Below are 137358 nucleotides of genomic sequence, written 5' to 3' on the forward strand. Positions count from 1 at the left end.
GTGACAACACAGCGGAGGATGGAGCCTCATCCAAGGCTTAACAGCTGAGAGACAAGGGCTAATTAAATACCAGCCTGACAGAGAAATTAATAGATGAGAGATGAGCCTTGTCCAAACTGGGATTCTTCAGATTGGTGTGACCTGGTCCCTCCCTCGGCTGGTGGTTTGGCATTCATGTGTATGGCCACAGCCAAATAAGGTGACAGGATCCAGGGCAAAATAGACTAAAGATGGAAGGATCTTATTTTTCATTGGGGAGAGGGATTTCAAGTGCAAGAGAGCATCATGACAGAGCAAGGATCAGTGCTGGTTCTAGCCCAGTCTTCAGTGAGGCTGAAAGGTCCATAATTCCTAGCAAGGCTGTTAGTTTTTACAACACGCATCTTTAGGCAAGATGACACAATACCAGGATAGGGATAACCTGGTTGCAGAACACTTACCTTAACTCCAGGAAGTCCCAGGTCCTCTTTTGTGGCATCAGCAGTCAGAAGGCTCTCTGAAGGGTGAGAAAAGACCCTGGAAAGTCACTGCAGTCAGCACAGATCAGTTTTTCCCCAGGCAGGCATCTTCTGTATCTGTTGGACTTCAATTCCCATACCTGGCTGAGCACGACAAAGGTTGAAATCCTACTTATCTGCCTATTTTGATCTCCTTCAACCTATAAAGCCTGGAACAATCTTGACACATTCCTCTTTTCATAAAAACTTGCTGACCTTCTTGTCTCATTGCTCTGCTTCCAGAACTCAGAGGAATGACAATGAGAAACAGCCTTTTTCAGAGCTTGTACCCTTCTTTTGGAGAGCTTTGTCTAGAAGTACTCAAGCACCATCAATTTCACAGTTTGTCAAAGGCCAAGTTATTTTTATTCCCTTAAGCCCTTCTTTCCTGGAAAACTTTGAGAAAATATTTTATCAGAATACACTGAGATTTTTCTCTAAGTAATACAAAAAGTCCCTTTGTAACAAAGCTTGTTTTCAATAGAAGAGAATATTTGCAGCTCAGGGTTGAACTATGGAGTTCTTGGTGCTCTCTGAACTTGGTTGTTTGCTTGCAGATGTTTCATTAGCCAACTAGGTAGCATCACTGGTGCAAGTGAGTGTGGATTTGCATATAAACATTTACACATCATTCAAGAGAGAGACACCCCCCCCCCGAAAAAAACCTTAGGAAGGAAATGAAAAGACAACACATTCTCTCCAACAGCCCACAGTCAGATAAGCAGGGATCAGCACCAGACAAACAAACAGGCAGAAAACAATTCTCTAATCAAGTAACCACCAAGGAGGAAATTACACCCCCACCAAAACTGGAAAGGCAAGATATTGCATATAAATAGGCAGCAAATCCCACACTCACTTGCACTGATGATGCTACCTAGTTGGTCAATGAAACGTCTGCAAGCCAACAACCAAGCTTAGAGAGCACCAAGAACTCCAAAGCTTGTTTGATCGACTTGGAGAAAATAACTTGAGTTATGACCCTAGGACTTCACTTACCTCAGAGTGTGTGTGTGTGTAATTTGTGAAACAAGGATAAAACTATCTGTATTCCTTGCTAAACTCTTAAAATCATTAGTAATGATTCACTTACATTATATACACTTAAAGGGAGTTATGATCATATTTCTCGTAGGAGCAGCTCTGAACCAAGGTGCTTACATCCTGAACTTCTCATCAGGTGATGCTGCTAAAATGGGAAGGCAAACTACTAAAACAAACCAACAAAAACTCTTGACAAAATTGGAACTGGATTTAGATTTTAAAAAAGTGTATTGGATATCCAATACCAAATAATAAACATGACAGTATTAAAAATGTAGAGAGTATACAGCAAATACTACAGAAAATAATGTACAGAAAGGTAGAAGTTTACAGCAGTCCTCAGAATTCTCCTACATCAAAACTGTAAAGCAATATACAGGAGTCTCTTCTGCCCCCACCCCCCACCCCCTCCCCCTTATTCAAGTGGAGGAAGCTGCACGTAGCAGCTATGAGGCTACAAGTTACACAATGTTGCAAATTTAAAACCACAAGATATGTAAAAAAACAGTGTTAAAATGTAAAAAGTGCAATACATATTGTACGCTGGCTTGAATAAATGTTTTCTTTTTGATTCAACCTTAAAAAACCAACTCTGAACAGTTGCTTTATTATTAAAAATATTCCCAACCCCCCACCCCCTTCCCAGATTCATGGCGGTATCAGCATTCACTGTGTTCTACGTAAGTAGCAATAGAGTCACAACAACCCACCAATGGGGGGGACACTGAGTATACAAGATGGCATTTCTTTGGGTCTAGTAAGAGAGAAATGTACACATCTGAGGAGCAGAATGTGCGCCTCAATTAAATTCACTGGATGCAGTGAGAACTCCAAAGATAGAAAAGACTTCATATTCTTGGCTATGAGAAAAGGTCTGTACAATGAAAAACTGCCATATGGAACACTTCTTGCCACAAGAAGACCCATTCAATGCGATTTACCTTTACATGTCTGTCCTGCCTTTCCAACAAAGGTTCAAGCACATTATTGTCACTTGCCCTGATGAAGTCAACTTTAGGACACATCTATAGTTCAATTCAGAGAATTCCATTTTAACATTTGTACATACATTAGGGTTTTTAATTTACTCTTTTAACATCTTCTAATGAGGCAAAAGAATTTTAAAAGATGTTTCTGGTTTATGAGGGTGAGAAAGGGTGAGACCTTCCCCTCTAGTTCGCATATCAAAGTTGCAAACTGCTCCCACCCTCCAAAAATGCATACAGAAGATACCTGACTGCAGGTCAAGGTGTGAACCTTTCCACTCCTTGGATTTAACTGAAAGCTGGTCACACTTTTCATTAAATGCTCCAACTCCAACCAAACAGGAGGATCAAATTAACTCACTAGAATGAAAGATGTAGTAGGCAGAAATCCACACCCTAACAGTCAACTTATGGATGTCTCTGAGGTGTCACAATGGTTACTACTGGAAGACAGAACAGTGAGCAAGGTGGTCTACTTTAAGTTTTCATGGCACTTCTTATATAATTGCAAAAAATATTCTTTTAAAAAATAGATGGCTTATTGTTTGGATTCAGCTTGGCAATTCTTAATGCTCATGTTACAGCTGCTAATCAGAATGAATCAGTTCAGCTCATCAGTTCAAACAAATGCTGATCTGCAATGGTCCATGGAAGGAAAACAGCATGGAAAAAGGAGAAATGGGAGGGACAGAAAGACAGAGAAAGGGTGACGTAGCTCTCCTCTCACCTGCTCCTGAAAATAATTTCTTCCCTGTACTATTTTAGAATGGGATAACGTATGCCAGGTGATTCTAAACCTGAATTGCTACCAACATACAATCCAAGCTTTAATCACACAGGAGGTTAAAAGAACTTACAAAGTCTCTAGTTGATTCCAGCCCTGTGTGCTTCTAAGGTTATGAACTACCTCATAATCTTGTTAGCACTTGGTACAATACCATTCAGGCCAATTAAGTTTGTTACAATAAAAAAAAAAAAAAATCAAAGCCTCCCATTCTTCAATCTCTGTTTAAGCCAACATGAGATACCCAATGCTGGTTTTTTTTGTTTATTTTTAAAAAACAAATATTCCTTTTTCAGCATGTTAAGCTGTCATCGTAGAAGATGGCAGAGAACAATATGATTATGGGCAGCAAATATAATAGAGAGGAAATAGAATTTTACCAGCTTATTAGGCATTTATTTTATCTCTCCCCCCTACTTCTTTTACTGGCTTGAGCAGCACCTGAGTCACAAACATACATGCCTACATTTTTTTCCTCTCTCCTGCAAAGATAATTTGTTTTGATTGTGGTTCAACACTGAAAGTATTCCCCAAAACCTTTAAGATAATCTACAGCTACATAGAATGGTGGCTCACACATAGCTTACAACTGATCCATGTATGTTAAAATATCTGGAATAAAACTCATGCTTCAATGTAAATATTAGGAACTATATATCTTTAAAATCAAACATTCAAACAATGAAAGCTGTCCTGCTAAGATACGCTGTGGTATCTTATCTTAAAGGACCCAACATTATGAGTGGAACATCCTTTGCAATTGGCAAGGAACAGATTAAATGACTAATTTACAAAGGAGATGAGAACTTAAGTCTTCATCCTATTTTTAAAATTCCCTTTGATGAATTGGGGCTGATTAATATGATATTTTTTGGAGCCACAGGAGTAATGCTAATGTACTTTTGGCAAGGGCTTGTATGGACAGAGGTAATGACAAAAGTGAGTAATCGCAGACAGAGTTAGTAGCCATTCTGGAATTATTCCTAATAATAATTTATTTAATTCACATCTGGGCATACTGTAGGGGATGGTTTAAACTAGTCCGATGAATAAAGTTGCATTGCATTGCCCCTGAAAACAGTGAAACTTCCTACCACTCTGTGGCTTCCAGCCCAAGCCTACCTATTCTACTCCCATACTGAAAACGCTCAAAAGCAAAAAGTTTCTCAGTGTTACATTTCAATCCAAACAGATAGCTAACCTCACAGTGATGAGAAAGGATCTAGTCAGGCTTTTAATTATTATAATATAAAAATAAAAAAGCTTACAAAAAGCAATGCAGCATACCCCAAGGCCATGGATTAACTGCTGGAAGGTGACATAATTATACACACTAAAAAAGAAAGAAAAATAAAAAAACCCAACCCAAAAACGAACGAATAAACGGAACAATCCACACTGGCAATGAATTCCCGTACACAATAGAACAAGCAATCAGACATCCGTCTAGGCTGTGGGAAACAACACAAATTTCTTTTTTGTCAGATTACACTTTTTTTTTAATAAAAAAGATACAATAAAATAAAAACACACAAATAAAATTGTACATAAATGTGAATGTCCAACACTGAAAAAGCAGGGAAGGTCACAGCACCGAGACAAAACCTGTCTCAGATTAATGCTAACTTTGTCTGGATACTAGATTTCATCAGCCTGAGACATCTCCCCACTCCTCGCTTGTATCATCTCAGCAAGAAGTGGAATCCCAACATTCAAACAGGTTCATTTCAGGGTAATGAACTAGAAAAGTCACTTGGTTAACCAGAACTGGCCCCGATGCTGCAGCTGGTTGCAGGTCCCTTTTGTGCTGTCCCCTAGTCTTTATACATTTCCTTGTGCTCCAAGGCTAAGCCCCAAGACCTGTGAACTAGGATTTGGAGTCATTCCTTGGGGAAGGTGATCATGCTGTGGTGATGGCATTAAGGTCCTTCATTAGTCCTTCCAGGTGGGCCATCTCTTTGGTGAGTTCATCCGGTTCATAATTCTGCAGGAGATTTAACAGGGTTATTGGACAAGATGAGCTGCACTGCTGGGCAGGGAGGAAGAAGAATTATGGCCAATGGTGCTAAGGTAGGACACAGCAGCAAAGCCACATTGCTTGGCTATGTTGCTGCAGAAATGGAAATGGGCCCTTCTAATTTTCATTTTGCAAAAGCAATGCAGGGAGAAAAACGAAGGCAATGGCAGCACCAGAACACATAATCTGAACATACCCAGACAAATAATAAATGAGGTATTAAGGCAGAAGTGATGGGAGAGGAGAAAACGAGCAAGCAACTTTCCTGCACCCACAATTATAGTTATGAAGTAATGATTCATGTTTAATTGCCTCTCCAAATTTTGCTATTACATGAAAACACTGAATTAGATCGTTGGTCCCTTCAGAACAATACTGCCGAGCCCATTTAACTGGAGCTTTAGAAGCCTTAGCAGTGCTATTTCAGATCTTTTAAACTGCATTACTAGGACAAAAGGGAACATCTATTAAAGAGAAGAAATTCATAACTATTGATGAACCAAACATGGGGGCAATTAACAGCAGAGCACCTTATAAATGCTCAATATATCCTGCAGTTAACTGTAATCTGCTTTTAAAAAGCTTGGGCTGCAATGCTGTGATCCAAGGGGTACCTTCCTAGGGAGTATAGGATTGTTGGGTTTTCTCCAAGGTCAGAGGAGAGCTCTCTAATATTGCACAGAAATCCAACACTGGATTCCCAATCCCACCAATATTGCTGGCCTTTAAGAGGGGTTGATCCTCACGCTGGAAACTCCAACTTCAGTTAGATAGGACAGAGTGTGCCCCAGTGGTTGCCAGGAGATGGATCAGGAAGTCCTTCGGACTGGAGAAATAATTTCCCTAGAACGTGACTAGATATATCTAGTCTACTTTCTTCCTGCCTACAGTGTGCAGCAGAAGGGTTTCATTACCATTATTTTTACATTGATTTACAGGCATGAATTCAAACGTGATATAGCACGACCAGGCTATATTCTAGAAGTGCACTTACACTTTCTGTGTCTTCAAGCATCCTTGTGGTTTCCTGCACTTCAGGGGCACTTGGGACTACAACTGGCATTGGAGGCCGAGTCCTTCCTAGAGTTCCAATTGATGCTGTCTTCACTGAATGAACTGGATGGCTAGAAGCTTGACACAATTATAATCATGGTTAATCTTTTAACTGACAAACTTATATAATGGCATATTGATAATGTAAAAGGTTTGTTGCCATTAAATAGTTTATATCCATAAATACAGGAAAGATGGCAACTGTGGCATCATGATCCAAACCCCTCCCTTTTGTACATGCGTCAATGAGCCACATCTATACAAAAGGATGGTGTTTCAATTGCAATAACTGAACAATCTTGCTTGTTTTAATGAACCTCCTTGGTTGCAGAGGAGGAAGAGCAGGAGCCAGGGAAGCTCCTTATTTTTAAGGAGTTGGGTTCTATCACTGCAGCCTTGGCAGAACCAATGCCCACAGCTCCTGGTTCAGCCACCTAGTCTATAAGAGCATCAGTGCAATTGCATTGATATCCAAAGTTCAAAGAGATGGAAGAATGCTAGGTTTGTTGGAAGAACCCTATGGGAATTGTGGTTTACCCAGGAGAAATTTATTTGTCCTGTATTCAACTTTCTGCAGCTAATTATGATTAGTACTAGCTATATTTGGGTGATAATGGAACAATTTCTGTGGCACTTTTGAGCTGACAGCATTTCTGGCCTAATCAGCTGAAAACTCTTGTTTTCCTCAGACTGACAACACCTTATTACTTGCTACTCCTTATTACTTTTTCCTCCTAATTACTTTTTATTGATACATAACTCTGCATGTATTGAATACTGGACTGGAACCAAGGACTTCAGAACTACTGATTATCTATGATGAGTGAATAAGTTTGAACACAATTCTGTGACAAGGGTTACATAGCTCAAGAAAAAGGCGAAATCGTTTTTATATAAATTCCACAGAATAAAAGAAAGCTAAAGGGTGGGAACAAGGGTAATGTCTTCCCAGTTTCCCTGATAAATTGGCAAGAAAGGGGAGATCAGGTCTTTGCATTAAAGCAAATAAAAAAGTCAGTGTAAACAAAAAGGTGATTTATTCAACTTCCCTCAGCAGGGAAGACATTCTTGCAGAGAAGTGCCAATAAACTGACCTTCTAGAGAAATTGTGATTTTGTTGCAGTTGTCAAAAACCTCAAAGAAGCTCTGACACTCTTCTCTAGTTCAGTGTTTTTCAATCTTGGCAACTTTAAGATGTGCGGACTTCATCTCCCAGAATTCCCCATCCAGCATGCTGGCTGGGGAATTCTGGGAGTTGAAGTCCACACATCTTCAAGTGCCCAAGTTTAAAAAAACAGAGATCTAGATCACATTAACAGTATCGCTGAACGATTCCCTCCATTCTACTTTCACTCTTCTGTAACACAGTCACTGGTACTCACCTTGCTGTGATAACAAAGGTGTGCTTGGCAAGGCAGGGTCATAGGTGCTGCCAGTGGGTGGGACTGCTGGCACCGCAAAGCTTTTCAGGGGATGAGAGGGACGGACGTGGGCAGTGGGGAGGTTTTGGTTCGTCTCCTCTTCCTGTGTACTGGGCAGGTAAGATCCGGAAGCACTCTCTGGCTCTTGGTGGTCAGCACAGCATGTCTGAGATGAAGAAGCTGGCATGGTATCTGTGCTAGGTGTATTTCGAACAGATTCTGGAGATTAGGAAAGAAAATGAAAGATTAGATTTACTTCCAAATAACAATCCCAGAGTCCCTGAAAATGCCAGGCATCTTCAGTGGCATTAGGTAGTCCCCCAACAGTAAGTCACAAACATCCTTTATTCCCAAACAAGGCCAACAACTGAGAGGATGAGAAAGTCACCCCAAAACTCACCTAGTCAGCATTTACACAAACCTCTACACTGCTGCTAAAGTCTTATGCTTTTAATGTAGGTTATATAATGGGTTAATTTAAAAAAAAAATCTTAGGATCTGATACAATCATTGAATCAAAACAAATAATATTAAGCTTTCTAAAATACCATTGAATTTGTTATCTTATTCATCCTCCTTTATATTTCTTAGCTGGATAGCTTTTAAGTAGTTTTATTAATGCTAGGTACAGATACCTCCAAGTTGTCAATTTTTCCATTTTGGATGCAAGAATGGGTACTCTGATGTTGGAATTTAGTTCAGTCCACTGTTGCAAAAAGAAGCTACTAGCACTCTACAATTAAATAAGGGAGTATTCTCACTACAGAGTCACTATTTGCAGCCTTAATAGTAAGACAGCAAATTATGCAAATCTAAATTCTCAACAGAGAAACTGAATTACCATCAGAGCCAAGATAAAAGCTTAAATGTGCCATTCACTAAAAACACAGAAATGACAACCTTATTCTCAGAGCTTAAAAGGTTGAGGGCTATTGAACAGTAACAGTTAGCTATGACTTAAATATAACAGAGTATGCAGAACAAATCAAATCCATCTATAACATTTGCTATTACAAAAGGAAAAAGGAACACAAAATTAGTTCAATCGGTAGATACAACCTTCTGAGTTTAGTAGAATTGGGCTAGAGATGGCAACCCAAACATGTCATTCGATGTTTGTAATTGGATAATATGAGGCTCTTGTCCTCACATTTCTTTTGCTAACGGTTGTCCTCCAAAAACAGATCATTCTTCTCACCTGTGGAATTAGCCCTGTCTGAATGGGACACAGATGTGCCAACTGGCCATAGGTTTGCCTGATGATGGAGATAGTTGCAGGTTGGAGAAGCGAGGCTGCCGGAGTGGAAATGATGGTGAGGGTTATCAAGGGAATGGATGGGATGAGCACTAATCACAGCTGCGAATGAACATAAGACAGAAAAAAAGCTTAACACAGACCAACCAGCATGCATGCTGAAGTGAAGCCCACCCACTTTTATCAACAAAAATGCATTAAAACAAACAGACAGACAGACAGACTAGGACTCCTGGTTCCAGATTCCTGGAAGAAGAGGAACTATTCTGTCAAGAAATTTCCAGGGATATAAACATTAGGAAGCAAGAATTGCAGATGCTGGCTTATTCGGTGCTGAAGCATCTGATTTGCTTGAAAGGAAACTTCATGGTTTCCTAGGACCCTGTGTTGAGGTGAGGAGTGAGACTGGAGTACAGATGATAAAACTGAAGTTTCTGTTATATATGAGCAAAGAGGAATTATGATATCTGAGGATGAACTGGCAGCTATGCACTGGATCATAATTAGGAATGAGTAATTTTGAACAAAGTATCTCCAACTTTACAGTATTATATAAAAGTAAATGTATGCATTCCTCAACATAAAATTGTAAGTATAATAAAAGAAGGGAAAACTGAATTCCAAGAAGCCAGGCTGAGGAAGAAACAGTACAGTACAAAATATTTTAGGGGGGGGGGCAGACATATTGATTATTGCTTATTTTATAAGGAATAATATAAATTATTTATTGCCTTATAAACTAGAAATATACAGATATATCTATCTATCTATCTATCTATCTATCTATCTAACAATCTATCTATCTATCTATCACATAAATATATATACACAAGACAACCAATTATTTAGGTTGTACGAATTCAGCCTGCCACCTTAGTTTCATGTGTATAGAAACACACTAACAGTACTTGTAATCTGGCAAGCAAATAAATGACTTCATTGCTGTTACAATTTCCCTTCAGTTAACAATTTCTGCACTCCTACTAATGCTGAGCTTATTTATAAATCTCCAATCCTTAAGTAACCAAAAAGGATCATCTTTTCACTGTCTAGACAGATCGTTTCTCGTGCTGAAATCAACAGAGAAATCCTAGGTTTTAATTTAGCTGGCTACAGGTCCATTACTTTCTTTAGTTCAGTTATTATTTAACATACATAAAAATAACGCTTTTAAAATAAAACCCAAAGAAAGTTTAATTCACTGTTCCCATACTGCCAATGGAAGGGAATATAGTTGTGAGATGATGATAAATGTTAAACCTGCAATATATTTCATACTGAATACTACCCAAGGATCTGAATAGTTTAGATATATTACAAATTGGGATAAAATTGACAGTATAGCTTACAACAAACTCAGTAATGGTACCCAACCACTCTCATATTATTGGTTTCATTAAGAAATAATTATATATCAAGTCTGCACCATTGTTGACTTTGCACCAGATTGGAGTGCTGTGCATGGAGAAGCTTATGGTAACCCTGAAATTTAATCTACTGTTAAGGCGAATTTAAAGCTGGTTTGGAGTCACAGAGTAGAACAAGCAAGCAAACTAACAGCAGCGCCTGTAAAAAAACAGTGGTGTTTGTTAATCTGTCAGTGTCCTTTGGGGAAGTAAGAGGGGCAAATGATGCAATGCAAACAAACTAACAAGCGATCTGACCTCAGTTTACTTCATTTACCAGCCAGATCTCCTCCCAGGTAAAATCCAACATGCTCAATTACTTAAATACAGACAGGCATGTTTATACACCAATGTTTTCTTTCTCTCTTTCTGTGCATGAAGGCATTTTTGTTCATCCCTATCAACCACAGGCTCAGGTAATACACACACAAGAGAAAGATGTAATATTTTACGGTTGCCAACTTATATCCTTATAATGTTTAAACTGTGAATCAATATTATGTCTGCTTGGGGTCTACCAAGAAGAATTACTCACTACAGTGAAAGAAAACAAGATTGTAAATAACAAAACATGGTGGTCCTATTGCCCATCCCAAATGATGGGGAGGTAAAAACAACTGCTACTTGCGTGTCAGTATTACAGCCAGGTACCAAGTATCCATCTCATACCACTGCTCAGTACTTCCCAGGTTGCCCCAGGCATTTTTACATATCTTTCTTATTTTCTACGGCTCTTCCACAACATATCCTGTGGCAAACTTCTGTTGGGCAGCACGCAAGATTGGGAAACCATTACAAGCGTGGATCAGAATAGCGAGGTGCAGATGTGGAATCCAAGGAGGGGAAGAAAGGAAACCCTGCCATTAATCATATTAATCTTTCCCCAAGACTTTCCACTGCCCTATATACTGCCCTTCTTACATGCATTTTTGCCTCCCTGGCTTTTTATAGATACTTGTTTTATCTACTAATACTTACCTATTTTATGCACTGTGTAGTATATTATACATATGGTATTTTATGGTGGTGCTAGGTTTATCCATATCTTATTCACTGTATTTCTACTTAGGCATGATTTGCCTATTATATATCATTATAGTTTTGATTTTCTTGATTATTCTGGCATTTAATACCTCCTGGGTCAGTCCTTCCTATGACTGGTTTTGCATGTCTGCCCTTCTTCATTATATCATTTCCTTATTTTTTATATTCTATTATTCTTTGCCGGGCTTTGGCCATAATAAAGTTTAGTTTTTCAGTAAAAAAACAGAAAACAAATGCATTAATAGAACAACATGATAAGGCAATAATCTCCAAAAATGAATGAATGTTATTGGTCTCACTATATTAAAATTGAGGAGAAAAGCAACAAGAAAAGATTTGTGAAACTATGAAACATTTTAAACATATCAGCCTGGAATAATGAAAGTTTGCTTACACCATTTGTGAGAGAATTACTCTGTAGTATATCTCCACCATAACCACAACCCATGCTAGTCTTAATATTGTATATAAAAATGGTTCAACTTCATGATGGGGAACATGACATTTGGATTTTCATCACTTTCAGTGCTTCTTAAATACCCTTTTAAATCACAGTGATTAATTAATTTTGGATGCCTTCTTCTGACCTCAATTTCTCAGTATATTTCTCCTACTGTTTCACTACCCTAAGTGAGGAGCCATCAGCATCACTTGGTCTCTTCTTGATCTCCCATCTTGTAACTTCCATGGCCCAAATACCATCTGTTTCCCTCTAGCACTTTCCCAACTCTTTTAAAGAAAAATAAATCAGTTTAAAATCTTTGCAATTCCATGAAACACAAATCAGTATGTCACCACCGTAGTTATACAAGTTATGCTATATAGAGGATCTCAACTCTGTTCAGAGAAAACTCACATTATTTCCCTCAGTTTTTTCTACTACTGTGTACATGATTTTCAGTAGGTATAAGCAGTATCTGGGTAATTCACTATTGCACTCTGGCTCTGATTTCTATTGTTCTGGCATTCTATCTACTTCATAATATTTAAATATATTAAACTGATTGAGCCCGCAACCGCACATGACATTTCTTGGATATAAGCATGCCATATATAAACAATGGCTGAGTAAGTTCCATTTAGTGTTGTTACTTAATATTTGTTAAATTATTTAATGACAAGCCTACATCCATACATGAAGGTGAAAGGTCCAAGCCCATTCCCTGGTGTAAGTCTAACCTATGATATAATACAGGCTATTCTTACTAGAATAGCATGACAGACAGAGTAAATTGATTTCTGCTGCCAAGGTGAATCTACAAAAGCAAGTGGGACTGGGGACAAAGTCAATGTCTAAGGAAAACTTTAAGAAGCTCAGATTCAGTGTTCTTCAGATTGGCCATTAAACCAAACCAGAGAAGAAAGGCTTCTTTTCCCCTGCGCCTGAATTCTGGCCCACTCAGTATAATGGAAGCCATTACAAGCGTGGATCAAAGCAAAGAGGTGCAGGGGCACAATCCAAGAAGGGGGGGAGGAAACCCTGCTCTCCCTGTATGGAGAAAGGCCTTCCTTCCTCACATGTGGATATCTACCCTTGCAGCTTCTTTCTACGGTCCTATATAGGAAGAACTTAATAACATTAATTCTAAAAAAAGGAAGCAATCAGTGGGAAATGGAAGTGGGTTATTTAGCCAGAAGACTATTTAGCATGTGTATTACTTTGGCATTAGAATATTGCTTTAAATATACTGCAAGATAACCTTGTAAGGATGGATTGGAACCAAAAATGTTTGATTCAAGGTGGCTTTGGTAGATAATACCTGAAGCTAGACTTACGTTGAGGAGGTTGAGAATCAAATGGCATCATCATCTTTGGTCTCATCCCTCTTCTTCCTGCAAGGGTGGACATGCTATCCTCTGACTCATGCCCTAGATTGAGAATAATAAATGTTAGCTTCTGCTGTCTTTATGTCCTATAAGGAAATAATCACAAGATTCAGCAGCTTAAGTGTTTTAAAACAACTATCTCTTCCTAAAAGTGCTCTTCAAGTATTGAAAAAGTATTTTCCCTTTCTTCAAATATTTCATTCAAAGAAATTTGCAGCCTTTATTGCTAAAATTCTACAAAATAAAATAAAAACCAGAAGAGAATCTCTCAGTGGATTTTTAGTAATAAAAATAATGTATTTAACAATATAGGTAGTCCTCAGGTTAAGAATGCCTGATTTAGGGACGACCCGTAGTTAAGAACGGAGCCTGCTGTAGCAAAATTTGAGTTAAATACACAATACTACTTATACAGTATTATACAATAATACAGTTCTGGCTTACATACAAATTCTACTTAAGGATACACCTTGGGAATGGAACTCACTCTTAAACTGGGGACTACCTGTAATGACACATTCATAGCATAAGTACTGCAGATTTTTTCTTATGATTTGCATTCTGCTATGTAAATATGGCATTATTAACATAAAGAAAATGGTGGCAACTGAAAACAATTGTGAGTTGTCCCAACAGGGGAAATTTCATCATGCTTACTTCACTATAGTCTATGCTCTGCATCTTAATTATGTCTGGTTTTATCATATGCTGCAAAGCGAACGATAAGTTCAACATCATCTACCCTCACCTCTGTATGAGTTTCGTCTCTGATGAATATTGCTGTCCATAGAGTTGTCAACTGGTGTGATGTCCTGGGAATTCCGAGGGATTGGGGTATCTGTCATGATTGGGTTGGGATCTGGAGATTTATCAATAGGCTTCAGCTCCAGTCTCTCATGATGAATCCAAAGATCTGGTGGCTTGACATCCTTGGAATTCCCTTTGTATTTATGAGACCCATTCACAGATTTACAAGCAGCTCGTTTTCTTTAAAAGAAAAAAAAATCACCCAATTTTCCTACAAGAGCTATCTTCCATAAAAATATCTTCATGCACATTAACAGTGCCCAGTAATACGTTCTGTATTGCACATGAATGATCTTCACTCTTTCTTTTCCAAATGCTCACCCAAGAATAATGGGAAGTTTCCTTGTTTATCTCATTGGATGCCAAAGTTCATTCCCTACCACCAGCATGTTCACCTCTCAACCTCTCAGAAGCAGTCACTTCTGCTGACCTTAAATACTGAGGACTGAAAACCATTGTCCTGCCCTTAGTGCTGTATATCCTGTAGCAACAAAAATCACCTTATCCACGCTTCATGCAAAAGGGGAAAGAAGAAGCCATGGAGATGACTTTGGAGAAGTCATCCAGGAACAGTTAAAACTACAAAATTTTGTTACTATAGCCTATTTCAATAAAGTATAATTTTATTCTTCCTGTGAAGTCAGTTTCCTGAACTGATCTACCTCTGAGCTGACAGACAAACAGAAAAAAAGAAAATACTAGAAGCCTGGTGGTTTTGTATTATTGTCTCTTCCCATGCCTAAGAGAGCTCAGAAACTGATTAATTTCACTCCAGCTAGTTTTGCCCAGGTATTGCGGGAGAGTTGTCGAATTAGCATTTGCCTTACAAGACCTGAAGCCAAGTTATCAGGGAGAGCGAGGCAAATGTTCCCTCCAATGGAGAAGCAGAGGCACAGCAACTCAAGATAGCAAAACATACCCACCCACCCGAAACATAGTTTTGAAATGGTTTCAACTATACTGCATCTGAGCCAGTAACGCATTAGTTCAGCCCTCCAACACTGTTCATATTATAAAAACAGAGAAGTCTAGAGCTGTTAAATTGGTATAGAACCCTTATGTGGGAAAGCCCTAAAATTTAAGTTCACACAAACGCACAATATGCAACTTTATTTTGCCTTTTTATTATATTGAATCCAATAGGCCTCTTCATTGTAAATCACACCCGTATCTCTGAAACCAGCAGAAAGGCACACCCTACCCCACCCCACCCCACCGCAGAGCAACTGAAAAAAAATCTTACTTCTTCTGGTGAGAGGTGGTCCGTCGAGTGCAAAATACAGCAACAATCACTACAACCACAATGGTGATCACTCCCACAGATACAATTATTATCAGAAGCATATTGTATTCTAATGGAGAGGGGCTGCCATGAGGGCTGTTGCTTCCTAAAAAAGAACACAAAAATTATTCTAAATTATTTTAGAGTTGTCATTTTATTTTGAATGAAAGAACTGAAAATTACTGCTTAAGGTAAATAAAAATCCATTTTATCCAAGAGAGACATCTTGCCTTGTTGGGAATTTCAACTGGATTTTTCTCTTTCTAATAAGCCCTTGACATTGACCTGAAAAACACGCCCTATCTTTTGGGGAAATTATAACATGAATTGTTTTCAAGATCTTGGCTATCAACAGAGATGAGAACATACTTACCACTGATGGGTGTTTTATGGTCTGTTCCAGCATCCACTGGCCGATTTCCTTTTCCTGCAGATCCCAATGCTGTAGAATAAAATGTTAACTGTGTAAAGTGTTTTGACTATCTCATCTTGTCAATTTTTGAAAGTTTAATACATTGCTTAACTTTTGCTTTTACACAGATCACAGGTGGGCAACCTGTGGCTCTCCAGCATCTATTCAGCCTGAGATTACACCACCCCAAATATTTTAGTGGAAAATTGTCAATGTTTTTCAAAAATAATAGATGGGAATGGGAATAGGGGGTTCTAATAGGCCAACCACTCTCATTTGCAATAAAAAAAGAGTCCCTCCCCTCAAAAATATCAATCCCAAATTGTGCCAGAGAAATCAGACTATTTTACTAAAGAATTTAGATGGAAACAGATTGGAATTTGGGGGGGGGGGGAGTTGAAGGAGAAAATAGCAGTTTGATTCTCATAATACTTTTGCTTCAATCGCCACCCTTAAAATCCTCCAGAAAAACTAAAAATAGACCCTAAAGTGTTAATTACTGTACACCCCTTCTTGTGACATCACCAAATAACAGGATGACTTCTGAAGCCCTCTAGGAGGCTGATTTTTTGCTTCTGATTGCCCAAAGGTTGCCCATCCCCAAGATAGACACATACTCCAAACACACACACACACACACACAGTAGAGCATATTTAAAGATGCTAAATCAATTATATTAAGAATAGCTAGAATTATACCCTTGTAATCACAGATATGACCACTGTGTAATAGTCCGAATCTTTTCTGATAACAAGACAAAATGCAATATTCTGTACATGTAAGACCTTTGTTTTTTTAATTCTCTGTGCCCCTTTTCTGAACAGCTGGAGCCTACAGAACTGTCCTACCAATGGTTATCTTACTACAGCCCATATTCAGTCAGTGAATATAATGGCAAATATTTTCAAGACATATTAAATCTGAAAGGGAAGTAGGCACATTATGATTATCCTCCTGCTTAATCCTTTCTAACAAAGCCTGGAACACATTTAGGAATATCTATAAGCAATGCAGCAGTCAGTTCTTGACAAATTCCAGTTGATATATGCTCTTGTCCACTGGATATTGATAAGAGGTAGATGCAGTGAGATTCACTTCAAAGAGAATACACAGCTGGATGAATGCAATAATTTTTTGCTGCTATTCTATTGTTCTTATTCTTTTCTTGCTTTCATTCATTTAAAGATACTGTGTATTGGTTTTGGTTTCTGATGACTGTACATAAATAAACATCTGTAAATGTGTGTCGTTAACGTATATGTGAATCGCTCTTGCAACAGTATTGTCAGATCTTCTAAGCAATACTATAAAAGTAAAAAATGAAAGAGATTAAAAAGTTAAAAGCCTACCCATTAATGGACTATTTTCATTTTAAAAAGAGAGAAATGTACTGTTATCCAGAGAATTCAAAAGTTATTGTGCAGTTTTAATTTTTAATAATTTCACTTCTAGATAAGATATAAAAAAATGCACACATTCCAAATATACTCTTTACCAAAAGAAACTCCAGTTTCTTATACTTTAAAATTTCACAAGAATACTGACATTTAATAGTGCAAGGCTGTAAGAAAAACAATAATACTCATAAAAGATAGCATAACACATAAAGCACATCTATTGGTTTACCTTGATCATTAGACATTTTATCTGATGATTCAGCTACCAAGGCAAGCACAAGGGAAGAAGCACACAAAAGACCAAAATTCACTGACACAGAAAGAATCATCTCTGAAAATGGGAAATGAAAATTGCACTACCACTACTACCACCACTAAAGGTAGGCACCACTAAGATGGGCAACCCTCACTCAATAACAAAACCCTTGGCAAGCTGTAAAGGGCTTCTCAGTCTTTTGGCTGAGACCAAGCATAGGAATCAACGCACACCCCTTCCTCAAGAACCCGTTGCTTGAGGAGGAAAACAGAATGAGGAAGGAGTATGTCAGAAAGACAGCAAGGAAGGAAAAAGGCATGAGAAAAAAGAAAACGGGACTTCTTCTCACTGCTTGCTTCAGCCTTGCCCAGCACTGGTGTGCAATCCAGCTCCCAACGGATGAATCCTGGGAGGACACATCTCTCAAAGGCCAAAGGTGGGCCACCCTTGTGCTAAAGCTTCTCAGAAAGCATTATCTGCTCTTCAGCTCAACCAAAACATTATATATATTACAGATGCATATTTCCTAACCAAATCATGATAGGCCACCGCAGCGCACTGTAGAAGTCCAGATAACAAGCAGCTGTTCTAATGAGGGCAATGCCTGATAAACAATCTACTCAGAAAAACATATAAGATATTGCTTGCACCACCAAAAAACCCCCTATATTTTCAAGTTAAGCGTTTAGTTTATTGGTTTTCACCCTACAGAAATGGCCTGAAAAATTACTATTTATCTTTTCTACTTTAGTGCAAACATTTTAATAACCGTTTGCTTCCATCCACCTGGGTCATGGGAAAAGTAAAGCCAAAACCCCAGACAGAGAATTCCTTTTTTTTTTTTTACATTCACCATGTGAAACCTTGTTCCTCACAAACCGCTTGTCTCGTATATTTACTCAGAAGCGTACAGTATTGCACTGCAACCTACCTTTAGGGGTCCTGAACTGTACGGACTCTGACATGGGGCCCATGCCTTTGGAGTTACGGGCTTGGATTTTGAAGTAATACGCTGTGTCAAGGGTTAACTCTTGAATCTGGTGGGTCAGTCTATTGCCTACTACTGGTTCAATGACCCAATCATGTATTTCAGCGTTGACATCTGTGCTATAGTAAATTATATATCCTGCACAACAAAAACAGAAGAGCTGGTGAATTATGAAGGCATGCTTCCAAGCTCTGAAAAATTCATATTTCTCATGCTTTTTTCAATCTCTTCCGCTAAAGACACACATATATTGAATTACTGCCATTAGAAAAGGAAATCAAGGTCACGTCCTCAATTCAGCCTATTTACATCTAACCAAGTAAAATCCATGTACATTTAAAATGTAAGCTAGATTAACTGAAACATCGAAATTGCTATAGAGTACTAAAGGAAAAATGGATAATGCATTATTAAATCCAAGTCTCTGATTCACATATTCCATAACTCACAGAAGAAAACCATTTGCATTGCAGAAGAAATGTGAGAGGAGTATTATTTTCTATGTACCACAATAAAACATAAGCAAGGGAAAAAAGCTTTTGATGACCTCTTGTAGGTGTCTTCCACAAAAATAAATAATTAGCATCAAGCTAATTATTGAAGTCCATCTTTTCTTATTTTTCCTTGTGTAATGAGGGTGAGACCATTCTTCCCCATCCATTCATTCTCTTTAAGCCCAGTCCTCAACTACACGTACACTTTCTTCCAGCTGCGGCTTAAACCAGCAAATTCTGAGTGTGTAACACTATGTAAACATATGTAGTAAGGCTGTGCAGTACTCTGGATTCAATTCCCAAAAAGTGCTTCAAAGCACATAAGGGCATGAATATAGCATCTCTCTGCAACTCTGTCAAGTAGTTGCTTCTTTTCCTGCATTGTACAGCTGCTCTCCACAGCTGTACAGCTGCCCACCACAGGCTGGGGTGGTGGGAAGCTACTTAAGAAGTTGGAGACAAGCACTACACTGTAGCCCTCTGTACACTTAAGTATCTTTCTGAAATCAAATCCAAGGCATTGCACAGTCCTAACATTTGCACAGACAAGGGACAAGCACATTCATACTGTTAGCATGACGTGCGTCCATCGAATCATCCTATCTGCCACAAGAAATATTATACATCTACAACCTATAAAGAGCTTAGAGCTTTATCCAATGTAATTAATATCTTTCTTCCCACTTATTTATAACATCATCATCACTGTATGTTATCCAAAAGACATTTCACCTGTAATTTTGCCATTGGCTTCAGATGGAGGTTGCCAGTTGACTATTATAGTTCTGGGCTTTCCTTCTTTGCTGACCACTGTTACATCCTTTGGTGGGGAAGTTGGAACTGCAAGAAAATTTAAATTAAACATTAATTTAATGTTTAATTTTAATGTTTAAAATTAAACATTAAATTTAATTTAATTTAAAACATAAATTAAACATAAATCTTTATAATTCAGTGTGTTTTCTGCAAAGAGTTAAAGCCAATTACAAAAAAATATAAGCCTGCCAAGCAATAGTAATTTAAAATTTGCCTGCTAATGCAGAAACACTAATACTAAAAAGCTTAAGATTTTGCACGCAGGACTTAACAATGAATATAATCTTCTGATGAGTGACATCTCATCAAAGCCCCCTCCTCACCATCAGCGCTTACTATCACATCTTCTAAATCTTGCTACTTACTAGACGATGTATTGAACTGTAATTTATAACAGTATCAGTGAAAGTTATAAGAAATGATGACTCCACAGAGTCCTAACTCCATTTTATAGAGTTTCAAATCATGTACAGTATTCTGTGGAATTTAGAAAAAAAAACAGAAAAATTACAGCTCTCTATTTTCTTTTGCATGTTTAAAACATCTGCTGCATTTACAGGTATTCAATTGTATTTATCTAGGATGAGATGCGAGGGAAAAAAGTTTAAAATCAGTCAGCTTAATAAAGTTCCTGAATAGTATCCCTCTGATGACAATTGAGAAGACAGATCTGAAGAGCATGCATACAAATTTAGTTTTACTGAAAGTGTGTAATGCCAAAGAAAGGCACTTATTTGCATATAGAACCTTTTTTTGGTCAGCATTATGGCAGTTCTCCCACATCCTGAGAAAAACAAATGACCAATTACAAGCATAGTATTTATACTGAGATGTTTAGAAAAGGAAGCAGCAATGTCGTCCTGTAAAAAAGGCATATGGCCAATACCTTGCTCAAAAGTAGTTCCGTGTGCTGTCATACTCCAAGTGCTTGATCTTCGGCCTTTTGTCACCATTACAGAGAATTCATATAAAGTGTTTGGTTTTAAGCCAGTGACCAAGAAGCTTAAGGTAGTTGTATTTGCTGTCTATGAAAATTACAAAATAAGAATGTAATTATTTAGTTCCTATCATCCCCCTTTCTCTTGGTCGCTTATGGAAAACACATATTAGATATATTTTTTAATTGCAGAAGGTTTTGACAGCAGCTTGTAATCCTAACATTTTTCTTACCTTGTACTTTGTGTTTGCAGGAATGTTGGTTTTCCAGCGGACTGTGTAGTAACGGGCATCCGAAACCTTCTGATTCTTTGGCAGAGAGTTGTCTGCCCAGGTGATTCGAATGGTGTCATGGCTCAATATGGAAGCCTGAACTCCTACAGGTGGCATCATGGGGGAGGGATCTGGCACTGGAGTGTACGGAGCATTAACAACAAATAAATCAACTTCAGAAGTGTCTAAAGAATTGATGGGTAAAAAGTAGGGTATTACAATAAAAAAGAAAGGTGGCATTATACATGAATAGAAACAAAAGGGTGGAATGCAGGGTAATACAATGAAATGAAAGGTGAGAAGTGGAGAAAAAGAAAGAAAAGCCAGAATTAATAGGCAACACAGCACCAGCAAAAAAGTTTTCAGTGATTATTTTGCTTCCTTTTAAAAATACACAGCATAAGCAGATTCTACAGGACTTAACATTTAAGTAGGTTGTTATCAAAGTTAACAAGAACAATTATTTTCAAATCTTAATATTCATTTGGAAAAGTTTACTAATTGAGATATACAGCATTAGTTGCATTAAAACTTTAATTTATTCCATCTCCAAACTGATGCTGGAAAATCAAGGTAGAATTAGCATCCAACAGAGAAAGTGATAGAGGAATATACAGTATTAATACATAGTATTAAAAGGAAAGTCTGCACTTCTGCAAGCAGAAAGAAATTCAGAAAATATCCTTATAAGAACATCTGGGATCTAGCAAAAAAACAACCCAGCAACAAAATTCCCAATAAGTATTTTCTTTCAAACTACATCCCAGACAGTACCATTTATCAAACAATAACAGTATCACAAAGGTTAGTTGTCTATAATGTTTAAGGGCTTGATTTTTATCTAATGGATCATTTAATTTAAAGAGTGATAACTATACACATTATTGGGAAACATAACATGCTTTTGACTCACATACATTTATACCAACATGCTTACAATTATAATACTGTAGATTGGGAAACTCAGCAAGCAAATTTAAGAATGTATAATCCATGTTATGGCCAACGTTCCAAGTTGACAGTAGGAGTTACAAAGGAAATCAGGAAATCACTGATCCAGATTTAAAAGTCATTGTTCAGAAGATGGGGTTCAGCAAATTATCTCTGAACACTGAACAAAGAAACAAGCCACCAGCAAACTATGAACAGTTTGAATGCCCTTTTGAGCTAGACCATCTAGGTCACTCTCATCTTTTACCTGTATAGGCCCTGGTCACCGCACTCTCATAAAGAGGGATTCCTTCACCAACATTGTTATATGCTTTCAAAGTTATCACATAATGGGAGCTGGGATCTAAAAAAAAAAAAATCAAAATGGTTAATTCAATTGTTTATTACAAATCATCATTTTTTCCTATTACAATAATGTGCTTGACGTTTTCAGATACACCAAACAGCATGAAACCACATGATTTTTAATTCTATTAGTGTGCATTAAACATGTGGTTCTGTAGTGCTACAGAAACATCTGTTTTGAGAGATAGTTCAAGATTCATATAAAACAGTCTCCAGCTTTATCATATTAATTCAAGCACTACAACAAGAACTAAAGACATCATATTATTTCCAAACATCATAAAATCTAGAGTGGATGTAGAAACAGACACTTTTAACACCAAATGAAACACAAATGAGACACATAAAAAGCAAGCATTTACTTAGAAAAATGTCAGAATAAAATATCCTGTAGTTTTTCTTACCCAAATTTTCAATAGTGTAGTATCGTTGCTTATAATCCACCTTGATGGTCTGAGCATGGGGACTGCCTACCCCATACCCTATAGCATACCCTCTGACCACAATGTTCTGGTTTTCGGGTGGAGTCCAGCTAACAACAATACTTGTTACAAGTGGACGGACATGCAGGGAACTTGGAACTTCTGGAACACGAGATTCTATAAAGAAGAGAAATAATATAATATAATATAATATAATTAATATAATATAATATAATATAATATAATTAATATAATATAATATAATATAATATAATATAATATAATATAATATAATATAATTAATATAATATAATATAATATAATATAATATAATATAATATAATATAATATAATATAATATAATATAATATATTTAAATAAATATTTAAATAAGTCACCAGGCCTGGGCATCCCAGGGAAGTGGAGATTTTCTTAGATGGCTCCACTGTGGTTGATATATTTACTCTCTCCATGGCTTGCGGTTTGTATATTTTAAATTTTTAATAACATTTTAATTTTTAATAATGACTTCTTATATTTTTATAATGATTGTTTTTTATATATTGTTTTATTTGATTGTTGTACACCGCCCAGAGTCACTTTTTGTGAGATAGGTGGCCATGTATTTACTGTTAAGAAACATCACTGACTTATTTAGATTATTATACCAGTTTGTCAGACCTATAAGGTAGACCAGACTAAGAAACCAATCCCATATAGGTCAGGACTACTTTTATCTTAACAGCTATAGTTACAGAATCTTGCAAGTCTGAATGTGCTTTCCGCCTCCCTCACTTTTTCTTTGTGTGAACTAGGGAGGGGTCTGTCTTGAGATGTTTTCTCAAATTAGTTTCTTGGAATGGGCTCATGTCCCACTTATCTGACTGTTGCCTTGGTAGCAGCTCTTCCTCTTGTCCTTCAAGGCCATTTCCTATACCCTCTACACAGTTCTGGCATTTAAGTTAAAGGACAGAAAATACAATGAGAGTTAGTCATGCTAATGGCTGTTTATATTTGATGTTTTCAAGACAAAAGCTGATCTTCTACTGGGCCTACTGGACCCGTCCCATTTCTCTTACACTTTATCCCATGTTAGTAACCCCAGTAACCCCAACTAATCATGGATACTCTCATAAATGTAACCTCATCATGGTCTTAAAAGATCACCGCCTTTGACTATCTGAGGAAAAGTACTCAGGAACATAGGGAATCACAGGGCTATTGCTAAGACAACCAGCACAACATTCCTTGACTTGCAGTACTATACTGACTATGTATACGTGTCAAGTCATTTAGCCTATCAAGCTCTGGCTTTATTATTTAAAGTAACATAACACAGATGGACAAGATGTACATCCATGTAATATTAATTTCAGTGGTACACACATTCCTACCAACATTTTGCTGCAACTAAGTCACTATGAACTGTGATTGAGTTGGACTGCATGTCAACCTGGTTTCTTCAGAAATAGGGATATGTTCCCTTCTGCCCCGCCGCCGAGCCACAGATACTCCCTGCAAACACTTTTTAATCCTTTGGCTAAGGAATGTAAAAGATTTCTGTATTTTCTCAGTAAGCTTTCATGTTCATAACACACATATTCTGGTAAATCTTGATAACCATACCGTCAAGGTCACTTTCAAATGTTTCTGCTGATATCCAATCAGTAGATATTCCTGTGCCATTGACTGTTAAGGCAGCCACTCGGAAGCTGTACTCTGTACCTCGTTCCAAACCTAATATAAAACACATCATACTAAAATAGAGTTTTCAATATTAATTGCAAACTTTCTGCTTCTAATTAGGATAGCAACAGTTCCATTATTCTGTTATTTCTAAGTGCTCCAATGAATTATCTTCAAATGATTATTATTTCTAAGTTATAATCTGAGTCAAAGCTGACATAGATCTAGTTAAATAAATACTTTATGTCTTGGCCTTTCATCTTTCTGATGGTTACCTGAGCATAACCTAAAGCTAAGAAGGACAAATCAATAATATTTGCTGTAAGACTCCAAGAGATTCAGTTGTCAGCAATTACTATCTGTCAGGCATGACAGGACTGACACACTGCAGTAACCTTTCCTGTATATCAGTAGCAAAAGAATATGTAATTTTCCTTTAGCAAATAGAAGGACTAAGAGTTTCAAATGATTTATTCATTTTATTTATTTCCACAGCAGGTGCTCTTAACAATTTCTATAAAAACAAAACACCTAGATAAAAGCATAACTAAACAATTAAAAATGTGAATTAAAATATTCTTATCTGATAAATCTGATTTATAGGGACTTTCCTAGATGGGTTAGGCCTTATTTCAAGCACGGAAGGCAGAATTAAAGGGAATTACCCACCAGTCTTTAGGACGGCTTGAGTGAAAAAGGAGTATCTGCGATGAACACCCAAAGTAAAACAAGATGGCAGGACTCCCATGATCAAAAGAAATATAACAAGGGCAAAGAATGTTATTTTTATAATATGCCCTCTTCTTTTCCATGGAAGAAGAGGGGATATTTTCTTTCCTAACATAAGAAGCTTGCAGTTAGTTTCTGTTGTTATTAGATAGAGAATTCCAACTTATTCACCTTCAATTAGCTGTGAAAGTTGTGTCCCAACAATAATTTCAGTCACATCGCTTTTGCGAATCACTTTTCGGTATCGAATCTTATAGCCGGTAATTTGTCCATTGTGTGTTCCTGTGGGAGGAGGCTGCCAATGCATCATAATGCTCTGTGGGAAGTTAAATGGCATTATAAATCATATTCTCTAAATTAAATTATGCTAATTGTCATGCTTCATCAATCTCCACTATATTTACACATACCTAGAAATATTGTATATAAACCTACGTAACAACTCTGGCATTAAAATTATGTATCTGGAAACAACCCAACTATGTAACTTGCAAATAATATTCTATGTAAATGTGTGTGCGTGTGATCTTCCATATTAAGGAATTCCCACAAGATACTTTGAAACATTAACATTACTCTTCACTGCTGGTCCTGAAACAAAGAATGTCTTAACCATTTGTACACTGGCTAGTATAGTCAATGTTTGCTGCAGCTTTAAGCATGAAAATTGAGATTGTATCCAGTGCAAAAAAAAAAAAAAAAGGAAGCTTATAAACTACAGCTTATTCATCACACCCTCAAGATATAAGGTAGAAAATCAGCTGTAGTTCTTCTCTTTAGATATAGACTTCATCCATGTCTAAAGAGACATGTCTTACCTTGGAGTTTTGCACTTCTAGTGTTAGATTCTGGGGTGCAGCACTGGGAACTAGAAACATTAAAAGAAATTACTCAAAATTCATCCCAGTATCTGATTCAAAGTAAGAAAAATACAGGAGAGGGGACCCCTAAACAACTATTGGTAATGATAATGAAAAAAAAACACATGCATACAATATACATAAGCAAACAAACAAAAAACCCTCAATAATCATGGATACACAAAACCCTTTACTATTGGTAACAAGATCTGGTCCATATTTTCCAGCCATGGATATGCAACACCATAGAGGATGAAACTATGGATAATGAGGGCTATCTGTATATCACATCAATCATATTCCACATAAATTTCACCTTGCCTGAAAAGCCAAGTTTTAATCATATTCCTGAATCCCAGTAAACAAAGTTTTACTAGAGAAGATTTCTCTAGAATGGAAGCAACTACTGAAAAGTGTTATTCCCTGAAGCCATTCCCAAATTCAGAAGAAAAGCACATGTTAGTAGAGTTATGTCCATGTATGGAAGTATTCAGCATTCATGAGTTTTTTTTTTTAAAGTGAATAGATTGATAGATAAAAGTTCCACTGGAACAAGTCACAATTCACATTTTCCTATATCACCCTTAAAGGTACTTTACCATGCCTTACATTTGATACAAATGAGTGGTCACACACACACACAACATAAACTCAATCTTGTCTCTAAATCAAAACAGTTTATTAAACTCAATATAATACCCCCTTGATATTACTTGATACTTAATATGAATACAGACAGTCCTCTATTTACAAACAGGTTATGTTCCAAGAGGCTGTTTGTAAGTTCATTTTCTTCCTAAGTCCAACCACACTGCACCATGTATGCACTGCCCAGATATTAACAGTGCGCCACATATATACGCACGCACACCGTAAACTTCTGGGACCTTCCTTCCAGGACCTTCATTGTTGGAGTTGTTGGGAGGTTTGTTCGTATTGGAAAAAGTTTGTAACTCGAAAGTTTGCGAGTAGAGGGTTGTCTGTAGTAAACATTAAACAGTATCTGCCTTGGTAACAATATTGCTGGCATTCTACCTAAAAAGTATCTCAACTTAATCAAAGCTGCATATGTTTTGACCTTCTATTTAGCATAAGCTTTTAAAATTCAATGTGACTTCCATTCAACCCATTTTCCAGAACACAGTTAACGTTACTTTGTAAAGATACATGCTCATATGTTGCAGCTGCTTTATCAAAACGTACATTGGTTTAAAACCTATAGTGGGTGAGGGGAAGTCACTTTACCCTCAATATGTAAATAGATAAGTATAAAAAGCAAAACACAAAACTGTCCACAAGGGAGGGGAAAGAGCAGTAATGTTATTATTTATTAGTAGACGAAGAGGATTTTTCAAATAACTCACAGGAAAATGGCTGAAGCTAACTATAACGCCACAATTTCCCCATTTTTAAAAAATATTTAAAGGACACTTAAGTTTTAAAAGAACATACAGCATATGAATGGAAATGAAACTACCGTATTTTTCCGACTATAAGACGATACTGCAAAACTGCCCATACTTTGTTTCTGCAGAGAGGCTTCCTCCTATTGCTAGCCTCCAATCACGAGTGAAATAGCTTGTCTCCCAAACAGACTTCCTCCAATCACGAGCCTGATGTAACTGACGTCAGCTGATGCTGAACAAACCAATTAGAGGAAGGCTGTTTGCAGAGACAAGCTATCTGCAGTTTCACTCGTGCTTGAATGTAATCAGTTAAGCAAAAGAGCCTGGAAATAGAGCTGCAGAGAGACGGTTTGGACCTCCTCCCACCGAGTGTATCAGGTAAATGTTAACTAATAACTAAATAAAAATGTGTTCTGCACTATCTTTAAAATATTGATTTCTTAATTTTGGGTTGGAAAAGTGGGGGTCGTCTTGTACGTGGGGGCATCTTATTGTCGGAAAAATACGGTATGTTTTAGCAAATAGCAATCAGTTTTTTTCAGTTTGACCTAAGTTATACTATTTATTCCTCTTCTATCTTTACTGCTATTAGCTGTCTTCACTGTCTTATAAATCTCAATCCAGCAGTCAATCATCATCATCTTCTTTACTCTGAAAATAAAATGAGTTGAATGGCGAACAGTGAATTGGGACCAAATTGTTTAGAAAATGGCCTCCTTACCATGAACATCTAACAGAGAGCACTGTATCCCTAGTGTAAATTAAAAATGAATTATAGCTCTCTGCATATAATGCAAGTGGATTTTACCATGATCTATCAATTTCATTGAATATTCATATAGTGCCAATATATACATTTTCAGAGTAGTGTCTGCGAGGCTTAGCCAGATAATTATATTGATAGAAACAAAGATAGATACTGTCTCTCAAAATAGTTCTCTCAATGCCAAAATAGAAGACAAAATGGTAAAATAGAGAAAATGCAAGGGAAAACCCAAGAAAATGTAATTTTTCCCAAGAAATTTCAGTGCAACAAGTTTCTTATTTCGATCTACACAATATGAAGAAGCCAAATCAAATCTGTTAGATATAGAATGTAAATAAATACATCTGCATTATTTCTGCAATTAGAAGACACTTACCATCTGACAGTGTACGAATGACAACATCTTGAGTAGAGACTCCTGGACCGTGTTTATTGTAGGCCACAACTCTGAAGCTATACTCTGTATATTTTTTCAAGCCAATTATTGTATAGGAAAGACCACCAACATCAACATCCTATTTGAAAAGATGTAAATCATGATGTATAAATCACCATAATTTGGGTTTGTTAATTTATTTAATAGGCTCAGTCAGTCCATATGAGGCTGAAATTATGACTTTACTATAGATCATAATATGCAAGTATTATAAACATTCTTTTCCTAACATGTATGCTAAGATAACATATCTCACCTGCTCATTCTCTGTTCCCTTCTCCATGTAATATAGCTTGTAGTTCTGGATCTCGCCATTGCCAGATAAAGGTGTACCCCAAGTAACAGTGATTGATGTGGGAGAGTTAGCATATGCACGAATGTTGGGGGCTGGACCTGGAAGCTGAACTAAATAATAAGCAGGATATATTACAAAATAATAAAAGTTCAACAAAACCTTACAAGATCAAAGTAAACAGCAAACTATTCTATGAAACATACAGAGACACTTTTATCATTATCTGCCTTAACAAACGTTTAATGCTTACCCTCAGGTTGTGTGGCTACTTTCAATGGCACTGAACTTTCCCCAGGTCCATGTTTGTTTTGTGCTACCACTCTGAAAATATATACTGTTTCAGGCATCAGGTTTTGAATTGTCACTTGCATTTCCCCAGGATGACTTGTGTTTTCAACACGCTCCCTTTATATAAAAAAGTGTTTGGAATGGAAATGGGCACATAAAATAAGACTTATTAGGACATCAAAAATGGACAATAACATTTAATGCACATAAGCAAGAAATTATGAAAACTATATAACGTATTAATACACCATTATCCTAACAAGTCAGCATAAGTTACAACTTCTTAGGAGTTGTAACTTTGCTCTAAGTACATGTGTTTGCAATAAATGATATAAAAAGAAAAATAAGAATTGTTCAGTTCTATTACTCTTGCAACAAACTTCAGAGAGAGTTACAACCTGCACATAGCATGAAAAGTTTAATCAAGACAAAATAGAAATAACAATACAGAAACCAGCTGATCGCTTCAGTGAGGTACTACTATGTTATTTAACCAATGAGTTGTTAATCAATTGTACAAATAATCTTTTTATGATATGTTAGAATAGGATCATCAGAGATGGATAAAATGAATACTGTTTCAGTGTTAACCTAGGCTGATTAACTGTGCAGCCATAGGTTTACGTTCAAAAAGACGCCAAACAAGTAAAATAATATTCACTGAATTAATGTGGAGTACTAGATTAAGTAAGATAAACTCCTTTACAACTACCCTGGCCTTCAAGTAATTGACACCCAACTTTTAATACAGCCATGACAAAAGATGCCACATAGTGAGAAATTTGCATAATATGACCTCACCTATTGGCCTATTATTTTTTAAGTATGTGGAATTAACAATAATATCCACATATTTTTTTAAGATTCTGCCTTAAGTAAATATCTGATTCTTCATATAATCTTTTATTGCTCCATTAGTTATTTTTTTCTCAATACGTTTAAAAGTTGTACTCATACCGTCTTTCGTTTACAATTACTTAACTGCACAAACTGAAGCTCAGTAATTCCAACGGATTTTATTTCCAAATGGTCATGTTTACTATTTTAATCTTAAAATTAATAATCAGCGACAAAAGCAAAGTGCATTCACCTTTGAATTTGTAGGGCATTCCCAAAATCTCAGTTTACATCTCTGATGCTTTATAAACTATTTCTGCTTAAGAATACTTCCAAACTCTATCATGTGTTGCAGAGCGGAGACAAATGAACTATTCAAAAAGAATGCACAGCTTATTCATGCGGGTGTGTGCATGTGTGTGCATTACATTTCATACATAAACTACAATGCAAAATCTGTATTTCATGCATGTTTAAAAAATATATATTTCAGCAACAAGAGTATAAAATGTATATGTCAATATTTCTCCTAAATTTTCACACAGATTAACAAGATTTAAGTAAGCGTACCTGTTACTCATTTCCTTGGTGTAGAACACTGAGTAGGTAAGATTGTCTCCCTGTGGATCAGATGCAGGTGTCCTCCATGTTAGCTTGATGAAGCGAGTAGATACAAGAGAAGCCACAACATCTCGAGGGGCAGAAGGCAAGGGTCCACTTGTAGCTGGTGCTAGATGGTCAGTAGTGGCACTGGTCAGTGAAGTGGGAGGTAATGTTGGGATGGCAACATCTTGTCATGTGCAAACATTGGGGAATATGAAGGGCAAACATCACGACGATTTAAAGAGAAAACAGAAAAAAACCAAAAAAAGAAATAAACAAAACCACGATGGAAAACAAAACAAAATGAACACACAAAAAAGGCCATTAAACTGAAGGTTGGCATGCAGGCAAAAAGGTAACTACTGAAAACTAATGGGAAATATCAAGGAGACGTCACTATTGGACAAGCAATCAAAAATCTCCATTATAATGAAAGTGAGAAGGAAGGGTAGGATGAAAATTACAGATAAAGTATAATTTCATAATTCAAACATTAGTTTCTGACAATTAAGTTTTGTTATGGTGTAGTAGTTAATTTTTAGAAAACCACCTGTTCAATTTGCAATCAAATGCATGGACCTGAACAAGACTTTTCATTTTCATTAGTAAAGTTAAACCACAAGGTTGTACCTCTTGCAATAAGAATGCACCCTCAGATTCAATTTACTGATTCTTCTATGCATATTTTAAGTTGTCTAACAATACAGTAGAATTGCATATTCTACTGCTGATATCCATAGCGAGGGTTGAGCCCACCTTCCTAAAGGACCCATCAGGCTCTGATCCATATCAGACCAGAAAGTGTGAATGTACTGAATTATTTAAAACTAGGGCTATCAGAAGAAACCCAGTCAACTGCTAGAGTACTCTGTTCCTCTGCCATCCATTTTGTTTTGTTTTCTGCAGACCAGATACGGTAGCTTTATGGGAGACCAGCCGAATGAGGCCTGCAGGTACATACACACTTATCACCTCTAAGACAGAATCAGGGCAGCCCCCCCACAAAAAAGTGGAAACACAGTGAGCCCTCAAAGGCGAAGTTCAACAGAGGGCAAACTGAAACGTCCAGATTGTCCGGCATACTCCAGATGTCTGACTACCCGTCATGCTAAATGAAAATGGAACAACCACATCACAGCATACTGCAATGTGTGAACTCAGCTATAAACTATATTTAATAATCTGATTGGCTAGGAGAGTTGAAACTTGAACTCTGCAGCATTTAGCATTAAACTGATATGGCCCCACTATCATGGGGGGGGAGGATATCACAGGAGTGATAATGGCTTCCATCCCTAGCAGAACTAGGACAGAAATGCAGAACGTACAAGGTAAGATAACACAGTAAGACTTCTTAAAATATTGGTAAATTATGTACTATTCCATTTTGGACATTTACTTTTTATCGATCTAAAATACCTCAATCTGAAATGTCATACAAAAGTGGTCAGACTAATTTAAAACAGTATTTTCTTTTTAATGCAACAATTATATTTTAATTAATTGCTCTGAACAAAGAAGAATATTCAATTAAAAATTATTTAAAACTGCATATTATATATCCCTCTTCATTAAATCTAGTAAAAACTCATTAACAAAGTCATTATAACTAAATTCCATAATCTGATCATCCATTCTAAAACAGAATGATTACTTTGTTCCACAACACAGGCCAGTAATATTCTGCCTCATACTATCATATTGAACAACCATAATTAGAATAGGATCCTTTACATGTGTTAACAGGAAAGGGCTTAGGTTATTTCTTCTTTTATCTTCTTTAAGCAGTGTTATTTTACAATATTAACTGGAGGCAATCATTAATTGACACAGTATTATTTGTGCACTGGAACAAATTTCAGAAGCAATTCAAGTTCCTTGACAGATGTAGAGGGTATATAAAATGGTTTGGCATAATGATAAATTAAAGATGAATTTTAAAACAGGGAGTGGGGGGGGCATTGAAGGGAAAAAACAAAAGATGGAAAAAATTAAGGAGATGAATAGTAACACTTATACCAAACATTACAATAGGGAAGTTCAAATACTGAATCAATGAGGTATTTTTGTGGCATATACACAACTTGGCTGTAAAACAATGGGAAGTGTATGGAGATTGCCAATTCAAAAGACTGAACCCTACAATTTCAGACTGCAAATCTGTATTGATCTATTGACATTCCAACCCTGCCTATTATAATTATAATCCTTGAATGATGTGGAAAATGTAAATAAATTTTAATAATTTAAAACTTTGGACAGTTAACTTTTTCTGATGTTTAAAGTTGTTAAACCTATACTTGTTGAGCTCTCTGACAAATCCATTAGTATTAGTATTTTGATTAGGATGTTTATTTTTTTCCAGTGCAAACTTTTAAAGGAAATCATAAAAGTGCAATAAAAAACACTACTCCCATATTTGGGAAATATTTTGTTTTAAAGGAAGTCATTTTATTTTTTACTATCATGCCCAAATAATAAAAAGGTGTGTCACCATCAATACATCAGCAAAGAACATTAAAAAAGGAAAGCAACATTTCCTGCCAGTCCAACCAGAAGTGATGCTGTATTTTAGATAAGATAGCAATGTTTATGTAAGAGGAATATAATGCAGAAAAACATTTTGCACATATCCAGTAATGAAACATGCTCACCTCTTTCACTTAGAGGTTACAAACCCAACGAGAGAAGCCACACTAACATGCTCTATTAGAAATTTAAAAATGGAAGGAAGGACAACAAACAATTACGTCATTAAAACCTAGCTGTTACACACAGATTTATCTTTTTGAGAACTATGAAATCTTCAGAAGTATAGCATCAAAATTGATTCTGAACGCTCAGGCTGAGTTCATATATCATGCTAAATCATAATGTAGTTGGTTGGTTCCAGCTTAGCATCATGTATGAACCCAAACAATGTGGTTAGTAAATCATAGTTCATACAGACCCCTATAGCTTTTTCAACAAACCTAGCCTCAGGGTTGTCTTATAAATAGTTGCAAGAATGGAATATTATCCATCAATAATAAAAATACCCAATGTATTACCAATGGATCTCCTTAAAGCGATAGTATAATATAGGTCATTTCAATTTTTCTCCTAAACCTATGAATAAACAGCTCACCAAGAAGAAATACTGATATAAATTTCATTTGATAGATAAACTGTATTGATTTTGAAAGTATTTATAATAATAGAACACTAAAAAGGTATGTGTTAATTGTAGATTGAGTCCTGTATTTTTCAAGTAAGTCTGTGCTAGTTAATAAAGGGATGCACAAAAGAGTCAAATATGCCACTACCATGAGTAGAAAATCTGCACTGTTAAAAAACCTATTAAACATAAAAAGAAATAGGCATCCTTGAAATTTAAGGTAAATGTAGCTACTACCATTTGACAGAATATATAAAGTCATGGCACATGGTTTCTTTGTGGGTCAGCAGAAGGGTTTTAAATGTGTATGATGCAGAATTAGATCTGACAAAAGGGGACAGAAATTCAGGCAAGAAGAATGAAAGGTGAAAAAGTCTACCAGAAGATGGGGAGATGAGATTAGGAGGCTGCAGAGAGGCATTATCAAATTTTCAGAACTTATTCTTAAAGAGTATAAAACACTGAAAAGCTCACAAGATTCCCCCATGTTTAGTCAGCCTGCTCCTAGAAAGACTGCAGTAAACATGACAGTTAGAAATCAAGACTACCTTTCATCATACCTTCTAGATCCAAATGCAATATGGATTACTTTGGTCTCAAAAGATGGTATACACGGACAGTAACAATGTGTATCATATGAAAGCATCAAATGAGAAAACTATTCTGACATAGGAATGAAGTTAAGATAGCAGAACAAACTGGATCAGTGGTAGACTTGAAGGAAACAACAGATAAACAGATGCCCCTCATGCACATATCTCTGGTATGTTTGGGATATGCTTGGATCCTCGACATTGCCACAGGAGTCAATGGTATTACGACATAAAAAGTATCCTCTTACCAATGAGTCTACTTCAATAAGATATCACGTGCAAGCGTACATATTTCTCTGTATATTGTTTTTCTCCAGACTCACACACTTAAATGCACACACAAATTATCACAAAAACAGATTTTAATGAAAGTAAATGATTTTGAAGAAATCGGCCCTATCTATATTTTATGTACTGTAACTACATTAAAGCAACCTGTGGGGTTTTGATTAATCACACAAGTTGCTAAAATATTCTGCATACTTAACATAAGCAGAAATCATTTGGACATTTTATTTTACAAATGATTAATTTATAGGCAGAACAAGGAGTATCTATCCACGGTGAAGAGTGCCCCATAGGGAGGAAAGTATAGCTCGATATTCTGCCCTATATTTTAACAATATATGACTCTACTTTCTTACCATGATCGAGTATTATCAGCTGGGCTCCAGCCTGTATATTTCCCACATCATTTTCCGTAATACACTGATAAAAGCCTTCATCTGATTTCACCAAGCCCAAAACCTGTAGGTTGTGCTCATTCTTTAAAAAAAAAAAAAGATATACAGTATTCACTATAGGATCTTCTATTCCCTGTTCAGGATTCTGAAAATAAAAACTATAAAAATGTGTGTGCGTATGCATATTTGTTACTTTTATTCACAATTGTCTTCCTGTCCTTATCTTTCTCACTTGTCCTTATTTTGTTCGTTGTTTTTTACATCTTCACTCCCCCTATTTATACCATTCACCACTGACAGAAGTCATTTAATGAGTGTTTCATTATTTTTTTCTTTCTGTCATTTGCATATTGCCAAATCTGCATGAATTCCTGCTGCTTTATGTTCATCTCCCTTTGGGGTTCAACTTCTAGCTGTTCTGTACTATCAGCAAGGCCAGGGCAAGACATTATGCAGCTTGAGGCAAAGGGAAAGGTGATGCTCCCTTTCTGTTCAATGTCCATAAAGCAACCAAACTGAAAAGTCATTTCTTCTTCCAACGCTAACAACCTGATTGCATTCTTTAATGCACCATGGATAGCAGGTTAGTCCATATCCTCCAACAGGCTGCTCTCCAGTGTCTGTTTCTAGCTGAAGCAGTTGCTATACTCTATCTAAAAATAGGTTGGCCTTTTCTTCTCTTTGGTTTTGCTGTTATAAACTTCTTGCTGTTGTTTTGTTTTGTTTTTTGCTTTTTTATTTACATTTTACTGCAGTCTGGGATTTCAAACTTGACTGAAATGAGGGGACTGAAAGGGGGATATAACTGATCTTTTTTCCCTTAGAATCCTACCTCCCCACTCCTTAAAATCAAGCATGAATTTGCTGGCAGTATTCTTTGCAAAGTAATATAAAAGTAGAATGGGTACAATTTTCAGTATCTTAGCAGTTCATATCAACTGTGTAACTAAAAATATTTTCAGTTCTCAATGTGTGCCAAGTTTTTTAAGGAGAAGAAACAGTAATACAATGCAAAAGGCTGTTCTAGCCATCTAGGTACAAACTATTGTGACTGGGTTATTTGAAAGTAAAGATTGTTATATCAGCACTTTCTAGGGAAATACACTAGTGATCCAAACCATTTGGCATTCTTTTAGCTTGAGCTTGTTATAATAAAACCAGGCCACAAGTCATATTAAATATATACTTACTACAATTTTAAAGTAGTCACTAGGGATCACCACATCTCCATTCTTTACCCACTTGACTGTTGGAGTTGGCTTTCCACTCACATCACATTCAAACACAATATCCATGGATTCATGTGCATAAATATTAGCAGGCTGCTTCAGAAACATGGGAGGTACTTCAAAGTGAGAGAAAGGTCAGTTACTAATTATTGATCAAACAAAAAATTGCTTGATCAGACAAGATGATAGCTTTCATTTATAAATATTTCAAAGAAATCTAACTTTATTCTAATATACTTTCAAAAAATGAGCCGTTATTGGATAAGAACAAATAATCAAGCAATACAATTTTAGTAAGGATAACCAATGGGAAACTTTTAACAGATTTTTTAAAAATTACTAAATTATATTTTAAACAAGTAGAAGCAAATTTATGAGAAGCAAAGGCAAGCTTTACAACTTACATTTGTATTGCCTATCATTGGCAAGTATCTTATGAAATAAGTTTGAAATCCCAGTTAAAGCTTTCAGCAATGTTTTTTATATCTATCAGCAGATCAAGATCAAATATCCTGCTTTAATGAGTGTAACACAATTCTTAGCGCCTAAATTCAAGCACATGTTCAGACTTCACCCTCAAATGACCTTTCCTGACTGGCAAAGGAGATTATTTTGTTTTGTATGAAATAAGTGAGAGGCAGCTGTGATGTTTTATTCAGCAGTGCCAAAACTGATTCAAAGAAAGAGATCTGAAATATGTTCTGTCCGTGAATGCTTAGAATTGTACTGTTGAAACTTGACTATGATGCACATCATTATACCTGCCTTCAGTCTCCACAAGCCCGCTTGCCTTTCATAACTTGTTAATAATTTGCCATTCCAGGGCCAAAAGAAGATATTTATTTTTTTAAATGTCCCCTTCACTTTTAGCCAAACGAATTTTAATTATAAGATCAATGATTTCAGATAAGTGTCAGAAGATGCATACATTTCCCACTGTTGCAGAATTAAAAAGTGGAAAAGCATCTATACTGTTGCTATTAATTTAATGCCTATTTCTAAAAATACTCTTCTAAAAGTGGCAAGCTGCTTCTATCATAAAGCACCAGCTGGCATAAAGCTTCATTAATGCATTACAAATCAGTTATTAAGAAATCCGAGTTGAAATCTAGAAGCTATCAAATACAATTCTCCTGAGTATCAATATCACTACCACAGATACTTTAGATATTCCCATATCAACTGCTCTGCCATATATTTTAGTCCCATAGGATTTTGCAAAGCTCTTACTGAAGAAACCATTTTCCACAAAGATTCCAATCACTAATATCTTGGTTTTAAGTTTCGTAATGCTTCTTCATAAAATTAAATATAATTAGAAAGTAATTGTAAGTACTTCTAAATGACTTCTGTAAAGAATTAAAACAAAGAGGAAGATTGTTGATGAACAAAGTAGCCCTATGCTACTTTGGATATGTATCTGTCAATAATTCCATCCTGTAACTCTCTAAAGACAAGAATAATTTATTACATAGCAAGGATGATTTTTAAAATAATTCTGCCACTAGTGACTCCAGGATTTCCCAGATGTCAAGCAAAAACCACAGGAACCACCCACATGTGATATCAGGGCTTTGACTTTATTTCATTTAATGAATGAGAGCAATAGCAACTTTCTAAACTCACATATGCATACACAGTCAATCACATTTTTAGCACTGAGATAGTCTTTAAATCAGTCTATATACTCCGGCTGCAGGAGTAATCAGGTGTGCTATCAGTTTCACAACAAGATAACATTTACATTTTTTCAAAACACAGTCATTTAAAAAGAAAAAAAGGAAAAAAATTCCACTTGATAGAATCTTGCAATGTTTGAAACTGACAGGCCAGGAAGCTCAAAAGCAATGTAATTTACGTCATACCATTTTCAGGAATCTCCTGGAGAGTTAAATACAGTGGCTGACATTCCCCAGCTGAAAAGTGAACTTATAACCTTGTCTTCATCTGTCTGTCTCCATGTTACTTCCTGAATTACAGTGATAAAAGAGAAAACTACCTTCTGATAATTTTTACAGGGGAAATCTGGTAAGTGAGATCAGATCAATTTCCTCTTCCTTAATATAACTTTTAATACAGAACCCTAAAATTGAAAATTGGAAATTTACAGAGGTTGAAAGTTATTTGAGAGACAGTTTGGCGTTGGCACCAGGCCAGAAACCAGGAGATTGGGAGTTTTAGTCCTGCCTTAGGCACAAAGCCAGCCGGGTGACTTTGGGCCAGTAATTTCCTTTCATCCCTAAGAAGAAGGAAGCAATGGCAAACCACTTCTAAAAATGTTGCCAAAAGTCCATGCAGTCACCAGGAGTCAGGATTGACTTGAATCTCCCCCCCACTGCAAAAAGGTTATCCACCTGTATATGTACTACACAATTTTTTTGTACATTCATCTAGATAATCCACCTTACTACAGAAAATAATGTGTGTTTCTCTATTAAAGAATGTAATAAACTCTTGGGAGAAAAAAATTCTCTTCATCTTCAGCTGCCAGGCAGCAATGTCAGCTGGATATTAGCTCCTGCTAATAACTAAAAGACAATGAGCCATGCAAAGTAATAAATGAAGCAGCCTTATACAAGTCATGCCATCAGTTTATCTATCTATGGTGTATTGTTTTCAAGGCAGAACCTTTTCATTGGTTTAGGCTGAAATCTTTCCCAACTCTGTATAGAAATGTCATAAATTTAACTTGGTAATACTCTTGCTTCAATCACACTGCTCTCCCCAATTACACAGGATCAGTAGTAATAGCTGAACTTATTTTGCCGCTAAACAAAACAATATCTTTTGTTTTGGAATTCTACTACCTCAACTATATTAGCACTAATTTCTTTTTCATTTTTAAAAAGTATATATATATATATATATATACCCTGCACAGTAAGATCAGCTTGAGCTTCAATAGTGTCATTCCCATTATCTGCGATGCAAGTATATGTTCCTGTATCATCTTCAGTGATATCATTTATCTTCAGTGTTCCCCCAGACAGGAATATAAATTTGTGAGAACTGTATAAAACAAGACATATTGGTGGAGTGATTTTTTTGAAGCATGTAGGATTCAGATTTTAAAAAATACAAAGATCTACAACATTCTTGAGAAGCCAAAATATCTATTTTTAAAGTCCTTCCCATCAAATCATTTTAATTCTTAAATTCAACTGAAAACATTCTGGTTGAAAACCAGATGCACTAGTTATTACAGGTGATACGAGTCAACATGGTTATAGCAACTATTCAAGGCTTAGGAATGTCAAAAAAGAGTTAATAATTGATGACACATAAAACACTAATTAAAATGAAAACTCCAATGAACAAAGCTAAATTGCACTGAGCCATGTTAAGATATAAGATACCAGAGTGTGAATATAAAAAAAAAAGGGGGGGGGGATATTTCCAAAGTATACATAGTTGTGTCATCAAATATTGAGCAAGACTATATGGCCTAGAGATTGGAAAACCAGGTATACATACTTATACTGAAGAAGGGAGATGAAGAGAATGTGCAAATTATCGAACTATTGAATGATGTCCTCATGCAAGCAAAATTTTGCTTACAATTTTACTAAGAAAGGTAGAATTGTACTTGTAACAAAAAATACCAAATAGAACAGCCAGATTTCAGAAATGGCCGTATGACCCAGGATCAGATAGTTAACCTAAGGGTTGCCTCTGTTTTACTGAGTACAACAAGGCCTTTGATTGCACAGATCAGGTCAGGCTTTGGATCCAGCATGGGCATCCTCCCAAGACCTGTCAGTTGCTCCCTAAAGGGGCTGGGCTCTTTCCTAGATTTGCTTGGGGGTCACACAGGCTCAGCATAATGCATTTTTGAAATAAGGAGGCCCTACTGCTGCCATTTCAATGCTTCTTTAACTCAATCCCAAATTTTACCCTCCTTCCCTTCACCAACGTTTTTGTGGTTGTTAGGTCCCCTTTTTAGCAGCTTCCATGATATGGGATAGTGGCTGCTGGCTCTTTGCACTCTGTTACCCAGCAATCTCCCAACAGTAACTGTTTTCTGTAACTTCCACGTGTAACATCAGAATTAAAACTCACTTTTCTGTAACAAGCTCTTCTTCATTTCTTGTCCATCGGATGAGAGGAACAGGAATGCCTGCAGCGACACATGGTAAAACTGCACTCTGCCCAGTAACTTTGGTAAGAGAAAAGGGCTGTTTCAGGAAAAGCAAGTCTGAAGCAATTTCAGATTCTGCAAATAATATGATCAGGAAATGTAAGGTTAAATTAAATGGAAAGTGATGGCAGCATAATATTCTAACTCTGAACAGAATGCTGTGCTAAAAGGAGCTTTTCACTTGCTTCTAATCAACATTTAACAACAAATTAGTATTAAACAAATGTATTTGAAATGGGCATAAATACTGGCCTTATATTGCCATGGAGTCTAAGACTACATCTGTCTTGCAAAAAGGGTATATAAAATTTTTTTGTTAATATTTAAGAGAACTCCAGTATGAAGCCTGGCAAGAAAACTGAAACTTTTAGAATAAACTTTTATAAGGACTTTTAGAGGACCCAGAGAAGCATCCATTTAAAATTAGCAAGTTTGAATAGCAAGCTTTTACAATTTCTGACACCAGTTAAACAATCTTATTAGTGATGCACAAGAAAGAACTAGGAGAGAAAAACCTCAGCACACATGCCTGTATCTGGAAGAACTTTAATCTCTGCTTCATCACTGTATTTGGGAGACCCACCAATTTCAATAACACAACAATATGTTCCGCCATCCTCATCCGTAGCATTGCTAACAATTAAAGTTCCACTTGGCAATTTGAATACACGATCATCCAGAAACAGTGGCTGATGATCCAGCTCCCACCTTACAAATGGTGCTAGATCAGCATTAACCTCACAGTTAAGAACTATGGGGTTTCCTCTATAGACAGATGCAGACTCTGGCTGGGTAATGAATCTTGGAAGCCCTAAGGACAACAAAAATAAAGAAACAAACAAATAAATAAACTATGCAAGCACATACCTTTTTTTCTTTCCTGAGACAGTATTATAACAATATTTTAAGTTATTATTCTTTTATGCATAAAAAGATTCATAAATTCATTGTCAAGGAGTCTTGTGAACATGAGAAGTGCAATTTGCTATATTATTACAGATTTCTAGCTTACCTCTGAGAAATTACCTTTGAACACCATAACCAATAATGAGAGAGTAGAAACTGATATGATATACCTGCTCCATGCCACATATTTAATTAAACTAGGACCTATTTGGAGCAACAATTTAAAATCAGGAGGGAGAAAATAGCATGTCAGATGGATAGCTATGTACAGCTAAAAAAGGATTAGTAGTAGAACTATAAAATTCCTGAACTCAAAAGGAAAACATTGTCATGATAAAATGCAAACGCATACTTTTCTTCCCCTCAACAATATCAAAAGTATATGCATAAATCCACACAGATAACAGTTAAAACCTTACAGACTAAACGAGTGACACGTTGATGTAGTGATTAAGGCACCGGGCTAGAAACCGGGAGACGGTGAGTTCTAGTCCTGCCTTGGGCACGAAGCCAGCTGGGTGACCTTGGGCCAGTCCCTCTCTCTCAGCCTTAGGAAGCAGACAATGGCAAACCACTTCCAAAAAACCTTGCCAAGAAAACTGCAGGGACTAGTCCAGGCAGTTGCCAGGAGTCAACACTGACTCAAAGGCACACACACAAACAAAAATCACTAACACAAATATTTATTCTGCTAGTGAGTCCATAAAAAGCAATAGCATAAACTATAGAATTTGCATAGCTGTCATCCCATAATTATTATAGTAGTATCCCAGAGAAAGATTATTATAACATACCACACCTATTACTTCTAACACTATAAAAATGCAAACATTTAGATGAGTAGTCTAGAATCACTAATGCCAAAAAAAACTGCATAGCCTACCTACATGGGAAATAACTCCTGACTCAGTTTATTTCAACACAGACTCTATGTTTTCAAGTTTTGTTAATGATTTTTTTAACTGAAATATCTACATTGTTTTGCTTAAATGTTTAAAGAAAGTGAAGTGTCCATAAAGGTCATATGAATTATGATACAACTGTGTTGCATTCATAACACAAGTCCCTGGAAATACTTCTAGTTTATGAAAGCTGTGCAAGTCCAGAATAAGGTACTGTTGATTTAAGAGCCTCCCAACACATACGGCACATTTTGTTCGAATCCCATTTTGCACAGCCACAGCACCAAGAAACTTTCAGGAATCTGATACAAAATCAGCATCCCAAGTTTTCTCTGATAGCCAACCACCGATGTTCTAATTTTTCCCTCAGGCAAACCAATTTTGACTTTGTACTTGGGTCATATGGAACTGGATGAAATCCCAAGGCAGTTGATGCTCTGAGCCTTCATCATAATGGACTGACTGCCTCTACCAAAATCCCCAGTATTCCACGCAGGATAATTTAGAGAAGATGGCATCCTCAGTGCCCCATCATGAAAATCTGATATGAGGGGAGGGTACAAAAAAAAAGAAAAAAACACCTGGGATAGCAACAGGTATACAGTATTTCATTTTCTGCATAGAGATTCGTTCTAAGAGTTGACATCACGTGATTATGGGAAAACAAACAACCAAAAACCAGCAGGGATGGAAGAGGGGACTGCACATTTAAACACTCTCAAAACACACACACACACACACCAAAACCACCACCACCCCAAACCCTATGTCACTCAAATGCCAACTTCATTGATGCTTAACTCTAAGTTCTGAAAATTAATTCAATTATTACACAGAAGTTGTAAATGTATTGCTTTGTGTCAGTCCCAACATACTTTTGAATACTTTGAAATTTCTTTCAAAATGAAGGTGCCATATTAGAAGAGCTTGCTTCTGTCCAAATAGCCTTCTAGCAGCCCATATTAAACTGCTGGATTGATGAACAGATTTTATTTCATTGAGTTCCCATTCCTATTTAAACATTAATATTGTTGTTTGAAATCTCCAGTACTATGTACCAGTGTTTTAACTGTTTGTCATGCAGAAAAAAGTGTGATTCATTGGAGATTTATCTATATATTCAAAAAAAGTAGACCTGGGATGAGTCAGATACTTATAAGTAGTGTGTGCGCATTTCAAAATTACAGCTCCACACTCAATGGAAGTGAACAGTAAAATTCCTTGATGCTGCAAAATGTGTGTGTGTGTGTGTGTGTATGTATACGCATACTAGTGATAACTGTGCCTGATATATATGTGTGTGTCTGTGTGTATGGCAGTTATCACTATTATAAGCAAGTTTCCTAAATTAACATGTATAACTGATACAGTGTATTAAAGTAAGAACTAAATTACAAATCACAAAGCCTGTAATTCAAATCTTACCTCTACCATCCATGAACTCAATAGAAAGCCTCAAACAACCTTCTCTTTTCTCAGCTTCAGTCTGAATGTATCAAGCTTATGATAACATTTATGGATTTCAGAAGAATTACAGTATAATTTATGTGAAATATTTTAAATTATATACATGAGCACTAATTTAATAAATGTGCTCTGAAACAGTATGCTATATTCACATATTTCACTCAGCAAGCTAATCACCAATTCCAGCTTCTTACATGCAGACAGTAAAAGTACAACATCCTTCTTCACTGCTGCTCCTCTTGTCCAGTGATAGAACCACACATTTTTATCAGAGATAATAAAGTTAAAGATTTGTATTCCAGTATAATCTAATTTGATAAGATTTGGTTTCTACACCTGCAACTAGATTTTATAATTTCCAAGATGTGGACCAGCCACAGTTGTTTCTCCATCAGGAGAGTCCTGCATATAATCTGAAACCACCTCTGGACCTCACAGAATCAAATTAAAATGTCTATTTCTCATTCTTATTTTCCATCAAGACAAGAAGTAAATGCAGATTCATGGCTTGAATGCTGGATAATTTTCCCTTTCTCTCATAAATAATGCTTCTCACAGGACTCACACAAGAGAATAGCAGTAGTAGTAATAGTAGTAATAATGATAACAATAATAATAATGCTATACAATATTAATCTAACTCTTTTCTGAACAATGAGAAATCCAGGTTTAATATAATTATTTCCTTTGTATGACAAAAGCAAAGCTATATACCCTACAAGAGAGTTTGAGGGGTGGGGGGTGGGAAAACAATCTTATAGCAAACTCCCATACAGAAATGGCACAGATTTATAACCTCCCCCCGCCCCCACAACTTTTACTGCTAACTCCAGCCTCTCTCCTTCTACCTGGTATCCTTATCTGTATTCTCAACTCTCAGGCATGCATATACCAAGCCTGAAGAAAAATTCAATGTCACTCCAAATAATGAAGTTTACTGTAACTTCCCCCTAAAATCTGAAAAATTACAGACTCATTCACGCCTACTGAAATGGTCACTCATAAAGCAGAGATAAGAATGCAGCATTTGTGCCTTGCTCTTTTAGACCACAGCCATAATTTAATGCACATTATATCTGAATTTAAATGGTAGAACACATCAATGAGATGGTAAATAATTATCAACCTGATTTCATATTTACATATTGTTTTAAAAGGGGGGGAGATAAACAAAAAGCACACTGAAAGGAGTAACTAGTTCATTAAAGAAACAAACCAACATCAGCCATTTTTTTAGAATTATTGCTGCTTGTTTTTCTTTTGTTTTTCAATTCTTTCACTGAGTTAGAAAAATGCTTTAACGCACCATATGTAATCTGCATCATATTTATAAGCTAAAGTAGATAAAAAGGTTCCCACAAAAGCATATATGAAAAAGTAAGTAAAAGAGATGATGTTCCTGCAAAATAAACTGGAAGAGATTTGGCAGTGTTAAAGGAGTTCTTGGACGAACAGTCTTATTTCTAGAAATCTAGAGGAAGAGCTATAGTTATGGTGGCAGGAATTTAAGCAAGCATTAGAACTCCTAGAGTGGTGTTTCTCAACCTTGGCAATTTTTAGATGTGCGGACTTTAATTCCCAGAATTCCCCAGCCAGCATGTGTGGAGCTGAAGTCCACACATCTTAAAGTTGCCAAGGTTGAGAAACATTGTCCTAGAGACTTGGGTTTTACAAAGAACAACTTTTTTCTAGGGGAGGGACAGCACTGTGAACATTTGCATGTTTCCTATTCTTTGAGTAGGTTGCAAGAAATAAACCTCTTATTTTCTTGCAGAGGAAAAAAATCTTTTTCCTAAGTACTGATCAGAGAAAAAATGAAAAATCTAATTGCAAAATGGTGATCTAAATTAACAATTCACAACAATGGAAAAAGGTATTAATACCTTACACCAGTTTACTAATTCTTTCAAGGTATTAATGCACTATAAGAAGAATTTTGGCTGCACAAATTTGCTGAAAAACAAAATAATCAATGAAAACATTGACTGTTTAATCTGGGCCTGATAAATTAGCAGCTTCTGAAACTCCCAAATAATTTGTTTGACTGGAAAATGTCAAAGCCTACAGGTTTTTTCAACAGATAACTGAAAAGAATTACTAAGATAGATAAACCTTTGGAATAAAGAGTTGCAATATTTTAACTTAATAGATCTATGTTTTGTGTTTTAAAAATATGAAATATATATTTTATGATCTTAAGTTGAGAATAATTCATCAAAATAGTTTTGAAGTATATTGGATACTTCAGCAAATATTTAAAAGGGCTGGATGTCAACTAATTTGTATTTTTATTTGTTTCTAGTTGTCTGTGGAGTCCTTGGGGTTCTCTGTGCTTGGTTCTTTTCTTGCAAGCATTTCATTACCCAACTAGGTAACTTCTTCAGTGCTAAAATGGGATGAGGTTTGCTCTCTATTTATCTGCTGTGGGTGGGGTGCCAGTGCTGGTGGGGGTGGGGGTTCTGTTTTGCTCTTCTGGTAGTTCATTGATTAGCCTATGTTGACTGCTTGATTGTGTGCCTGGTGGTGACCTTTGCTATACTAATCAATGAACTACCAGCTCAGAGAACCCCAAGGACTCCACAGTTCAACCCTGAGCTACACATATTCGCCTCCATTTCTAGTTATCTGTATATTGTAGTAATAAAACAAAGGAAAAACTCAACTTAATCTACAAAATAAATGAAGATTCATTACTTTACTCTACTAAAGAAAGGCATGCCCCTGAATTCCTGAAAGCTTCAACAAGTCAGATGACAATGAAAATGATCCCATGAGACAGATCATCTCCCAAATTAAATGAGAATCTTGGCTATCAGAGGAGCTGGAGACCATACTTCCATCTTGACAGTAACAAAATATTGTTTTTCTAGTGGTGGTTGGGAAATGGCTCTGCAATACAGCCAAACATAAGGCATCCTGTAATGATATCAGGCAGGAAAATCCCCGAGGAGGAAAAACACTATAGCTACTTCATGTGGAAAACTCTGAGGCAATGCCCACCCAACTTTCATTGTTCTCTATTTCACTTTAATTTTTTTTTTAATTTAGGAAATGACCTCTATAGAGTGGGGAGGAAATAGAGAAGTCCACCTATCCACTATGAAAGCAGTAGTACTAGGTTATTTAGTATGTTCTTATAACTAAGCTCAGTATGGATAAATCAAAATGATATATAATATAAACTAATATCACAGAAAAACAATATAATTACTAAGACATTTCCTAATACATGCAATAATCAATACAAACAATTCTTAACATAACATTAGTATAAATCAGAGTGAACCATGAGAAAGAGGGTTTTTCCTGATTCATAAATGTCCTACCAGGAAAAAAACAACACTTGTTAAGGGACTTTTAAATAACTAGAGATCAGACTCCAGACAGACTTCAAGGGGGAGCTGATTCCAGAGACTGGAATCCCTTAATGGAAATGGAAAAGATCCCTAAAAACATGAGGTGGCAATTTTTAACTTGAGAAAAAAAACCTAATTAATTCTAAACCTAAGCCTAACTTTACCCTAATTCCAAGTTTAAAGTTTCCCTAGAGGCAATCACCACACAACATACTGTAAATCTAAGATTATCACTAACATTTGCCCTAAAGTTAACCTTCTAATGCTTCAAAGCAGGAAGTGGTCTGTGAGGACTGGCCCTCTTTTAATAGATGTTACCTTCTGGAGACTGCCTTCTCAGACTACTTCTCCTATAATACAGGTAGTCCCCAGTTTAAGATGAGTTCCGTTCCCAAGGTCTGTCCTTAAGTCAAATTTGTATGTAAACCAGAACAGTATTATTGTATAATACTGTGTAAGTAGTATTGTGTAATGAACTTGAACCATTGTGTATTTAACTTGAATCATTGTGTACTTAACTTAAATTTTGCTACAATAGGCTCTGTTCTTAACTATGGGTCATCCTTAAACCAGGCGTTCTTAACCTGTGGTCTACCTGTATACACATATATTTATTCTATAGAAACATTAACCCCACATTTGGCAAGTAGTAGGCAATAGATATCCAAATAAGGTTTTCACCTGCAACTGTAAGCTTAGCTGTTCTGCTTACAATAGTCCCAAGACTTTCCACAGTTGCCACACACTGGTAATGTCCTTCATCAGGTTTATTGTGCTTGGAATGGACAACACTGTTGATTAACAAAGATCCATCTGGTAGCAATTGTCGTCGGTCATCTGATACCAAGTTCAAGAAAGTCCCATCTTTTTTCCATTCAATTTTTGGAGGTGACTCGCAATATGCTGAACAATTCAGTATAACAGAAGAAGCTCTAACTGATAGAGTATCCACTGGCTCCACTATGAAATAAAATGGAGTAAAGGTTCTCACTGTAGGTTCTATAAAAGAGAGAGAAATAGTTTTATTTAGGGCATTCCAAATACACTATACAGAAATCTTAAATTATTGGGGGGGGGGGGAGATCTTTATTGCTCCAAAATCTACCCTCCATGTGTAACATACTAAAAAATCCTTAAGCATCTTACATGAAAAAGCCTAGATTAACAGAAGAAACCATAAATATAAACAATAGTCCAAAGAACCACCTTTGCAGTCCAGTAGGCAAATACTAGAATGGAAAAAGGAAAAGCAGTAGCAGCTTCTAGCTTTTTAAAAAGATCTAGAGGTGTTTGCCTGAGCCCCCAGTTATCTCACTTTTGGAGGACGGAGCAAGTGTCTCAGACCAGCCTTACTCCCAGGTCATTTGGTATGTATTGCCTTATATTCTTAAAAAAGAGAGCAACACTGTGTGCCACTAGAAAACATATGCCCCCATAATTAGCATGCAACTCTTGTGATGTTTCATTCTTAAATATTTAAAAAACCTGAATATTTATCTCCATTTGCCACTTATCTCATTTTCTTCTAAAAATATTTGTTAAATTAAAAATAGAGGACTGACAAAGCATTTAAAATAAAAGCAACAATAACATACTTAAACTATGCAGAAATAACTGTGATGTCAAGGTAAGACACAAACTTTTTACATATGTAATATTTTAACCCAAAAAATATTTGTATAATCAGAAGGGATCTATTAGGTGATCTCTACTGATACAACTTAAAAAAAAAAAAAGTAGAGAAAAAATGCAGATCATGGCTTCTGGAATTCTTCCCAACCTTTTTGCCGGAACTGGCCATAAGAGGCCTTTATATTCTCTTCTATGCAACCAAGTAATCTCTTACATCTCTGTCTGTACTGTATGTGTACAGTGGAAAGTATGGGGCTGGTAGCACATGCTTTGTTGCAGGTCACATGACCAGGAGGAAAGGGGATGTGGAACAGAACCATCAGCAACATTTGGAGCACCTAGCCAACTGCTTCCATCATTGGGATCCACTGGAGCCTTTTCTGGAATGTTTTTCTCCACAGTTCCCAGCCAGATCCAGTCCATTACTAAACTCAATCTGTTGTTGGCCAGTTTCTTCCTTTCTGTTCAGTTTGCAAAGTGTTATCCTACTAATGGACAGAATCAGGAGTCTCTTTACATAATTTATTTCCAACATTCCATTGGATTAGAAAGAATAAAAATGAAAACCAAATGTGAATAAAACCTTTAATTAAATTATTCAACACTCTGCAGCTGTGCTAAATTTTTAGCCAATGCTATTTTCCCACCCTTTTAATACCATTGATCCAAAGGAAGATGTGCTTTATTTCTCCAATATTTTGATATAGTAAATGTGGCAGCTGACAACAAAAACTGAATTAAGTTCTTGTGTTATACCTCTTTAGGTATCAATGGACATAATGCAGGTCCTAATGTAGTTTTCTCCTAAACACATCTTGCAATAACTACAAGCCTTAAAACTGAATATTTCAAATTCATATGGACAGTTTCTTGAAAACTTTTAGAAATTATTTCAGATCCTGCAATCAAGAGTGGGGAAGCTCTTAACATACAACAGGGAGATTCTGCATCTACATATGTTTTTCCCAAATCATAAGCTCTATAAGTACAGCATTAAACTAGACAGGAGAATTAAAACACAGTAACAAATAGAACAACAAGGAGCAGGACAAAGGCACGCTTCATAAAGACTTGCTATCTCTTTGTTCTCCGTCTGCTTTAAAGTAACATCACGACCACTAGATGGCACCCAACCCAACAAAATAGGTGCCCAATGGTGCTCAAAATTAAAATTTTTCACTGCTGTAGGACTGCTCATTCATGGACAAAGTGTCAAATGCTCACTTCTAATAGTTATAGAATTTTAGAGGCTATTATTCAGAAGCCCACCTTCTAAAGATTTCTATATTTCTGTGCATATTAAATTTCCACTTCCCTAGACTAAGTGTATATTAACCATACAAAATGCAGAATAGAAAGGATAATATAGCCAAGGTAACTAACCCTTAAACTTACCTCAAGCTGAACAATAACTTAGAATTTATGAAAATGCTGATATGTCTGAGGAAGTCAACTCTTGGTTCTTCAAACAAGCTCAATACTGATCCCTTGCCTAGGCAACAGATCCTGGGTTTCAGGCAGTTCTTTCTCAATTGCTAGCAAAAATTTACCTAGAGATACTAATCTTATATTACTAAGATATCCTTCCTCTCCTGCCTAGGAAGGGGCATCCTATACAGATAAAGAACTGTGTATGCAAATGGGGGCTACCAGCCACTGCAGCTAGAACTCCATGCATACAACCTGATAACAAAAGCTACAAGGATGCAACAGGTTTGGAGAAATTTATATTGTCTGCAGCAATTGACAGCTCTGCTTGGTCTGCTAATTCTCCTTCTCTATCTTTTTTCATCAGAACTCCTCAACTGGAAACACTTTGCTTTTTAAGGATATACATCCTGGCAAATGTAGGCTTTAATTGCCAATTGGAGACAAACACATAAAATAAAGTGTCAGAAACTGAGACAATACTCTAATAGCTTTGTTTTAAAGCTTATTAAGAGAGTAGGAACAAAATGTGTTCAATAAGAGTCAGATCCCCAGTCAGTTGGGGGTTGGGGAGAGGAAGGTATCCGTACTGAGTCATCCACCTTTCCCTATAAGGGAGAAGAGGTTGAGTGAAGCAGCTGGCATTCCGCCTGCTGATCTAAAAGTAGCTCCTTGCGACTGGTAAAGGCAGTCCATGCTCCCAAAATTATTTCAATAAATCATGATCTGGATTTTAAGAACAGCTTTATCAACACTAGCACTAGATTCCAATTCAACAACCTAAATGTATATAGAAAATGGATTTGCTGCATTCCAAAATGTCAAATTGATTTAGAGTCACCCAATCCCATTTAACAATTCTACTCAACTTTCCGATTTGGTTTGGAAAGTTGATTTGATTCAACTATTTGACTGAATCAGTTTTGAACAGAATCACCAAACCTGAAGTTTTGCACAGCTCTGCCATTTACTCAAAATCCTAGAATTTGTCTCCTCAATGCATTACTTCACTTTTTTGAACTGATATAAAAGGACAGCTGAATTACATAAAAAGCAACTGAATATATTACACTTACTCTGTGCCTATTGCATTGACTGCCTAATTCTGAGCTCAATTCAGCATGCTGATTTTGATCTTTAAAGACCTATTTAGATTTTTAAAGTCCTGAATAATCCTGACACCTATCTGCAGACCCTATTATACCTACATGAGCCTGCAAAAAGATAAGAGAAAGCCTCATTCACTGGCTTATCATTTGTCTTACTAGATAATAAAGTTCTCTCAGTAGCAACCCCTACCCTCGCAACTTCCTCTCATTGCTTTAAAGACTGAAGACACATTTTTTCCAATCTGCATTTGGCACTTTAAAAAAATAATAATAAATGAAACCAGCTTTTGTTGGTCTTTTTTAGTATAATTACTTTTGTGTTAGAATCTTATGGGCCACCTTGGGAGTCAATTTTTCCTGAAGTAGATTTCAAATCTCCAAATAATTGATTAAACAAAATAAAATTAGTTGGCAACAACTCTGGAACCAGACACAGTATTTCTGTACGCATCTACAACTGACTGAGAAGAACATTTTGTATGCGCACTTAGATATGCGGACTTGTTCCCTTTTCACTGAGATATATAGAACAAACAACATATTACTTTGCAACAAATTCATTTCAAAGTGTCATTCTGTTCACATTGTTTCGATTGTGATTGCTTGCCTACTCTTGCTACAAAAAAATACAGCTTATTCAACCGTTTACATATTGTCAACACCTAATGCATCTGCATCAGTCAACTTTCCGTATGTAACTCTTGCAATGTTTACCGAAGGTCACTGACATCAATCCAGTCCTTTGACAGACAGGCACAGCACTGAAAGAGTCCTAAGAACATGAGCTTGACTGAAGAAATTTGCTTTGTGAAATACTAATAACAACCATGATTATTCTAATTTCTGTCTTGATCTACAGGGAATGAGGAAATATACCCCAATTTCTAGATTACTATCAAAAGGAAAACAAAAAAAAAAAAAGTTAAGAACACAAGAACCCTGCTGGAACAATTGAAATATCCCAACAGAAAGCAAAGGGGCCGATTACAGCCATCCAGTTAATGTATGGCAAGCAGAATATCATTAATTGTCCTTTTTGCTGTTGTTTCCCAACATCTGATACCAGATAAATACTGATGTATTGATTATGTCGCCATGGTGATGAATAACTTCGGTAGCTTCATCCTTTATCCCTTTTAAAGGGGGATTAAAATAATTCAAATTGGTGTTAATCACTATGTGTTATGACAGCACATTCCATGATTTAACTGTGTAATATCTTTCAAGATACAAGAGCTAGAATTATGCAGAATATTTCAAATGCGTCACATACAATATATTTGTATATACATATTGCAACATTGGCAATTACTACATGTATTTCCTGATTAGTCATTGCCAACAGTAACCCCATCAGTAATTATTACGTTTTTTCCCTGGATTTTAATTATTCTGGATCAATATGGTCCATGTTAGAAAAATGAACATAAGATTTAATTTGCTTCATAAGGTAAGGTTAATCTTGATCTAGTGCAATGAAGCCATTCTTATTTTTAGTCTCCCTCATTGGCCAAATATTACTTAAAGTCTTCTGTAACAGGAACCACTTCTTCTCATGGCAATAAATTTTATGTTAATTATGTACAGTATATAACACCTTGCATCTGTCCTGTACCAACTTCTAAATAATAGGTAAGTACCAAGATCTAATACTTCAGGAGAATTTCTATATTAATTATCTTGACACTATTTCTAAATTTATAAACTTTTTTGATTATATTTATTCATTTTTGTAAAAAATAATAGGGAAGATGCCATAGCTCCATCATTTTAACAGCTATTTTTTCTGTATCTTCTACCCTTTGCTATTAATTTTGTGATTAAGCTATAAAATTAATTTGGTATTCAGATTGCATTACATTTATATAATTGCACCATACTTAACTGTTTTGTTTATAGTTCTGTTCCTAACACTGAACAATGGACACAGCTTAGATGTAAATCAGACACTTTGCCTACAGAAAATTTTCCTTTGGAGAATCACCTTTATTTGATACATGAATTCCAAAATTCTACTTTTAATACTGCTTTCCACAAATTGATGACTAAAGTTATGCTGATAGATCTAATTTTCTATGTCCCCAGATATTTTGATTATATGGGAAGTTATATGTTAATTATTTGTAACAGTATATTTTCAGCAAAATAAGAAATACAATTCTTGTTAATCATTTTCTTGTAACATAGTAACCCTTCTCATGATATTTACAAAACACTACAGAATTCCCAGAAGAACCTGAAAGAATGCCCAACTGCAGCAAATACAGTGCCAACAATCTACTATATTTTTATTACTGGAATGGAAACACATTCTAAAACACCAATTAAACTAGAGTTATGCTTTTGGATCTAGTGCTGAAAAGAAAACGAACATCTTTATAAAAATATGCATTAATTAGGTGTTTATCTGAGATTTAATTATACATTTCTAAATAATTTTGGCCCTCCTTGCTCACCATCTGTGAGAAGGCAAGCTATATATCTCAGAAGGACCTATGACAGCAGCAAACCAACCAATCAGGCAATATTGTTATGCATCAGATGAAGAAAGGAGAAATTAAATGTTCTTTTTGAACTTTTAAAAGATATATTATCTATTGTTCAGAATTACTACACTAATAAAAGATTTCAGTAGAGCTGCCTGTGTTCATGTGATTCTTTGTGGGACGGAGAGAAAATACAAAAAAAAAAAAACCTGATTTTTTTTACCTCTTTGCTTATCTATGAAAAAAATTAGAAGTAGTTTGTATTAAGAAACAGTTTTCATGAATGTTTCACATATTACTTTTTTAAAAATTGGCAGAGGAAAGAGCATGGAAGACATGTATGTGGCTTTTTGTTTGGGGGGTTGCTGCTTTAACCAGGGCATCATAAGATATAAGTTGTGTTGGTGGCTTTAATCTTTGTATGCTGCCCAGAGTCAGTGCTGTGGGATGGGCGGCTCTATAAATAATATTAATAAATATAAATAAATGTATGCATTGCATATTAAGCAACAGCATAATGTGTAGATTGCTGATTGTAAGCATCTATAAACATTATGACAAAAAAACTAACAAAACACGTGTTGTGACATCATCACATAAACCCCAGCATTTTGTACTTGCTTCCTGATGCTAGGCACAAGTACATTAGTGATGGACTTTGGATCATGAACTCAGGTTTCATCACTTGCCCCCTTTGCTTCCCCTGTGAATGCTTATGCTGCTGATATCACATAATCATACAAAAAGTATGTCCCTTCTATACCACAGAACATAATGCCCCAGTTGGAATGCAGCTAATAGGGCTGTGCAGTAATTCTGATTTTAAAAAGATGACTTGTTGCATGCTTGGATGCACACATCACACCTGTTGGCAATTCATTACAGAAGCTCACAGAGCCCAGGAAAAAAAGACACACATTTGAGGAGGTGCCAACTGGTGCAACCTGTGCTCACATGTGCTTCAAATCACCTTCTCCCCTTTGAATCTAGAACCCTCCACAGCCTGATTAGCTAAATGACAAAACTAAACTGTGCATGTAGTTAATAATCCTTGCTGGCATTTTCACAGGCCTTGACTTGTTCTGCTTGGACAAGATTCCTTCCCCCACCCATTTCTTCAGTGACATAATTAAAAGCTGCTTAACTCCATTGTAATCTTATGGAGAGATGAGGGAGGCAGTTCATCAGATGCTAAATCTATTAGAATTAGACAATCCAATGCCCTCCAGATGTTCTAGACTGGACTATGTTTTACTAAATGTTACATACATACACCTTAAGCACTAGTTATGATGGCTGAAGCATAAGAGCTGTACTCCAGAACATATGGGTATTTCTAGTTTGTTTACTATTTCATTAAAACATTTCTTGTCTTAGGAAGCTGTAACAAAATGCATGAAATTGCACAGCTTGACTTTTAAAGCCTGAGTTTTCCCTAAATGGGGTACAGAAACCACCTCACCCTATTTTCAAAGTTCCAAAACTCCTGGTACTGAGTGGGAAGAATTCAGGGTGTTCAACATGAAGAGACTTTCATGCTACTGAAACAGACTTTAGTGCAGAAGCTGGATGTGTAGCCTTATCTCACATGTATTCTGTCCTTATGTCAGTAAAACCTCAATTTAAGGGAACTTTTGAGGAAAGGGATGTCTGTTAAATCTGAATGTCCATTAAATCCAAATTTATACCACTGATATAATTTATGTCATTAATTCAATTACCTAATTGTTTTAACTCACTTGCTTTAGTTTATGTCATTTATGTAATTATATAAATGAGGCAAATAACATCAAAACATTAATTATGTAATTTACTCAAATGAAACAAATTGAGGCAAATGACATAACTTGCATCAGTTGTCCAGACTGCTAAGGTAACAAATAAAACATCTGATGCAAAGTAAAAATTTTATCTGCTTCATTCAAAGTCTGCGGAATGGCAGTCCAGAAAATCGAGGCCTTATTCTATGACAAATTAAATTGGCTTCTGTCTTTGCAACAACCTGCACCTTTATGGCCTAAGTTGTCAACTTGAAGCTTTTTGTTTGTTCCTGGAGGAAGGGAGATGTGAATCTGTGTCTTTACTGAAAGAAGAAACAGAGGGAATACAATTTTGTCCGGCAGAGCTAGGGGGAAAGGCTTAACCAAAGCCACCTGAGAGCTTTTGTGAGGAGTTTCTTAATACGAAGAAAAAAATAAAGAAATAATGCTTTCAGAACCATTTTCTTCTACTGGAACATGTACAGAATGGCAAGATTTCAGAAAAGGAGAGTATTCATGTTCCCAGCTCTGTTTTTCATCTGGTTAACAATGAGAGAAATAATGATGTCCTTGGCAGCCCACAAACAACATACAGTAAAGGATGTCAGTATAGCAGCAGCTAGGTAGTCACCAAGGTAGCAAAACAGACTGTAACTTGTTTGGCATTGTTAGTCAAAACCTGGCTTGTTCAATAAGTCATCATGAGAGAAAATGTTGGATCCAAGTTCTACCTCACCAAGCCATTGAATGTATCCTGTTTCAGAAAGCTACTTCTTAAGTAAAGGTTAACTGCATAGACAAAACCATATGAAAGGAAAGAAGAACACGTATGAAGTTTAATTTTGTTCCAAAGGCATCAAAACTCAACAACCCCTTTACATCAAGCACAAAGTAATACTCAGAAATATTGAAATGACCTAATGAACTTGACACAGATCTCTGATACTAGACTGTTGTTATTATTCCCATGCAAACCAAAACCTTGGACAAATGCATTTGCATTTGAAGTATTTATGTGTTTTAATTTTTTAAATTATGAATGTTATTACAGGTAATCCTCAACTTATAACCACAATTGGGACCAGAACTTCCATCGATAAGCAATGCGGTCATTAAATGAGTCACACCTGATTTTACAACCTTTTTTGCCTTAGTCATTAAGCAAATCACCACGGTGGTTGACTGAATCATGCAGTTGTTAAGTGAATGCAGCTTCTCCCACTGACTGCTTGCTGGAAGCCCCCAGGAAGGTTGCAAATGGCAATCACGTGACCCTGCGATGCTGTAACCATCGTATATACATGCTAGTTGCCAAGGAATTGATGGGTCCAAATTCTGATCACATGACACTGTGACAGGGACACTGTTACAGTCGTTAAGTGTGAGGATCGGCCATAAGTCACTTTTCAGCGCAGTCATAACTTCATACTGTTGTTAAATGAATGGTCGTATGTCAAGGACTACCTGTATGTTAAAAACTTTAAACATAACTGAATCTTGTATAGCAACTCACCTATCAATATAATTCAGAGCCTAACTTCAGTGTTTCATTGTTCAGTTTTATGTACTTTAGAGCATCAATAAGCAACAAATGAATTATAATGTGTTAAATGAACTCCTTATTATAGGTTTTATTTTTTTTTCTTATGAACCAACAGGATGCATAGCCAGGAAAATATCTACCCTAACTGGAACCTGGAATTGGAGGAAAATAACTTCCACCAGAAATAAAAATTTCACTCTGAGATCTATTTCACATACAACAACTAGGTAATACTACAACTTAGCCTGGATACAATCCAGTTACCTTTTAAGTATGTTGCAGCATACTTTTCACACTGATTTTAATGCTGAATCCTGGAGTTATAATGGATTTTTTTTCTTTTATACAGTGATACCTCGGGATACGAACGCCTCTGCTTGCGAATTTTTCGGGTTACGACCAGCTCTGGCCCCAAAATTTTACCTCGGTTTGCGAACTCCGCCTCGGGTACGAGCCATTTTCCGCCCGTGCCACGTGGTCCGCGGCCATTTTCTGCCCGTGCCACGTGGTCCACGGCCATTTTTCCGCCCGTGCCACGTGGTCCGCGGCTGTTTTTCCGGCCCTGCCGCGTGGTCCGCGGCCGTTTTCGCGCCGCGCCGGGCTGTTTTCGCGCTGCGCCGCGCTGCGCCGTTTTCACGCCGGGCCGTTTTCGCGCCGCGCCGGGCCGTTTTCGCGCCGCGCCGGGCCGTTTTCACGCCGCGCCGCGCTGCACCCGGCCATTTTCGCGCCGCACCACGCCGCGCCCGGCCGCTTTCCGTGTGGTCCGTGGACGCCAGAACGGATTAACGGTAATTACATTGAACCCTATGGGGAAATTTGCCTCGGGGTGCGACCAAATTCAGAGGGCGGAACGGATTAACCGGATTTACATTGAACCCTATGGGGAAATTTCCTTTGGGTTACGACCAACTCGGGATACGCCCAGAGTCACGGAACGGATTAAGTTCGTATCCCGAGGTACCACTGTACATTGTCAGTGAGTAATTCCACAAGAAGCTGTAGCCCATTTTTAACTTGACCTTTCTTTTGCAGACTTCTCCCTCAACACCAAATCATGGTGGGGACGGGCAAGTTAATTCTATTTAATTGTTTAATTCTACTTAGTCGCTCTACCATTTTTAAAAAATTAAATTATGCAGATGATACCACCCTAATGGCAGAAAGTGAAGAAGAACTAAAGAGCCTCTTGATGAGGATGAAAGAGGAGAGTGCAAAAGCTGGCTTGAAACTCAACATTAAAAAAACTAAGATCATGGCATCTGGACCCATCAATTCCTGGCAAATAGAAGGGGTAGAAATGGAAGCAGTAACAGACTTCATTTATTTGGGCTCCAAGATCACAGACGGAGACTACAGCCATGAAATTAAAAGACGCTTGCTCCTTGGGAGGAAAGCTATGGCAAATCTAGATAGCACATTAAAAAGCAGAGACGTCACCTTGCCGACAAAGATCCACATAGTCAAAGCTATGGTTTTTCCAGTAGTAATGTATGGCTGTGAGAGATGGACCATAAAGAAGGCTGAGTGCCGAAAAATTGATGCCTTTGAACTGTGGTGCTGGAGAAGACTCTTAAGAGTCCCCTGGACTGCTAGGAGGTCAAACCAGTCAATCTTAAAGGAAATCAACCCTGATTGCTCATTGGAAGAATTGATAATGAAGCTCAAGCTCAGATACTTTGGTCACCTAATGCAAAGAAAGGACTCTTTAGAAAAGACCCTGATGCTGGGAAAGATTGAAGGCAAAAGGAGAAGAGGACAGCAGAGGATGAGATGGTTAGATAGCATCACTGAAGCAATGAGCATGAAACTGAGCAAACTCAGGGAGGCAGTGAAGGACAGGAAGGCCTGGCGCGATATGGCTCATGGGGTCACAAAGAGTCAGACACGACTTAACGACTGAACAACAACAAAATATGGAAATTATGAAGAATTCAAAACTACTTAAAAATTGAACAGAATACATATATTACTGAAAGTTTTCAACAAATTTCCTGATATTCAGTTCAAGATTGGAATCTATCAACTGTATATGATATCTGCCTAGAGCTACAGATTGCCATCATATGGTTGTTCTCTGCCCTAACATTAGTGAGGCACATTCCATTTCATTTGCTGAAAATCTACCTCTTCACCCAGGCCATCTCTCTGTGGATGTTTTTTGTTTTCTTTCCTTTCCCCAGTTTATTTATTTATTTATTTTTTACTAAACAGGCTTTCTTTAATATTATTTGTAATTATTATTTTTATTGTGTATTTTTATTTTGTAAATCATTTTGAGATGTTTTTGTATAGGAAACAATATAAAGTACAGTGTGTTAATAATAAAAATATTACACATTTCCTCTCCCTATAACCTTAAATTCCTCTGGAAGTATAGCAAATATTTATGTACACTATTTTATTTTGTTGATTAGCATTTTAGCATGTGCCACATAATTCTGCATGTAGTATTTGTCCTGCCTCCCTTTTTTTCCCTACTGCAGCCATGGAAAAAAAAATCTCAGTTGAAGATGCATTAATTCCTAAACGTAGGAAATGAACATCACATGAATAATGAATTAGAAAATTTTGCTACATGTCAGCAGCTTTGTAGGAGGAAGCAATATTTATGAAGTCCCTTAGGAAAATAAGAAACTAAAAATGGAGAAGAAACACACACTAACATTAATGTCACTAGAAAAAGAAAAGTTTGAGAATTAGTAGTAATATACCATGGAGAGGGAGAAAGCATATATCATACAAGCAAATTTAGGAGCAAACTACAGTTGTTGTACAATCAATATAGTTTAAAATACATTCACCCACACTAAATGCAGCTCCAAAAGATACAATCTACCACAGAAAAGTGGGGACAGGGCAACATATGGTTTCACTCAATGCTTTTGGGGAAAATCCATTACAATATGGGTCCAATCTACTCCCCCTCCCCACTTGTTGCAGCTACTGTCACTTCTGTCTCTCTCAGTGCAGGAGGCAGAGTACTGAACACTCTTATACACAAGAGGACAATATGGTCATCAAGCCTCGCAGAAAGAAAAATTTGAATGAAAATGGAATGTAACAGCTGTAAGAGTGGCAAGATGGAAGAGGGCAAGCAAGGAAAGGAATTGATAAAGGGGCTTTAATCTTCCTTCACCTGCAATTTCAAATGCATTAAAATGGCCAGTGATAAATTCTTTCAGCTCTTCTCTCCAATGATCTTGGTGACGTTGAGAATGCTGGAATGGGGTTGGGTAGGATGGAGGGAAGGACCAATGTAGCTTTCAGAGGGAGAAGGATGTCCGTTCCTGATCTACATGACACATGCACATAGATCACTAGATGATAGCCTAGAACAGGAGAAAAGGGTCCATCAAAGATGCACAGATAACAAATTCCAACCCTTCTAAGTTAGAAAGCTATGCCATCAGTCATCACAGTCATAATGCTGAGGTTGGGAATTCCCAATGGGGATAGTAAATGAGATGGTATGATGAAATCAATACTAACATAATTCCTTCACCCAATCATTTTTTTGCAATTCCTATGAAAACATTTCCAAGCACTAAACTATATTCAGATAAACAGAGAAAGCTGAAACATCAAATTTGTTCTTTTAGTACCGTAAAGAATGAATTTGCACTATGAAGTTCAGCAACTTTGGCTTATTTTACCAGTAAATATTTATAACCTGCCAAGGAATCAGCGCCTTTTCACAACAATTATTTCCACTCCACATGCATCCAATTACAGTCACTTCTTGTAAGATGGGCGGTGACCAAATTTGAATGAATGAATGAATGAATGAATGAATGAAAATACACACACACACTTTTTATGTGTGTTATGTGTTTTATGGTTTTATATTTTTAAAGCTGCACTGGGGTGGCATTTAATTTCGTTGTACGAGAAGTACAATGACAATAAAGATTACTACTACTACTACTAATACTACTATATATATATATATATATATATATATATATATAGGTTTTACAAAAGTTTAACAAAAAGTTGTTTAACCAAAAATTATGACATAATTACTTCCAAACTGACTCAAAGTTTTTATTAACAATAGCTACTAAACTCAAAGAAACTTTGCCTTCACATTTCCCAAGAAAGACACTGCTCATGTGGGAAAGGGCTTTCTTTTGCCATTAATTCTCTCCATCAGGAGAAATGTGGGCAGTTACTACCAAGAGATTCTAAAGAAACATGCAGTACCCATAACTCCCAGAAACCACATCAACAATAAATGGAGATGCCGTTTCCTAGTGGTGTTGTACAGTAGACAAGCAAAAAAGATGGGTAAATCATAGAATAGACCCAACAGAACTCCGTTCTCCCCATGGAAATACCCAGAGTCTTTTAAAAGCTCATACTAGGGCTAAGGGTTATTTGAGGAACTGACTCTTCCCAATTACACTACCTGTCCCATAAGGTCCAGCAGGAAGGGCATGCGGCATGATCCAGGTCCTGTCTTTAGGGAGCGCCATCTGGCAGGGCCCAGGAAGAGAGCCTCTTCTGTTATGGCACTCACACTTTGGAACATTATTCCCCAAGAGATTAGATTGGATCTGACCCTGTCAGCCTTTCACAAGGCCTTAAAGACACAGTTGTGTCACTGGCCTAGGGATCCAGGTGTATGTGTGAGCCTGTGCAATGGCTGTGCTGATTTGTATGGTTTTTACCTCTGCTCTGGATTATATGTAAGCTGTTTTTTCTTTATTGTTTTGTTTTTATGCTGTTTTTAATTATTGTTAGCTACCCAGAGTCATGAATTTGAAGGAAGGAGGGAGGGAGGGAGGGCTTCTCCCCCCAAGCTAAACTCTACCTACTGGGGGAGAAGATTTCTGTGTGTGCATGCATGTTTTGTTGACAAGAAAAATAAAATATTTTGATTTCTTAAAATTAAAACTGTCAGAAGTTGTTATAATAAATAGTTATAAATAGGGAGGCATTAAGGAGGCAGCAACAGCACATGACAATCTTGTTGCATCCTGTTGGTTCTTCCTTAACGGAAATGTCTATTTTTTTCTGGGGCCACATGGCTACTATGCAACCCCAGAAAATAGTACAGGTTTTTAAGGAGTGGCCAATAGATGCAATGAGTGTACCTAGTCTGCTCTGAAACACCTTTTCTGTTTTAGATACAAGTAGCTGCATAATATTAGTTGTAAAAAAAAATTAAATCATAGAAAATAGTCAAAAATTGGTTGAAAAAATCTCAAACACATATCAGAATCACTGAAGACCACAGGAAGAAGACAATGAATAGGTAAGAGTGGTAATTAGGCAAATGGTGAGTGACCTGGGGGTGGGGAAGTAGACGGCATCATGCATGTCATACCAACATTTGAATTGAACTGTATAGCTTGCCACAATATTTCACAAAATAATGTTGGGAATACATATAATTTCTCCTCTTCCTGAAGTTATCTTTAAGTTATAATGCTTCTAGGAATTCATTTCTTATTAGCATTTTTAGGTAAACACACTGATAATCAAATATGAAGACAGGAATGTCCAAGTATGGTGTCTGTCTTCCTAAATGTCAACTTATGATTAAAGCAATATATAAACATGAGATCCATTCCATTTGAAAGCTGTTTAGGAGCATCACATGCCAACAATCAACCTCTACCCAAAAGAACATTTATTTAATGAATAAGTTTATGTTGTTTGAAAGTAATTGTAGAAAAAGGCTTTCATAATAATGAAGCAACAAAATTACGGGTTTCTTTTTTTACACTGTAGTTCTTGCCAGAAAAATCTTGTGCCCTTTACATGAAGACAAAGCAAAAGTAGAAATCCTCATTTCCTAACTATTTCCTAGTTATTTTACAATTGCTTCCTTTCAGGAAGCTTATGCAGTCTGACTAGTTCCAACACTAATAATTTTCTTCAGAACTAAGCTATCCAACTATACTCCTACTCCTAGAACAGAAACAATGACAAATATAGGGTTCAGTGTTGAACAACAGAGTTTTCATTTTGGGAAAATATCTTTCCCAGGAACTCTATGGATCTCATCCGTAATAAATCCAGGTCTCCACAAATAAAAGTAATGCACCTACACTATTTACCAACTGTACTGGAAATTACAACTGTAAGAAGGGGCTAGGAAGCACAAACAGAGATTTCCCAAGCTTTGAACTATTTATCAGAAATGTACTTGTTTGTGTGCATACTGGATGTACTACATTCAGCCTCTATCCAAGCAATGCTTAGAGGGCATAGGTCTATTGTGATGAGAAAGTGGTGAATTGGTAATGGTTGATGGCTAAAAGAAGAACTTTCCATTCCTGTTTTGCACCTTTTTTCCTCTCAGAAGGGAAATGAAGCTCCAGCTCTTCACTGTTACATCACTGGGAGAACCAGGGAACTGTAGCATAGGATAGACAAAGAGAGAACTTAGCTAATTTAAATGAGCCCAAAACTCCTGGATCAGATGGATTATATCCCAGGGTACTGAAAAAAAACTAGTGGAGGTGATCACAGATCCATTCTTCGTAATTTTGAAACTTCCTGGACAACTGCGGAGGCTCCAGAAGGCTAGAGAAGAATGAATGTCATCCCATCTTCAAAAAGGAGAAGGACTTGGAAAATTGCATATCTGTCAGCTTCACTGCTGCTCTGCAGAATGCTAGTACAGTGTATTTCTTGACTGCTGGTTCCTTTACTGTTGATAGTCCATCTTACAAGGCAGAAGCTATCCACTACCTCAGTATCTGTACTGTGAATTCTAAGGCTGGTTGCTTTACTTATTGCCATTAGGTTGCTATTCTTTATATTTAACTTTAGTCCCATTTTTTTTCACTGTGATCCCTGGTTGTATATTAGCTGGAGCAAAAATGAAGGAGGTAGATATAAATACCATTGTAAAGCATTTATAAATGGTGACCTAGAAACCTGAAATTATTACCATCCCTATTTTGATAAATATAATTCAGCAGTATATTTTATGTATGGGACCAATTGAAATAAGCTGACTTTCTAAGAATTGCATGAGTTAATTAGATTTGTATTGTAAATTCTTTGATCATTTTCATATGTTATGATGGAAGCTTCTTATCACATCAGTTTTGTTCTCTTAAGGCAACTTCCTAGGCTATTATTATTATCATCACCATAATCAAATATGGAAGACAAAGATTACTGATTAATTAAGTACTTACAGAACAAGGATCCACAAGTTATAGCTTGGTTTAGTAACCAGCATTTATTTATGCTTATCATTAATGTTTGCTTTTTGCTGAAGCTTCTACAGAGGGGAGGAGTCTCTTACACTGTTTCTAACAATTTTATTGCTTATTCTTAAACAGTTTTATCCCACCCTTTCTCTAAGGTGCTTGTAGCAGCATACAATCTCCACTCCGTTTTTTTCCCCCTCTTACTGACATACATGAAGCAGAAATGCAGTGACTGATCCAAAGTCCCAGACCAACTTCATGATGGAAAAGGAATTTAAATCCAAGTCTACATGTTTTAATCACAATATTTAGCCATTATCACACACTAATCTGTAGAATACTATGTTTCCTCTGCAAATTAGAGTGGCAAGTCACTACAGCTCTTAGATCCCAATTTTCTTATTAACACTGGATGCTATTTACAATAAAATTGCTGCACATTTCCATTTAGTTCTGCATACAGCCACTGTTTTCTGTTCCCTGCTGTGGATACAGATCCCTAAATACTGCTCAACAAGAAGGCAAAAGTACCCAAACATTACTTGGATGGATTTTCCATTTTATATGTATGCACACATGGGCACGCACACACACACACACACACAAAGATTGCAATTCTGTACTCACTTCTTGGAAAGTAAGATCTACTGAACCCAGAATCCTAATTTTAAAGTCTGATGATTATAAAAGGATAAGCAAACATCCACAGAAATAATAGTACAAGTCTACCAACAAAAAGAAGACCATTTAGAGAAAGTAACATTTTACAAATATTTCACTTAACAGATTTTTTTAAAAGACTGTTTTAAGGAATACTTTTTCTAAACTGAGAGAACACTGACTGTTTTGTTTGAGACTGCCAAGAGCTATACACCAAAATCAGACTTTCTCCCCCCTAAAGTACACAATCTTAGCTCACATCACACAAGCTTCCTTGTTCCTGCTTAAGTGCTCTCTTCTGTGAAGCAAGGCTTTATATGCCTGTGGTGGAAAAAACCCACTAGTTTATTTCTCTTTCAAAATGTATGCAGTTAATTAAAGTGTAAAGTAATACCTGTTTTGAAAGTTTGGCACGGAGGAGTGACATGTTCTTTTAAATTGGGAATGTGCCAAAAAGAGGTCAATTTGTGCTCAAGAGTCATGTAAACTTTTCATTTTGGAATTCCTGCACATTTTTAAAAGGTTAGGAGGATTAGTTTGGTTATTTTAAGTTCGTCAAATTCTTTCTTCAGTTTTAAAATATGATTTTAATGATTTAGAAATGTAATGACTGGATTTTCCTTTCAATTTATCTTTCCCCTTAGGAGAATGCACTCTTTATTTCTATTCAATTTGAGAAAGATTCAAAGAAACAAAAATCGTTTTTAAACACAAATTCAGGGGTGCAAATAGAAGTTGTACAGCTTTTACTAAGAATCTCAAGAGTCATTTAGGAAACAGCAACATTTTTGAGCTTCCCAGTGTCACTCACCTCATGTAATTTTGCTGAGACTATAGCACTGCTACATATTTTGATTACTTGAATCTAAGAAAAATATAACCACAGGTGAGCAACCTGTGGCCTTCACCCCATAAGCAATCCTTGGTCTAATCTCATATGGCCCTCAATTAATTTCAAGAGCCCTCTGAAGAAAATCAATTCATCTTGGGTAGGAGCAATCTGTCAAGGAAGGAAGGAAGGATGGACAAAGGTATTAGAAAGAAGAGTAACTTCACCTCCCACTCCAGCCTCACTTATTGCTTGTTGAACTCTTTATTCACTACTGACATGCAGTTCCTACAGATTATTTCCAAAAAATATGACCCTCAACAGAAAAAAAGATAGTTTTAGTTTCCTAAGTATGCTGAGGAGAAACATCTCTACAAACTCCCTTTTAAAATTTTAAATGTATTATGAAAGGTCTGCATCAAAGGAACACTTTTATTTCATTTTCTGGATTATCTCCCCCCCAACAGAATACATTAGTTCGAACAATTGTGTTATGATCTGCAGACTATTAATATTAAGTACATTTCCAGCTGCATTACACTATACAACAGGCTCCAGTGATGATAGATATATTCATTATTTTTGATCTGAATGAAGAAAGTTTCCCTCATAAATACAAGTACACTTAAACATTTGTTGATCAATACTCTGGGGAAGGACTGGTTCATGTAGACATATATAATACCATTTTTAATCCCTATCATCAATACTGGTGGAGACACCCTTTTTCAAATCTTGAAAACCACTGCCAGTAAATAAAGAGTAAACAACTCAGAGCTAGAGAACTTCCATTATTCTTACATTCAACCTAAGAGTTTTTCAAATGGTTATTTTAAATCACTACAAGATGTTTCAAAATTATACTTTGCTACTTACAAAGTGCACTATTTACATAAGGTATAGACTGTAAAACTATATTCCACAATGAATCAATTATTTTCCAAAGTCCCTCTATACTTTGCCTTGTTACATCCTTATAAGTGAATTATACAAATTCCATAAGCAAACTGTGGCCAAGACACTAAATCCACTAAGGAAAGAAATTCAGATTACACATCTAATCTACAGACAATTTCAAAACTATATACAATGTAGTGGTATAGAGAATCACTACATTGGATATAAAATCACAGATCAAGTATATTTTTCCAAAAGGTGTGCATGATGTAATACAATCATGTCAACAAGAACTGGCAATTGTCCTCAGATGCATTATCAGCTGATAATGCTATGGGTCTGATCTAAGTTACCTGCTGAAATTCCTCACAGACAAGCAACAAAGCTTAGTTCAGCTTTTGGCAATTTGGATTTAAATAGCAGAATATTATCTCAGTTTTCCATATACTATCAACATATGTGTCATAGTTGGGTTCACACATTATAAATAAATCAATACTGGCTGGATTAAAAAACATTTTTTGAAGATTCAGTCAGAAGTACTATGACTGGGATCATACAGCATGCTACTTCCTGTTAAGGGCTTCAAATATACCTGGGCTCTATTAAGTAAAATATCAGATACACCTTATGAAAATTATCAAGAATATGATCTAGCCAAGCTGAGTATCTTACTGAACTAAATGGGATAATTAAATAAACATTGAAACATATAGAATATATAAGTCCTTAGTAAACTGAATTCTGATATATAAGTTGCACATTTTTATCTGAAACATGAACAATGAAAAACTAAAGTGAAGTGACTGACACAAATATTTTAATTTATTAAAACAAATGGCAATTAATGTTTACATATTAAACTCATTTAATTCTGCATTCAAAATAATTATACTATCCACTTAAACTTACAATAACTCCTTAATATATTACCCATACCTGTCTTTAGAACTATGAAAACAAATCTTGACTTCATATTATAAAGTCAAGTTTACCCATATTTAATATATAAATTCTGACAAAATATCACAAACTAGTATTTCTAGCATGTTTATTATACTGCAGGATAAATCCAAGAATGCACCAATGTTCTCAGTAAATAGAGTCACATGTTATTAAATAATACCAAACCTGTCTTCAAAAGTTTAAATATCTCCCATTCCCGAGAACCACAATTTAACTATGCTAAACGTGAACACTGCTTTACAAAATAATATAATGTGCAAGAACAAACATATCAAGCTAAAATTTACTTGTGAAAAACCATTACTTCAAATTTGGAATATATAGTATTTATTTCAAATGTATTCTTTAAAGGTTAATATTTATAGCAATGTAAAAAATAACTATTATTACAGTGGTGATGTGATAGGATATTCAAGGAACCCAAGCATACATACATGTATATATGAGGTAAGCCTAAGCATTTTTTGGTCTAACTTGCTTGTATATATTCTCACCAAAGGAAAATGTTAGTCTATATACCAAATGACAACATACTAAGATGGCAGCTGATCAAAAGGAAAAATGCAAATATGAATTGCTTCTACAGTCTTTGAAGAATGTAATGACAGACCTACAAAGGAAATTGTTGTACTGTATCAAATACTATCATTAACAGCACTACTTTCAGACGTCATTAGATCCCACTGGATCCATTTATACTGCTTGAGGATCCAACACTAGCATCTCAGTACTGTATGGGAAACATCAACACAACAAAATTACTTCTGTATCATTAATGACTAGCAGACTGTTGCAGAACTGCAATATATTATGTCTAGTATGCACTGGAGAAATACTATAAAATACACTCACAATCCTCCTGTCTATCATCAAGTACATTAGTTAACAAAGCAAACTACAATACAACACAGAGTAGGAAAGACAACTAGGAACAGACCTATGTGAAACTAGGCTTCCAGGCATTTTGTTCCAGCTGCTGCTTTTGCCCACTTCACAGCCAGGCGATAGAACAAACTCTCCCTGTACCCAAACCTGCGCCTATCCAAGAATTCTGTGTAATGATCACCTCAGTGTATGAGACCACAACATTTCAATAGAAAATATTATTTGCAACTGAATAACAACAAAATGCAGAGCATTATAGAAAAGACCATAATTCCAACATATAATAGAAATTGCATTACATCTAACCACGTATATTGTAGTGACTGAACTCAATGGCATTCCAGGAATTATTACTGACTCTTAGCCAATAATAATAAGGGATATTTTGTCCTTCACATCAATGCTTTTAAAAAGTCTGTATTTAAAAATCTTATATTTACCTAACTTGCTATTGCTAGTGACTTTTTCTATCACTGCCCTGAGAGAATAAGGAAGAGCAATGATACTTCATCTTTCCTATGCCCTTTAAAACCCAAACTGTTCTGGGCTTTGAAGGGCCTGATCAGGTTCCTGGGACAGTACTGCATATTGGGTGGGTCAGGGAAAGTTGTCTAGGAAATGACAGCCAAAATACATTAAAAAACAAGATGCAGAAACTCGGAAGAAGCTAGGTATAAAAAGTAAAAATGAAGAGCTATTAAACACATAAATAAATGTTAGTTTAATTAGCTCTTTGAAGTCTCATAATGAGATGCATCATACTGCAATTCAATTAAACCACATTGTGCATTTTAGAATAATCTACAACCTACTTTCTGACATTTCAGACTCGATTAGTTTATCAAAAATACAAATATAAACATATATGCATGCTCACTCAAATACATAGGATGCTAGTTAGATTTCCATTAGTTTGTAAGACATATAATGAGTGTTACTAGTGTTACTTTATGCAAAGTACAGCTTGAAAAACAATGAATATCTCAATATCCATCTCAAAGCAGTGCAATATACAGAAAGGTATCATCTAGGAGCAGAAGGATACAAATCCTCCCAGCCCATTCCCCTCTCAATGACATCATGAGTACACTGGAGCTAAGTTACCACTAATTCAAAACTGACACTTAGGAAGTTGGATACCTAATCAATATATTTTTAATTTCCTTTTCACAACTCTATTTCAGATTGAATGCAGGTATCCACTCCTATACGCCAACAGTTTTTAATTAACTTATTTTCTATGGGAAATAAATATCAAATTGTTCAATACCTCTAGTGCTGATTATTATGGACTGAAGTATTTACTCATTTCTTTCTTAGGCAAGGACAAAAAGATGTTGAGTTTCACTGCAGAAATATATTTAAGATTAAATTGTGCAAGAAACAGACACTCCATGGATACAGCCATTCATGTATAGCATATAGTTTTTCTTCTACGCAAGGAGAATAAATGCTGATGGATAATCTCTTCAGAGAATCCTGTTTCAAGTATTCTTAAGAGACAGGCCAAAGTGTTATTGTATCCTTATCATAAAGTTATTAATGAATAATCTGTTTCAAGGAGATTAAAGAAGAAAGTCACATTTATAATCTTCTCATGCTATGCATTACCCTTTACATTTTTATGTTGTAATATATGATGTGTGCATTTACGTAAAATACTATTGAAAAGTAAAGCCAATCAAATTAGCATGACTATAAAAAGCATGATAATGAATTCTTTAAATGGGTAATCAATGTTTAAGCAATAGTACAGCTAAAAAAGTTTAGATGGCAGAGAGACTTAATCAGTAAGTATAAACCAAGGGCTATTGTTATTATTATTGCTATTACCTTATATTTTCTGTAATTACTTATTTCTTAATGTTTTAATTGTATGATTGTTTACATTGTATTGTCATGAACTGCTGTGACCCTATTGGTTTAATAGTATACAAATACAATAAATAAACTGATAAATAAATTCCTGATGAAATCTGACCATCACATTCTGGACATTTTCTCTTATTAACACCTCACCACAATTTCCTACTTTAGTAACCCATAGGCATAAAGTTCCATTTCCTCCGTTCTCCATCATAACCACAAAAGAATAAATCTCGGCATATAATTGGCAATTGCCTTCCTAAAGCTCATACATTATATTTCTGCTTTGATAGCTCAGAGAGCTGGGCCTTTCACACACATATATTCTCCCTCATAGGGTATTCTTCTTTCCTGGCAGTTCAACAGTGCTGCATCAGGCATTTTGACTGTGAAACCATTAACACAGTAAACCCTCAATTTTATATACCTTTGATTAGCAGATTTCAGATGTGATGGACAAAATCTGTCTGTACATTGTATGGTTCTGCACTTGCATAAAATTCCATTCCCATTTATGCATGTGTAAATTACGCATGCTAAAAATCCCATTCTCATGCATGCATAAAATTACATTCACATTTAACAGACATTCTGCTTTAATGGATAACCCTTCACAGTATTACCTGGTTAAATCAAGGGATTACTATATGAAAAAGTTTGTCATACAACTCTTAAAATATTAAGTTTGGTAAGTTAATTGTTGTGATGATGCTTTTGAGAACATTTGTCTTGTTCTCAAATAAAGGGTACAAAGCTACTAATCTGGACACCAAGTTCTACCAGAGCTAAAATGCTGTCCATACTTTTTAACCCTTCTCTCTGTGGGGAATCCATGGGTGGAGGGACACAGGTGATGTTATGTCATCATCAAGCAAATGATGCAAAGTAATAATGCAAATGACTGAAATATGTAATTCCTATTTAGCCAGTTTATCATTGAGCAGATGGTTGGGAACCAGCTCAATGACAGACTAGCTAAGAGCCAATGTGACACCAAAGAATAATGGAGAATTCTCACATTTTCTCCAGTCAAACTTGGTCACTGACCTTAAATACACAAATCTGAATTTGAATTATGTTAAATAGAGCACTAGTTCCTCAAACTAACATGGCTTTTAAAAATACCTGTCTTGGGAAATGCAAATGAGAAATACATTGCCTCTTCTTGATCAAGCTACATTAATTTTCCATAAACCTGTCTTATAAAAATAAGTGTTATATTTGTTTTGCTAGTGGATATATAAAAACCCAGGTTTTGCAATAGATTATGAAGAAACAGCATAAAGCACTGGGCCACCCATTGCAGCAATAGCCCCAAGAACAGCAATTTACTCTCCTTTCCATGCAGGGATGGAAGCCTCTATTGACCCTAACTTCCACTCCTTTATCTACATAGTTTCTTCCTGCATTGGGACAGAGTATTTGAAACTGATTTTTAGAAGCAGAAGAGTTCTGGTTGTTCACTTCAGCTCTGAGATAATTCCATTTATCTCAGTCATTATCTGTCTTATTTCATCTATCACAATGGTAACAATCACAGCAATAGTATGGTGTAGATATTGTTTCACATATTCCATACCTTCCTCTATTATACTGAGACCGCTACAGTATAGTGGGGGGGAGGGGAGCCTGGATTCCCTTTGATTCAAGGAAACACTACCCTCCATGATACTATAATTCTCCCATCTTGCTCTTTGGGCAGATGATAGTAGCAATTCAAACAGTGAAGGTAAAGGAACCTCCCAGAGTCACTTGTGTGAGATGGGCAGCTATGTAAATGTGATGTATGTATGTATGAATAAATAAATGTTAGCAGCCATGTTGAAAATCACACTGCTCTAATAACATATTGTGGAAGGTTTTTTGTTGGTGGGAAAAGTTTTTTATACTATCTCAGCATCTCAGAAATTTTGTCTTATGACAGTTGCCATGTGAAGTGCTACACTAAAGAGTCATGGCTGACTGCTTTGAGTGAATCATCAGCAATTCTCAAGGGAAACAATTTAGAGATGAAGCCATTGTACCCCACTCAGTTAGTTGCTCCTATTCATTACCTCCATCCCAGAGGTTTTTTGCATAGTAGCATAAGATCACTTGGACAGTTGCAGACACCCACCACTATCTACAACATGACCATTTTCAAGGACAGAATTTATTATCTATTTATCTATCTACCTATCTATCATGTTTATATCCTACTGCAATCCAAGGACTCTTGGCAGTTTCCATTATATGAAAAATTAATTAAAATACCCACAGTACATTAAACATAAAAATTAAATATAAATCATAAAATCATAAACCAATAAATTCTGTTAGCAATAATTACAAAAACAAAATAAAGGCAAAAATAAAAATGAGAATAAAAGATGGCCCAAGTCATGAACTCAGCTGGAAAGCTCTCCAAAAGAGCTCAATTTTTAACATCCTTCTAAAAATAATCAGGGAGAAGGCTAGTTTGATCTCCCTTGGGAAAGTATTCTAAAACACTGGTGATGCCACTGAAAATCAAGGGCTTCCTGGCCTCAACTGCCTTCACCTCCTTGAAGTGTGGGATCATAAGGAGCTTCCCCTTAGATGCTCTGGATCAATTCAGGTTGGTGCAGACATTCCTATAGGTACTAAATCTGTAGGCACTAGTTCTAAATCTACATTGAAAACATATCACCAGAAGCCCTTCACACAGTGTCAGAGTTGGTGACTTACAGTGTGCAATTATAATAGAAGAGATTTTTTTCAGCAGTAGCCTCCCAGTAGTAATACATTTCCCCAAAAAGCTACCTGACATTTAGTCTATTACCTTTTTAGCACCTTTTTCTTTCTAGGTCTTTTAAACTGTGCTGTGATTTTAATACCATTTGTGTACTTTAATTTTTATCCCTCTACTCTTTATTTTAATCAACTAATGTTTTCTGTTTCTTTATTGTATATTTCTTATAATGATTGTTAGTTTTATGTTATAAGCCACACAAACAAATTTTCTTACAGAATAGCACATAAATAAAAGTAAATAGAAAACCAAAACATTTCAAGTACTAAGTCACTCTCCAAAAATGTAGACAAAGAACACCCCCAAACATTTATGACTGACTTCTCAAACTATCAGTAGCCACAACTATTGCCATGTCAGGACTTTTGCATGTCAGTCATCTAAGTACATGTCAAGACTGGAAGGACACAAGGACACTAAGCTTCCACTCAAATATATACTTGAAAACTGTTAGTGAGGTAAGGATCATAAGGCATAAACTAGAACCAGCATACAGTTTTAAAAGGTACCATTCATTACTATTCAGTATTTCAGCCTTCTCCAACATGTTGCCCTTTAGATGTTTTGGACTACAACTGGCATCATCCTCAGGCAACATGTTTAAAGTTGTAATTAAAACAACCGGAAGGTATGAAATAGGTGAAATAAGTGTTAGCCATTTGCAGTTTACATGCCTTTTCTCAGTATTATGATTTACAGAAATATAAATTTGAGGTAACTTCCCAGCTAAATGGTAAAGGAATGTGCTCTAATCAACATTCCCTACGTGTGCACACATTTACTGCCAAAAAATATACACTGGCAACTATATTTTCAAATACAGTTGTATTTGAATACATTAGTTTCAGCCATATGCCATAACCACAGGATACACATTATGCCAGAAATACTACATACACTGAAAAGCTGATGCAGACCACTACAGATATAATACCCTGAAACTAAAAACAAAACCATGGCAAATATAGTAAATAGCTTGATGTGTCATGTCAAAAATCAAGCATAACCATTGGAGGCTGTTTTAGCTACTTCTGAGCAGACTAAATTTTCTTATCTGTTTTAATATCGCTTCTCCTTACGGCATTATAAGAATCTAGCCTCATATAGTGCAGGGTAAGGGTATGCACATTTTTAATTTAAAGCATTTCAAATGTGAAATGTTGCAGGTTCAAAACATTTTGCACCCCCCTAATGCAGGGCTGTAACTTACACATTCCTCAGGCAGTTAATTAACTTTACTTTCAATAATACAAAAAGCCAGCGATGTGGGCAGTTCACTAATTGCTAATACAAGCTCAAAGAGGCTGCCACCTTGCCCAGGTTTCTAGAGTAAACAAGCACAGGGTCACACTACACACCCACCAGACTGAAGGCTATGTCAGCGTGCCGCTGCACCTGACATAACTTAAGGATAATGAACATCCACAGCATTACACACCAGCTCCTTTTCACTAGTAAAAATACATGCTTGCAGAAAGCCAAGCAGGTGGTTTTTTTCCCCCTTAAACAAGAATACCACCAGGTTCCCCCTACCATTTCCCTTCCATCTCAAGAGAGCTCTGCTCATCCAATGCAATGGGGCGGGGGGGGGGGGGAGTATTCATTGATGAATAACCAACCAAAGACGCACTTTTGCAGGGGCTCCCTTCTTCCTACTCTAGTAGAGTAGTAAGGCGCGTAGTAGATGGCACAAGCAACTATCTATTATGGAGAGGTGCAGTGGCCTCTGCTGGTACACCAAACACGTCCGGATAGGACTCTTACAAGTGGAGCAGACCTGTGTGTTTTTTTCCCTTGGGGGAGCTGGTGGGGAGGGGGAGAGAGAGGGAAAAAAGCCTGCCTTTCCATCCCTAAGAGCAGATTTTCCTGGGTCGAGAAAGGGGGAGAAAGAGAGCCCCTTTGCAACGCCTCTTGGCAGCCCATCTCAGGCACCACAACTGCCTGCCTGGATCTCCAAGTCTTTTCCCCAGGTCGGTTTGCTGACAAAAGATCCACACCAGCACCACCTCACACACACACGCACACACACGCGCGCACACACGTACACGCAGGGGCAGAGTCCTGGAAGGCAAACGGGGGGGGGGAGAGAGAAAGAGAAAGAGAGAAAAAGAGAGAGGGAGAGGGAGAGGGAGAGGAGGGATCCCCGCCTGCTGCTGCCGAGGCCGGCGCCTGCGGCGGCTCCTTCGCAGCATCAGCGCCGGGACACGCGCTCCGAAGCCGGCCGCGGCTCCGACCTTCCCCGGGCTGGGGGCTCCCTTTTGGAGGGGAATTCCGCGGCGGGGGCGAGGACGGAGATGCCAAGGGGACCCCCCGTGCCGACGGAGCCGGGCCCTCCCCGCCGGCAGGCACCCCACGGCCCCCGCCGGAGCCGGTCGGAGGGCCGGGGCAGCGGCGGCGCGGGACCCCTCGCGAGGCGCCCCGCGCGCCCCCCGCCGGGCGCTCACCTGCGGGCGGGAGGTGCTGCTGAGGCGGCGAGGAGGCGCTCCGGGCGGCGGCGGCGGCGGCGGCGCGGGCGGCGGACTCGGGGCGCTGCCCGCAGAGCAGCGCGACCCAGAGCGAGCCGAGCAGCAGCCGCCAGGCTCCCCGCGCCGCCATCGCTCCCCCGCGCGCCGGCCGGGAAGGAGAGGGGGCGCGGCGGCCCCTCCGCCAAGCGGGAGCAGCGCCTCCTGCTCCCCGCCGAGGAAGGGGCGAGCGGCGGGGAAAGCGGCCCCGGAGGCGCTCGCCGGGTCACTCCATGGCGGGTCGGTCCCACCGCCGGCGCTCCTTCTCGCCTCACACTCGCACACTCACGCACACTCGCGCGGGCAGCGGCGGCGGCAGGAGGAGCAACAGCCTGGCGCGCTCCCGCTCCGGCGCGAGACGCGCGCTCCCGCGCCCCCTCCTCCCCCTCCCTCGCGCTCCCAACCACCGTCCCTCGTCCGTTTGCCAGGCGCGCAGGCGCGCCCGCCTTCCCATTGATCCTCCTGAGTGAGTGTGTGCGTGTGAGGGAGGGAGGGAGGGAGAGCGCGCGCCGAGCTGAGCTGACAGAATTCCAAAGGAGGGGGGAGGGGATCGGCCCGGCAGGAGCCGAGGAAGCCCCGAGGAGGCGTGTCCGCGTGCGCACGCGCGCGGGCTCGCCGAAGCCGCGGCAAGCGCTGCACGCCCGCCGCCACCTCCTCCCCCTTCCCCCCATGACGCTCCTGTCTCACGGACATTCCCGAACTCCGCCCCGACGAGTGACGGAGGGGAGCGGGAAGGAAAACCCGGCGAGAGAGAATTCCAGAGGAGGAGGAGGAGGAGGAGAAGCAGCGGAGTCGATTCCGCTTAGAGAAACGGGACGGGGACGGGGAGGAGGAGGGTGGAAAGAAACGGGGATCGGGACGGAGACAAAACCCGTCCTGGCTCTTCGGCTGCCGGGGACGGGAACAGCAGGGCTCCCGCACCGCGAGGGAGGTGCGTTGGCTGACCGAGAAAGGGACGGTGGGGCTAAGGATGGCACCTCGGGGTGAAACCCTGCGCCCCATACCCCCTATTCAGTGGCTGGAACCGTTGCATGGCAGACGAGCTGGGTGTGCACGCGCACGGCTTCTGCCCCGAGCACCCCGATCCGCACTGACCACGGCGCAGTGACTACGGTGGCACCGCTGCTTTGTAATGGGGAGGAACCTTCGCAGAGCTGAATTAAAGACCCACAGGCTGCAATTGCTGCTTTCCGGTTGCTGGGTGGGGGAGAAACAGCAGGATTGCATCCTACAGCCTTCCCGGATCCATTAGCCCTGCCAGCTCTGGCTTGCATGAATCGGCGCGACCCCGAGAGGGCGCCGCGCAGCCAGGTGCGTGTCTCTCTGCTGCCCTCCAGTGGCCGGTCGGATGTGTATAGCCCTGGCTGGGATGGGACCCAACTCCCCAGAGTCCTGCTAAAATAGCCAGACACCTGGAGCTGTAAGGGGCCTGCAGAAAAATGGCACGCTTTATACAGTTTTAAGGGCTGCATTTCTCGTTCATCCGCTAATGGCCTGGTTTCCAAAGCTTGCTTCCAACACAGGCTGTAAACCCGTCAGGTACGCGCTAGCTTTACGCAGGAATCAGCCCCGTACGGCTCGGACAACCCACTTTGAACAGCCCCCTTTCCAACTGGTTTTCCACAAGTCCTTTGAAACATGGTTATCCCATCAATCTGGGAGTTGGAGCACGGTGAGCTTGGGGTCCCTTTGGCAGTGAAAGATTTCTTTTCTGGCGCCACTGAATTGATTTGAATTTGATTCACGTGCCCGGCGCGATATATAAATGTTGTGTGATTGCTATGCTTTGTATTGATGGATTAATTAGGTGCCATCAAATCGTTGTCGACTCTTAGCAACCACATAGACAGATCTTCTCCGTGATGATCTGTCCCTAACTTGGTCCTTCTGGTCCTCCAACGGTGCCCCCACCACCACTGTAACTGAGTCCACCCACCTTGCTGCTCGCCATCCTCTTCTCTTTCCTTCCACACTTCCTAAGATAAGAGCCTTCTCCAGACAGCTGGGACTTCGCATAATGTGTCCGAAGTCGGATCATTTGAGCCTGGTCATTTGTGCCTCGAGCGAGAACTCTGAGCTGATGTTTTGCATTGTATCGTCCTTAATCTGACCTATGCAGGTTGAGAGGTAGGGCGCTCAGAGTCTTTGATGATTAGAGCACAATATAAACCCAGAAGAATAAAGTCAAGTATTTATGGAACAGCTGGCTGTGACACATGTCCTAATTATTAAAAAAATAAAAATAATAACTCTAGGAATCTCACATCTACAGCACATCCTGTTTTCCATCATAACACTCAAAGATGTAGAGCGCAAGGTGTAGCTCTCAGAGGACCCCACCGTAGAAGAAGCAAAAGTTCCACGCGGTGGGATTGTGAAAGTTACATCTTCGTGCCCTTGGACTGCACATGGAGAATCTTTTAGCCAGGAACAGGAGGTGATTTTCCAGTGCTGAAAATGTTCTTCCCTTTCCACCCTTTGCCACGTTGACTCTCCTCGGGATAAAGATACAAATTCTAGGGCAAATTTGCTTCAGGGGGTTCCCCAGACCATTTTTTGCAGACACACAAGAATGGAAGCTTCACTTCAATTTGCTATGTTCGATTCTGCAAAAGAGGTGCTTCAGTAATGCTTGGTGAGTTATAGGACTGTTAGCTGTTGTCCCCCCCCCCCCCCACTAGTAAAGGACAAAAAGAAAAAGGGAAAAATACTCCTGCCTGTGCTGGTGACATCACCATATAACTGGCACACCCTTGGAACATTTTTTTAAAATGGGATTTGCTCTTGGTCTATTTAATTTCTTCCCCATCCTGCAAGCAACCAGGTGAGGGCTTACATGGGATCCTCCCAAACATCTGTCTGCATTTGTGATCCAACATTCGAAACAAACGTCCAGGGCTTGTTAATTAATATTGTGCAAATCTAATTCCCTTGAAAATAACAAGTTCTCCCTGAGCAAATCCAGTAGAACTAACTGCAGATAAGGCGGGTTGGGTGCTTCAGGTCCTGAAATATTAACTGATCAACCATCTGTTCTCTCTAAAAGGAGTCATGGAGTCTTGGCACTGGTAAGACCACATCTGGAGTATGGGTAAAATTCTGGGCACAGCATTTCTAGAAAGATATTGACAGGTTGAAAGAGGTCTAGAGAAGGTTGACAAAGATGCTACAAGGATTTGAGAACGTGCCCCTATGAGGACAGGTTGAAGGAACGTGGAACGCTCAGTCTGGAGAAAAGAAGACAGAGACAACATGGTATCAGTGTTATAGTACATAAAAGGGTGCCACAGAGAAGTTGGTCATCTATTTTACAGGGCCGTAGAAACTAAGACCAAAAATAATAAATAAAAGTTGCAGTGACCTAGACTTCATTTAAATATAAAGAAAATCATCTTGATGGTAAGATCTGTATGCAGTAGAACACTCTACCTAGACAGATTTGGAGTTCTCCATTTCTGGATGCTTTTAAGAAAAGGACATATTACCATTTCTTGAGGGCAGTTTAATTAGTTTTCCTGCAGACCGTTGAGGGTTGGATTACATGATCCTGGGGGTCCCTTTCAATTCCACAACTTTATGATTTTTGGTGGCCTCCCAGATCCTACCCAAACCATCATTTCTAAGCTGGTACATTTACCTGAAGTGCACGTTGAATGTTCCTTCAGCAGACAGAGTGCTAAAATTACATCCACACCCTAGAAACAGCCAAGAGGAGATATGTTATGTAGGCTTGCAAAATGCAAGTTCAGTGTACTAAAAGAAATCTATCAACATGTGATTACAATCCAGAACTATCATTGCCTCAAAGCAAACTGGAACTGTTCCATGAATTTTACCAGCAACTCATTGAGACAATTTAAGAGTGTGATTGGGCCCTGCATTGTAAACTGAATGCCCAGGAACATTCATTGAGAAAAAAATATATAAATAATAACTGAAATGCAGAGGCCTACCAAACAGCAATTGGACCATCTATTTATAGTATTTTAGCAATGGGTCAGCATGAAAAAGGTGACCACTCAATTCATTATTTTGTGCATTTTGGCACAAGAACCTTGCATTTTGGCCCCAAACACCCCTAGTTCATAACAGGCACACATTTTTAATTATTTAAAAGTCATTTCCCTGGTTATATTGACAAGCACCACTTTATCCAAGTGCATGCCATAAATATTTTAAGCTTTTTCTTTTTGAGATGTTTTTAAATGTCTGCTTTGTTTATTTATTTTTTAATCTAAACATTCAACAATTCCCTGTTTTCAGATCATTTATCCTGCATTAACTAATCTGGAAGAAGTCCGCCCCTCCCTTGGATCTTTTTTTGACATTCCGAACAGCGATGTCTTGTTTACTTAATGCTTGAGCCCAGACCAGCCATGGTGCCCCCAATTCAACCCAGGGCAGAGCCAAGAGCCATATTGCTTTCAAATGCTGAACTTTGCCAAGCTCCAATCAGTTTCCCACAGCTATTTAAACTACGGGCATTTCTCCACTGCTGAATTGAAGTACTTTCCACCCATCTCTGTCTGGCAGAAAACTACATTTCCAATCCCTGTTGTTGATCCTCTGCCTCTGTTGTTTCTGTTCCCAGTCTCTGCCTCTCCTCTAAGGTGACAAAGCCTAATAGATTGCAGGCACCTTGAGGTTGTCCTTGGACACGGTTGCAATCAAAAGGAAAAGACTACATGAACACCGGTACAGCTCAGCCTGCCTCCCTCATGGGCTGGAGGTGGGAGGAAGGCCATGTCATAGGAACATAGCAGAAAAAAAGATTGTCAAGGCACCTTTGTGCCACGGGTCTGGGCAAGCGGGAAACTGTCCTCTATGAGAAGTGTGAGAACCAAGAACACATTGAAGGCTCAGCATACAACCGTCCATTTATACACAAGCCACTCATCCCTTAAACTGAGTTCAGAGAGTTTCAGAAGGCCACCTTGTGTATGAAACACCCCCTTGCTCAAGAGGTAAGACATCACAGAAGCCAAGCCACGGGGGCAGTTGAACTGCTGAGGTTCTGCCTGTGTGGTAGCTTCCACCCCACTTCCTTTCCCTTGGGTGAACAGAAACAGGGAAAGCAGCTTGTGGGGTGGGGGGCATGGGAGGGAAGCAGTTCTTTTTGGTGCCAAGAGAATCTTCTGCTGGTCAGAGAAGAAGGGGTAGACAGAAGCAAGGTAAAGGAGCTCCACTGCAGCCAGTTTCCAATCCCATGGAATGACTTTCCAACTCTCCATCCATTCCCCTGCCTCTCCTGCCCTACTTTTCTTGCCATGGGAAGGAGAACAAGAGAAAACTGATCCACGGACTGAAGAACGGACACCGGTCCTTCCCCGGCCTTTCTCCTTCCCATTTCTAGTATGGCCAGAACCCTCTTCTGCCTCATTGCTCAGCCAGAACAGAGATTAGGAGCATAGTCAGCTCTTCTTCATTGTCAACTGGCATGCTTTCCTGCCCCCCACCACTCCTGCACTGAATTACAGCACGACGTAGAACAGCCCATACTGAAATCCACTCCTGTTTTTTACCAGATGCTTCCTTTCATCTCAGTAGCTTAATTTAGAAGGGATGGTGGTGGATGGGAGAGGGTGGTTGTTGATTTTGTGCAAATTAGCTTTCAACAAGTACCTTCTGATTGAGTCCAGTCCATGCTTATTTTTTATCTGGCTGCGACCAAGGACTTCAAGACAAACGGAAACTTCCCCGCACCCCCAGACCTAGGAAAAGAAGACTAGTTCTGAGAAAGCTACCAGTCAATGCAAGGGGAATTATTCTAGTGACTAGCTAAACAAAGGGTCCCTGTGATATGAAACCGAAGCTGGTAAAGGCAAGACAGGAACCTTAGAAAAACAAATGGCTTGCGAGAACTTGTTTCTCCAAAGTGGGTGGATTTTCTCCAACCGACTGGCAACTTCTCAAAGAACAAACTTGTTCGGTGCCCAAGGAGTCTGAAGGCATCCATATGCACACAGCGAGGAAATGCAGAATGGGTCTAATGAAAAAAAAAAAGCAGTAGACACTGAGAAAGGAGGAGGAGAAGAAATCTGCTTTTGTTCTGCTTTGTAATTACATAGATTTCCTACACAATCAAAATCATTTGAGAGCCGTACTCACCACAAGCACATTTTATTCCGGGTGCTGAAACTCATTTTGCTTTGTTTTGCAAAATGGGAAAAAGCTGCTGAGATATTTTCTTCCTTTATGAAGCATAGGAAATAAGATTCTGTTGATTTTTTTTTTTTAAATCCAGCTAAATAACACTGTCAGCGTTCTTCTCTGAGCTTTCTTTCATGTTGGGTTTTCATGGATATTTCTAATTTTTTTTTAAACTGTCACCTAATTTAGGGCTCTCTCTCTCCCTCTCTCTCTCGCTCCTTTAGATCATGAATTATATAGCCCTAGGCCCAAGTGGTCCAGTATTAGTAGTAGTGAGACAACCACTCCCCCAGGGCATTAAGACATGAAAGAGAGATAGGTGGACTACATCTCCTAGTGTGAGATTATACCACTGGCTCTTTTACAGCTAGCTAAAAAAAATATTTTGCCATAGAAGAAACGTGTGAGTGGTGAAACTAATGGCTATCTTACTTTCTTTCTTCCAACCAAAGCTCCATCTACAGTTCTCATTGGTCAATCAGATGTTCTTCCCAACCCAGATTCTTCTACAGCCAAGATTTTGGCCAGTTACTCCAAAATTCTGGGGGAGGTGGGCGGCATACAAATTTAATAAATACATAAATAATAACATTCTTTCTTTCTCCCCTCTCCAGACTACCACAGAGACATCTACGACCTTTCCATCATGTCTTTCCACTCTGTTCCATTGATAGTGGGAACCTAGACCAGTCTGTCTCAACCAGATGCCTTCCAGATATCTAAGGAATAAATACGACTGCTCCAAAATCTGCCAGGCAATTTCTCGGCCATTTTCTTCCTCTGTGAAAGAGGCTTTCGTGTTTCTATTTTGTTCTTAGAGAGCTTGGAAGTTTGGTTCAAATTTCTTTTGCTGTGGCTGGCGTGGGTCTTCCGGGCTGTGTGGCCGTGGTCTTGAAGTTTTGTTTCCTAACGTTTCACCAGCACCTGTGACCAGCATCTTCAGAGTGCAGGAGCACAGACAGGAGCAGTTCTCTCTGTGCCCAGGGTGATGTGACCCTTTTGTGGGTATTTATAGAGATCGGGGGGAAGGGGGGGATGGGTGTGTGTGGGTGGGGTTGGGTTACTGAGCGGCTGCTTGTTTTGGTATCAGAACCTGTGTATATCTTCCTGGGGATTAGGCAGGGTTTTTTCTTCTATTGAGTTGTTAACGAGGGGCTGCTGGGGGTGATTAGCAAGTTCATTGTGTGAACTGTTCACATGTCCTGGTGGTTGAGCTGAGTTCGTTGACCTTTTGCAGGCTGTATTTTTCAGGATTGGTAGCCAGGTTTTGTTGATTTTTAGACTCTCCTCTTTTTTATTGAAACTGTGCTGGTGTTTGTGAATCTCAATGGCTTCCCGGTATAGCCTGGTATAGTGGCTGTTGGTGTTGTCCAGTATCTCTGTGTTTTCAAATAGGATTTTGTGTCCAGTGTGCTTGAGAGCATGTTCAGCTACTGCAGATTTTTCTGGTTGCTGTAGTCTGCAGTGCCTTTCGTGTTCTTTTATCCTGGTATGGATGCTGCATTTTGTGGTCCCGATGTATACTTGCCCGCAACTGCATGGTATGCGGTATACTCCTGCGGCGGTGAGGGGATCCCTTCTTTTGCTGTATTTTTGCTGGATTCTTTTGCTGTATTTATTTATTAATCAAATTTATACGCTCCCCATCTCACTGTATAAGTGACTCTGTAGTTTGAGTTCTTTTCCTGGTTAGAGAAGGACACGATTGCTGTTGTCTTTACTTTCTGCTATAGAACTTTCCATCATTTTATAGCACTCTGCTGCTTCCATGTCCCAGTGTAAAAAAGTCCCCAGAGAGGACTAATGTCTTCCTGGGGGATTAAACTGAAATATAACAAGCCAGGGAGGCTGCAGACCAACGGACAGGTGATTGTACCGTGAAAGACAGAATAATCCCCCAATGCTTGCAAACATGTCATCAAATAAATGCAAAAGTGTGACACTTCACTCCTTAAAATCTCACTAACGTTCTCTTCCCTTTCGAAAGAAATTCAGACAGCAAATTCTCTTTCATCAGACTGAGTGTAAATTGACATGGGGTGGAGGGGGAGGGTGGAATTGGAATAAATTTTCCACCTGGCACTAATTAGGAGGCAATACCCATAATCCTCCACAAGCATGGCCTTTGGTACCAACGTACACCATTAAAAACTACCCTACATGGCCCTTCTTGCTTTCATACTGCCAAATACAGAATCCATCAGAACCTGGTTTTGCTCTTTTCTGTATCTTCTGCAGTCATTGTAATCCTCGTCGTGGCTCATTGCAGCCTTGCAAGGCAAGGTCTCAATTCCACATGGCGGATGATGATGATGATGATGATGATGATGATGATGATGATGATGATGATCAAAAGACCTCACTTGCTGTCTATCAGGACTGGCCTTGCTGGGACTATTCAAGTATTTCCTTTTCACAAATCTACAGTGAAAAGGCAGTAAGCTGTCATTAAATGTGCAGGCACATGTTATTTGAAATTAATGCCAATTCAGCCAGAAGACCATTTCATCATCTACTTGCCCATACAAATACACATATACACCCACACGTGCACACACATGCACACATCACACACACACACACACACACACACACACACACCATCACTGGAACAATGTACATTGTTTGCAGTGGAAAGCAATGGTCTCCAAGATTAAAATTCGATTTTATTGAAGTAGGTTCGTAAAGCATCAGCTTGTTTCTCAACTGAAGGCCCTGCCAAGCACCCAATCTGTTCAGCAGCTGAGACTTGCAAAGTGCAACCACGTGTCCACCTGCTCAGTGAAGACAAGGTTCAACTTCATCATTTCTACAAAGGATGGGAGAAACACACACCCAAGCACATATATACCACCAGAGGCCAACTATAAGATACGGTGACTCCCCAGGTTCTTCCTCTCTCCAGTATGTGCCAAAGGAGTGGAGCTAAACTGAAAACAGATTGTCAGAACTCTCCCCACACCGCACGACCCCCAAAAAAGAAATAAAAAACAGGCAGGCAAGGAGATCTAATAACATCGTAACAATCATTCCAGTTCCAGTGTGTTTTGCTGCTTTGCCATTTTTAAGACTTAAAGCCTGTGAATAAAGGTCCGGGATCTTGTTTTGATTGACTAACTAAATCAGGGTTGGCAACGTGAGATCTCTGGATCATGTGCAGCCCCAATCTGTGTGGCTGGTAGCAGTTTCTCCGCCACACTCGCTGAAAATCAGTGGCACGATTTTAACATTTATTCCAACAGTATTCTGACTCATTCGTCTCACACTTTTCCAGGGGTGTCCGCAGGGTATGGCCCCCAAAAGTCAAGAAGATGGTACCATCAAACCTCTGGCTATTTTTTATAGGTCCAGTCTTTTTATTTTTTTAATCCATTCAATCATGTCTGATTCTCAGAGACTACCTAGACAAGTCCCTGCAGTTTTCTTGTCAAGGTTTTTCAGAAGTGGTTTGCCATTGCCTCCTTCCTAGGGCTGAGAGAGAGGGACTGGCCCAAGGTCACCCAGCTGGCTTCGTGCCCAAGGCAGGACTAGAACTCACAGCCTCCTGGTTTCTAGCCTAGTGCCTTAACTACTACACCCAACTGGCTTTCCTCCAGTCTTTATAGTTCAAATCAAAAGTCCTGAAATCTTTGAGTCCAGACTCTAAGTAATATTCAGAGTTTCTGAAGAATTTGATATTAGAAAGGGGGAGGGAGGGAAAATCACACTGTTGGACAAACACATTCTCCGCAATGAGAACAGCTTTTACTGGATTTGGGTTCCCATAAATATGTGGTTTTCCTGCCTGTGTGCAAGATGCTTGCACATAGTCTGAAACTCAAATACGTAGCCTGCAGCTAGCTTAATTGGATGGCATTCACTGAGTTTTATTAGGGTTTCTATGCATGTATTATTGCTACCTTTTAGCCACAAATAAACAGAGAGGGAGAGACTGGTGTCCTTCCATTAATAGGCAAAGATATTTATTTGGACAAGTGTTCTGGGTTTCAGCTGACTTATCTCATAGCTGAATTTACACTGATTTATTTATTTCTTACTTGAATTAATAGATTGATTCAGTGTTTGGATTTACAAATGGAGCTAAGCCAGCTTGGTTCAACCATAGCTTATTGAGCAAGCTATAGCAGTACTGTTTCCACATCACCCTAAGCCAGTGTTGTCCAAACTTGGCCACTTTAAGATGAGTGGACTTCAACTCCCAGAATTCCCCAGCCAGCATGGCTGGCTGGGGAATTCTGGGAGTTGAAGTCCACTCATCTTAAAGTGGCCAAGTTTGGACAACACTGCCCTAAGCCATAAGCTATGGCTTAGAAATCAGCTTTGTAGGCTCAGGCACTGTGCTAAGCCACAATCAACTCACCACAGGACAGCCGAATGCTATATATGAAGTATAAAACACATTCCCTTCACATTTGAGCCTCCTTTAGTCACCAACTTCCACTTCCCACCAGATTGTCTTTGACCCCCTAATGGTTATAAAACATAAAAGGGGAAAGGCAGATCCACCATTATATTGCAGCAATAACACCATTCTCTTTTGGGATTCTCTAAGAGACTTTATGATTCAATATATCAGTTTTTCCCTTCCCTCCCTATTTCAGTAGTTAACTTTAGCAGAGCAGATAATGCTTGACTTTTTCTTCTCTTCCCCGCCCCTCCATTCTTTCCCCTTGTCTCCACCTCCATAAAGTCCCCTTTGGGAACTTGAGGCGTTCAGGTCCAAAGCTTTGCAAGACACATGTGCCAAAGAGCTGACACTCAGAGTGCTTCTTGACTCTGGGGCCAGGTTGCTGTGACCCCCCTGCATGTCAGATAAGGCCTATCTTATTTTCCTGCATTCGTTGCTTTGTTATGAATATAGAAAAACCATGACTTGTTTTTCATTTTAAGAAATCAAAAGCAATGGCCATGTGCCTTGGGGGAATTCATACAACGTAGATCACATTTTTTCCCCTGGTGTCCTGGAATCATTTGAGCTGGCAATAGGTTGTGATCCAAGTCTATACAATGAGAAATGGGAGAAGAGGAACTGGAGATCTCACTCCCTGTAGCCAAAAATTGCTGGCTTCGTAAAATGTGCTAAACTGTGTTTTGCTTCAAGGGAGTTTTTCTGATTCTGGGGTCTTGGGTCAGGCAAGATGCCACAAGAATCTCTACCATTAAAGGAAGATTAAAGATGGATTTCATTCTAGAGGGGGTTAAAAAAAAGATTGACTGAACATCCCTGCAAAATAATCTTTCCTAAAAATAGGAACCATCTTTCTCTTCCCGCCCCCTTGCCCCCCCCCCCCCACTTCCAAGCACATTTTTAAAACAATCCATCTCAGAAGAATTATATTCATTGGGGGGAATTCATCCTTTGTCTACAATCATGCCAACAGTTTTCCAAGGTATTCTCTCCCTCTTTACACCCCCAGAATAAGTGGAAAATGTAGGGAACCCTACTCATGAACACTTACATCTCCCTGAAAGAAGAGATTAGGTACTAAATGCATCGATGTGTGTGTTCTGGTGTAGCTTGAGCACCCTTGATATTGAGTAACAGCGTTTCAAAATTAAACAACAGCCAGCCTCGCACTCTGAGTCCTCAAGTTGAGCTTTCCAGCAGGTGAACTGAAAAACAAATCCTGCCTACTGCTGTTCTTGGGGGGGGGGGGGTTGTGTGTGTAAAACTGTGGCTCTGCACTCTAAAAGTGAAAGAAAGTTGTTGAATTGGTTTGCTTTACATCATAACATTGCTTTGATCCAGCTCAGTTCCAGAAGAGTTTTCTGTGCGTGGGCTGACCATGTAGAGAAGCTTCTCCCACTATATTACAGGAGACAGGACCTTGGAGTTATATGAAGCTCTTCAGGAAGGAGGATTGTGTCACTGTGCAGTTCAGTGATGCAAATCTCATTACTTCTATGGCATGAAAACCCCTCAATGACATGAAGCATGTCTGCACACTGATTATCTATCTATCTATCTATCTATCTATCTATCTATCTATCTATCTATCTATCTATCACCCACCTATCTATCTATCTATCTATCACCCACCTATCTATCTATCTATCTATCTATCTATCTATCTATCTATCTATCTACCTACCTACCTACCTACCTACCTATCCATCCATCCATCCATCCATCCATCCATCCATCCATCCATCCACCCACCCACCCACCTAATCTATCTATCTATCTATCTATCTATCTATCTATCTATCTATCCATCCATCCATCCATCCATCCATCCATCATCCATCCTCCATCCTCCATCCTCCATCCTCCATCCTCCATCCTCCATCCTCCATCCTCCATCCCTCCATCCCTCCATCCCTCCATCCATCCATCTATCTAATCTACCTATATATGTCTATCTCTCAAAATTTACTTCTGATTTGATAGGACAAACACATTGATTTGCCTCTCTTTCTGTCACTGCTTTTGATACCTTCTAATCTGGAGAAGGATTGCAATGAATGATATGGTTAGAATCAGATTTATATCCCAACTAACTGGATATTTTTTGGTTATCAGCTAAGACAACAGCCTTCTCACTCATTCATCCAGGAGACTGAGAAAGTCTCTGCCTTAGGAACCTGGGAAATAAATTGAATTTTAAAGCAGGGACATGATCCAGATGCTGAGATTTCTGTAAATGTTCTTATCGTCTTTCAATAAATCTTGGTATAGAAACTCTGGAAGGATTTTGTTTTTTTGTGGAAGTGGGTCAGTCAAGAACTTGATAATCATGCTTTTCAAAGGTTTCAAGCTATGAGTTTGCTGTCCAGAGTTATAGTGCAATTAAAAAAAAAAAACTACAAACCGAAATACATTGCCAACTGTCTCAAATGAGATCTTTGTAGATGCTGTATGAATGGATTCCCCACTGGCAGTGGATTGGACTAGAACATCTCCAAGCTCTTTTCCAACCCCTTCCATTCTGTGGTTCCATTGACAGTACAACAAAGTTCTTGAATGGAATGGTAGAACATGGGGTGAGCAACTTGTGGCTCAAGAGTCATTTATGATCTCAGTGCCTTTTTTTTTTTTTTTAACACGCCCCTGGAACCTCTTTGATTATGCTCCTTGAAATGCTTGGGTTTTTGTGGATTTAAAAGACATTGAAAGCAAAGTTGGTGCATTAAGTCGCCGACTGACCTAACACGCCTACTCTAACTTTAAAATAAATAAATAACACCCCCACCTCCCAGCTTGGAAAGAAAAATTCCCCCCTCCCTGTCACGTGTCCTCCCATCATTGTGACATCCCTGATGGGCAGTTGGGTGTTCCAGGAAGGCAGAAGGGAAATTACACCTGTCTTAGGATGTTCAGAACTGGTTTGCCCAGCATGGAGGATGGGGAGAACAGGTGGGAAATGTTGAAGATAGCAATTTACATTTGGCTGGGAAGTGGCTTCCTATTTTGGATTTGTACCAAGGTTGAATTGTGATGCCACCAGTGGTCTTGACTCTTCTATAATATCACTTATACTATACCTCTGTAAAGAAATGGATTGTTACAGTCAAAGTACACAAGGCTTCAGAGCACGCTTTCACTTGCAAATGGCATTGATTCCATCACAAAGAAGCAGAAAAACTTCAGATTTCTGAGATCTAGCGGGCTTTTTTTTTTTTTTTTACTCCCTTTGACTAGTCCAAAAATGTTCTTTCAGTGCCAAAGGGAGACTTGCGGTGTTCCCATGCCTCAATCAATGTCTGGTTTTCCTGCTTTCTCCAGGCTTCATTGTTAGAACAGCTTAATTTAGAAAGAAGGTGGGGGGAACCCTTTTGTTCTTGCTATAATAAAACAACTGGGAAGTAGAAATCCTTAATCTTCTATTGCAAATCACCTCAAACGGGAAGATGTCTAGAAGGTGACTTTCTCTCTTGTTCTTCCTCCCTCCCAATCATTGTTCAGTGATTGCCAAAAGAGCAACAGTTGTATCTTGCGAGAGGTTAGAGCTGGTTGCTTGCAGACGGCTTTGGAAATTAGATCTGGGTCTCCAAATTGTCCACCCGGAGATTTATCGGACCCCTCAGTCTCCCTTCCGTCTGCCTCTGCTCTAAAAAAGATGGCTTGCCCAGAGGCACAGAGCGGGGAGGGGACAAGTGAAAAGAGAGCAAAAAATACAAAACAAAAATGTGTATTTTGCCACGGATTCTACTCCCTGAATCCCGCACGTTTGCTAAAACTGGCTGAAATAGGAATGAAACCAGGATGTTTAATAACATATTGGAGCACCATCCACACGATCTAGAACTAGATTTTCAGAAAACGAAACATAAACTTTAGGGGTAAAGTAAAGCAAGGCACCCAACGTCCGTGTCTTTCTTTGTGGCACGGAATCATTCTTTTCCATATTGCGTGGCAGCCTTCTTCTCGCTGCTAATTGCTTTGTAGGCTTGGTGCCTCTGAGAATCACGTGGAGCTAAACTGGTGAAAGATATCATAATTCCTGCTGCCAACATGGCTGCTGCAGAACATCCAGCTCTTAAGGTTGGATGGATGTTTGCAATCATTAACCCTACAATTATGTGCACCGAGCGAGCCAAAGAGCCAAAGGACCAGGGGCTGGGAGTGTTCTGCCTCTGAAATGGTTCACCTATTTTTAGGTCACAGAAGACACACACACCCTGCTGGGCGCAGCCCTTTCTGTTATTGCAACAGCCCAGCGTGGATTTCTCTGGGAAGATGATGCAGCTGATACAGAAGGGGTGGTATGTGAAAGCAGGGAGGTAAATTGTAATTATGAGGACTTAGCACTATTTAATGAACCAGGGTGGATGACTTATTCCTTTTTTAATTTTTTAAAAACTTAATATATGTACACATCAACAATGAAGAACAGCCTGGGCTCACCCATTCTAAGCCATAACATGGTTTGTTCAGTTTGGGCTGAGCATGTTATGAAAACCCAGCCATTGTGGCTTGTAAACCATGGTTTATGAGTTAGCATGTTGGGCAAACCCAATCACTGTAGCATATCCAACAAACAATGCTTAATATAAAACCTTGGCATAGAGTGATGGGCAAACCAGGTTGACGACAGACCGGACTGCCAATAATTTGCCAGATTTAAGGCACCATCTTCCCTGGGGTTTACTCTGGAGTAAACCTGCCTAGATTTGTCCTGCAGGTGTGGTGACTGTAGCGAAGACCCATTGTAACAGTCATTCAGGTGGCACTGAAAAGTTAAAAAATTGGCGTTGGGTGTTTTTTTGGGTAGTCTAAACAAAGTTAGAAGTAGTTGGGAAAAATCAAGGGGGGGGCCACCCTAAGAAAAGGGAGTGATCCAACTCATTGCAGACTCCTAGTATGGAAGAACCCTGGAACCCATGGCCGATCAATCCTATTTAGAGCAAGACTAAGAAAAACTAGTCTTGCTGGATTTACTATCTGTGCCAACTCCATCTAAATAAATTTCATTCTGCCATGCTGCTGGAATGTCGTAATGATTCTGGCCTTGATATTAATAGAGCAGATCCAGCAATAAATCACAGGGTTGTAGGGTGTTGATAGAATGAAACAGGAAGACAACAGCCCAAGTAAGGAACTGCCACCAGCTGTACCAGTGTGGCTGCAGACGTTGAGTTTCTGGCTTCAACCACACCGTGTGGCACCATCCAGAGAAGAATAGGGGAAGTAGAGTCTTCATTCTGGTTGGGATGAAAGAGAAACAGCACAAACGCTGAATGGAGGCTTAATGGCCTCTCCTGAAAAGCCCAGGAGAATGACAGCTGAAATCACAAAGGCATTTGATTCAGAAATATTGACTCCATCTGCATTTTTCCACAGAGCAATCCCTCTTCCAAATTTCATTGCTAATGTTCTTCCCCGAGAGAGTTATTACATTGCTATTTTGTTTAAGCACTTCAGCGCATCTGGAGGGCATCAGGCAGGAGAAGGCTGTTTATGTAAAAACTATATCACTGTGGCCTTATTTTGAAAATTATCAAAATCCTGATAGTCTGTAACTTGGGATTTGCCTTTTTTCATCACTGCTACATGGTGGCTGGGTTCACATATGACGTGGCTTTTTAAGCCATAGTTTGTTGACTCATCCACAATTAGCTGAGTTGACACACCAAGACAACCCAAAGCAAACAAACCCCATCCAGGCTTAGCATGATGGGTGAACCAGGACACTGAATCAGCTTTTCTCAATAGACTACCCATCAAAGCCCTAGGATCTTTCTTCTGATTCATTACTAGAGGACTCAGATATTTGGGGACTCATTTTGGATCCAGTTTTATGATGTCAAGGAAAATAAAGTGGCAACATTTCTCTTATTCTTGACAGATACCCTCACCCCCCCACCCCAGCACTTAGGGCCTCATCATAGTTAACATTGCATAAGGACCACAGAATATGTGGCTAGTTTTCATGCCACATGTTAAACCATGGTTTGCAAGCCACAGATGTTGGGTGCATGCAACATGCTAAACGTCACGCAAGAAAGCAAATTCATTTGGAACTCAGTTCAGCCACAACAAGTCCTGTTCGGAGATCAAAAAGCAAGTTATGGCAGATCTATGCTTCTTCCTACTGTCCTCCTGGGAACCCAAACCAACTCATATCTTTTTAATACCCACTGGTTTAGTGAGCACTGTGGGATGTTTTATGTAGCAGCGCTTCTGAATTTTTTAAATTAATCTTTATTTTAGAAGAATACAAAAAATAAGCAAAATACCAAGATACGCTAAAATGACAAAATGAGACGAAACAATCCTTCAAAAATTAGGAAACCGGGGGGGGGGGGAACGAGAAAGAGAAAAAACAAATAAAAATCACAAATGTCTACTTATGTATTAAACTTATGGATGGTCACCCATTTACTAATAAATACCATATCATATTATAGCATAATCAGATACTTTTGAACCTGCTTTGCCCAGCTTCTTCCACTCTATAATGTGCAGTCTCTTGAGTTCACAGATCTCAGCTTTGGCCACCTCTGTGATCTGTAGTTTGGAGCTTGGGAAATTACAAATGGTGCTGATGCAGTCTTCAGCAGGGTCCTCCTGATGCATCAGCTAAGCAGTTCAGCCATGTAAACTCAGCACAGAAAGACGTGCCAGCTGGCTTGACACCAACCCCCCTTGAGCAGGAAAGATTAAACGTAATACACAGAATGGGTGGGTGCTGTGCTTCACACTGTGACATTAAATCACTGGTACATTCCTTTTATTATTATTATTATTTTTCATGAGCAAAACCAAAGGGTGGGGAAAGTTCATCTGTTTGGAGGGCAGCTGAGATCTACCCAGTTTCTGAGCTAACTGGATCCCTCTCAGCAGCACACGCCCCTTCAGGTATTTGAAAAGTTATAGGCGCCCACAGAGGAAGCAAGGAACAACATGTGTGTCATGACGTCACGACGCAAGTCCTGTGCCAGACTTTGGAATGCAAATGCTTAATGAGAGAGTTGAGTCCCAACATCACTGGGCGTGTGTCATCGTTCTTCTATTGTCATCATTTCGTGCAGATGCCCGTGTCCCAGACAAACAGCTTCAGTGATAGTTGTTTCTACTTGCTTTCCTCATAGCTGATTCTCCCCAACAGCTTTCCTTTTGGTCCTCTTGCTGGTGGCAGCTGTGTCGCCTCGGCTTAGAGGAAGGAGGCTCTGTTGTGGTCTAATCAGCAGAGGGTAGCACTCTGTTAATCCACTGGAGCAAAATAATCGTGGAGGACCATCTACACATGTCAGTAGCATCACTGTCAAATTCAAGGCTTAGTGGATAATAGGCTTCTATATCATCCTTGAGCAGAAGGAGGCCCAAGATCGTGTTTTTAACAAGTGAGGTTAAAAGGCCAATTAACAGACAAGATTACTACTCAGAACAGGAATGGAAGCCAGATCTCCTCCAAATAATCAAAAGACCCAACCAGAACAGAGAACTGGCAAAGCAAGATGAGGAATATCATTAAAGGGCTGATCTGAACAGACTAGGAAAGGTCATAGCTGAGTGCCTTGCAGAGGTGAGATGTCCCCTCACCTTTGTGAAGTGAGCTGGGAGGGAGGGGGTGGTGTTCAAGCTACCTTAACCGCTGCTTTGTTTTATAAGCTTATTGAGCAGCTGCTGAGCGAAGAGGCAGAGCGGCTCTTCCCGTTAAGAAAGGCAGAACTGCTTTGTAGAGCCTCTTCACTGGGGTGTTTCATCCAATCTGTAGCAAAGCAAGGAGCCCCTTCAAAAAAATTTGCATCATCTTCTACAAGGGAAGCTTGCTCTCCACAGAGAGCTACCTATTTCTGCTAAATCCTATAATCATCCAGCCTGATGATTATAGGAAACTGACTTGCCAAGTACTCATTTATGGAAGTCAATTAGTCCTCCAAACTCATGGCGGTCTACTGCAGGGGATTAGCTCTCTAAGATTTCAGCTGCAGATCTTTCACCTTACCTGAAACCTAACCCTTTTTAACAGGAGGAGCAGGAATTCAGACTGTAGCCTCCTGCTATTCTGAGAGAAAAAGAGAGATTTATAGAGGTTGGCACTTGCTAGTTTTCCTAGTGGAATCTGCAGAGGGAAGGAGCATGCTCCTAATTTTAGGAGTGAGAATTAAACAGGAGGGAGGGGGTCCATCGACATGATGATTTATGAAATTGACTAGAGCGACTTGTACATTTTCCGGGGAATAGGCAAAGTGCCAAGTCAATGATGGAAGGGAGAGGAAATTTCTGCTTCTCTCAGGATGAGCAGAAAGGGATTTCTAACTGGTTGAAAACCATACAGTGTGCAGAAATGGAGGAAAGCTAACACAGACCTGTCGTGCATTTGCAGAGAGGGAAACGGATGGCTAGCAAATGTGTCATCACTTAAGCTTGCCAACCCAGCGCAACTGGTCACCAAGAATTTCCTGGCCCTTCTTCTTTCTCCCAGTGCCTTTCTCCCAGCTCAGTTTCAAACACAGCAAACAGGACATTCAAGATGCAGGTTGAAGCAAGAGCCTGACCCTGTATTTTTCCCCATTTAGTTTGGATTGGCTCTTATGGAAACCTGGTTAGAAAGATGAAACGCGCTAGAATTCATACCAACTACACCACTGATTGATTCTTTAGAAGTAGCCCAATTGCTAAGAAAAGAAGGAAAGGGCTAGAAATGCAGAGGCAAAGGAGCAGAAGAATAAAAAAAGGTAAAAGGTTTAGCAAAAGGTTTGGAAACGGAGTCTTAGTTAAGGGCTGTATTTTGGTTTCCGCTTCGCCCTTTCTTTTTCAGACAACTTCCAGGTAAAAAGAACATGGAAACCCACCAGAATTTGGCAGAATATCTTCCATGGCAGTAACTGTAATGAATTGGTTTGAGGGAAGCTTGTAGAAGCATCTGCAAATCTTATCACCTGCTCAGGTCAGCAACATTCCAGCCTCTGTCCCTGATGAGATTCTGAAAAACTGCAGGAAAACATCTCTATGGATGCTTCAGAGGCATTAAAAGCAAGATCTTAACTATGTGCTGGGCAGACAAGTTTCAGAATTATGGAGTCTGCTTAGTATTCTGACTGGAACGCCGAGGTCCAAAATGCCTTTTGTATAAAGGACACATAAGAAGAATACTGTGCTAATCACAGTTTGGTTTCTCTCCATTGCTCATCTGTGCAAATCTGTCAAACTTGAGCGTTTAAAAAAAAAAATTGTATATGTTTTGGTGCACATTTAACACACCATGGTTGTGGTTTTGCTGGCGGTTTTGACAAAGTTACACCATGAATACATTTCCCCGCTCTAAACTAATCCATTTTTCGACAAAATTTCTCTCTGAATGTACTTCATTTTTAATTAGTGAACCGCCCTCCAGTATGAAAGGACAGAAGGACTTTCAGATGATAACTAAGTTGGAGCTCACACGCTGGTGAAAAAAATGTTAAATGAGATGCGGTTGTCATTCTCATGTAAGCTATGTAAATTTCTCCTCCAGACTTACTACTGATTGAAACCAGACATGCCCTGGGTTACCTTCCTGTCCAAATCTGTTTGGATGGTACACTAACATGGATCATGGTGCAGGGAGTCAAAGGTTGATCCCGGGGGCACAAGGATCCATAGAAGGGTAAAAAAAGTCAAGATGGTGGCTACCACCATACAGTGCACATTAAAAGAGAAGGCAGGGCTTTGATCACTTGGTTGGGGTTACTATCCTGACTCCGTCCCCACACTTACCCTCCTGGGGGGAGACTGGAAGTGGGGTACTTCTGGGGGCCCACAAAAATGGGCCCCAGAGCTATCGGTAGGCTGTTGCCTTCTCTTGTGGGGCCACATGTAACCTACGTATGTTCCAGAGGAAGTTTCGTTTCAGCTATGAAGACGCTCAGCTGCCAATCGGCCAACCAGGTAACTATGAATTTGGCTGTTTCTTTGTACCATCCCAGCCTTCCTCTCTCCCAATCACACATTTAAAACCTTAGTAGCTATGGAGTTACGGCTGTTTTATTTTGGGTCATTATATTGCCCCAAAGAAAGGGTGTCCTGGATGTAGGATTAGACTGCTTGTTCTTGAATTGCAGCCAGGATAAATTCTTGGTGCCTGCAGCTACTTTAATCTCCAATACCAACCCCCTCAACATTACAACGTGTAGTTTAAAATACAATGAAAGGCAGGCAAGGTGAGTGAGGAACAGTGGACAAAATCTCAGGATTTATTGTCAAAGCCCCAGAAAAGGAACAGGGAAATTGTTTTAATCTCAAGGGATCACAGCAAGCGTATAAACAAGGCCAATTTATCTTCCTGCGCTTCTCATCTATCCCCACAACGAAACCTAGACAAAAAACCCTCACAAAGCACAACATTTTCGGCACTAGAGGATCTGTGGCTACATCTGTTGGAAAAGGAATCACTCACAGGCTGATTATTAAGTTGTTTACCCTCCACAACCACCCCGCCTTTCTCAAGTTGCTGGGTATTTTCATAAGCACATTAATTCACAAGAAGGCAGTCATTGGAGGCTCACTGTAAACTTCATTAAAGAAAAATCAGACGTTTAAAAATAAGTGCTTCTTAAACACTGCCTCCGCTACAGATGCAGGTGATTTCACTCCCTTAAGGCGGATGGAAAGAGCAAGTTGGTAGCGGATGGGAATTCAAAAACTGGGCGCAGGGACGCAGGCACACGGCGCAAGAGACGGGAGACAAAGAATCATGTCACTGAAGCCTTTGAGAAACGCAGACGAGGGAGCTCTTGAGTGACAAGTGCTGTGTCAGCAAGGAATTTAATCGATGGCCAAGAGAGACAGTAAGAAGGGATGGATGGAGACTGCACAGAGCAGCTTCAAGCGGGGGACCTCCGGCTCACCTCCCCAGATTGCAATAAAGCAGTTTGAGGGTGTCGGATTTCATGGTTGAAAAAGGTGATAAAATTCCACATGGCAATTTGCAAAATGAGGGCTGGAATTCAAGGGCCTGGAGGAACCATAGATGGAACAGAACATTGAGATGAACATGTGGAAGAAATCCTTTATAGATGGCTGTCCTTGAGCTGAAAGGGTCTCCTTCCTGTAAGAAATCAGGATGAGTCTGGTAACATCTTTTCTAACATGGTTCTCCTACAACACCTCCCATAAAAGCCCATTGCGTTTGTATTTCCAGCAGTCCTCTTTTCTGATACTTGTTCCTGATCAATTACTGCCCTTACTTGAGCCTTCAAGGGAACCAGACTTCCTTTGTGGAAAGTCCATCAGATGTCAGAAAAACACAATGCCAACAACAAAAATCAAGTTAGACTCTTTTTTAAAAAAGGTATGGACCCACATTCAAAGTAATACGCCTTTGAAGAAGTACAAGGCTAAAATCAAATTTGTTGAAATATACAGCAAGCTGAACGCCATCCTTATTTTCTTCTAGCCAGTTGAACAACATTGGCTTAAAAGCTGCATTAAGGTAAAGAAATTGCAAGGGGCCCTCCCAAAATTTACTTCAAGTGAAATCGGCTGCACAATTGTCCAAATGCAGTAGATACCATCAAATAATCTCATCATTTTAACCCAGAGCTTAAATTGTATAACAACTGTCTCCAACTATCTGTCCTTTAGAAATGCTGGAATTCTCCAAATTCCCAATCAGGGTTGAGAGTCCGAAATTGAGAAAGGCTGTGACTCAGTCATGTAGATCTCAAAGTTGTGCAAACTTTCCAGGGGGTTCTGCTTCACTCCAACAAAGCATACTTTCAAAGTTGTTGAAAAGCAACTCTGAAGCTCTTTGGCATCTCCCTAAAACTGAAAGAGTTCCTCTTCCAAACATTATTCCAAGCACAGAGTTTCTTTAGCAAGGTTTACTGAGAAGAAAAGGATGGGGTTACAAGAATTCCAGCAACTGAACTATTCCAGCAACTGAAATAGCAGCTGGAACTATTCCAGCAACTGAACTACAACCAATATATCTGAAAGTACATTTGGGTGGAGTTTTTCTTATTTACTTTTCTACTTCTTTACTGTGAACCAATGGGAATTTTCAGATGTCTGTTTTATAAAACCACCCCCTATATCCTTATCCATCTGGGAGCCAACTATTACCTCAACACAGTCCCCCATTTCAAAACAGTGAAGGAAACTGCATTGCTGGAGGAAGTCTCCGATATGACCCAAAGGACCTTGATGAGGTGAATCACATGTCAGAGAAGACCCTCAAAGTGCCCTGAAATACCTTGAAAGGGTGAATGGCATAATAAGAGGTAAATAACAAATCTCGGGAAGTGTAGCCCTCTTGCCCAACTCTAGTAGCAATCTAAGAGGTGAATAAGCAAGGAGACTGCAATAATGCATAACAGTAAAGAAGTGGGTGGAAGAGGATGAAAGAGCAGAAATCTGAAAGGAAGGAAGGAGTGGATGTCATTCAGTGATCCAGATGGACTTCTGGTTAGACCAATGTTTCTCAACCTTGGCAACTTTAAGATGTGTGGACTTCAACTCTTAGCAAGCTGGCTGGGGAATTCTGGGAGTTGAAGTCCACACATCTTAAAGTTGCCAAGGTTGAGAAACCCTGACTTAGACAATTCCAGGCTATATTAATCAAGAAGAGGCTTCCTTCCATGTTTCTTCCCCCCCTCCCCCATTGCTGAAGCCTAGAGCTGATATCTGGAATTAATTTCATTTAAGACACAGTAAATACAGCAATAACAAATACCTTGGGACACTTTATCATCTTTAACAAACTCTCCGCCCATCCTGAATTCTCCAGATTCATTGAGATACAGACTTAAATACTCAGCCATGATTCTCCATGGCCAAGAAAAGTCCCAGAGCTGATTATTTAAAGAACAAAAGTAATGGGGTCACCCTTACTTACAGTGAAATTTGCTGAATTTCCAAGTTTCAAAAGCTTAGCATAGAAATACTAATTAGATCCAGATTCTTTATATCAAACACGATGAAAAAGTGATGGAAATTTTTTGTATGGAAATTTTTTTTCAGGGTCCCCAGAATATGGGTTTTAAAAGAGGGGAAAGGGATCATTGTAATCTGGGTGTAATTAATGCAGATGCTTTCAAGCCTGATCTTCCTTCTTCATCATTAATGCTTTTTAACGTAATGGGAAAATCATAAAGGGATCCACTAACACATTCAGTATCACTGAAAACAATCAATCGCAGTGATATGTGCACTTGAATTAATCTAAGTACAGATCATTGATAAAAGCAATACACTTTGCTATAAACAGTTTGAGACTATCTGCTATCAAAACGTTCTCTTAGACATCAAACTGGTAGCAATGATAGTTCGTAAAATGAAAACAAGAGTCTTTCATGGTATCTTAAATGCTAATAACATTATTTTAGCATAAGCTTTGGTTAATCAGAGTCCATTGCATCAGATGCATATGTCGTTAAGATCATCTACCAGTTTTGGTTACTGTAGCTGGCTTTTTAACCTGGTCCTTTTTAGAGAAGCTCCATCTGATCTGGGGGGCGGGGGGGGGGGGGCTCTAGCCCAACCCAGCATTGTCCACTGCCAGGTTCAATGTGGATTCTAACCAGGAGGAACAGTGGCTTGATGAGGTAACAGAAGTGATCTCTCATCTGTCAGATGTTTCTATCTGTACATACTTAACTCCATTGTGGCTTTGTTTTCTCAGATAAAAGAACTGCTTTGTTCAGATGCCTGTATCTTCCGTACGAACAGCAAGCTCACTTGGCAAAGCTCACCGTCTTGTTTGTCATCGATATCTAGCAATCAGATTTATGCTGGCTGAGGTCAATGCCTTACGCTAAGCCACAGCACAGCCATCAGGGTTGCTCGCTCGGGATCCAGGAGTCTTGAAGTTCTCCTGAGTACAAAGTTAGTCACTATTACATGAGAATCAAATCCATTGACTTCGGTCAGACCAAACGTGAAGATATCTGAATACTCACGTTAAGAGTTTCATGAATGCCAATTTCAAACAGGACAATTCATTCCTGCTGTAAATGCTGCCTCTTTCTAGCGTAGAGGATGAGATCAAACACACGTTTGGGGTTGGGAGAATCAAGTTACAGTAATATAGTTTATAAACACTTCATTCTTAGATTAATTCCAGATGGGCATCTTCTACACTGAACGAAAAAGATACTTGGCCTTTTAAGACCAACAGGTTAACTGCTGTATAAACTTCTGCAGACCAGGAAGTTCACTTCGTCAGATACACGGCATGTTCTTGATGGGCAAATACACCCCAACAGGGGCATCAACAAAGTCAAGATGGCAGCCATGACCTTCTGATCAAAGCCTCACTATGTCAAGAGGAGAGTGGGGCTTTGATTACTCAGCCCTGACTGCCATCTTGATTTTTTTGATCCCCAATGAACCCCACAATACCCAAGTCATATACACAGTTATAAAGGAAGAAAACCAATAACCTATGCATTCATTAACTACGCACCCCTTGTACTTGCTCATTCCATTGCTGGATAAACTATTGTTTTTGAAGATGGCAAGTTATTTTGAAGATAACTGCAACTTTTATATGCTCTCTGCCTTTGGCCATTAATTGCTAATTATATGGCAACGCAGAAGGTCATATGAGTTATCCAGGCTCCTTCTTGGAAGAAAGAACACAGAACGGCAGAAGAGAAGGCAGAAAGAAAGAAAGAAAAAGAGAAGACATTGCAGGCTGTGCAAAATATTTTATTTATTTATTTATTTATTCATTCATTCATTCATTCATTCATTCATTCATTCAATTTATATAGCCACCCAGAGTCACTGGTCTGAGATGGGCAGCTATATAAATTCAATCAATCAATCAATCAATCAAATAAAAGTAATCTCCTTGGGTAGGATGGGCAAAAGGAAGAAACACCCTAAGGTCAGCAACTACCCCCTAAAGTAGCAAAACAGCCAAAACTCGAGGAATTCCTTCTGCGCACAGAAGCTGTAAGTAAATCAATTCCTACTTCTACCTCTATCCCAACTGCCAACAGATTTGAGGTCCTTGAATGGGATTTTCAGACTGCTCTTTTTAATGTCCTTGATGCATTGTATATACCATTCTTTGTGACATAATTATTGATTGTTCTCTGACCCAGAAAGCCCAAAGCCTTCACCGTTCCAATTTCCAGTGGAAACAAAAGACCTGGAATAGACACCTAGACTAGCATGGAGAGGAACAGGAGGAAAGGGGAAAGAAAGAGAGATCTGAGATACGCCAGACCCCCAGAAAATCAACCCTGCCCTCAATCTTATGTTTCTTGGATCTATACCCAATCTGATTACCCTCCCTAATAATTAAAACAAGCAAAACAAATACTCCTCCTCCCTGCTGCACTTTGCCTCTGACACAGTGCCAGTATAGAAAATTACCGAGCTTTTGTTACAGTTTACAATCTTAGTAGAAGAGCAATAAGATGCTCGCTGCAATAGCTACAAAGAGAGGGAGGGGGGAAAGAGGGTTTCTGACTCACATCCCTGGGATATAACTCCCAGAATTATACAGAAAAAAAAAGTCACTGATACCCTCTTGGGTAGGCTTTAATCGCAAAGGAAATGTCCTTTGTCTTCTTTGGGGAGTTTATTCCCCAAATAATGAGGATCCCTGGAAAGTCAAAGTCACTTAACTGCAACTCCATTATTTGTTTCCTTGGCTGATGTTTTAAACACAACCATTAAAGAGACCAAGAGAATCACAAACACAACCCTAAGATCTTGGGGTTTGGGTTTTTTTTAAAAAAAAAACTAATTACAGCATTGCCATGCCACACCATGTTTATAGAAGAAGTCTGATATAAATCATTCCAGTCAGAGGGATGTGAGGTGCTACGGAGATTAGAAGCAGCTGCGGGTTGATCTTAATATCTAGAACAGTGTTTCTCAACCTTGGCACCTTTAAGATGTCTGGACTTCAACTCCCAGAATTCCCCAGCCAGTCATGCTGCCTGGGGAATTCTGGAAGTTGAAGTCCAGACATCTTAAAGTTGCCAAGGTTGAGAAACACTGATCTAGAAGATGTTGAGGAACCCTTTTTGCCTACTGCCATGGGGAAGAATTCCCTTGCATTTTTCCCCCCATCCTGAACTTGTTCAATTTAATGAAAGAGAAATCATTTTAATCCTTTTCTTTCAAAGGAAAAGGGACATTCAGTGATATGTTTGTGGGTATGGCATGATTTTTGGGGCCCAGCTTTAGTCATGAGATGGCAAAGAGGTTCAGGTGTGTGAGAGAGGAAATGTCTTGGATTTATATCCTGCTTTTCCTTCAGGGACTGGCACACGTAACACACCCTCCTCCCATTTTCCCTCAAGCAACAACCTTGTGAGGCAGTTTGGGCTAATAATATCTGGTCCCAGGTCACCCTGTGAGCTTGGATCTCCCTGGGGCCAGTTCAACACCATCCTGTCTCCCACACATAAGGTCCTACCTTTCACTGTATAATTTTCTCCCCAACACATTTCAGCCTCCCCAGCTTCCTACACTTGAATTATAACCCATGAGAGGTGACCATGAGATAATAACTTCCGGGGTGTTTCTCAGCTGGAGAAGGTTGGGTTGACACAGATGCTTTGGGTTGATGGAAAGACAGGTCACAGAAAATGGCCACAGGAGCAGAACCCCTCCTACCAACTCCAAGGAGAAAGTCAGTCCAAAAGCACAGGGGTAGGTATGGTCAGCTCTACAAGGTAGACCAGACTAAAAAACCCATAACATGTAGGTCAGGACTACATTTATTGTAACAGTTGGATTGCGGGCTTACTGCAAATTGGATTTATCTTTTCCAATTTGCAATAAGCCAGCAGGTTTTTTCCCTCTTTCTTTTTTTTTTTTAAGACGGCATTTAGCCAGTGAGGGCTAGCTGATGAATAATGTCTAAGGATGGCCCACATCCTTTTTAAGATCCTGGAAGACCTTGGGACAAAATTTCATTGGAGCTCTTCCCTTGCCCTGACTTTGTGCATTTTATATCAGTGTTATATATTTTTTCCATCCCTTTTTGCCCCTTGGCCCAAGAGTGTGGGGTGAATTTGAAAAGGGGGGGGGGAATTGTTGGAATTGATAGTTCATGGCTCCCAACCTGTGATCTGAAGACAGTTCATGGGTGAGGGAAGAGATAACATAGACAGATTCAAAGATGGATCAGCCACTTTTCTTTGACGCATTTGAAAGAAAGTGTCTTTGACACAGCTAGCTGATGGATGATTTACATAAAAGAAAGTCAGTCCAAAAGCACAGGGGCAGGTATGGTCAGCTCTACAAGGTAGATCAGACTAAGAAATCAATGCCATGTAGGTCAGGGACTACTTTTATTGTAACAGCTACAGGAACAGAATCTTGCAAGTTTGAATGTATAAACGAGGGCAGCACTTACCTGAGACGTTTACTCATGTTACATCCTTGGCCTGGGATCAATCCCCTCTTATCTGACCATTGCCTTAGTAGTGTCCTCCTCCTCCTGTCCTTCAAGGCCATTCCCTAAGCCCTGTAGGGAGCCACAACACCTTTTGTACACTGTGTTGCCCCACCACTGGCTCTGGCACCAAGGTGGGAACACTTCAGGTGGCCTTTTGCTTCTGCATCCAGACCAGTGGGAAACATCAGCTTCAGTCTGGATGCCCCCTGCCCCCAATTAACATTTACGCTAGTCCTTCCTAGAATGAGGCATTCAGCCGGCCTGGACTGTCTTGACTGAAAACAGACATCCTTCCTGTTAAACTTTCCCTCCCTCCTCCCAGAGTGTTAATAAGTCACGTCACTCTTATTGGCTTCCAGCTTGGCAGCCTGTCCCTGGAGGGACTATCAGGACCTCGCTCCTGTGTTTGGAGGCAGAGGCTTCAGTTGTCTTGTCAAGCACTGACCTGTTTGCCTCTTTATATTCCTCCAAGGAAAAAGAGTGCTCCGTCTTCCATTATACCCCATATTAAAGGTCAGGTTCAATGAGAACCCTGTGTGCTTTAATGTGCATACAGATGTCTAAGGAGGGAGGGAGGGAGGGAGGGAGGGAGGGAGGAAGGAAGGAAGGAAGGAAGGAAGGAAGGAAGGAAGGAAGGAAGGAAGGAAGGAAGGAAGGAAAAGGAAGGGAGGGAGGGAGGGAGGGAGGGAGGGAAGGAAGGAAGGAAGGAAGGAAGGAAGGAAGGAAGGAAGGAAGGAAGGAAGGAAAAGGGAGGGAGGGAGGGAGGGTGGAAGGAAGGAAGGAAGGAAGGAAGGAAGGAAGGAAGGAAAAGGGAGGGAGGGAGGGAGGGAGGAAGGAAGGGAGGAAGGAAGGAAGGAAGGAAGGAAGGAAGGAAGGAAGGAAGGAAAAGGGAGGGAGGGAGGGAGGGAGGGAGGGAGGAAGGAAGGAAGGAAGGAAGGAAGGAAGGAAGGAAGGAAGGAAGGAAGGAAAAGGGAGGGAGGGAGGGAGGAAGCCAGCCAGCCAGCCAGCCAGCCAGCCAGCCAGCCAGCCAGCCAGCCAGCCAGCCAGCCAGCCAGCCATCAACAGACAAACTTACCTAGCTGCCTTGCTGAACTACACATACCAGCATCCTCAGGTTTTTCCATATCTGGAGTACAATATAACAGCAAGTCTTCCACTGAGCAGTTTTCTTTTAAACAATATTTTGCAGAATTGGTATGTGCATGGAAAACAATAAAATAAAACAATCTCTCTCTCTCCACAGATATATAGATGGATGGGTGGATGAAGAGATGGACAGACAGACCGCATAAACCGTGGAGAGATGAGATGAAACCATAACTGTCTTGAAAAGATATAAACATGCTTCTCTACCTTATTCTGAGTCAAGACAGTGGTGCTTCCAGCTTCCTATCAAGGGCTAACTGATGCAGCCTACAAAAATTCAGATGATCACCAGATGGCAGGAAATGATGAGTTCCTTGTATCTCCTTGTTGCCATCTAGTGGCTCTCTGGATATTTGCAGCCCCAAATTGTTAGCCCTGATCTACTGCAGGCAGAGGATAGAGCATTCATCACTGAAAATCTTTTAAACTAGGATGATGGAGATAACGCCTGGAGCTTTCTACATGCAAAGCTTGTGTCGTGCCACTGAGCTGTATAACCCCCTGACAGATGAATCTATTAGCACTGGAATCACCAGCTAGGGCTCCCTCCAACAAATCGAGAGCAAACGGAGATCAGCTTTGCCTTGCTGCGAGAAAAGCCAGGGAAGATTCACACTTTTCCACACTCCGAGCCATTTTTCCCAGTCTGATTATTTTTATGATAGAACATTTGGGCAGTCACAAATTCTACGAGCTGCCAAAGCTGATGTATTTCAAAGTTATGACACCGCCGCTTTTACCTGGGGACACTCTGAGGAGAAAAAGCATTGTACTTGTAAAATGACAGAAATGGAAACTTGGCAGGGTGAGGAACAGGGATGATGAAACTGACTAGATGGGGGGCTTGTGAAACTGACTAGAGAACACCAAACAAGGTGTGTCCTAATTGTATACCCAAAAGTATTGATTTCTGAGAGAGAGAGACAGACAGACAAACAGTGGTTCAGACAGTTGTAAACTGATACGGAGAAACATAAAAAAGGCAATAGCTGCAGAGCTCCCACCAAAAGACATGCCATTTCTGGCACCTCTTACAGTATTCCTCCGTCTTCAAATGCCAAGCGTGGCCCCGGGTCTTCCTCCTTCAGCTGCATCTAGGGGTGCTCTGAGTAATGTCCTATCTAGTGGTTGTCCCTTCAGGAACTGGCTCGAGAGCAAATGACATAGGACCAATCTATTTCCCCTTACAAATATACATTTGTGTCTTCTTCCTTCATAAGTTCACTCTGGTTCATTTCTTCTTTAGTATGCATGGGGGGGAAAACCCCACCAAAACTCACTTATACGAATTGAAGTGTGCTTTTTCTCCCAAGCCACTAACTGAAGGGTTACCTTGGTATGTTCAGCTCGCCTGCGTTCAGAGAAATGCAAACTCTATCCAATCCACACATTTGTCTAAGGAAGTATGGATCAGCTGGTTTGGAGTCAATAACTTCAGCAGGATCAAACCGCTGGGGGGAGGGTCCTTCTTTTCAAGACTGGGGTGTCAACATCCAGACAACTGCGCCAGATCAATGCACAGTATATGATACGATTTAGTTCCTAATGCCAATACCACCACAAGGATAAGGAGCTGCAACCCCACAGAATTTCTTTCCTGTTATCCAATTACCACTCTGGCTGTCTGCCAAACATGCTAGCCAAGGTCTCCTGCTCTACTCATGTCCTTCAGATTTCATGTTGTTGCCTCTCCAACTGTTATTTTTTTTTCCTGCAGGGCCCATCTTCCTCTATCAGCTCTGCCATCCTGTGTGTAATCTCTTGTCAGCCTAGCTGTTCAGGGAAGATAGAATGAATCACATTTTGCCTTCAACTTCCATCACCAGATCAGTGGGGTTCCCTGAACGCAGTGGAACAGAAACCGACCCGGCGTGTTCACCTTCTCAAGGGGAAGTCCTTCTGCTTCAGGCAGATTAGCTCCTTGCCCGCATCTTTGGGGACATAGCTTTGCTAGCTTGGGCACAATACAAGTAACAGCAGGAGTTCCCACTTCATCAAGAACCAACTCCTGGGGACCTAAGAGATGCCCATTTTGCCATGTCTGATCTCCCCAGGCCTATCTTCCAAGCTTTCTGATTTTGTATCCTTTTGCAGCTTCTCCTTGTGAAGCAAAGAAGATACAACTGCTTGCATTACAAGCTTTGCACTCACGTTAAAAAGCCAGGGAGCTTCAGCTGGGGGAGAAACAACATAGCTCCATAACCTTGGTACCTCCTGTCCAGCTCCTGGATTTATCTTTTCCAATTTGCAACAAGCCAGCAGGTTTTTTCCCTCTTTCTTTTTTTTTAAGATGACATTTCACTTTCTGCCCTTGGAGAACACCTGGATTATATGCAAGCAAAGCTGAGCATGGAAAGGGCTCGTTGATGAATAATGTCTAAGAAAGACCCACATCTTTTTAAGACCCCAGAAGACCTTGGGGCAAAATTTCATTGGAGCTCTTCCCTTGCCCTGACTTTGTGCATTTTATATCAGTGTTATATATTTTTTCCATCCCTTTTTGCCCCTTGGCCCAAGAGTGTGGGGTGAATTTGAAAATGGGGGGGGGGATTCTTGGAATTGATAGTTCATGGCTCCCAACCTGTGATCTGAAGACAGTTCATGGGTGAGGGAAGAGATAACATAGACAGATTCAAAGATGGATCAGCTGCTTTTCTTTGACGCATTTGAAAGAAAGTGTCTTTGACACAGCTAGCTGATGGATGATTTACATAAAAGAAAGTCAGTCCAAAAGCACAGGGGCAGGTATGGTCAGCTCTACAAGGTAGATCAGACTAAGAAATCAATGCCATGTAGGTCAGGGACTACTTTTATTGTAACAGCTACAGGAACAGAATCTTGCAAGTCTGAATGTATAAACGAGGGCAGCACTTACCTGAGACGTTTACTCATGTTACATCCTTGGCCTGGGGTCAATCCCCTCTTATCTGACCATTGCCTTAGTAGTGGCTCCTCCTCCTGTCCTTCAAGGCCATTCCCTAAGCCCTCTAGGGAGCCACAACACCTTTTGTACACTGTGTTGCCCCACCACTGGCTCTGGCACATAGATGGATTCAAAGATGGATCAGTAGCTTTTCTTTGACGCATCTGAAAGTAAGTGTCTCTGGCACAGCTAGCTGATGGATGGTTTGCATAAAGACAAAGGTTGGAGCTGTTGCTTTAACTGATCCAAGTTATTCCCTTGGTTGATACATATCAATCCATTCAATCATTTCAAACATAAAACTGTAATTTGAATGGGGAATCCTGCCATCTGTATTTACCTGAGACCTTGGAAAAACCCCAGGGAACCTTCTTGTACTGAGTCCAGTTAAGTGTCTTTCTAAGTCAGCGGTGGATTGCAGTTGGGTGCTCTCTCTCATCTCTCCGAGCTAGCATACCAATACTCAGAGATTCCAGGAACAAAAAGACCAGAATATATCCTCTCCAGGAGCCAACACCCAGATAAGCAGGGATTAACGCCAGACAAACAATCAGGCAGAAAACAATACTCTAATCAAGGAACTACCAAGGAGAAAAACTACACCCCCACCAGCAGGACAAGCTACAGTATACCGTATAAATAGGGAGCAAACCTCACACTTACTCACACGGATGATGTCACCTAGTTGGGTATGAAACATCTCCAAGCAAACAGCCAAACCCAAAGAGCACCAAGGACTCCACAGTTCAACCCTAGGCTACAGATATTCTCTTCTATTGATTCCAGGAAATGTAACCCAACCACATCTGGAGGTTAAGTTTTCCCTAGCCCAGCCATTTACATTTACCCAGGAATAAACTTCATCAAACTCAGTAGGACTTTTTTCTAAAGGACCATCTACAGAGTGACACTCTAAGGAAACATGTGTTCTTAATATATATCCAGTGCTTTGCAAAACTTAGCTTGATAGCAACAAATGGTTTTTAATTTACATTTTGAAAATTTACAAAAAGACTGAACACTAGCCTTCGAGCCTATCCTTCTTAGCATTATTCTAAATAAGTTGAAGATATCATCACCACACACAGCCCTTATTTATTAGATTTTTCTCTGCCTTTCCATCTAACAAAGACACTCAAGTCAGCTAACAGAACAAAACAGGTAAAAAAACAAATTAAAATACAATTTAGAACATTAAAAAAAAACCTATAATGAAATCCTTCCAGCAATTCAGAAGATCCAAGCGAGTCCCACCCTGATGGCATTTCAGTAGGCCTTGAAAACCTGGCTGTTCTCCCAGGCCTTGGGGCAGGGTGGACACAGTCCTCCTGTTAGATTTTTATTTTGTATTTAAACTGCGCTGTCCTGACAAATGCAGATTTTTTTGGTATATTTGATATTCTACACTATATTTTGCATACGGTTGTTATTTTAAATTCTGAGCTGCCCAGAGTCGCTGTGGAGTCAAGCAGCATCTAAATCAAATGAAATCAATCCACCATTGACCCCTTCTCTCAAATCGATTGAAAGGGGGACCAAGCAAATGCTTGAAGTTGTGGGCCCCACGGTTTGAAACAGAAATCTGAAGCATAAACGCTTGAGCAGAAACAGCGTCCAAAATAAAACCTAGAATCAGCTTGTATAGAATTTAAGAACAGGAAGCGTATTGATGGGCTTTTAAAGTAAGCACAGATGTGCAGCTATGTTAGTAAGCGTTCAGCTTTTGATGCTTGCTTACCCCGTTCTGGTGAAACATTTCTCATATTACCAGACGGGCAGGATTTCAAAGTGAACTAACCCAATATACAGACAGGAAAGGGCAGAGGAGTTTATTCTGAAGCCCTACTAAATAGCATTGGGGATTCCCTTTTTTCAAGGGAAGGACAAGTTACTTCAGGGGACCATTCCACGGTCCTGGGATTAAGGGTTTCCCCTTGCAAATGCTGGTCTCCAAAAACAGGAGTTGTGCCAGAGAGCCAGCCAGCACCATGGAACAGCTGAAGCCCCAAACACCCTATTTAAAGTCAGGAATGTGTTACTTTCCTCTTGAACCCCTTGGAGGGCGAAACTGAATCCTCAAGAATCTGAGAACGCAAGACTCAACATGGAGTGTAAATAGAGGAAAGGGAGTATTTTTCAACTTAATTGAATTTCCTTGGGATATTTAGATTTCACCCTTCCCTTCCCCAAGATTGAGCAATCAACACAGGGTTGCTTTTTCATGAAACAGCCCGGGGCCTGCTGCTTACGCTGAAGTCTCTCACCTCTCCTCCAAGATCTCAAGATAAATGGGAACCTCAAGTGATGGATCAGGTTTACCAAGGTAGCTTAACACTTGGCTGCTGTACCAGCCATTTAAAGGGCAATCTAAGGCATGCTTCCTTAGGTGGGCTTCCTCTTCTCTACCACTCTACAAATGTAGAAACTGGTTTTAGTAGAATATTATAATTTTTAAAAAAACACTCTCCTGGGTTTTTAAAAATCATGTCATTATATGAAACTGACAGAGAATCACTTTCTAACTGTGCGAACAAAATGAAGTCGGAAAAGTTTAAAAGGAAAGGAAAAAAATGGGGAGGGGGGAGGCCTGGATTGTGAGCAGGCTGGGAGAGGAGCAAAAGGGGAAGGAGCCTTAAACCATCCGGAGATAGGAAGCGAGTCAGTTTGCAGCTCCTCTCTTGAATGGCCACTCAGCCCAGGTGGCCAGAAACTGGGGAAGAAGCATTTCAACTCCTTCAAAGAGACTCCACCTTATTTAACTCACTGTAAAGGCGGCTGGGAAATTCTTCTTACAGTTTCCAAGGTTCTGTATCTTCCCCAAAGGAGTGTTAAAGATACGCTGCTGAAATCTGTGTCATTTTCACTTCCTTGATCTGGCCCAGCTGGGTGGGGCTTAACAGGCTGGCACTAATGAGCGCATACAGGATTGAAAATTGCCAGTTGCTCAGGGGCCAAGACCAAGCATCTCACCCAGCTTCCTAACTCTCTTTCTAAGGCAGTGTTTCTGAATCTTGGCAACTTTAAGATGTGTGGACCTCAACTCCCAGAATTCCCCAGCCAGCAGGCTTTAAGATGTGTGGACGTCAACTCCCAGAGTTCTCCAACCAGCACTCTTTAAGATGTGTGGACTTCAGCTCCCAGAGTTCCCCAGCCAGCATGCCCCACAGCAGTGGTCCTAGTACAGGCTGTGAGGTCAGTTGGCTGTAAGTGGGAAGACTTTTAGCACACAGTCAGAAGACCAAGGAAGGTTATCAGTCATGTGTACTTTATCCTGTTAACAGGAGATGCTTTGTTCACATCAGCAAAGGCAAGTTTAAGGGAATACAGACAAATCATTTTTCTCTGAGGAGGAAAACCCTGGCTGGTTTCTGGTTTGGGCTATGTTTTTTGTGGAGAAGGCTTGGAAGGTGATAGTATGGTGAGAAAAAGGGTTGTTGTTGTTGTTTTTTCCTGCAGGGCTGATTCAGGACATCTGGCTTGAACAGTCTCCCCCAACTTGGGCCATCTGTTAGATGTCACAGGAATTCCCAGAACTCCCAACCAGCATGACCAATTACCTTGGTCATCTTCTTAAGGGACCATATCTGACATACCTATGCATGTAAACTGCAGGTTTTTCACAATGCATCAAAAGCTGGCTGTAAGAAAAGTTATCGCATTATGCATACACCCCAGTCTTTCCTAAGCAAATATGGACAAAATATGGAAATGCATTTAGAAGACTTTAAGTGTGTGGGGAGATGATGAAAAGGAAAAGTTAGAATAACCATCTTGACTTGTAGCCACTGATTGTTTGATCCACCCAGCGTGGTTAATGGGTATTCTGGGAGTTGGAGTGCTAATTTATATAAGATGGCAAGGAAAATTACTGGACAAAAGCTAGAACAGAGACACCACCCGAAAACTACTCAACAAAGGGATCCGTCATGTGTCTTAGAGACCAGCTTATTCTTCCCAGCCCCGTTGAGCCAATCAATTGCAAACTAGGTCCTGCCATTTAAATGCTTTGTTGGCATTCAACGAAGAACCATCTTCTGTTTTGAGAACGAAAATGGTGTCATACCAATGCTTAACGATCCAACTGGGCAGAAAATGAAAGACTGAAGCAAACAGTACAGGGCTGGATACTTTCTGCTCCATGCCAGCTTCCAAAATGTTCATCTTTACCGTTCTGAATCACAAAGCTCCTCTGATGAACCACTGGGCTAAGTGGGGATAATCAAAAGACATTTCCAGTACTGTATGGACATTAATCTTCAAATACCCGAAAAAGCTATGCAGAAGGTTCTGCTAAGAGAATGGTGACATCATTCTTTACCGTGTTGGTCTACCTAGCACATTATTGCTTTCTCTGGATTGGAAGCAATTCTCCTACTTTCCAGTACTCCCACCCTCTGCCCCCATTTGCATAACAATAGAAAGTGGGATTTTCTTTCGGTACACTGAACTATTTTTAATGTACCTCTGCCCTACATTTAGAGGCATTTATTTAAATAGACAATGGCTCATTGTAACCGTTTATGTCCTACATTTCCCTCTTGGTGTTCTTCCATTATGGAGCTCAGAATGGGAAAGACGGGGGCTCCACATTGACTCCAACTTGCATAGCTTCTGCCCTGGAGCCAAGCAGAGGTGGCTTCTGGCACACTGTTCTTAGGTTAGACAAATCTGTGCTGCTAGAACCCAAATCTGCTGACACAGAAAGTGTTATACACGGTTTATGCAAATCCATGCTATTTAAAAATGCCAGCTTCATCTGCATAATTTTGCATCATTTACTCTTATTTAAAGATTGGTTAGAGAACAGAGGAGAAGAGAAAATAACAATTGGGGCAGGAGAAAGCCTTCAGGTAACTGAAGGGCAATCAGGATGATGCAAAGAAAGATGATTCCAATCTTCCCACTGGACTGAAAAGTTGCAAAAATCTTTTGCCGTCATGGTTGCTTATCATCAGCCCCGAATATAAAGCAGCTAATGATCATTTGTAAAAGGCCAGCTAACAGAGTGGCCAACTCAGGGATCTGACCCTGAACCAAATCTACTTGCCAAGATTCTCCACGGATCCTGTGCAGAATTTAGTAAAATTTGCTCAGTTGTCTCTCGATTTGCTTGGCTGATCATCTGGACAGGCAGGTGTAGCATTACCTACCAGCCACAACATCCACCTGCATTGTATAAAGTGAACAAGGAAGACTATGCAAAGTGACAAAGGGAAGCAACAAAGGGACTTACAGAAAGGATTTAAGAGAGAAATTCCAGCACAAAACTGCTGAACTAAGATTAATCAGTAAATATGATTCTGTCTGCCTCAAGATAAGTGGAGAAAAGGTTTTCTTCACGTGTTAAACTGGGAAAGGTTGAGTATTTCTCTTTTATTTAAGTGGTTGAGGGTCTCCTGGATTGATAGAATTGTTAGAGGCTGTTCCTGTTGCATTTTGCGATTGCAATCCATACCTTTCCATCTCTAGTTGTGCATACACGTGCCTGGGTGTGTGTTTGGGTGCTGAAGAATAGAGAGGAAATGGACTCAGTTTTATATAACTTTTCTGCACCAAAATTTTGCACTGCAGCTCACATCTCAAATAAGAGTTTTACGTATTAAGAGAAAGTATATTGAAAAAATCATTCTTGGGGGAGAAGTAGGGGAAAAAACGGTATTATCAAGGAGACATGGAAAAATGGCATATCTGAGTGAAGCGCAAAGGCACGGATTAGAAGAAATTCACACCAAAGCGTGCACGCATTTTCTTGCAGACTTTTAAAGAACCGATGCATAGCCCAGGAGATAACTGAGAATGACTGAAACCAAAGTCAATGGATTTGCCAAATGTTCTATGCGCTGCTTGTTGATGGGAGATAACACTTTATGCATCTGCTGAAGTGGGATTTCATCCGCCAGAGCTTTCTGCTGCAATTAAACTGTTCATCTTGAAAGGGCCACACCCCTCACCTCATTTTTGCCTTTTTTTTTTCTTTTTTAAATGCTTCTCCCTGGCTCTGAAGGAAGGGAGAAGTCTCTGAATCTTCATCAGCAATTCTAAGCCACTCGCAACCCTTGGTGGGAAATTCTTCAAGGGTGGAATTATGGAAGATGAACTGCTTGGCTGGAAGACCAAGGGGGCCCCGTTAATTCAGGAGACAATGGCTTCCCCCTCCTCCCCAGCAGCCCTCTGCTCATTTGCTATTGTCCACATATGCCAGAGAAGACCAGGAGAGCTGTAAATAACTCCACCCATCCCCGGGCGTTGATAGGCCAAGCCTGGGACTGACGCCTGGTGCACAATTTTAAAAGCACGTCTCACCACCACTGTGACGGCCTCGGACTGTGTTGTCACAGGGGCAAAGGGGTATAAATCCCATCTCTGCACCTTTGTTGTTTAAGAAAGCAACGAAAGAGACATTCAGGGAAAGGGGAGGGGAGGCTGACCTTCAGCAGACTCAGTCCTGCACAGTAGGTGGGAAAAAACAGCAGCGTGGAAGAATAAAGGGAGGCCATAATGGACAGGCGCTATCGCATCGCACACATCACATTATGGGCTGGGATTCCTCCTGGACTGATGGGAGAGTCTTGCATATGGCTTTAATGGAAGAGTTTTTAATGCGCGTGTAAGAAGTGATGGGGCGGTCAGGCAGACTGAAGACAAAGGACCGCCCTGCCCCATCTCCACCCTCCACTCCATCTCCACCAGCCCAACTCCCATCTGTCTGCTTGCGCTCAGCAGCTGTTGCCACCGATCTCACCTGCAACTGTGAGATACAATTGCAAGGAATCAAGGAATCAACACAATTCAGGCTCTTCTTCTCTACCCACCACCTGGCTCGCCCTTGGGTTCCTCTGTCGCCATCTCCATGTTGCCATGGCCAGAATGGGGACAGGAACTGTTTAAGAGAAGGGCATGGCAGTTCTATTGGCATGGCTTGAAAAGGAGAACTAAACCAGGGCTCACTCACAGTGCTCACCCATGGTTTGTTTCATCTAGGTTTACTGAACCCTAACCAGGGTTTAAAGAACTAATTGTGATTGATTGAACCATGGATTGCAAATTACCATGGCTAGGTTCATGCAAACACCCTTTATTATGGTCCTTTTTAAAGTCAGGTAAAGATGTTTGAAAGATCTCAGGGAACCACTGCAGGAGAAAGTCCAACTTCAAAAGGTGCAACGTACACATTGAATTACAGATTTTGTTATCTGGTGGCTTCTAATTATTTTACTTAGCAGCTTTAGGGGGCTCTGGTTAAAGAGAGCTAGACAAAACTGTTTTAAATAATATAGACCTCTAAAAGGTGAGAGTGTTTTTTTTTTAAAAAAACTTTCACGGGTTCTCCTTTTCTTGTCTCATTGCCCTAATATTTCTTGATACTCCTCATCATTTCGTTGAAATACAGAGAAACATTCTGCCCCAATTATTTGTTCAGGAATTCATGATAGCATTTTCATTTGCTCAGCAAGCTTCTGCATTCCTGCCTTCTAGAATGGAAGCTGAAAAACAACATTTGGACAACAACATTTGCTTCACAACAACACCCTAAATGGCACAATTGCTGGGGCCAAAACCCAACTGAAAATGCCTCAACCTCTGAGCTAGATTCTGCTACAGAATTTAATATAACATTTTCCTTCCCCAAACCGTTTTCTCTCTTTTCCCCCTGCAATGCATAGTATTGATTTGATTGATCTTTTAACCTCTCTACGTCTCCTAATTCAATATCTTGTGTTGTAATTTTCTCCGCTGCTGAGTTAATGTTTCGTTTCCAATCTTTTTAATCTTTTTTTCCACTTTAGCTTCAATTCTGTACTCTCTCACACATCCCACACGCTCTTCTTTTAATCTCTTGCCTTCTTCTTTTTTTAATGGTTCCTCTCATCATTACTGAAAATTGCTGCAAGCAGGCCCACATTTTAGCCACCTCTATTTCTTCACAGAAAATATCCCCCAAGCACTTCATCTCGCTGAAGAAAATCACTCCAGGATTTGGCCAGCGAATGAACTGTCCAGCTGCCTCAAACAAGTATCTTCTCATTCCTTGTGGTTTTTAGGGCCTCTCTGTTTTTTCAATATGGAATTGTTTTGTGGTTTAAATACGTATAAACCAGGGTTTTTCAACCTTATCAACTTTAAGATGTGTGGACTTCAACTCCCAGAACCCCACGCTGGCTGGGGAATTCTGGGAGTTGAAGTCCACACATCTTAAAGTTGATAAGGTTGAGAAACCCTGGTATAAGCGATTATAGTCATCTGAATGGTAGATGACTGGAAGGTAGTTATCCTTTTATAAATTTATATTTACCCCTTCCCTTTGGGACTCATGGTTGGTTAGCAAATTCAGGAAGGCCACCGGAACACCGCTGTTTTGGTCCACCTTTAATGCATGATTGCAATTGTCACCAGCGTGATGGCTCTTTAACTCATGATTTTTAATGGTCTGACTTTATCTTTTATGATTTATGCAAACTGCTGGGAGTTGATGCTGGAATACAGTGGTACATAAAGATAATCTATCAAATCAATCAAATCAATCCTTAGAAGAGACAGACCCTTCCACTGATTATTAAACACTCTTCATCTGAATGTTCCCAGAAAGCCCTTTTGAAGAAGGAGCAGCTCCTTTTCCAAAGCTTTCCTTTAAGCATATACACCTCCTTGCTCACTTGTAAGCTTAGCTTATAATAAATGGGTTGATTTCTCAAAGTTCTTTTGCTGTTTTAGCTGCCACAGGCTCAGTTGGCTAGCTTGAGCTGACGAGAAGATTTGTTGGCAAGACACTCCAGCTTGAGGAAAGCAGAGGATCTTTTTTAACTAAACAAAACTGCCTTCCAGAAGAACTGGGCGAAGCCACCTTTTCCATGAAATCTTCATTCAAAAATCCAGCTTCTTGCAGGCGCGTTTGCACAGTCTTCTAGGCCCTGCTGAAATAGAGATATCGCTCTTCCTGCTTATTCCCCCTGCTGTTTCTTTTCCCTTTCTGGGGTCTTCAGTTGGACTTTGGAGTTGGACTGCAAATCTCTCTTTGAGTTTGCAAAGCACCCAGTACCCTGCTGGAGCACCCATCACTGACCTCGTTGCTTTATCATTCTAGTTAAAAATGCCATGGAAGTTAGCAGGTTTTCAGGTCTGGATTCAAATGTGTGGAAGGTAGATCATCATAGTGACAGATGTTATCTGATACCCAGTAGACAATGTTCCAGGTGTTCATCTTTCCATAGCAGAATGAATGACTCCAAGCCATGTACTTTGCTGAACGATGATGGAGTGGTGACAGAACAGATCTCACAGCCTGTGCTCCTGACAAGGAAATGTAGTAGGCTCACTCTTTTTTTCTTTAGCGAGAAGTCTGTGGCAGCCATGAATTCCTCTTGGCCACATGTTAATCAAGACTGGCCATCTGCTTGGTTCTGGATTTGGTTTTTAGCCTCTGATAGTAGCCATTATTAATGGATTCCTGATGGGCCAGTCCAACAGGGGAAAGCAACTTGCCAACAGAGGAACACATTTCCACAGAAAGAGGATGTCAATCATTATGAAGCACGCACATGGTGAATTAGATCAGTATAAAGCATGCACCGATAGATTATGGGGCTGGCCCCCAACAATGGAACAGTCTTCTCCCAGATGTAGATGGGCAACATTTCACAAGGTGGCCAAAATAAAGCTATCTCACAGGGCCTTTGAAAGTTGATGTCACTTCATGCCATATTGGACTAGTGATGACTTAATTATGGCTTATAACAGTGATTTATTTTTTATGGTAGCAATATCGTGTTTTGAACTTGTCCTCTCTTTTTTTGTATGTATTTGTTGTAAATTGCCAGGAGCCTTTATGATTCTGGCAGTACATGCATGAAAAAAATACATCAATCAATAAAAACATTTAGAAATAATTACTCTTGTGTCAGGCAGCTGTAATTCACCCCAATGAGGCTCTTTGCGCTACAGAAGAGATATTATTTAGCTTGTTGAAGTGCTTCACATCACATCCATGGCCTCCTCTGGCCCCTACAGTAACTGGAAAGCTTCTTCAGGGTCTTCTTGGGCTTTGCTAGAAATTCTGCAATGTATGGGCAGAGGTTGTAGATCAATGCTATAATGGTCAGTTCTTAGGCTGTGATAAGGATTCAGGAGGCGGTTTCTCAAACAGCCTCATCCTAAAAGTTCCTCAGTTATCAGCGAAGAGACCTGCCAGTTCACAGAAAGGCAGTAAAAAAGAAATTGAGGAAGATCTTGCCTTGATGCAGCTGAGGATATATTGTCTGTAGACAGGCAATAGTTCAATTGCTGGAGTTCTTATAACCCCATCCCTTTCTTCCTAATAAATCTTGCTAAAAGATTTAGCAAGAGAAATATGTGCCAAAGGAATTACTTTCCGTTTAGACAACTACCAGGAGAGTAAGGCAGCTTTGATGAGCAAGAGAGTCATGTTATGTAAAGCAGTATTGAAAGGAAGCTTCATCAAAGCATTATTAAAGAACAGCACCCCTTCCAACCTTTGCCCGTGATCTTAATAATTACCAGAATTGGGGGGAGAGGACTCACAGTGGTTAAAGTGAAACCATTCAAGAAATTATGGTTCAAGACAGCAGGCTTAGCACAATGTTGAATCAGGTGGCTGAAGTTCAGCATAGTGGGGAAGACCACGAATGCGTAAAGCTATATTCTCCTAGCCTAGTTGACTGTCCCCATGCCAAGGGCTGATAGACAATCTCAAGGCCCTGAGATTCCCTGGCTTCTCAGGTTTGCACATTATGGCTTAGTAAGAGGTGGTTTATTTGATTGCGGCTTACCATGTTTAAAACCAGCCAGTTCATTCATTAAGCCCTGATCAAACCACTGTTTAGCATGGTATTTCTTCATTTCCAGTAGGTCTGTACTACCAAAATTACATATCGAGGTAATTCAAAAACTGAGCCCAGAATTCTGCATCTTTCAAATGGGCTAGGACTGAACAGCTATTCAAACCAAAGACTTTTCAAATCAAGGGTTCTCGTTTGGAAAATAGGACAGAAAGGGAATGAGCTGCTGACAGCCTTTGATTATATACCTACAGTATATATTTTAAATCAAGCCACCACATGCTAAAGGCAAGGGCCCCAGCCAGTTCTGATTGGATCCAGTGCTCTGCATGTTGGGAATCTCACCCTCACGGAAAGCCACTAAACTCCCATTGGCTCCCCCGTTCCACCAGGCCCCTGATTGCCTTTTATTCCTGCTGTGACTCATCACTGTTCTTAATCAATTCTTCAGTCTGCCATAGTCCAAAGAAACCACTGGTTTCTTCTGGGGACCTCAGTCTTAGATAGAGGTGCATACAAGCTGCCTGCCTGTTCCTTTAGTTGAAACCGCATGTGAATGCAGGCACCCATTTCATAGCAATCTCCATCATGTCTTTACGGCCGCTGTGCTCTATTCAGGTGCAGAGAAATAACAATGTAGGTCTTTTCCAGATTCTTCCTTCCCTTCCTTAGGAGACATCCTGCCACAGGTTTTTATTAGTAGTTCAGCAGTCCAACTCTAGCCACAGCTGTGTTTGAGGAACCTTCAGCACAGGACACTTGTTAGCTCAACCAGAGGAGGAGGAGACAATAGTACATTGTCCCAGTATGGATTTATGTACGACCACAGCCAACAATAGCTGAATCTCATGTTGATTTCTTTCTTGCCACTTCTTTGACCAGAGATTGCTGGGACATCATGAAATGGACCTATAGGGCAAGATATTTCGTATCAGCCGAAGATACGAAAGTTGACAGATGTCTTCCAAGAGTTGGCCCATTCTGGTTAGTTCCCGACCCTCCCAGGATGCCTGAATCTTTACAGCAGCATCTGAGTGATATTGCATGAAGTTCTAACCGTTTTCTTTTTCACAGATTCAATTTCACTTCCGCCTCCTCTGCAAACAGCAGTTGGCTTCCCAGGAGTTTCAGTTAGGCAGTTTTCACACAGGATCAAAATCCTTGTAGCTCTTCCATCCATCCTGCTTTCTTTTAAAATATATCGATTCTACAGTTATGTTGCCTATGATCAGCCACACCCACCCAGATGTTTTGCCTAAGATCAAGCTGAACATTTTGTGTTTTCAAATTTTCCATTCCTGTACGTACAAAGGGTGAAGCGTCAAGATGCAAGCTTGGGAAATCTAATTTCAGAGTCCCAATTATTGAAAAGGTTTCAGGGAGTGATTATTTAATTGGCAAGAAAGATGCAATTTTTCTTGCACTTTAAAATCTATTTTGGTACCCCTCAAGTTGGCATCAGCACTTCTTTTCCTTCTGTAGCACCCAGGAAATTGATTCAAAGATAGGGAAGCAGAAACTGGAAGAAACATTTGTAGAACCTTCATGTTTTGCACTGGGGGGCGGGGTGGGGAGATCCTTTCATTGCTATAATGCCCTGGAAACTGAATCGATACAGTGACATATAGAACCTTTTGTATCAAGAAGCATACTTTGAACAGTGAGTTGGAGACCACACTTCTCAAAGCAGAGAAGGCCCAGATCAAGCAACATTAACTGTATTCAATTTAGGAAACGTGTATTTAATCATTATTATCGTGATACTTTTAAATAATTTTGATGTAATTTTAAGAATCACCCTCTTGGATCATACTTCATTTTACAATCGGTGGCAGCTTTCCAAAGAGAAAAGGGGAAGGAGAAGGAGAAGGAGAAGGAGAAGGAGAAGGAGAAGGAGGAGGAGAAGGAGAAGGAGGAGGAGAAGGAGAAGGAGAAGGAGAAGGAGAAGGAGAAGGAGAAGGAGAAGGAGAAGGAGAAGGAGAAGGAGAAGGAGAAGGAGAAGGAGAAGGAGAAGGAGGAGAAGGAGAAGGAGAAGGAGAAGGAGAAGGATCCATGCCTAAAGTTCACCTTTGTGAGTCCCTGATTCTCAAAAGATCTAAAGTACTAAAAAGCTGATTTAGGGGTCACTGATGCTGGGGGAAGCCTTGTACATACAGAGCCCACACGCATATATATACACAATGTTTGTCTCCCTTTTCCTGCTGTCGAACATCTCTCCCAGCCCAAACCAGACATTTTTTTCTCAAGGACTTGGCTCCTGCTCCAAGATTTCAAGGAAACCACAGCTTAAACCAAGAAGCTCCTTAGAGACTTCTTCTATAGGACAATTAAAAGGGTCCCTGTTTGATGGAGCATCTCTGGTGCAGCTGCTGCTTAAGAGAGGATAAGAAAAAGCAGAAAGAAATGAGTAGGAAGAACATCTGTGCACGTACAGAGGGTGGGTAGAGAGGCAGCTTTGTGGCACAAACAACCCAACAAGGATCCCTAAATGCCTGACTCTGGACTGAACCTTCAGGAGGGCTGTTAATTTGCTATTTGTTTCTTAGCCTGGAAGGGAAAGCTGGCTATACCCCAGGGCTGGAGCTGAGGAACCGAGCCATAAATCATGCAATTTACAAGACCGGCAATTAGGAAACAAGGTGGCAGAAGGGAAAGCTCCCTCCGTAATCAAGGACACTGAGGGTGCTAGCAAACACAGAGGTAATGGGGTTTCCCTCACCCTGCTGATCCAGGTCTCCCAAATGCTTCCTTCTCACTTGCCCTCTCTTTTACTCAACAACTCTTGGGCCAGTTGCGTGAGCAGACAGCAGTTGCATTGGTCACGACAGGTGTGGGACCAATATGTCAGAATAATGCATTCATCCAAGCTAGTTTTATGCTAGAGGTCAATGCTGCAAGTATCCTTGGCATGGGGAATGCCCTCTGTGCCTTGCAGCACCCAAGCCTCTTTCTATCCAAGGCTTTGGAATGGTGAAAAAAAGAATACCAGCAGGACAATCTCTGTCAACGCTGGGTTATAAGTGTAGATTGGCCAAGCATCCTCTTTTATGAAGGACAGTTCTCTACGGGAGATGCCATCTCTTTGAAGACCTGTCCGGGCTCACACTTTGAAGACCTGTCTGGGTTCAAGGGTGAAGGGATAGAACTGGCTGAGTCTCAGCTTCCAGACAACAGATCTAGGGTGCATCGCAGAAGACGTTCTTAGACCATTAAAAGAGACAGCTCCATCCATTTTGGTGCATAGTTTTCCTTAATATTTTTTAATCTCTGTATATAAATCACTAGAGAATCACACTGCACAATTTGGAGAAGTGCAAACATTGGAGGATCTGTTGCAGTTCTGTTTATGAACTGGGTCAAGAAGTGCAAAGAAGAAGAGATCTCATTAAGGTGAGAACCCCAAAAGTTATGCCCCCATCCTGTTCCCAAAGAAGCATTCTTATGAATTAAGCTTCATCCCAATGCCCTGCTGGTTGCTTGTGGCTATGAACGTGACCAACAAGCCAAGAGATTAATATGAAATATTGAGATAATGTGGGGGAGGGGTGGAAAGGTCCTTTGAAGAGGCTCCAGTGCTCGGACTGAGGCAACAAATAGGATGGATGGATGGATGGATGGATGGATGGATGGATGGAAGGAAGGAAGGAAGGAAGGAAGGAAGGAAGGAAGGAAGGAAGGAAGGAAACAGCAAAAGCAGGAATGAGAGAGTGACAAGGAGACACAACTGCACTGGAAAAAAAAAATGTTTTTCAAAAGCCACCACCTATCAGGAGAAAAAAGGCAGATGAGTGTGACCCCATTAACTGTGGCCTTTCCCACCTACCCTCTTCAATTCCCTCCAAACCCAAAGATCTGCAGTGCAGAAATTATGCCATTATAGCAACTGCCTCTCTACAACATTCACAAAAGACACCAGTCCTTATTCTGCATTTGAAATGCTAAACATGTCATGTCTTTGCCCTACTAAGCATCTGGTGTACCAGCAGCTGTGCAGGGGGAGAAAGTTGAGTCCACATTTTAATGCATACATTGCTGGAGATCACAATTTTGAAACATGAACTGTAGTAGCAGGAGATCTCTGGAATTCATACTTTTCTGAATTTTGAAATGTAATTGTACAAATTATATGTACAAAACACATAGGTTAGGATATACATTAAGGGGAAATATATAGGTTAAGAGGAAATTATTGTAAAAAAAAATCAACTTATTTTATAGAAAATGGAATGCAAAAATATACATGCACACGTCCTACAGTGTACTATAGGAAGACAACCATTGTCCTAGCATGTTGTGTCAACCAGGCCATCACATTAAGCCATCATGTGGTTTGTTGGACCACAGAGTATTATGGAAATTGCATTTGGCTAGCTTAGGTTAGACACGTTGTGCAAATGCAGCAACATACACCTTTTAAAACATTTGCTGGGACATAGCCAGGCTTCAGATTCAAAGGTAAAAAAAGGTTTCAGAGCACACAGGGATCAGGTATAGCCTCTGTGCCTTTTTCTGACACTGCGTGGCTGCCCTCACCAAGATGAGCAAATGCAAGCGCCTGGCCTACCTGCTTATAAGTCCCCATACATGCTGAGCCAGGTGGAAGTGAATATAAGAATATGGACTCAACTTAGGGACATGGCATAGCCCAGCATCAGAAGCCATTTTTGGCATACAGAGGGCCATTGGTTCAATGTCTGGCATCTCGAGTTTTTAAAAAAATGCAACAGCCAGCGCTGGAAAGACGTTCTCTTGAATAGAAGAGAATAACTGTAGCTCAGGGTTGAACTGTGGAGTCCTTGGTGCTCTCTTAAGCTTTGTTCTTGGCTTGCAGATGTTTCATTACCCAACATGATGTTACCTGGTTGGGTAATGAAATGTCTGCAAGCCAACAACCAAGCTCGGAGAGCACCAAAGACTCCAAAGAAGTTCTCTGTTCTAAGACCTGGAGTTATCCTGCTAGGCAGAAAAGACCATGATGGGTTGTAGATCTTGGCTTAAGACTGCTTGACATACTATGGGTGCCACTTCTCCGATACATGAAACTAAGCTCAGAGGGGTAGAGATAAGCAGCAACCTGTTGCAATGGAGGATGGACACTCATTGTAAAGGATAGGAAGACCTAAGCTCTGGAATGGTTTCCTTCACTGAGTCTTTGTCTCCCCATCTGGTGTAGCAGCTTTTGAGAAGACCAAACGTCTTTTGGAAAAGAGATACCCAGTTGGAGCATACCAACTTTCTCTCAGGCGGCTTGGCATTTCCCCCAAAGGTGAGAGTCTTGGAGAGGGTAATGCTTCTCAATAAGCCATATGTTCAGCATTGGTTCTCCTTGCAATGCCAAGATGTGCCAGCTAGCAAAATATATAAATAGAAGGGCAACATTTAAAATAAAAAGCTCACAATTAGAAAGGGAAAAAAACCCACAATCATGGCAACGTAGCCCTTGTTTTGCTTTGTTTTTTAATAGAAACCATAACACACCTCTGGGAGGAGCAACAGAAATACTTGTTTTGGGCATAACAAAAGGATGAACCCATAATTAATGGTGAGGACCATAGCAAAACACAGGAACAGACTAGACTTTGGAAATGCTCTGTCCATTTTAAGCGCAACTTAAAAGTCATTGGACCCTGCTTGTACTTAAGTTGTATTTAAGATGGATGGACCACCTTTAACTCCTCTGGTGCCATCTTAGAATTTCATGACAATCTTTGCCTGCTGAAGGTTATGTATTTACTTACTGAAGAACTTTTCAGTTACCTTTTTAATTGTACCTTGACGCATTTGTTAAATGAAGCCTATCTCAGCTTGCTGTAATATGGATCTCTTAATGCTCAAAATAGACATATGCAGAAGCCAACACAGTCTCAATGCATTCTTTTATTTTGAACCTTCAGATATAGATACTACTAAAACTCTTGTGCCTGTTTGTCTGTAACCTTTAACTGGGCACAATGGTGTGTCACATGCCAACCATTTTTGAACCAAGATACCTCAAATGGGCTAATTTACAGAATGAGTCCAAAATCTGGGACCCATGACTCTGGTGGAATTGAAATTTTATAAAACATATTATAAAATAATCATTAAACATGTTATGACATAATACAAAATGTCGTAAAACATTTCCTGTGGTCAAGTCCTGATGTTTGACTGCGCTATACAGTTCCATATGAATGACATAAGCTATTTTCAAGGCCGATATATCTCCGAATATCTCCCTGAATTTTTAAGAACTTTTCCAGTGAAGGCAGTACATTAGAAGCTCTGCCACTGTTGAAGGCAGTGAGGAATCTGGAAAGGAAATGCCTCTGAAATGACGACCCAACGGGTCACGGGTTGTTTAGTAATCCCTAAAACTGGGGTTGCAATCTAGCCATTTCTTGCTGGAAAAGGATAGGTGTCAAACAGCCTTTGTGTGAATCTCTCCCTGTTTGCTGATGAGTTGAAATGTACCTCCAAGCTTTTTTGCTGACCTCCATATAGCAGGTCAAACAAAGAAGAGAGTTTTTCTAAGCCAAATGAGGAGTTATTTCTCCAAAATGAGCTATTGGGTTGAGAGGATATGGGAAAGAAGAAACCCTAGAAGGGAGGGGAGGAGGAAGATAATAGCTTACAAGGCCAGAGGTGAGGAAGGTGGAGGAAAAGGTTTGAAATAGAATCCTGAAGAAAGATATGAATCACCCGTTTTTTAGGTGGGTGCCTTGGCAGACCTACAGTATCTCTCCAAAGGAGGTAGATTTTCCCCAGCTGATAGACTGAGAGAACTGCCATAAATCATCTCGTTGACTGCAGACATATAAAAAAACACAGATCAGCAGGGCCAACAACCACACACTGCAACAGATGATATCTTCATCTGCTCTTCAAGTCACACCTTTGCCAGAGGCACCTCTTAAAGCTGCTTCTGTAATCAAAGTCTACATCGAGTAGCTTTATTTTTCACTATCAGATCACAAAATCTATCTGGGCGGGAGTTGATGGAAATACCTCATCAGCTTCATTGCTCCCCGTTCTTTGCACGCTTAGTTCCAGGAAATCTCTGCCCTGGTGGCCACATCTGTGGAAAAGCTCTGCTGATGCAAACTACTTTCACACACTGATTGGGAAGTTGGGTTGCTGTATAATCCCAGAAACTGAAACTCCCTTGAGCTTGCTGTCTCTCATATGTATCCCTCAAGAAACATATGAAGCATGCCTCACTTCTGGGAAACCCTTGGTCTCTTCCTCATGTCCGACCAGGGAAATCACTGGGCATCTCCACTGGAGGCTTCTGCACTAGTTCCAAAGCAGACTTGGTGATCTCATGACATCTGCAGTGTTTAATTGATTTCTGGCTTGATTTTTTTTTTCACTCATTCATGCATTCCCTCATTCCTCTTACACTGCACTGAAATGCTGAGCTAATGAGCGGTCCCCATGGGCAAAAGCTTTTGTCGTAGCCAACCTCCTGATCCTGAACTCAAGACAATAATTGCTTTCTCCCTTGCAAGCTTCACATTATCTCTGAAGAACTTCCATTTCAAGGTAGCGAGTTGAGGAAAATCCCAAAGCTACAGTCCAGCGTTTCACAGCCTGAAGTTCCCCTACCAAAAAGAAGGGGAGAGAGAATTGCTGTCCATTTTATCCTGCTCACTTTCTCCATGTGTATGGATTTAGGAAAAAGTTGCTGCAAAGAATCAAACAAATCAGATCCATCCTGGCTGCATTTAGTGCTGTTGTCACTGAAGCAACCGTGTTAGGGCTATTGTGAAAATCATCAGACTGAAAAAAAGCATCGACACGAAATCCTTTTGGCTCCACGGATCACAATAGCTGAGAAAGAGAAAGAGGAGGAGAGAAAGGCATCTTTGCAGCCAGAGGTATTCTTCTTGTAGCAATCACAGAGCTTTTTATAAGTGGCCACACAGACGCACGCATTCTGAAAATCATGGGTATGTATGAGGAGGTGTTAGCAATCTATTTTATTTCCATTTTATGGGAAGCGAGTCAAAGGATTTTTCATATAATCATAGAGTTGGAAGTGCCAAAGGAGTCATCTAGTCCAACTTCCAGATCAGGGTAGGATCCACTACAACATTTCTGACAGATAAACATCCAGCCTCTGTTTGAAGACTTCTAATAAAGGAGACCTCATTGCATCTTGTGCCAGCCTGCTGACAGCTCCTACAGCCAGGTAATTCCTCCTGATGCCTGGACTGAACCTCCTTCCTTGTAGTTTTAACCCACTGAATTTGGTCCTGCTCTCTGGGGCAACAAAAAATAAGTCCACTCCATAAGATGCCCTTGATGGAGATACATAGGATCTGTTGCCTAGGTAAAAGGGACTGAAGCAAGATAACATTCAGGAGCAGCTCAGATAGATAATTCCCTAATGCACTGAACACTGAGGAGGAGGAGGAGGAGGAGGAGGAATGGCACAGATGGATTGGCAAGATTCCATTACAATAGCCAATCTTAATAAAAGTGGTTTTAACTGACCTGTGGAGCTGATTTTCTGGTCTGGCCTTCCTAGTGAGGCTGACAACTCCCTCTTCTGTGTGACAGCTCTTCAGATATTTGAAGACTGTTATCATGTTTCTCCTTAGTTGTCCTTCCTGTAGGCTAAATTATCTTATCCAAAGCACTGCAGCCCTAGGCCACTAATTGAATGCTGTTTTTTTGTACTCTTCTGTTGGTCAGCTGGAGCAATTGCTGATTGACCAGGCCTATTATCAACTCCTTGAGTTCAACAGAAGTGAACATGACCAGAGGTCAAGTTCAGATTGTTCTGCAGGATTTGGGGAGTGAAAATAAAGATGGCCTGGAAATTCCCTCTATCTATCTTTCAACTATATCCCTGGTTTTTTTCTTCTTACCAGTTCCTGTTTAATCGGATGAAGACAATCTGGCTTTTGAGATTTCATTCAATGGAGAAGAGAGCTTTGGTGAAATCCTCAGGATGGACAGTGATACTCTGGCCCTTATTAAGTGATACAACGGTCAAGGAATATGTGTGAATGATCCAGCATTCACAGTGCAACCGTGTCTCTCTAGGGAAGTTTTCCTAGGGTTGTTTCAGATGGTGGAAGCCAGGGAGGATTCAGAAGGATGGAAAGATACATCCCAGGAATTCCCGTCTTCAGTGGTTTGCAACCTTCCTGTGCTTCCATTGAATCCCAAAGGAAGAAATGAGGAATCTCCTGGAGTAGTGCTTCTCAACCTGGGAGTTGCTGGCTGGGGAATTCTGGGAGCTGAAGTCCACACATCTTCAAGATGCCAAGGTTGAGAAACTGTCCTGGGGGACTTTTCAGCTGCTATGCTGCTGCTGTCACCATGAAGGGACAGTTCTGTCCTTGAGCAACAAGTTCTTCCTCCTCTGTAGAAATTCAGAGAAAACAAATTTTCTGCTTGCAAATCTGGTGGAGAATTTTAAAAAAGGCCACTTGGGCCCCATTTCAGAGATGAGCAATTTGGGTGAAATAAGAAGAAAACCAACCAGCTGAGGTGGGTTTTTTTGAAGCCAAAATTAATATGCCAGATAATTAGAGAGGGATAACAGAAGTTTCTTTTCTATGCAATACAAATGAGCTTGGGGGACTGGACATAACTGACAGTATAGAAATGACCCCAAGGTGTCTCTTTCACTTGCTGGTCTGTGGTTAGAGATGGTTCTTCTGAGCAATCGCGCCTTTGCATATTTCCTTTCCCAATCTTCTGGGTTCATTTGCAAGTAATCAGAGTCAATTTTAGGTCAATTTGGCATCTCTCCAAATTAGTATTATAATTTCCATCTTATTATGTTCCGGCTGTGGACAGATTTGAGGGGGGGAAACCCACTGTTGCAATCCTGTTGCATATTTAGAGACTGCTGTGTTTGAGGAAAGTTTCTTTACCAAGTCCCTCAGCAATGCACAAATCTTTTTATAACTGATCAGCATCTCTGGATGGCTTCTAAACATACCAGAACTGTGCTGAATGGAATATATGTTCTCCCATATATATCTGTAGATTTGCAAAGAACAATCAGCCCTCTCAGATCCAAAACACAGTTTCTAAAGACCAAGTCCAGTTCAACAGAATGGGAATTTCTTCTGATAAATTCATATTCTGTTGTGCTGTTGGACTCTATGGCAGGAATCTAAGGGGGCTTCCAGACTCTAGGTCATCATCATCAAATTGATTCCCAAAGACAACAAAGCCTTCAGCTAAACAAGAAATGATGATTAGCCCACCTTTTTCAAGAGAAGCCAATAGCTAGCCAAATGAAGTGGAGCCAAAAATCTTCCATGAGTCCAGGAATGATCATCTGTTCCAGATTGGCCACAGGGGCAGCAATATGGCAATCCATGCTTCCATGTTCTTCTTCCAGTCAATTTTGGCAGCTTTTACCATCAGGGGCTAATCCCCTTCTTCTAAAATATTCAAAATCCTTAAGTCAGAGTTTCTCCAATCTGATGCCTTTCAGATGCATTGGGACAGTAGCATCTGGCATTCTCAGCAGCATCTGGATGGTGCAAGGTTGGATACTCATGTGCTGAGATGGCCATCTTCTCTGCACCATAGGAATCAAGGTGAGCCAATGGTGAGAGATGGGAAAGAGGCCTGTGAATGAGGTCTTTCTCATAATTCTAGAATAAATACCTCCTCTGACAGGAAGACAGACAGAAGTCTTCACATACTCCATTGTTAATCTGTGGAACTCCTGGCCAGAGGAGTGCCATAAGGAAAATACTCACAGAACATAGTAGGTGGCTTGATCCAAGGTGTTCATCCATGGCCTGCTTTCAATCACATTTAGCTAGGTTCACACCACAGAAGAAACTCAAGCCAAACAAATGGCACAAGTGAAATGTAACTTCTGAGCACACATGCCTAGCGTAGACTAGCCTTGGTTGATTTCAGAAAAGCTAAGTTGGGTCAGATCGGGTTAGTACTTGGATGGAAGGCTACCAGAAAACCCCAGGGCTGTGGGTTAGACTGGAAAAAAAAAATCTCGAGGAAGGCAATAGCAAACCACATCTGTAAGGAAACAACTTGAAGGAGTCTTTACTCTAGATCAGTGTTTTTCAACCTTGACAACTTTAAGATGTGTTCTTCAACTCCCAGCATGAAGATGAAGTCCACACATCTTAAAGTTGCCAAGGTTGAGAAACACTGTGGTCGATCAATCGATTGATAGATTTTCAGGTTAGCTGGCAAATATTTCTGAGGGTAGTCAAAGGCAAAACAGATGTAAGTTGCTTCTGAAGGATGTTTTACTTCATTGGGAGTAGCAATTGAGAGGGGAAAAAGGGGAGCCCCATCAATTCTATTCCAGAAAAAAAAAACAATGGCAACTCTCAAATGTACTAAAAGAAATATTATGACTTATTGACAAAAGCATCCCGTCTTCCTCCTGCTTTGCCGAAAGCTTTTCCTCTCTCCCTCTTCCCCCACTCCCCCATTTTCTTTTTCATTGCCACCAATGAAAGCTGTTAATCCCCAATGAATTAAGATCACAGGAGAAAATCGGAACCCTGTTGTAAATAAATCATTGCTATTTAATTTAGTCCTTTCAGAGGCTGATCTCTTCTTTTCCAGAAAGGATGCTTAGGAGCCCCTCCTGCATGCCAGCTTAACAAAAATGCCTTTTGGTCAAAAATGTTCTATTCACCGGGATGGCGCATGGCAGGAGAGGAAGAAAGGTGGCATGATAGAAATCAAAATTTTTTTGCTCCTTGGGAGAGTTTCGGGAAGACAATTTAGTTCAAGAAACTGAGCCGGGGGTGGGGGGAACAGGGAGAACCTCCCCCACCAGAGTGTTTGTGCTTTGATGTTACCTATAAACATTTAATCCTTGAATAATGGCGACTGTGCATTGCTTTGAGGTTCAGTCCCCCAAAAGTGTTTTGCAGTGCTCAGGGATGCAAAAGTAACAACTCTTTAAAGTAGCTGCCTCATTTCCTGTGATCATATGCCAGCTGTAGAAGACAGCCATTGCAACCCAAGGAAGGACACGCTCACTCTAAAGAATTGTAGACAGTTCATGCTCCTGTGCACTAAGAAGCCCCTTTGGGAATCCACTTTGACCACCGTGGAGCTCACTCCCCGACCCCATCCTCTGGATGATACTTCTATCTTCTAATCCCACCTAGAAAACAGCATATGTAAATCCAAGGCAAATCTGTACCATCCTTTGCCTTCCTTTCTACCTAAATGTATGTCCATATGTATGGCAGCTCTGACGTATGAAACTGTAAGGCAGCAAGGAAACCAATGACATGTGAATCTTGGGGAAATCTTCCAAACATGAAGAACCATCCACCCATGGAAAATGGTGAGCTCCTCTTGGATGGATCTGTTGAAGCAGAAGTTGGTCAGGGAGCTCTTGGGGTTGCCTGAACTGGGATCCCCGTGCAAAGCCGGGGCCGGATTCAATGAATGCTTCCCGCTCTAAGATTCTAGACCGCTGGCAATAGCTGCTGCATCTCAACCTGGCCATTTCATGGTTTGGAGAAGCTCCATTTTCCATTATACCTTTCAACAGCCAGCCCGCCAGCCCAGAAGAGTCTTGGAAGAGCAAACGGTGTTGAAATCGCACACTAGATTTGAATTCAAGCACCCCTCCTTCCCTGGGGGAACAGACTGCAGGGCCAGACTAGGGGAATTGGGAAAGATAACGAAGAGGCAGAACATCTGTTTGGCTTGAGAACGCCATCACTTCTAATGCAAATAGCACCCGAAGCTACACGCTGCCTCCTTCCCCCTTACGGCACGGTACGTATGGCTAGGACACAGATATTTATGAGCGCAGGCAGGGAGACGCCAATGGTTTCTGGCTAGTGAACAATAATCTTTTCTTCTCCTGCTGTTGGCATCGCCAAGCTTTCTGTAAACACCTAACCCCAAAAATGTGCCTGTGGAGTTCCAAACGCAGCCTCTATTCTCCAGCTGTCAAGCAACAAAGTCACCCTTATAGGCTCTTTCATGGAGAAATTGGGAAGGGGGAGAAAGAAAGGTGCACTCTGAGGGGCCCAGCGTTCTGTACAGCGACAGCTGCATGCAAAACTCAGCTGAGAGTGCAAAGCAGATGTTCAGCCCACGAGCATCCGACCTCATGGCAGCATCCACTCTTTCACAGATGAAAAGGAGGGCATGTTTATAACTTTCTTTTCTGCCACTCTGCAATTCTCACATTGCCGCCTTTCCTGGGATCACGCAATGGCAAGGGATCCTCACTGCTCCACTGTACCCCGTATCCATTCACTCGGGGTGGGGTGGGGGAAATCTGTGGATTTAAGAGCCAAGAATCAGCCTGCTCTGGGTGAAAGACATTCTGTGAAAAGTCCAGATGAACAACAATGAACTTATTTTTGGTCCAGGTTTCCATGCACTCAGTTATAAATCCATTTTCATCCCTCCTTGCATTAGTCTGTGGTTTTAAAAAAGTACATGGAAATTCACACTTATCTTTACTTATGGTATAAAGGTCTGTACATAATCTCTTCCATATACCCAGTTTTCAAATACTGTACAACTATTTCTAGCATAGCCCTTTTTGCATCCAACTAATTTTTGATCCAAAAACTGCACTGCAAAATTCAGACAAGGACTTAGGATGTCTGTGAAGAACTCCTCCGTGGGTTGGTGGCCATTGGAAGACAACTCACATGGGCTGTCCTGTTCAACTTGCCTGGATTAGGGTAGTTCTGAATGTCCCTTTGACTATCACAAATAAAAACTCAAGTCCTCTCTGAGAAGGGATCACCTCCTGGTCACTTTATGGACATAACCATGCCATTTTCTCATTATAATTACAAAACATGGTTTGCCATGGCCTTCTTCCCAGATTATTTTTCAATTTCTGCTTCTATCTTATCATCATGGGATTTTTTTTTTATGGTCTCCAGTCCAAGTACTAACCAAGCCCATATCGTTTCCAAACCCAAACAAGGTCAGACAAGTGCAGCTACTTCATGTATCCATTCCTTTGTATGACATTTTTGAGAATGACCAAGATGAGTAGACTTTGTGAATTATTGCCTTTTGAGCTGCAGTAAAATCCAAATGGGCAGGTGACTCCATTCTGATCTCTAAGTACCCAGTAGACTTGATGGGAGAGAGGGCTTGTCACTACTTTCTCCTACAGGTATTCAAGCTTCATTTAATTCCTCAGCAATATTCATGGGTCCACAATTTGCATAACTACCTCCAACCACAATGAACAATGTTCCCTGCCCAGATTTGGTTTCCTACCCTTTGAATAGGAATATCTGCCTTGATTGCCCCAACTTGTTCCCAAACCCAGTGGTTGTCAGATACTCTATCTGATCACTGGGTTGTCCTGAAAACCCAAAACCCAAGGAAGGCAAACCCAAGGGGGAAACAATTCAGCAGAAGCCCATGAAAGCTGCTCAGACCCTTCCAGGTAACCCAGATTTGAAGAGGGGTTGACTCCACACAGCCTCTGTTCAGAACTTCCAGAAAATTTCTATTGGGGAAGTCAGTTGGTTCACTTGGGATTCCTCACCTGTGTTTTCCAGTTAATGATTGCCTGTGGGTATCTAATACAAGAGGATTCTAAGCTGTGTTGTGTTGACATTACTCTCTCTTTTGCTCCTTTGAAGCTACTGTTTGATTTGGAAAGACGGAAGCTTCAGGAGCTGGTTGTACTGCCATTAAAAGCCATTTAGATGTTAATAAAAAGCCACCCCGCTGATTGTGCTCCTCTTCTGTCCCATTTCTGAAGCACCACTGCACTCACAGGCCACCCCTCCTACCAAAGGGGGGTGACAAATACCCCATTGCACGCTTCTGTAACCCAGGCCTGCCCAAGGAAGGGCAATCAAGTGATGACATACCCAGCTCTTCACTCTTCACTTAAGCACCGCTTCAGATGTTCTCTTTTACTCAATCCACCGTCTTCCCAAACGTCTGTAAGTATTAGCGTTAATGACTTCAGCTGCCATTGTTTATCCGCAGTGAACTCCATCGGGAAAGCCTGTCAACAGTTCAGAGAGATTTTAGGAGGGGAAAAAAAGTGGAACATGAATATCATTTTGTCTTCATGTTTACCCAGAAGAGAAATGTGTGGGCCCACAAGTTTAGTTTTAGGTGTCATTTCGGCTGTGTCTTTCCCTCCAGAAGGCTCAAAGGGGCTTATGGAAAATAATATTATTTATCCATTCATTTTACACATTTCTATCCCACCATAGTCTAACGACTCTTGGTGGCTTATATAGAATATGAAAACCAATTAAAACATCCACAGCACACACCTCCATAAAAACAGCACCAACCAAATGTAAGAGTACAAATAGCAAAAATAGAAGTGAAAGATGGTGTGATAAAATGGGGGGGGGCTCTCTGAAACAATTCCATTTTTAATAACTTCCAGAATATCAATAACAAGGTAGTATCTTCTTGTTTCAGCCCACCTACCAACCTACCCACCAACCTCCTAAAAATGTGTGATCAATAACAGCTTCTCCCTGTTTGATCTAATCAGTTGCTTGGAGCAGACTCCTGCAGTTATTATAGAGCTAAACATTTTGGATTTGGAGATTGCATGGATCTGAGATTTGTCCTCATTTATCACTTTTCTTTTTACATTTGGATAAAGGGAAAATGGTGACGTTTCAACTGCTCTGTTTGCCATCTCCGGTTTGGTAATTTCATTAGTTACAGTGCAAGAGTGTACAGTACAAGTTGACTCTAGTGATGGATGAACTGACTGCCCTAAATGTAATCCTAGTTTCCGTGCTAAGAATCCAGCATAAACTTGTCCACTCCTGCAAGATTCTGAACTGCCTTCACGTTCTTGCACATGAGACCCATCAAAATATATGGGGCAAGCCTTTGTTTCTATACTGCGTGTCAAGAGAGTGGCAACTACCACAATACGTGCTTCTCTGACTCAAGGTTATCTCAAGTAATCTGGTTAACGTGGAAGTTGATCACTAGGGACCCACCATAGTTACAAGCTGGAAAGACGGAGCAAACTGAAGGAGGTCATTTTGACATCGTGCATCAAATTCAACTGAAGAAACAATAATGAACTCCTATTTGAACAATGGTCAAGAAAGGGCATTGGTGTGTAAGGGAAGTAACCGGGAAGGGGTATGGAAGGGGAAGCAGAGGGGGCCAAAATAACAAGAGTGTGTGTAAATCAGGATTCTAGCATGCTGTGGATCTCAGTCACAATCAAACTCAATGTTTCTCTCAGGTACAGATGTGCAGATCTCTCAACAGCATGGTAAGGCCCTTATTCTCTTAAGAGGGGACACGTAGCTCATGAGAAGAGCAAGGAAACATATTTTACCTCTTCATTTGTGAGGTTGCCGAGCGTGGGAAATGCGTTGCTCATTTTTCATTAGACAAATCAATTCCACCAGCTAAGAGGAACCAGAAAAGCTGGAAAGCATTTGTCCCTGGAAAATGGATCTGCTCCCTCCTGGCAGAAGCCTGACAACAATTATTTAAATTAAATATTATATTTCATTAACTGTGAAAAATATAATTAAGAAACCTCTCCCCTCCACACACACACACCGCTTTCTCCTTTTTTGAAATTAAATCTTGCTGTAGAGACCGGACTACAGAAATAAATCTCTTCATCACACAAGACAGGAAGAGTAAGAGAGAAAATATGCTTGTGGGTGTGTGCATGCCTGCATGTGCTTCCGGTACGAGGAACACATTTTTTTTGTAGGAGAATGATCTTCAGTCACAGGGGTGCATAATTTCCTGTGGACCAAGGGCTCCTTTTTTTGGGGCACCATAAAATAGTGGGGCCAAAGCAAAACCTTTCCTTTAATTGCATTTGCATTTAAATTACAAAGAACTTGCATAAATCTAGTTAAAAGGGCTTCCCCCATGCCTTTAATCACTCTGCCCCTCTCTCACATTTTAAATTATAATTTGGTGGCAACTTTTGAGCCATTCTGGGGGCCCCACCAATAACTTCTGGGGGATAGTAGGTGGCCCATCGTTTCAGGTTGTACGGCGCGTGCCTGTTGATGTGGCTCTCCAGCTGTTAGCAGCTTTAAAACCTGGATAGTCTTAAGAAACATCTCTGATACATCTGCTAGCAAGATACAATTTTAGGTTTATTGCTCCTGTAGGTCCCTTCTGCAACAGTATTTGTGTAAGATGCCAGATTGCAACTCAGAGATTCTTTATTAACGTGTTGTTTGGAAAACATGGAACCACAATTTATCCTGCTAATTTCTTCCTCCCCGCCCGTGCTGGCAGATCCTGCCCTGACATTTTCTCCCGTCCCCAGTCCCTTGCCCAAGCCAGATTCCAGACAAGGAACATAATAAGCAGGAGCGAAAGTAAATGGAATTTTTAAGGGAGGAAATAGCCGTGGCTGAGCAACCCAATTCAGTGACAGGCTTAGGGAGATGAAAAAAATAAAAGGCAATTTTTTGAGCTAGTTTACAGCAAAAACAGAAGTTTTACACACAGTACAGCAGGATGCAAAGGGATCCCCAAGACGGTATCTATCCAATTCATGACTACTGTCTGTAAGTCATGCAAGACAGCTCCTGTGGAGGGGCATCGGGAATGGCGGGGGGTGGGGGGGTGGTCAGAAAAGTCAAATGGCAGCCACGTCCGTACAAATGAAGCCCCGCCCCTTTTTATGTCTGGTGCACTCAAGTCGAAAAATTGGATATTCATATATTAATACTTTGCTTGTGAAGGTAGCTTCCTACAACTTTATTTTTAATTCTTCTATGTGGCTGAATGGAAAGATTGGTTGTGCCACCCTGATAGTGAACATCCCATAAAGGGGCTGTGTTCACAAGATGTGACTGAGTCCGTTTCTCTCCAGCATTAAGACATACTCCCATGTACCAGTGTACATATAATGGAAAGACCTTGGGAGACTGGGCGAAGAGATGCTGCCAAAGGAATGGTCAGATAAGAGAGGCCATAGCCCTCAGATAGATAGTGGGCAGGGCAAGAGGCTCAGACGAGACCCTCCCTAGTTTCTGGGCTGTAAAGGAGACGGGGCGGGGGGAGTTGTACTTTCAGACTTGCAAGATTCTGTTAATGTAGCTTTACAATAAAGTAGAATTAGCTCATCTGATCGTGTTTCCTGCCTGGTCTACCTGGAAAGGCTGACATTAATCTTGCAGGTCCGAAAGTACAAATCTCCCACCATCTCCTTTACAGCCTGAGAAGTTAGGGAGGGTCCCTTCTTTCTCCACCCACTATCCAGCCGAGGGCTATGCTGTCTCTTATGTGACCGTTCCCTAGGCAGCATCTCTTCCCACCCACCCACCCTAGTCTCCCAAGGTCATTCCCACATACCATTACATCAAGAAGCTAAGAGGTTGTGACTGCTTTGCCTTTCTTTTTTAAAGAACAAAACAAATCCAGAATGGCTTTGCTGGGGATGGAGTCAAACCAGCTTGTCTGACCTCACCTCTTCTCATTTCTACTCCCTTATCTTAGGGTGGCTGGGAGGGATAAAATGTAAAAAGAACACAGAGATGGAGTTCCTAGAACACCCCCATCTTTCTGGGGCTACTCTAGAACTTTATCTCTATTCCAGCAGCTGGACAAGAAACTTAACCCTTCACAAATAATCTCATTCCTTTTTGGTTGACACTGGAGTTAGTTTAATCCAAACAGCCTTTGAGGCTAAATTTGATCCTTCTAAACCAGTGTTTCTCAACCTTGGGAACTTTAAGATGTGTGGACTTCAATTCCCAGAGTTCCCCAGCCATGAGTTCCCAGAGTTCCCCCACACATCTTAAAGTTCCCAAGGTTGAGAAACACTGTTCTAAACCATTGACTGCGTTCCCATGTTTGCTTAACCTTTTTGATTTGGTTAAGCCCGTGGAGTGAATATGTGCATGACATGTCCTTTTAAAATGCACAAAACAACATTTTTGCATGTGTTCGCTGATTTCTGTTACATAAAGATTGCTTTTTTGCCCCAGAATCACATTCACAATTGGTTTTGCAGCTTCTCAGAGTCCTGTGGATTTTTTTCCCTAAGAGCCGTAATCATGCTTTCTTGCAGAAC

General features: G+C 39.9%; 1 protein-coding gene across 6 annotated transcripts; it reads right to left on the minus strand.

Moving 5' to 3' along the window:
• Positions 1-1960: 1960 nt before the first annotated feature.
• Positions 1961-75941, minus strand: NEO1 (neogenin 1). Of its 6 annotated transcripts, none has more exons than XM_088148454.1 (28): positions 75499-75938; positions 47733-48050; positions 40950-41231; positions 40342-40495; positions 39155-39291; positions 36244-36398; positions 35015-35135; positions 30588-30747; positions 29143-29297; positions 28854-29002; positions 28538-28676; positions 25948-25997; positions 25301-25445; positions 24341-24451; positions 22697-22891; positions 22195-22290; positions 20958-21181; positions 20674-20812; positions 19704-19811; positions 18421-18615; positions 15797-15865; positions 15385-15529; positions 14083-14321; positions 13284-13376; positions 9001-9159; positions 7764-8021; positions 6323-6459; positions 1962-5295 (listed from the first exon to the last, which is right to left on the minus strand). In XM_088148454.1, the coding sequence occupies exons 1-28, from the start codon at positions 75647-75649 to the stop codon at positions 5212-5214; spliced, it is 4368 nt and encodes a 1455-aa protein (XP_088004580.1). In that variant the 5' UTR covers positions 75650-75938; the 3' UTR covers positions 1962-5211. The 6 variants fall into 6 exon arrangements, with proteins under 6 accessions (XP_088004583.1, XP_088004580.1, XP_088004578.1 ...); XM_088148452.1 differs by having other exon boundaries at positions 30588-30807; XM_088148455.1 differs by lacking the exon at positions 75499-75938 and adding an exon at positions 49022-49173 and having other exon boundaries at positions 30588-30807.
• Between the last annotated feature and the right edge of the window lie 61417 nt (positions 75942-137358).

The sequence above is a fragment of the Python bivittatus genome, unplaced genomic scaffold (genome assembly GCF_059951505.1).
Source record: "Python bivittatus isolate LINGU-HERP-01145 unplaced genomic scaffold, Pbiv_v1 ctg000530_np1212, whole genome shotgun sequence".
Classification (NCBI taxonomy): Eukaryota; Metazoa; Chordata; class Lepidosauria; order Squamata; family Pythonidae; genus Python; species Python bivittatus.

What these genes read in the sequence shown, in the direction of transcription:
- NEO1 (XM_088148452.1), bottom strand. Translation starts at nt 75,649, where the DNA reads ATGGCGGCGCGGGGAGCCTGGCGGCTGCTGCTCGGCTCGCTCTGGGTC. An exon ending in AGCTGATCTTACTGTGCAGG is followed by an intron (nt 36,399 to 39,154) that starts GTATATATATAT and finishes CTCACTTTGAAG; the next exon opens with TACCTCCCATGTTTCTGAAG. An exon ending in GGTGACCAGGGCCTATACAG is followed by an intron (nt 21,182 to 22,194) that starts GTAAAAGATGAG and finishes TCAATTCTTTAG; the next exon opens with ACACTTCTGAAGTTGATTTA.